The sequence below is a fragment of the Haliotis asinina genome, chromosome 3 (assembly GCF_037392515.1).
Source record: "Haliotis asinina isolate JCU_RB_2024 chromosome 3, JCU_Hal_asi_v2, whole genome shotgun sequence".
Classification (NCBI taxonomy): domain Eukaryota; kingdom Metazoa; phylum Mollusca; class Gastropoda; order Lepetellida; family Haliotidae; genus Haliotis; species Haliotis asinina.
The window spans coordinates 59,911,186-60,055,364 of record NC_090282.1 but is presented as its reverse complement, the minus strand read 5'-3'; the positions used below and the strand labels follow the sequence as shown (position 1 = coordinate 60,055,364).

Sequence of the window (144,179 nt, the reverse complement as noted above, 5' to 3'; positions counted from 1 at the left end):
CCCGGAGGTAGAGTTCCTTGCTTACGGACGGTGGTTCTGGAGGAGGGTAGCTTGGTGGTACCTCCCTCAGACCGGCCAATGTTTCACTGGTAACCTGCAAAAACATTAAAACATTTCTTACTTTCACGGTGCTCGTTCTAATAGTATATAATACATCAGGTAAAAGTGACATAAATGTTATCTCAAATTTATATTGCAATGTTACTTGACTATTTGGAATTTGTACGAAGTATATCACGTGGTAATATCAAACTCTTCGCTATTCAGCCACAGTGTTTGCTGGCGACTATCTGTGAACCGAATAAGAAACGGCTTTTTTCATTCCGATGTTTTTGGCACAGGTATCAAGTTGTATTTCCGGCCATAAGTATAGTGTTCAGGCGAGTAACGATTACGTTTGTAATCATTTTGTCAAATCCAATTTTCATTTGTTTACATTCTTTTGCCGGCTGTATTCAATATATTGTTCCAGGCTTGCATGACAGGTTCTTTCATTAAAGCTTTCCCTAAGTGTATGACTTATCGACGACTTACGTGTCGCGCTGGCCAATAGTAACACATGTGATTTTATTTACAAGGAACACTATTAATAGCAATAACCTATCACTGAGGATTAGAATTTCGTGGTTTCAATAAACCCGTGTGATATATATCACAACTGTAATAAAACTCACATATACCATACGGCAAGGGATAGCAATGTCAACACAACGCCCTATTCCTTTATCTATATCACATGGGTGGGTTGGACAGAACTCATAGAAGTGATCTGGGAATATGGGGCAGACATGAAAGGCAAAATTCTGCATATTAATCTGGTGTGTGTTTCTGTCTGCAATCAGACACATTTGTTCTTCGCTATCTGAAATGCGTGGAACCAAAATATGACATTGCCGTACAAGTAAATTCTTGATGGAGACATTTCCCGAGATGTATAAGACAAATAATAACTGGAAGGATACTTCATTTGAAGTACCCAGCTCACTTGGCTAGTCATAATGCTACAGGAAAATGCAGGTTCCATTTATGATATGACAATGACAAAATAACCAAATGTTATAAAAATACTTACAAATATATCGGTTAAACACACGCACTGACATATTGACAAGAAGAATACACCAACCATCACTACATACTGAAGGATGTTGTGTAAAGAATGTTCGTTGTTGTATTCATTGTAAAACTGCTCTAAACGGAGGTAGAGTAGACTTAAACTGCCCATATAGGAGAACTTCCTGTCCCTTCACCTTTCATGAATAAATGTTTAGGTTGAACTCATACGTCAATGACGTACTGATGCATAGGATTAAACTGCGCGATTTCAATTGCAAGCATTTCTTGGGCTATACAAAATCCACGGCCTACATTTGTAGCGATCAATATCCATTTAATATTGAAAAATGAAACTATAGAACTCTGCAGCTTATCGTTGGAACCGAAAATGGGTATAGAGTTTCATAGGAAAAGGTCATTCATTAGTATGGCGTTCTGGTTTATACCCGTATTTTTATCTCGTTAGTGTTTAACCTGACATACAAATGGTAAGGTAACTAGCCAGGTCAATTATAAACCATAGGGGTTTATAGCAGCAAAATTCAGTAACTCTTACCTCTTCAGTCTCCACCTTTAGATGGTTCTCAACTCTCTCCCTGGTTCCCATCCTGCTCCTGGGGGTAGAGGACTTCGATCCCGAGGGTAGATCTGATTGAGCAAGCTGCTTCCCATGCTGAGGTTTTGCCTGGTGCTTCACGGGCTGGTTTTCTTTGCCCTCAGGGATCGGGGACACGACTTTAGCACTGCTAGTACATCCCATCTTGTCCCTCTAACCCATGTCCTCTCTCAACGACCGTGCTCGTTGATTGCCAGGTACAGTCCTGGAGATGTTGTAATAACGGTTGCGAAGTGGTAGGGTACTGGTGCAAGATCTAAATTGATACAATCGCTGTAAATCATAAACTCCAGCTGGAATTGTTACTCTGTGTGTCTGGACGGGTTGCATCTAGATCATTCATGTTTAATGTGAAAATGTAACACCTCGCTACAAGACCAGCCGGGGTCAAGATGTTGATATATGATCACTGACACATTTCATTTGATCTACTGATTTAAAACATGCTATTAGATTTAAGTAGTTGTGCGTGTCCAGGAACTTCTCAATACCCGAGTGCTGATAATCAAGCCACTGGGCACTGTCTTCGGTGACCTGAACTCCATACATTGCGCACGAGAACAATTGGTGGCAGGTCGGATATCGGTGACTTGTGAAGAGGAAAATTCTTAATCTAAAATTCAACGACCTCAGTGTCATAGAGTGCTCAACATAGCTGAATACTGCATACTTGAAATACATAGTCTGGAAAAGGTATTATACTTTACCACCTTGCGACCGAGAAAATCTGTATCACGGCTCTGAGCCCGAGATCTTTCAGTATTCAGTTTGAATAATACGTTTATTTAAGTCTCACTTCCTGTACATAATCATATTGAACAAATATTTTGGTGAAGATAAAAAGTACAGAAACCACTCGTAAGGTTATGAGAGACTACTAAACTTAATAAAAAATGTAATCATACAGTATGTACAGACATACGAACGTATACATCCTAAGTGAACTGAACAAGGACATGTCTGCATACATAAATACAACAAAACGTTCCCACAAACATGCATACTAGCGTATACACACAGCAATACAAACACACATACACATGTACATGCAGACATGCAGTCAGTCAGAGGTGAATGTTAGAAAACGCTTGTTTATTAAGTATTGAAAGTTGATACAGTTTGTTTTTAATTTGCTACAAATCGAAAAAGAGTACATTTTTGTAGATGATGTGTTTTCGTTTTGTTTACTTTAATACCCTTTACGCTTTCAATAAAATCGATTCAATGTCCATTTGAACAAAGGGATAGTAGCAGTAAGCTCGTTGCTATGAACTCATTCTTTGACATACACTTACAATAGTCCTGGCGTGACTGTCTGGAACCAACGGGTACATCGGCGTGTAGAAAACTACATTGCATGACTCCAGTTGTCTGTTTACCTTAAAAGTGTGTTCCTTGTTCGGATGAAAAAGGCTGGTGGAGTGAACCAACAGAATGGCCGCTCTTGGCGATGTTATTGTGACGTCGAATGTCTGTTGACGTCATGGAATTGTGACGTCAAGTTCAAAGAGTTGTATCTACGTTCGTCACCACTCGTGTTATTTCGTGACAAGCCGAATACTACGTAAAGGTGCGAATGGGAACGAATGGTCTGTTTCACCGCAATCCGATGCACATGGTTAAGATTAAAGCAGGGTGCGGTGTGGGCGTTCTGAATGAACGGGGCGATGATCGTCGTAAAGTTAGATAGCTTTGTGAAATAAATTACTGATCATCTCGATTTGGGTTTCATTGTGTGTTTTTTAAAACGTATTTTCTTTGTAAAAAAGAATACAAATAAAAACATTTACAACATAAAACTCGAATTCTATTGTGTTGGGATGTGATAATCCGTCATCTGACCAACTGACTCGTAGTAGAATTGATACTAGTCTATACACAGCAACTGCAGTGTGCGCGTGGGTATGTGCACGTGCGTGTGTTGTTCTATGTCCCAGTAATCAATGTTTGGGTGATTTCACAACTTGGGCCCCATTTACAATGTTGAAATTTACCAATTATTTTTGCTTACAAACTCATTTTGTAATGTTATAGACTGATTGAATACTCTTCAAATGCGTGAATTATATCTGGGAAGAAAGTTTCCTTGAAATTTATATTTTTTATTTCTTCTTGTAATAACAGTATTACATTGACATGTCATTACCATCACAGTGTAAAATATTGGGAAAAGGTAACTTACATTAAATTTTTATGAAATTATAGGTGTTTGACATTAAAGGGAATACCTACTCTAATATCAAGCTGAAATTACAAAACAGTGTTTGCTTTTTAAAATATCTTGATATTTTCAGCTTTTTCACAAAATCGATGTATTTTCCTGGTTTAAATCAGCCACTGCCCATTCACAATGGGAAACTATGCAATCTCGCTATCAACATACTGGTATGAGTAGGTATGAGTAGTGTAAGTAAAAACTGTCAATGATTTACATACATTTTTTAATGTGTGACGGTAATGACGGCTTGTAATATCAGCCAAAATATAGACTTTTTGGCTATTTAGTTGAATGTAAAACAGTTGTAAATCATGCTCCTTCACATTTCTGGCACTCCACACACTAGTGAAGTCTACCCATGAAGAACTGGGTTGAACTGGTCTTTACCAACCCACACATTTTGTAATAGACAAGTAATCAAATTGTGGTCAGGCTCCCTGACTTGGTTGATACTTGTCATGATATCCCAATCACACAGATTGATGATCATGCTGTTGATCACTGAAATGTCTGGTCCAAACTTCATTATTTGTTCACTGCCGCCATATAGCTGGAATATTGCTGAGTGCGACATTAAAAAACCCAACAAACCAAAATATTCTAAATCACAGCAATGGTTTGTAAAAAAGGAAACAGATGGGGACAGAAGGTCAGAAGTGACAAATAACACATCAGAAATAGTCATAATGCTTTTTATCATCATAAGAGACAGAAATATACAAAACACATCCTTCAAAGAAAGTAATGATATGTACAACCAATAATATCATCTATAAATACTTCAAATAAATAAGGAAAACATAAAGTATTAAAGTTGATGTAACACAGACTAACATTACACAACAAAGTAAATCAGATATATTTTATATGTCAGCATAAAACTGGGACGGATTTAATTCAAACAGCTCATGTATGTATTTGAACTAATGATTTATACAACAGTCTACTGATTCTCAGGAAGGGATGATCACCTTTGTAAAATGTTCTTTTTTCAGTAAGAGAGTACCAGTATACATTTAAATCAAAATCCAGCATAACCTGAAGAGACTTTTGAGTCAAGTATAACTTAACTTCTCTCAGACTTCTCAGTACTGGGATCCATGGAGCCTTTTCAGAAGGTTACTGTAGTGCTAAGACAGTCTTAAATCATTGTAAAAGTATCTGAGTTACCATCACTCTGCAAAATGATGGAAGAGGACTTTGAATGGAACTTCTTTAAGACTTTGGTGAATGAGGAGAATTGGCCCTATTTAAGAACTCAATTGTAGCGCTTAGACCGCTGGTTGTGAGTGTCAAACTATGAGAGTCAGATTCACCTTAACACTTATAACCACTTTGTGGAAGAAAGTTCTTGATGTTTAACTTCTTTCACATGATAAGGTGTATAAGCTATCATTGTCTTGGTACTAAAACCACTTTGTGGAAGGGACCCCTGCATTATCATAAGATCATGTCTTCCTATGTGGGATCCTTTCTGTACATGGTACTCTGTGATATGGGATTGGAATGATGTATGTATCTCCACTGCAACTTAGTCTATGAAGTCAGCTGTTTCAAAGAAGAAGGATGGAAGTCGTGGATTTGTATGTAGATGCACTCTGAAAGAGAAAAAAACAGAATACAAAGTTTTACATGAGCTGACATGGAAGGTCTCACAAACACCATCACTTCAGACAATTATCAAGGTCTTTCATGCAGATGATTACCTGGGTTACAATTCAATATATTTCACTTTAAAGATTCAATAGTTTAGTGTTTAAGTAACCTGTAGTACTATCAACAATAGGACAGTAGACAGCGCATGAGGACTAATTTTAAGCTTTAAACCTACTTATAACCAGATCCAGTCACTGCTGACAAAGATCCTTAGCTACATGAACTGCAAGACAAGTACCCAGTACCTCCACCAAATCTCATTTAAATCTGATCTGTAACTCTGACACACCAGGCTACACTCTCACAAATTCTCAATAGCATTTTTAGGGGAACTTCAAACATTTATTCTAAATGAAGAGTCTGTGGCTTCTACAGATATATCAGGTATGCTGCTCTGAAAAAATTTCCATGCTCATCCTTCAGATAAAAGTCTTCATGCAGATTTATCAGGAATTAAACTTTCCTTGTGGATAAACCTGAGAGGCATTGTTATGGAGTGTAAGATCTGATTTGTATGGATTCCACCAACCAGCAAAATACAATTAGATGAATATACTTGTAAGAGTTGAAACAATACACTATAACGCAAGGCCTGGACAAACAGATGCAAGAAATGTTTGGCTTAGACCCAAGGCACTTCATGAGAAAGCATCCATTCTGTTTCCAACGTGTAAGAAACCTTTGAAACATGTAACAGAAATTTCCATATTCCAAAAAGGGAGGAAAAGACCTGTCTCCACAAAAACCTGGATTCATTGACTGACAGCTATTTTTCACCAACAAACTAACAATCATTGTTTATGTACTAGAGTTTGAAATGTGACACATAAACTAACATGTTGTGTTGACCACAAGTACAGGGGAACCAAAGATCTTTAGAAGAACTGTGTTTATCTTGTAATATTTACTCAAAGTTTTATTACAATAATGACTATTTTGATGACAAGAAGTGATATTTGTTGCTTTTGGGATGCACAGGACAGTTTTAAAACACAGAACAAACACTCCCCCACCAGAACTGCCTCTGTCATGTATTCTCAGTTGAGGGGATTGATGGATAATAATGAATTAGATTCATGAATTAGGCAGATAAACTTCTAAATAGGGATACTAGTATATAAGAATCTTGCAAAAGAGTATACAAGGAGGAGGGTTTAAAAACTAAACTATATTCATAAATATATACACATGGACGACATGTATAACATACTGGAATGATATTAGCAGAGGAGTGTACATGTGTCAAGCTTACTGGGCTCTAACATCATATGATCACATTATGTTTTTTTCAATTTACAGGTGTTATTGAGAATTTAATTCAAGGTAATTTCAATGGAATGGACATTTTGAATTTTTCAAATCTAGGATTGAGACCAAAAATACTTATTGCCATGACCAGGAAAAGGAGCCAAACAAAGATTTCTGATATTTAATTTCATGTAACAATGTTTGATGATTTTCAGATGCATGAATAGTATTTTATGAATTATATAACCCACATGCATAAAGTGTTGCAACACACAGATACTGCAGCCCAAGAAGCTTGGCATATTGTGAGTATTTGGCTCGAGCAGTTTCTTCAGGCAGATATATACTGAGGAAATAGAGTTAGCAATACACAGTGCAGGAGAACATACTAAATTTTTAATCAACTTCATTTTAGAATATATATTCAATTTCTCAGACTGATTTATTGCAAATAAGTGTACACCCTCAACTATCCAGGCAGAAGTAAAAAAGAAAAAAAACCCCAAACTATCCAGGCATCTACAAAATCATTCTATGATTCACAGCCCTTTGAACCACTTTCACTGGCATCTTCATCCTAGCAAGCACCCTACAAACACATTAGAACACAGCTGCTATTATAAATAGACTATTTTAAGTTGATTGATATCGCTGCTTATTCAATCATGAAAAAAACAATTAGACCTGCCATCTATTTTTTATCATTTAAATGGACTGGACACAAAGATTTGGTCCAGAGTATGTATCATAAAAAGACTGTATGTTGAATACCCTGGGTGGGTGAGGATGACTCGGTGTTCTCCTGCAGTATGTATGCCAGGTATGGACACAAGCACTACAGACTACAAGGTTAGATTTACCACTGACTGACGGTAGCTAGAGTTATCGCTGAAATACAAGACACTATCATGTTTAGCTGGAATGAACAACATTTCATCAAGTAAAACGAGCATTGATGTTACCAAAAACTAAAAGATGGTCTGTTTCTATTGGTAAAAGTAGGTCTACCAGTATGTCACAGCCCTGCAACTACAGATCTAAGGTTCCTCAGCTCAGTATTACGTGGAGTCTAGAATTACTTCAAGTACTTCATGCTAAATGTTCAGACAGAAAGCTGGACACCTCAACTAAATCTATTCTACAGTTCAAATGAAATGGAATTGAGGTTTATGCAGATATACTGTTATGGTCTCTACAGTATACTTATTCTATATACTGTCATTGAAAACATTTCAGTTTGAACAATATTTGTACCATGTTAACTGCTGCTCCATATCTGACAATAGCTTTCTGTCACTGAGACACATATATTAATCACCATCACAATGAAAGTATATTATTAAAAAGATGAACCATGCAATATTCTTCATGAAAGAATATTTTGTGGATTACTGCATCATGATATGATCCATTTAACTAATTATTCACATAAACAGTTCCACACACACCTATCATACATGTTGGATATCAAATCATTGGTTTAGGGATATGATCAATACAAATGTTGCAGTGAAAATGGTCACTACAGCTCAATGATTTGTCTCTGTAAATGTACAATACAATGATTTATCCAGATAAATGTTCCATCAACTAATGATTAATCAGGGAAAATGTTTAACATTACTTTATGACGCAACTGGGCAAATTGCCAGCCTACTGACTTACTGGGCAAAATGGTCACTACAAGTCAGTGATTCAAGTGGAGATGTTGAACCTACCAGTGGTACTCTGGACAGAGCCCTCCTCTTGGCCACGTCCCGAGACTGCTGTATGATGTCCAACTCCTGCCGCAACATCCCCCACCGCATCTGCATCCTCGTCTTACGCAGGGCCTGCTGTGCCAACCTGAAGTCACAGGGATCGCTGGTTTACCTGGCAGCCATTACTTCACTTTCAAAACATTGAGTACAGGCATCAGCTTCCTCTCTTTTCAAGTGGCCTGTGATTTTTCAGAGATGGTCAGTCTTGAACCAGTGCTAAGGCAATGCCTTTCTAACCAGTGTTAAGGCAATACCTTTCTAACCACTGCTGAGGCAATACCTTTCTAACCAGTGTTGAGGCAATATCTTTCTGATCCTTGTGAATAATGCAAATTGAAAAGGAAGTCTCATAACCATTACCACATTAATAAATGTCAGTTTTTAAATTTTTGTATCTTGTGTTTCTGCAGAAATATCTGCCTTTCTTAAAAATTAGTGCAATTGTGTTTTTGCCTGAAAATTTATGCAAGGTACAATATTAAAAACATGTTTCCCTCATAACTGCCATCAATCTGATCCTGTATGGTGTGGGCCAGATATGAGACTCACTCACCAACTCACAAGCATCACTCACTCTCTCCTTGATGTACTCACCTTTCCTTCATAAGTGCCTCCAGCCTCTGCTCTAGGGTGGTGTGGACCAGGTATGAGACAACATCACGCTCACGTTTCCAGTATGGGTCAAGGGAGGGGAAGGAACGCAGCTGGAACATGAACAGAGACGACTTTCTGGCCTCAGGGGGAGACTCCTCCATCTCAGTCTCTCCATCCACTTCAGATTCATCTTCTGAAGATATTTTTGTACCTGAACAACAATGAAATGCATGAATGTTTCCATCATGTGAATGACAGAAGGGAGTTATCTCCCTTTCATGTGTATGAAAAGTTGTCTTAACTCTGCAAGTGGCTCCAGACCGAGTGATACTTCAGGCTTGAATAACAGGATAAAAATGCAACACCCTTATAGCCCTTGACATCACATCCATAGGGGATATAAACCATGTATGTCAGTGAGAATTTAGTTTTATGCCATTTTTAGCGATATTCCAGGTACCTTTGAAAAATACAAAGAGATAGATACAAAGCAACTAACTTCTGCAGTTTATTGAGCTTCAAACACAAAATATACACAACAAAATATATTGTACCCCAATAGTCTTTCCAAGAGTTTCATTCAGGTAAATTTTTTTGCAAAATAACAACACACCAGTGCATTTGTAATGAAACATTAATGGATAAAAACATACCAGTCTGATGATCCCAGACTGACCTTTGACATACAACAGTTGCCCTCCTGACCCAAAAGCCAGAATAGGTTCCCATGGGTTGGTCAGCTGGTGAGTAGAGGGTAAGGTCATCTGACACAGGTTGGAGCCAGTGGTGACATCCTTCAGTAGCAGGGAGCCATTCTGTTGTGCCACCAGAAGCTGTCAAGGAAAATATCAACAATGTGAACATGTGAGCAAGAGAGTCAAGGATTCCTTGTCATCACCCCATTGTGAAACATTACACATTAATTTTTCAAAAAATGTATATTTCCACACATATTCTAGGTTACTCCTTAATTCGTTTCACCCATGAAGATGCAAGTTAGAATTGACTTTCACCAACCAACCAACCAACCAACCAACCAACCAACCAACCAACCAACCAACCAACCTTAATGCATTTACGACTATTGTTTTGACAGAAAAACATGCACCTATTCCAATCGCACATCCCCATGTGAGGACAAACTCTATGCAGTGCAAGTTGGCAGGGTAGCCTTGTTAAAGTGTTCGCTTGTCAAACCGAAATCCTGGGTTCAATTCCCCATATGGGTGCGATGCGTGAAGTCCATATCTGGTTTCCCCCGCCATGGTATTGCTGGAATATTGCTAAAAGTGGCGTAAAACCATACTCACTCTCTATGCAGTAATAAGTAACCCTGGGAACCTAAAAGCTCTCCATATTCCCTTCTTGGGAGAACTGTTAGCAAAAAAAAAAAGAGTAAGAGATGTTTTTTTTTTCTGCATAATAAGCCATCTGATAACCAAATATGTCTGACCAGTTCCGGCACATCAGGCATTGTGTCAAGAATGGTCTCCTTCTCCTCATCCTTGTCAGGCCTGAAAGAAGGGAAACAAGAAAGTAGAGGATGATATCACCACAACATCTGTGTTCTTGTCGTAACAATATTACCAAAACATCAGACTTTTAATGCTTCCACTGCAGTATCATTAGCTCCTAGAGTGGTCAAACATTAATGAGAAAAGCTGCATTCCCATATTCCCATATGTTCATGGCAGATAGGTATATTTACTTCAACCTTGAAAGGAAATAGTAAGTAACAACTCTTTCATCCATGTTCTGTTTTGACTGATCTGATTAGCAATCCACCACTCACTCTCCTGCCAGGCAGATAGGTGCTGTGGATGGTCCATCCTCTGTGTTGTAGATGTACTCCGCCCCATTCCTGCACTGTATCAACAAACAGATGTCGCTCTTCTTCCTGTAAGGGGGATAACCCTGGCTGGCTGGTTGTGTAATACTTGGATCCAGGAACTTCACCGTTTCAATGGGCACATCTTGACAAATACGGATCACCCCTTTGTCTATACCTACACAAAAATCAGTTTATTTGTTAAAGGCACATATAATCATGTGAAGAAAATGAGTGAGGATTTTTTTACTGGGCACTTAGAAATACAAATATAGAAGTTGTTGGTACCAAGAGAAATATTCCAATGATAATGTGAGATTCCTGCAGTATGATGATTGATGAAAAAGTGACGTAAAATCTGGAATGGTGAATCATGATTCGGGAAGGCGACTCGTAAAACACAGGAAGTGATGCGTTCAAGGATAATTTCAGCGGTCGAAGTTTGAGAACAAGAGGTGTTTCTTCTGATTACAAGAATCTTGGGTCTGCAGTAATATAAATACACTGCTCCCATACATTCATGTTTCAAGAAAGCGTAACCCTTAGAAATACTAATTTCATTGCTAAAAATTGCTCGGTTTGAAACCTGAATGTTTTAATACATGTCTCTGGAAACAAAAATATATGTTGACTGTGACAAGCTGTTTCCGTCACAGACAAAACTCAATGTCTGTTTACTGACATCTATGTGTCTGCCTTCCTCTCTGCTAATGACAATATGCAGTACACAACTTTAATCACAGACCACATTCAGATTGAACTTAACACCAATCAGGCTATACACCATAAAGAAAATACATTGATTTATGGCTCATGCACCAGAGTTCTGCCTCTGTGACATTATGTAATTAAACTGACAGGCAGGTGTGATGCTTGTACACATGACATGTTATTACGTCTGTGGGTTGCAAACACACTGCATCCATTTTTCTCAGCTGACTGGATAGGACAGAAACCGTTGCAAACTCACATTGTCAGTTTCTTTGTACTTGGACGAACGACAGTTTCCAGACACTCAGTAGTTCACAATCTCAGTATATGTTGATTGGATCGAACGCAAATGCAGAGTGCATGTATTTACAATACTCAACATCTCTGTATACATTCTTTATGGATTATAATTTCTGTTGTATATGATATGACATTTCGGTATGGATTCTTATACCATTGTCAGTGGTAATTGATCCATACCAAAACGTTGCATCATACACAACAAAAGAAATTGCTATCCATCAAAAAATCTTCCTTTCTTAAAACTCACCACACTTCTAAAATGCCAATCATCTCTATACACACACAACAAGCCATCAGCTTATTGGCAAATGAACCAGCCAATGAAAAGTCTTCCTTACAGTTCAGTGCACACCCACTCGCTCTGACTGTGTTTGGTCTCACGGGTGCTTTGTTTCGATGGAAGTAAACCCAAGTACAAAATATTGTACTTTGATTCGTACTTATAATTTCGTCTATTTGTTTTTTCACAATCAGCAAGGTATGTTATATGTCATGAATAAGCAATAATAGTGTTTTAATTATGTTTCTTTTTTGGTTGCATGTGACCTTTAAGTTAACAAAGTTTGACAGTGGCAGGTTTTACCCAGGTATCTGTTCCACAGACTAACAGTGCCGTTCTCAAGGCCGACTGCCAGGAGGACAGTACAGGGAGACACGCTGGAACAGCAGATCCTGCAGCTGAATGGCCACACTACATCAGGCTTATGCTCAAAATCTGAAAAATACAACAAATTTTAATTTAATTTATAAACCAATGTGAGTGACAAATATATAAAACACATCACTTTGTTCCAATATAATTTCAAAATTTATTTTACTTCTGATAGTTTGGGAACTGTAGCATCCCTCCCTAGAAACACATGCCTACAGCTCTGGCACAGCATGTGGACCTACCTTTGGCTGTCTTCAGAAGGGAGTAGTGCATGACGTGTGACCCCCCACTCCACCACACAGCAACAGTGGTAGGCAGCCCTGTAAACAAGGTACACGCACAGGTGTTACAGCAAGGGTCACTCAAACATAGTGTGTTTCCCTGATCAGTACAGGATTATGTCCATTCAATATCATGAAAAAAATATAACAAGATAAATGTCATGAAATTTGAATCTCTAAAACTATTTCAGGATTAAATTCAGTGACCAATATCACAAAATAGATACATATATGAGCATTATTAAGTTAATCACCTAATTCAGACTTTGCAATTTTTGTGATCTTCAAGTCTTGTTTGTATTTAGGATTTAAAACTGAAAGTGTAGCAGAGTGTAAATACAAAAATTAAAACTATTATAATTTTGTTACATGCCTCTGATTTCCCAACACAGTAAATTCATCTCCATTCTACCATCGCCATGTTATTAAGGTTTATATGAGAACATATACTGTGTTGAAAAAATCAGAGGCATATAACGTGATCATATACCTCTGAATGACTTTGATCAACCAATTACAATAAAGTATATACTGAAGTCATGGTAGGATTAAGCATAAAGACTTGTTTGGATCGTTCATAATGTGTTGACACAACAGATGGACAACTGCTACAAAGTCTATATGTAATTACCTGCTTGAGAGGGCTGCTCCAAGCCTTGAGGCACCATCCTTCCAGCATTCAGGAAGTGGAAAGTTGGGGCTCTGGACAAACAAAGAATAATTCTCTATATATATGCCGTGAAATTGGGTAGTATCTTATACCCATCTCACATTCATCAAGGGCAATTAGCTATGGATTCTGAATTCAGATTACCTTTTAAAGGATCACAAAATACTGTACTAGTGAACAGGACACTGAGTCACAAAGTAACCATTCAGGTTGAAGTATATTATTGCACAATGAGACTGATTGGAGTTGTCCTTTCATCAATATGTCAGCAATATTATGGCACAGAAAATAGGCTTCAATGGTACACTGAACCTGGTGTGAAAAGCAAATGTGAAACAGGACTCATTTGGGTAACTATTCTCAAGTCAAAAGTTCAAAGTTCAAATGTATTGCAAATGTCAATGTAAAGAAACAACATTTAGATTGTTATAAAATTTGATATTTTCCTGTGAATATTTGCAAATCATGAAGTTGCTCCAAACAGATAAAACTTCTAGCCAAAGTGAGTAAAAACAGAAAATGTTATGGTGATTTTTCAGGTCAACGATTACACTGTAAATTGGAAATAGTTTGGTGTATTATTTTATTACACAATGCTCACACAACTATCTCTTCCTCATTGTTATCTTTAGGGAGATATTTCAGGAGGTTTTCATGCAGGTGGTTGAACATAGTGTCCCGACCCTCCAGATGGTTGGCAGAAAGGAGGTGGTTCTGGCCAGTGCCGATTACCTCCCCTGAGTCAATCTTTTGACACGCAGAGTATGTGGAAGATGAGGTGTTAGCTGTGGAAGACAACAGATGAAGACAACAGATGAAGACAACAGATGAAGACAACAGATGAAGACAACAGATGCTCAGCATTATTAATGTTACTGTACATCAAGGTTAGCAAGATATGGGATGATATCCCCACTGATGCCGGTTTCAGGCATTTACAACTAAGATAAAGCCCATTGGCAATGGTAAGGTTTAAATTGTGTCACACTCAGCATATTTCAGCTATGATGACGATATTGGGATGCGATGACGTGTCAACCAAGTCAGTGAGCCTGAACACTCAATCCTGTTGGTCACCTCTAATGACAAGCATGGGTTGTTGAAGATCCGTTCCATCCCAGATTCACAGGTGAAGTCCTAGAAAACATAATCTGGAAAAAGTGGGATTTGAAGCCACAAATCCCAGGGAACATGCCCCACTGAGATGCATTGAGAAACTGGTCCCTTATTATCTACAGACTTTTCATGAACTAACAAACAAACATATCTGATCTCACCTTAAGCTACAATTGTCTCAAAAAAATAACAGCCAAAATCACCTGACAATAAAGAAACTGTTAATTTTTTCCACATGCTACTAAAAATATGGTCAAGTGAAAACGAAGTTAAAAAGGCCACACATTTATCGTAAAGTGAGATCTGACTTGATGCTGAATGTGAGTGGCTTTCCATAAGCTGGATATTTTCTGCACTTTTTCCACATCTATCCCAGCTTTGCTGTAAGTTGCTGCAGTGACGTGGCATTCACATGTGCAATGTAATGGCCATCTCCAGATTTTATCTGGTGTTGTAATTGATGACCTGCCTCAGAGAACTAAGACATGAAAAATAAAGTGATGCTGTATACAACCACACCAAACTTATACAGATCAGTGTCTCACCTGAAAGAGGTGCAGGAGGTTTAACCTTCAGCACCAGGGTTGGTGCGGTGAACTTGTATGACATCTTGTCCCCTGGGTTACCAGTCATTGGGGGTGGAGTGGAAGGCTTGGGGGAGCCACTGCGATCCTAAAGGAAGATTAGCATTATGATATTATACACCTGTACCCTGATGTCAGATGTCCCTGAAAGTTGAAACCAGTATTGAGACTACACAAATACTGACTTGTGTCTGGATCTAATGAACACTTCCAGCACAGCAGTATGAAACATTCATGACAAGCATTAGGGATGGGCCTTTAGATCCAAAGTATGAGTGCATCGTAACCCTTCTCTGCATAAGACTGATGCCTGTAGTGACCAACAGGTCCTGGTTGTCTTGGCATGTATTAAACATCTGGAAACCTAACCTTGTGTTCATGTTCAGAGTATATTTGTCAACCAGAGAAATAACATCCATTACAAATAAAAGTATTTGTCACCAGAAAAGTTAGTAAGTTTTGTTTTATGCTGCTTTTAGCAAAGTTACATTCAAGCAACATCACAGCAGGGAACACAAAGTAAATAAGTTTCACACATTGTACCCACGTAGGGAATTGAACGTGGGCCTTTGGTGTGGTGAGTGAAAGTTTTAACCACTTGGCTACCCACCTCCCCATCACCAGGAAGGTTATATCTGTGACTATTGCAGTAATGTATAAGAATAAACATATTATTGGCGCCATTAAAATGATTGTGTTTACAGTTATTATGTAAAAATATCAAAAGTCAAAACTAGAAGCAAAATAAATGAAAAAAATATGAATAATGAAAAACAGGAATATATCCTACACAAGAATAATTACTCATTTTATTGATGCTATTCATGTTTTGTCACCATCTGCAGCAATATACCATCTATATGGCAACCTATTACTATCTCAGGTGTCATCGGCATCATCCACTATGTCAGGGTATGATGAAAAACAGGCCACATAAGCTTGATCCATTTAGTTTCCTCTTAACAGCTATAGACAGCAGAGTATTGCAATTTGAATAACCACTGGGGAACCACATTGTGCAACTGGTGGTTTCACTATACATATAACTGCAAGCAAGGGGTTAAACTGCTTGAAGAAAAGCATTTGAAAGAAATGAGACATAAATATAATCAACAGCATTTCTGTGTAACAAATTAGACATAGTCAGCATTTAATAAGCAACTCCATGCATTGTCTGAATCAAATCCTGAAATGAGAATACTGTTTCAGTTATGTTTGTTTCTGAGACAGATGGATAGATGTATTGAATTTCTATGTATTCATGCAACTCTATATACTAATGCAACTTCATGCATGCAGCTTTCTGTTCGTGCATTCAAAAAGAAGGAACTAGAGGTGATGTGACCAATAATACAGCATGACTGCTACTAGGCATTGAATAGCATTGAATCACATTGGGCACTAAGTGGTTCATCTTACTTTGCCACGCCCTTTCTTGGAGTCTGAGCGCTGAAATTTGAAAGTTCCAGTTACTGGAGATCCATCTTGGTGTTCCACAATTTAACAAGATTAAGATGTTGTTGTCATAATGTAAATGTTAAATGCATATGATTCACAAAAAATCTGTGCAGAAACTCTGAAAGACCTCAAAAGCAAAAACTGTATGTAATAGTCCACTGGAAGTCATTTGTAGACCTGCATAATGGTCTAGCTAAATAACCCATTGTGGAATGTAACACAGCTCCATCAGAGAATGAAACACAAACTACAACTGCATCAACTTGAGGAAAGAAAACAAGAAACAGAAACAGGAAGGAATCACATCTATTTCAAGTCCCACAAACAACTTCTTTCAAATAGGTACCATTGCACCACAAATAATATGTAACCCAACACCAAGATTCTAAAGACACATCATCAGACTTTGTAACTTTAGCAAAAATTGAAGTACTGTCGAGAAATTAAGCTGTGAAAGATCACATGACCTTCGTAAAGGTAGGCTGTTGTTTTTTTATTTTTGGTTTGGTTGGCAGTTTGGTTTCTATTGTGTTTATTTTGTTAAATCAAAAGAGCAACCCTGATAGGACTGTCAGCTAAATTTAGATTAAACTGAAGTGGATTTGCCAAACAGTTAGGAACAAGTCACCGTGTGTTTATGAAAGGCCAAAAAAAAGAGATGAAAGTATTTGTGTTCAATGATACAACCACAAATATTCAAGTTGCATAGAATCAGTGTATTAATACAATCAGGTCTGACCAAGAGAAAGCAGTGATTTTCATTATGAACACTGGAGTACAATGACATGTAATCAACCAAACAATAGATATGTTTAAACCTCCAGAACCAAAAAACCTTTTCTTGTGACAAGCATGGGCTGCAGTGCTGCAGTGCTATTGTCCTTAATTGAGGCACACATTCCTTATGTTTTCTCTTTACCAAAATATTGTTCCAAGTGGAATCTAATCATGTACCTTTAAACAGCTGGTCTTATCAAGTTACTCCCACTACAAGATGACGATCAAACCTCCCAAACCATTCCTATGAACATAACTGATGCAAAAACAAGAACATAGAAATAAAAGTACTGAACCCTCTAACCCAATACTAAAATCTACAAAAACTTATCTTACTTTTTTCTTTCTCTGTTTATCCTAAAAGAAGAAAGCAGACATTTTTTACACAAAGGTGAAGGAAATTTGAAAAAAAAATTGCATCGTTTATACAGGATTTACTAAGTTGTATCACTTAATAAACAATATATAAAAGGAAATATTTACACTGAAATATCATTCAGCTTACAATATAATGAGTTCATATGTATTTGACTTGAACTATGAAAAGAAACAACTAGTTCTTATTCTACCAAGTTCTTCACAAGCATTCCAAGAAAGGTATTAGTTACCGACTAGATGCAAGACAGCAAGCAGAAGGCTACAGGCCGATGTCAGGTGAAGAAAATCTAACACTACAAGATAATATCTGTTTCCAACAGTTGAGATCAGGAAATACTAACACTCTCATACACAACCATAAAATTACTGTAATATCACAAACATGATAATAATCATATATCTTACTGATGTAGATGATTTTCCCGATGACGCACTGCTAGAACGAGATTTCTCATGTATCTGTTTAATTAGCTTGAAAAGAGATGACATATTGACAAATTAATCATTTGTTTCCTGACATAAAAGCTGAATATATACTGTTTGTGTACTAAAAGTTCAAAGAACATCCAGTTATCTATGGTCTATACCATAGTTTATGTCTCAAGCCAAGACATTAACTACCATACTATGAAAGAATCAAATGTTCTTTAATCAGTGTCAGTGGACCTCTGTGCACAAATAAATGTTCTCTCTCAGCCACAGGTAAGTATAGTAAGTTGAGTATACTACTGACAAAGATCAACTCTAAAATCTCTAGTATGCATAAATTATGAAGATCCTTGGAAATCCTGTCTGAAAAACAAAGAGATTAAATTCTAAGTTAAATATAAGTTCTAAGATTAATCAAAACACCACTAAACAATCATACTGACTTGTACACTGAAACTGTAGAAAAAGACATCAATATATTTCATACATTGTGTTGCTTGCTTGAAATACACACTACTCTAATCTCTATTATATAAGCAATGCTATCTAAATACAGAATTTTAGCAGGAATTAGCATGATTAGATAGCAAATGTATCCGCATACATTTAAGTAAGTAAACTGACAACTATCTAAAAAGGCACATATTCAAATGATCCTAACAAAATCTAATTAAAACTGTTATTATTTCATTGTCAAATATTTTAAAAGCAAAAACACTCATTCTGTAATCTATCTTATGTCTGATCTACTTATATCTAATGTAATTATGTAAGGAAAATTGTAGCCATTTTCATGGCTACATAAAACAGAAGAAAACACTAAACTAAAATGGTCAAAGAAATAAAATACTTGCTTTTTTCACTTTCAAAATTTTCCCTGACTGATTCAAAACAAAAACCATATTACAGACTTAAAGACACATGAAAGAAATTGTCATTCTTTCAAAATATTTAATTGAATTTACACAATGAACCAGGCAATTTTGAAATATTGTTTTATCTCAGACTAACACCAAGACCCTCCTTCTTTCAAAATGTACACAATAACAAATCAATTTCATAAAATTTAAATTGAGCACAGAACAATACCTAGTGCTAAAGCAATCTAGACTTGACAAATCATTCAAGACTTTTGTTGGATTCATAATTTTATGTATTCTCTAGATTCTGGAAAACAGACAATGTCTATCTTTGCTCAGTGTTTCTCATCGTGGTCTGTCTCTCCCACATGTGAGTTCTTGTCAGAAGTGCAACAAAACCACACTTTCCGTATTTTCCTTGGTAAATGAACCAGTGAGCTGAATTATATTCTTTGTAATTTATGGTATGACTGAGAAATGCAAGGTTAAAAATGTTTATCTTCTGTTCAACTTAAATTGTCCAACAATAAGACAATGTTCTGTAAATAATCATGCCAGGATGAAACCGTCACAGTACTACAAAACACTAACAATGCAACCATCATAGGTTACTGACAACCTATTCTAACCATTAATCCACATAAGGCCTAAACTATAAGTAAACATACATATGCCAAAGCATTTTAACTTCATGATACATTAAAATAACAAAATAATATAATTTCAAAATTTATTGCTCACATATTAAGGAGCAAAATCTGCATATGTTTATTCCATTCGTTTCCAAGAAAGGCTCAGTAATGAATACATGTACAATCCACCATGTTAGTCTACACAAAGTAAATACAGGTTCACTACACCAACCCCAGAGAGCTCACTGATTGGCCAGATTTGAAGCCTACCTGAGTTGTCTCCCCTTCAGTGCCATGAGCTTCAGTATTCTGGGCCTCACCAGAAGTTTCCTCCTGTAAAATTTAAATTCTATCCAGCCAGATATTCTAACTGCCTAGGCTGAAAGAATAATTTCTTCAGTGTAAATACTGCACATAACAGAATAGACTGCTTAGATGAAAAAAAGAAAGAAAAAGAAAAAATATGTGTGTCTGGTGGCTGCTTGTGTTGACAAATATTTAAAAATAAAACAAATCCATATTTCACACAAAAACAAACATTCTGTGAATGTACTAGAAAATTCCCCAATACAATCCACCTGTGTTAAAGATATTTTTACGTGTACAAATTGCTCTTGCTTACCCATATATTATATTAATATTCATATGAGTGATCAGAAAATGGAGCTCCTTAACAGTTCACAGTACAAAAAATATCAGGTCACTCATATCTTTTTCTAACCCTGTCATATCTTTATCAACATCACATATTATGTCATGTGAAACGAAGGATTTCACACTTCCTGTCTTAGTCCATCCTCCTGTCAACAATGTCTGCTGATATCAATCTTGTGTGTCAAACCCCCTTCTCCAAGACATAATACAACAGATATGTTCTTGGGTGGATATGAAATCTGACATCAGGTTGTATAAACAGAATCCACTGAGCAAGGAATGCCATGACTATATGTCATTTCTAAAATACAGTATTAGTAACATGAAATAAACAAAGCTGTTTTGGTTTGAAAATGTATCAATAATAAACATTTCATGTCCAGACTGCTGTAATGTCCCTTCCTCCTTGACAAACCATAATTTATTCAGTGTACTGGAAAGCATGCAAGGTCTGTAGCTCTGCAAATGATGTCTCACTCTTTCACTCAATTTACCACATGTAGTCATCTGATTGGGAGTAAGAAGTGAAAAAGGTGCATCAAGTTTAATGTACATTTAATTACTGAAAGAAAACAAAATGAGTTGTGTGTAATGACTTATCTCTAAGGATTACTTATTGCTGTGCAACAAAATTGCCTAAAAGGCATTGTGAAAATAAGGGTGTGCCAAAGTTAGTAATTAACAGAAACCTAATACATCATTGAACATGTTAGAGCAATGCTAGATGTGTTGTGAAAGTTTGTGGAAATCATTCTTAAAGGTAGGTTATGCTCAACAAGTGGATGGTAATGTGTATTGATCAATTTCTACCCAAATTGCAAAATGTGTAAATAAATTTTTATTTACAATTTAAGATAATAATGTTACTATTTTGTACCAAATATTAACACAGTTATGGCCATTGATTCCAGGACCTTCATGTACCCTTAAGCTATACCTCATGCATCACCAGTCTCATATGCATATCAGCCTGAGTTTTGAAAGAAACCACTGTTTTGAACTAAGGTTACACGCTTTCAGTTTTCATAACTTGTTTATTATTCTTACTCTTCTTAACAGCATATCCACTTAGTTTTGGTACATAATTTGCAAAACAAGTACAGTTTGTTTCATGATATGAATATGAATATCAAAATACAAGCCGATTTGAACTTGTGAAAAGATTTCAACCTGTTTTTCACAATAAAAGCAGTTTCCAACTTTCACATTCAGAGTGTACTCTACCTGTGAATTCTGTTTGGGGGCGATCTGTGCTTGGATAGCCTCAAGTTCCCGTAGCCATGCATCTCGTGGCAGCTTGTGAATCTCAAGCCATGTCTCCTTTGTACTTGTGTCTATAGTAATAACATTAATTGTCATGAAAAACACATCAGTATTTCAAATTAAGGGAAGGTTCTTCAGATTTGCCCCAGTAGTATTTGAATATAGGGACCACAGTGAAGACTATATCTTTTCCTTTTTTTTCAAACAAAAGGACATTGACAAGGATGCTTTTAATTTTCATGCTTGATCTCAAACAATGAACACATCTTCAATGAACTTACTTAGATAAAGTTTCTATGGATAAATAATATCAATGGTTCAACATAGCCACAGGTTGAAGTCGTTCACAAAGTAAAAGTTCAAGCTGTGAGGATCAGAAAATGAAAAACATTAACAATCATAAGAAAACATTTGAGTATGAGATGGTGCATTTGTCCTGATTTCTTTAATTAAGTTCAGATCTATATACTAGTAGTGAGTGAGTTTAGTTTTATGCCACCCTCAGCAATGCTTCAGCTATATGGCAGCAGTCTGTAAATAAGTGACAATCCAGTGATCAACAGCATGAGCATCGATCTGTTCAATTGAGAACCGATGATATGTGTCAGTGATGCTGACCACCTGATCCTGTTAGTTGCCTCTTACGACAAGCATAGTTGCCTTTTGTGGCAAGCATGGGTTCCTGAAGGCCTATTCCGCTACACCGGACCTTCACAGGTCTATACTACTAGTAATCACATGTTTGTTTATTTATTGGTTTTTAACATCCTATTCATCAATATTCCAGCTATATGACAGAGCCCTGGTAATGACCAAGGTGATCAATATTATGAGTAACACTACACATCACTACAGTGCTCTGACAAGTCCCTAAGTCTGATCCATTGAGTTGCCTCAAACAAGTGGCCTTGTTATGAACCAAGTCTAACTGAAATCATCATGCTGGGTTTTGGAGTCCTGTATAATATCACTTACTTTCCAGCACTACTCCTGCATAGTCTCCTTCATTGGAGGATTCACATTTGCTGACCAAATGTTTTGCCCCACTCTCCTGAGAATGAAAAAGATGAAAGTCATTCTACAATGAAGACTTCTTTGAAAGGCATTTTAGAAGTTGTATAGATGAAGCAAACCCAGGTTCTATGGATAGGCAACTTCTTTATAGCAATAGATGCATCACCACTTGCTCAATAACAGTGTTAGTACCTGCACGAAAATGCCACACCAAATGCAATAAAGAAGTTGACTATCCACAGAACTTGGTTTTCCTTCAAAATGAAGACATTACCAAAAGACATTCCGTTTTGATACTTCAAAATATTTTGCAGCCTGTTGACAGTGCAGTAAACACACTGCAACACACATTCTTTGTTAATCTATATTTACTAAGATAGATTTATTATTTGTACAAAGGAAGAAGTGGTGTGCTAGCAAGATGAAGATGGCACTTGTTCATTTCAGCAATGTGTATTAGATTTCTTTTCATAGATTTGCAAAGCATAAAAGTGAATTTTGAAACATTCTGTCAATGAAAGGGAATATGTTGGGCCTTACCTGTTCATTGAGTACTTTAAGCATGAATAGACAATCAAATGCAAAAGCAAATAATCTTCCAGTTCCTGGAAATAAGAAAAAGTCAAATAACTTTTCAGCTCAAAAATACAGCAAAAAGAGTTTACTGTGATCAAAAATGTGTAATGGGTCTGCCAATAATCTGAAACAATCTACACAAACTGACGTATCATAACTCAGTGATGTTAAATTTTGATATTTACCCATGTCATCAAGAGTGACTATGAGATAGGTCTGTACACCCATAACATGTGATCTGATATTGACAATCTCCATATTGTCCTCTTCCCATATAGTGATTGGTTTCTGTGTAGAGGCATCCATCACTGATAGTCCATTTGGTAGACCAATGAAAACATATCTTCCATCGCCACTGTCTGCTAAGGATGTTGCTTTACAGTGTGTCTGAAATAAATAAGCACATAAGGTATCATAAAATCAATTCCATTTTTGGCAGAAATATTTGCAATATGTTATACAGGGCTAGGTCACTTACTTACAAGCACCAATTTGTAGCTGTGAATAGACTAAAGTGGGAACCTGACCTTCAATACCCATAGAACCATACCTTGTATATTTGGGTGACTTGTACATTTGTACTTTTACACACTAATTGTTGCAATAGATGTTTGTAACAAAAACCTGGAAATTATTTTTAAACCAGCAGAGGTGATGTTGACGTAGATCCTATTACATGTATCAGAATGGTGGCTAAAATTGCCCAAAATATGTTTATTACTTATGTTGGTTTCTGCAAAAGAATTAGGTATTAGGTATTTTCATATCAAACACAGAAACATTGATGACACACCGATTATCTTGTGGTGGTACAAGTCCTCTGATCCCCAGTCCTCCAAATTTGTGGATAGACCACATATAGATTTGTGTAGCCTATGAATCATCTGACGACAGTATGGATGCTTCAAAGTACATAAGATCAGACAGGAATTTATGAGAAAGTTTCAGTCATTGGTGAGGAAGGGTCTATATACATGAAAGGAAATACGATAAAAGGGAAACGACTCACAAATAATAAATCACCTGATTCTGAATTTCAACTCCACAATCGTATTTCGGCGGTCTGATCTTGCTCTGTTCTGCTATTCGAGCACTTTCTTTCTGTGACACGTCCTCCCAAACAACGTCAAGAATCCCATTAATAATTTTGTTTATCATTCGATAAGGCTGTGGTAAAACATCACGTATTTGTTCTGGGTCTTGAATATAGTCATCTTCATCTTCATCCGATACGTTTTCTATAGATGGTGGAGTGTACACAACGTTCTTGCGAAGATAAACTGGCATGTTGAGTTGTTATTATCAGTATCAGGAAACAACGGTAATTAAAATCCAAAATGCTGAGGGGATGCTTCAACTTATTAATCTGTGTCATGAAATAATGCTATAATTTAACTGTAAACATTCTGAAGATCAAATTCTGGTAACCATGTCGGCCATTTTGAAACAAATGTTAAATATACTATTAACCTTACAACTATGGAAATGTTATACTATATTATTATTATTATCATTTTCGCCTTTTTATACGTCTTTTGTCTATACAATATTACAAAAATCCAAATACATTAAAAAAATATTTAAAGAAAGTTTAATCGTTGATTTATATGTGGTTGTTTTGAAGTACTACTTGTAGAATAAGCTTTGAAATTACTCATATCGAATATAGTTCAGACTGCCCTTTGACCGTCTTGGAGTCGAGCACCTGCATCAAACGATGTTTACAAACGTGTGTGCATTATTCAATAGCAATAAGTAGGCATATTACCGGCGTCTATGGCTGACGATTCAGATTTCGTGGGACATTTGGTTAAGTTCAACTCACTGTCATCTGGAAGAGATAAACTTGCAAGGTAAATTGCGAAATAATGTAATATTACTTGTTAAAATTAGTTGTCACGGTCTAAGTGTCTAATGTATTAATGGTTGTAAGAGCAGCTATACGCCTATTAAGGCCATTATAAATGAAATCACATTTTGCATGAGGAAAAGATTTGGACAGTATTGTAGACTGTATTGTATTGTGAGTATTGCAAAGTGAAAGGAATGGCGTGAAGAGTTTGTGATATGTTGTATATAGACAATAAAATGTCATGAGTCATTGTAGGTTATTGCACTTTGGACCTAGCTTTAGCACTGGGCTTTGGCGCTTGATAAAATTGACTTTGTGTGTTAATACTGTTATTGAAATGATGTACTTTACAAAAGATAGATTTGGAAAATAACCTGTCAAGTTAAGACTAAACTCTGATATTCTGGCATTTTCAACCCAAAAACAAGGAAACTTGGAAAGGGAAAACAAAATATTAAGTGTTAGTCACCCATCATTGCCATTTGTATTAGTCCATATAATCATTAGATGGCAGTTAGTGTCAACCACCCAATAAACTGGCATCTGGACTTGCACAAGCAGGTGAATACCATGGAAACCCTTTGATTTCTCATATTTGATCAGATAATGCTTATAAACCTGTTTACGAAAACCTGCAAGGGGATAGTATTAGAATGACTTCGATGTTTCTTTATGTATACAGCATGACTTCAATGTTTCTTTTATGTATACTTTATGTTTTGTCATTTAATCTTTCAGATTAGTCCAATATGCCAGCAAGTTTGCATGGTGGTACCTACAGAAAGGCCACTATGACCCAAACGTCATCATCAAATTTAAAAATGTGGACAACGCCCTCAGCACTACAAGAAAAGGTTAATTGTTATCAGTATCTTTATCAGTATGAGAGTCATAGAGAATACTAAACTATGTCCCCTGTAATACGATATTTCTGAAACGAGTAAATGGTTTGGTATCTAACGGGTGAAACGCCCAACATTAGCAAAATAACCTTGAACTAGGTACTAAGAATTCAATGAGTGTGGTGACACTCAGCTTTCCCTGAGTCCAGCAAGGTCTAATACTATTGTGACAGAGGTATTAGCATTGTGACGTCATAACTGTAAAAACACTTTGATGTCATAAGTACAGTATCACGTGATGTTATTACACAGAGTGTCATAACTTTGTAAAATCATTAAACAGTGATATCTTTAATGAGTCAATAATAAAATACTAAATGATACTTGTGTATTTTATACTAATTTCCATCTCCTTTTGTTGCAGTTTGTCTCTGACTGCAAATAAATTTATGAATCAGACACCTTCTCTAGATTGTTTTGAAACTTTTTTTCTTTTTGTTTTAGAGTGATTAGGGTAGTTTAGTGGTTAAAGTGTTCACACCAATGCCTGGGTTCAATTGCCCATATGACTACAATTGCTGAAGCCTATTTCTGGTGTACCCTACTGTGATGTTGCTGGATAATTGCTGAAAGTGGCTTAAGACCGTCACTTTCTGTTTGAGTTTCACTTACAAGTGATATATGTAATTAACAAAGCATGAGAATAGTAATTTAAGATACCTCATATTTTCCAGTCCTTCGCTTGGGAAAGAGCATTGACTTTCTCCACTCCGCCCTACGAAGCATCCATATCTCTGACACAGTCCTTCGTTTAACAATCACACTATCCAAGATCAACCAAGCTTGCTATCTTCTCTTTGACCACATCATATGGGCAGGCAGAATTGGCATAGCCAAAGTCGACAGTGCCAAATGGAAGGATTTGTCTGCCCGTTTCTGGCTTGTTACCATAATCCTCAACCTCATACGGGATGTGTATGGGATGTGGATGGTTATCATCGAAGAACTACAATTACGCAACAAAAGGGCTTCCAAGTCTACCTATGGAAACGGTGATGTGAACCACAAATACAAAACACGCCGAATCCCAAATGATACAGAGGTTGTACTGTCATGTTTTCAAGAAAGTGTTCCATTGATTCTGGACTTTATTCGTAATATGAGTGATCTTGTTCTTCCACTGGCTGCTTTGAAACGAATCAATGCTTCAGCTGGGATGCAAGGTGCCATGGGTGTGGTCTCATCTGTTATTGGAATCATCACCACATGGAATCCAGACTTGCGATTGGTTCCTTCCTGACATTTGTTTTTTAACAATAACCATAGTGATGTTATCACCACAGCTATCATAATCCCCATGCTCAATAACTGCGGTGCCTGATATCTCCACTCCATTATTGTATGTATCCAGGGTCCTGTTTCCTCAAAATGATCATTGCTCAGAGAGAAGATAGTTCACACACTCATGACATGTCAGTGTGCTTGGGTTGTTTAATGAAATAGGCTCCTGGACTTATTCTTCATCATACAATGTTTGGTGTGAGAGTGAGAGAGTGTGTTTAGTTTTATGCCACACTCACCAATATTCCAGGTATGTGGTGACAGTCTGTAAATAACTGAGACTGAACCAGACAATCCAGTGATCAACAGCATGAGCATCAATCTACACAATGGGGAACCGATGACGTGTCAACCAAGCCAGCAAGCGTGACCACCTGATCCTGTTAGTGACTTCTTTTGACAACCGAGGGCTGCTGAAGATCAGTTCTAACTTGGATCTTCACAGGTTTTGGTGTTTTAGTGGCACAACACTGAATTATTTACATTTAATTAGATTACACAGTTAAGAAAGCAGTGGTATCGCCAGCACTAAAATCAGCTGAAATACCACCATGGTAACACAATCCGTGAGGGTAGCTTATGAGCTATTAAAACTGAACCTTAGAACAACTAAAGGTGATGTTGACTGATAAGGACATACTCTTTCCACCATTTTCTACAACTGAATGTTAATTGATAACACCCTCCTGACAGAGGGTTAACTGGAATAATGGCACATTTTTTATTTCAGATCTATACCTATTTTGTACAAATTCAGAAGAGGCAAAGTCAATGGTTGGCGATTTTAGTGTCATGAACAAGAGAAATCTGTGCTATGTTTGTTGCAAGAAACATAAAGCTTGTGATTACACTCTAAAATGAAACTGTTGCAGTGAATGTTTAAACTGTATGTATCATTATGTATCATGAATGAATGGAGTTATTAACAATAAATCGGTATCCTTAGTGTAGACTTATAGTGCTATGGTTGTAAGTTGGAATGTACACTTCAAAATGGTATGTTACATTCTTTGATTGTAAGGTTGTGATGTGATACATAATGAATCAATATGTCGGATACTACAATTTCACATCATCAATGAACGTTAATAGCTTATTCCACTCATATTTACTGCATTTCAAAGTGTATAAAAACACTTGTATCCATTTATCATCATGTAACACTTGTACCATATTACGTGTCATACTCCATGTACATGTATCTTATTGTACCAGAGCATGACCCACAAGATCTACTGTATAAGATACTTGTATCATGGCACAGAGTCATGCTGTAAATCTGATGTAATTCAATGGCCACATTTCTGTGGTACCCAGAACATTTTGAACATTAAATATTTCCATATTTTTAATGTGTTTCGAGATAATGTTAGTTTAAAACCAATAACATTGTATTATAACAGAGAAGGTATCGTAACTGTCTACAACACTTGTCACCATGTGTACCCCCACAGATGTGTGACAGATGGTCATCATCCCGGAATGTAGTGTTGTGATACAATAGCTATTATTATTACTTACATAGTCAACGTATGCCATTACTATGGTCTTGTAACAGGATTCAGAGGATGGTGGCATCTACTTCCATGAGAACTAAACCCCCCTGGCCAGCACATTATGGAAGAATATAAAAAAAATATTCTCATAAATATTGCTAAAACCTTACATATATAATTATTGTCATCCTGTCACAAAGCGGAATGGCATGGGGGGTATTTTAATGTTGAAAGAGGAAACTATTCATACACAGGAAAAGGTCCACATAATGTTCTGGGCCACATCTGGACCTTTGAAACCAATCTGATTTGCATGTAGCCTTCCGTTCATTTTACTTTGCAAGACCATTAAGACAACAGTAATCATTGTGGGAGGATCATCTCTGTTTATGTTTTTAATATGTCGATTCTGAACATATAGCATTTAACATTTTAGAATGTAAGAACTATTGATGTGTGAGGGTACATGGTGCCTTTTGGTATTTAGAGGGTTATTAAGTCATCAGAATATTTACATAGTTAGTCACAGTTAGTTGGTATTTTAATGTGGAATGTAGCAGATATTGATATTCCAGGGTACCTGATACCTGTTGGTATTCAGACAGTTATTAAATCATCAATATTTTCCTGTTTTCTATATCAAGAAATGTGTAACCAGATAATGAACTAATATGAAAATCAAATTTTGCATTCACTGTGCAGAAATATGATTATGTGACCATATATATTTTTTCATCAAAGATTTTGTGGACTTTCATGACTTTAATTTTTGGGGATTTGTTGAGAAAATTGTGTTTATTTTTTAATAATAAGAATGAAATATATGCAGAAACTTCCTTCATCTTCAGTATTACAACTCTGTGAGCTTTGTACCTTGTATGTTCCAGAAGAAAGTCTGAGCATGGACAAAGTATGAATATTGTTAACATCTGTTGAGTATATTGTTGTTTTCAACAGCTCCTTTTATATTTCAGTGTGAAAAGTGTCTACCTTTTAGTATGTATCTTTTTATCTATCAGAGGGCAGCCAAAATGGATGTTTTGTTTGATTCGATGATTTAAACGGTGCTTGCATTTGTGCTGAAATGAGTTGCCATAAATTAGTGTGCCCAAATTACACAGATCCGATTTGTTATTAAAATTATTTAATGTTATAGTTGTCATTGTTATTTTCTTATAGAGTGTTTGCCTGCTTTGGTTTGAAGAATCTCTGAACAGTCATTGTTGCAAGTCATTGTCTTTTCTTGTCATAGAAGTGACACTGATGTTAGCATACTGAAGTGTACGGAGCTGGCTGCAGAGCACTTCATGTTCATGCCAAAGACTACTACTACAAGTGGAGCAGTGGTGTAACTTAGTGATTAAAGCGTTTGCTTGTCACCCTGAAGAACTTGGCTCAATTTTCTGCATAGGTACTATGTGTGAAGCCCATTGCTTGTGCCTGCTGTGATATTGCTGGAATATTGCTAAAACCAGCATTAAATCATACTTATTCCTTTTTGTAGCTGATATGAATTGACAGCCTGGGGCTTGGTATGGCAGTACCAAGGGCTGTACTTAGCAGGGGCAGAACAAGGGTGATTTTTTGACTGACTGCAGTCGTTTTTACTGCCCAACACCAAGTAACAGATTCTTTAAAGATTGTTCAGACACAATTCCTAGGACACTAAAGCTGGTCTCAAACAACTTTGTGCATGCTGTGGACTGAATGTATTTGAAAACAGCTGTATGAGAGAAAAGTGACGTCACATTGCAGTACATGTATTTCCTCTCAGGTAGTTGTATTAAGTTTTTTCACAAGTGTACGGGAACAATTTCACCAATCACTAACTAATGTCATCCTGGAAACAATTACGTTACCAAGGATATGTTTGTCCTTTGGTGGTGTGATGTCACACCATCACAAAGTGACTAATAAAGCACTCTTGTAAATTTAGCACCTTGCGTCTTTCAGCAAAGCATGTTGGAATGTCTGTTCACAGTGAAAAAGTACCGATGGATTTCACTTTCACACAAAAAAATAATTTGAATAAAGGGCAATTATGACTGTGAAACCACATAATTTTACCTTGATAATTGAAAATATCAAATTAGGATAAAAGTTGTTTATAATAGCAATAATAAAAGTATACACTTGTATATTGCTTGTTTCCAGCGTAATCAACTGTTCAAAAGTTCTTGTGAGCAATGAACTGTCCTGGGAACACACATAATCTAACAGTAGCAGACTAAACAAATGAGTTTTCAGTAGTGATTTGAATGATTCAATCATTTAACTCATGATTAAAATTTCAAATCACTATTACTGGTTTGTATTACAAGGGAGTATGAACATCAAATGAAACACCTAGGTCAGTGAGTGAGTGAGCAATATTCCAGCGATATGGTTGGAGTTTTTAAATAATTGAGTCTGGACCAAACAATCCAGTTATCAACAGCATGAACATCGATCTGTGCAATTGGGAACCGATGACGTGTCAACCAAGTCAGCGAGCCTGACCATCTGATACTCTTAGTCGTCTCTTACAACAAGCATTATCGCCTTTTATGGCAAGTATGGGTTGCTGAAGGCCTATTCCACCCTTCACCTTCATGGGTCTGAAACACCTTGAACAAAAAGGGTTAGTCTACATTACGCAGCTCATATAATGCATGTGCATTTGTGTCATTGTTTACCTGTAAAGATCCATGATACAAAACTAAAAGAAGAGGCATAAGATCATCACTACTGTACAAGTGCTGTGCCTTACCTTCAGGGTAACTAGTTGTCTAACATGGTCCAAGATTGCAGAAACACACATTGCAGAATTGCCTCACTAAGGTTACGTTACAAAAAACCCATTGCCTGTTGGTGTCCGGCAATTTTATCACTCTGTGCTCACCTGGCAACACAACATGGTCACAGGTGCTACCTGTGTTTTCAATTCGTGGAAATTCTGTGTCAGAATAGGTTCTCATCACCATGCCTGTTCAAGAACTAACCAGTATTGGGATTGCCAAGTCAGTCTCTCTGACGTAGGTGATAGTGTATCACTGCAACAAGCCATTGGTCATGTCGCAGCCCAGCCAAGATACAGTAGGTAGTGCTGACTGTATTGTTAAGCCAACAAACAGCATTCAAAAACGTAGGGGTCATTCCATTTTGCAAGCATACCACTAGCCAATGCATAGTAGAAAAAGTAATATACATCCATACTGATGACACATTTCCAAAGGAATGGAATAAATTGTCACATTTTCCCTTATTTTTTCTTTTTCACCCATTTCTTCCTTGGCTTCATAATTTGCATTTTAACAATCTTGTAGCTCCTATATCCTCTATTTTTAATGGCATTTACAACCAAATTCAACGTGATGTGGACACATAATAATATAAACCTGGTATAGACATGGTATGTGTTTTGTTTTAAGTGGTGACAGTCTTATTTCTTAGTGTTCAGGTCTATCAGATATAAAACAAACCGTATTTCTTGACATGAAGTGAGTACACAATGTCATTCAAAATGTGGTCAAAAGTAACATGTTTTGTTTGGGACTGCTCTCCTCCGGTGAGTACTCATTCTAGTACTTTGGGGGGTTGAGAGTGTGGCTTTGAGTCCCAGCTGGGACTCAATCCAAAACCATATGAGAAGGTGAACTTAACAGAGAAACTATTTTCCTAAACATACATTACAGTTAGTTAGCCCAGTTTAACACTACTTTCATCTGCACAGGAGGCTGTGGCACCTTATATTGCCATAACTACATACGCAGACAAATAAACTCTTCCATAAATTTTAAAAGAATGTGCACCATTTACTTTTTCACAGTCAGTGTTTATATTTTCCAACTAAATAAAGGAAATCCACACACACCAAGCATTGCAAGAATCTGTCATCTTATTTCCGGGATTTATTTAGGTTTATATCCCCAAGGAACTATCAGTAAGCTGTCATGAAAACATTATAAAAATGTCAATAAAAGGTTATAGAAATTACCAATGAGATTGAACTTGAGTCTTTTTATAGATAGGTCATATGCAATCATAGTTTTGATCATCTGGTAGTTTTTATAACTACTTGTTTGATATATATCTGTTCACAGTCTGAATGTGTACTGGACAATATTGGGCAATATGCTGATATTCTCGCAAGAAAATGCCACTTTGCATCCTCTTAACTATTTTACTGGCCTTAAGTATTTGTACAGACAGAATGATGTGTTTCTATGGTAACTGCTGATAGTTACAATGGTGTCAAAATTACCATAGACTCTGAGGTACAGAGGCTTACCCCAATGGGATGATTTACTACAGGAACATTATATGTTTTGTCTTGAACAGGCCACATCATTTTTTGTAACAATGTATCATCATAATGACTCAATTTCACACATAAATTTTCCACCTCATGTTTATGGCCTTTTTATTCTTGGGTTCATGTATGTTTTTCATAAATAATTACCTTGGATTTGTCAAAAGAACAACAAATGTCTATTGCACACTGTTTTTGTGTCAAAAAAAGAAGTCTTAACAAATGTACAAGTTAAATGACAGAACTCAAATTCCTGTAATTCGGAAGAAGTATATCACATCAAACCTTATGCATAATAACAACACACACAGACAATATCCGATAATTTATTATCAGAGTCCATTTATCAGTAGTGTAGGCAATCATCACAAATAATCCTACAGTCAGTCATATATACAGGAACTGATACAATCTATTTCTGGAAAGCAATTCATAATCACAGGCATCAGAATTTCACTGCACAACTAAGACTTGATATCCTCAATACTTCGCAAATGATTTTTCCTTCTCAGTGCAAGTTTTTTTTTTCGCCTCCACATTTCCAATGAATCTTCTTCATATTCGGACAATTTGGGAGGCGACCTTTCAGTTCTCAAGGACCAGAGCCAGTCAGGGTATTCACCGTCTGCCTTTAGTTCTGGGTCCTTCCCGTGAACATTAATGTTAGCACCACAACAGTAATTGGTCAGTTTAGCAGCATCTGTCTCTACCTCCAGCAACACTTTGGCCACTCGTTGAGCTCCCATTTTGGCACCACCCTTACCTGGAAAAGATTGCAAATAGGAAAACAAAAGCATAAATATATAAAGTCAGCAGCAAATATACGTTGTGAATTGACTAGTAACTAATCATTGTAATCATTGGTTGCTGACTTATTGGGTGAGTATGTTTCTATCCCGCTTTCAGCAATATTCCAGCAGTATCACAGCCAATTACAACAGAAATGTGATTCACACATTTGTACTCACTTGGGGAAACAAAACCTGTCTCATGTCTTTGGCGTGATGAGCAAACGCTTTTACTACATGGCTAACTCATCGCGGAAAAGTTAAGGAATTATCAGGGGCATAATCGATTGATCAAACAATCAATGAACATGATTAAAGTATCCATAAACATTCTTCATTTATTCCCACTCCATCAATATTCAAAGCATCGTGTGGATGTTTAAAATCATACGAATTCAACTTTGCAGGGCCTATCTGCACGACTTTATTTCTAAAATGTTCTCAAATAAACAGCCCTTAAACACCCCTCATTCCTCAATCTTATCTCTTTATCAGTGGCAATGAATGGGTTATAGCTAAAACGGCACCACAGCAGAACGGCACCAAAATCGTTTGGTGAAAACGGCACCAAATTGGCGAAAACGGCTACTGATTAAAGGGCTAAAACGTCACCATATATCAAACATTGTTATATTGACTTTATTATTATTTTGACTTTATTGTTTAATTGTTTGTAATGTTTAGATGTTTATTTATCAAGTTATCAAGCTTCTTTTGGGTTGTTTGGTGGTCCTGAAAAGGACCGTTGAGATAAGAGTTTTTTAAACTCAATGGATGGGCCCATGAATGGCCGCACATCTCGTCAGGAGTTGGGACAAGGAAAGATCGCCATCCCATTCGCTTGAACCCTATCCGATATTCTGTGGAATAGTCTTGTCACGTCAGCCGCAGGAAGAAATGGGAGCGCCATTGTTGTCAAAGGAATTCCCTTCACACTGAACACATACAAAGGGGAAATCTTCTTCATTTGCGCATATCTCACGGTAGCGTGATACAGATATACCGGTGCCACAAACTCTGTGAGTCCATAACTCACACTGGTCGCAAGACACAGCATGTTGATTTCTTCGGACAGTCTTATCGCATACAACACAGTGGTGAGACATTGTGATGAATGATGTGTATCGGGTACATGTCTGTGCTTTAAATACAGTTTGAAGAGTGCGATGTTTTTACTTTCCAATCATTGTCAGCAGAGTAGACGCATTTATTATCTAAACATACTACACGCAGCTTGGGTATGAGAAGCACTTTCCAAACATTGTCGGCAGAGTAGACGCATTTATTATCTAAACATGATGCAAGCAGCTTGGTGAATGTTAGTGTTATATATTGATGGGCATACTTACCTGATATATTCCTGATATATTATTTATTTATATTTATATTTATATCAATCCAAAGTTCACAATCCAATAACGTCTACTTACCTAATATATCTGTTTTTATTTCACAAAGTCTATTTAAGAAACACTAAATGTTTATCCAAAGTTCACAGTACAATAAAGTCATCATATCAATGTTCATCCTTTTAAAAATTGTATATGGTGACGTTTTCGCCATAACATTTGTAGCCGTTTTCGCCAAGGGAAGGTTCCGTTCTGTCCAAACGGTGACGTTTTCGCCAGGTGCCGTTTTGCTGTGGTGACGTTTTAGCCTGCACCCGCAATGAATAAGACCTTAGGCTTAGCCGAATCCCGCGATGTGGTCCATTACCCCCCGTATTCGACTAAACCACAGTTCTGAATAATACAGTACGTTACCTGCCATTTTCTTGGCATAGTTCGCAACTGAAACTTTCGAAACCGACGTTTTGCCGACATTCAGAAGGTTTATCTTTGCTAAAGCACATGCACAGCGCATACACGCCGCCATTTTGGTTTTATAATCCGGACTTTCTTATACCTAGTTTTATCACCATTGGTAGTTGACACTGCCGTGATCTAAATTAATTTCTCTATATACAGTAATGAATAAACATTATATCCAAACGTGTATAACCTATTTTAACTTTAAAATAAATGTCAAAAGCACATATTGTCATATTTATTACATGGTCTTGTCCGGCTTTTTGCGTCTATTTCCAAAATGGCTGCGCCCATGCTCGCATTTTGTTCTCGTGCAGACGTGTAAGAAAGTTCAGGAGGGCAGATTGTCACGTTGAACGTCACTAGTGCTAGAAAACTATCCTATAAATGTTTAGAATGTGTATTGTAAATTGACCATAACTTAAGGTGAGTTCCGCATACATCAAAAGTGTGATCGACACTGTCTTCCCTCTTGGCATAAAACCTTTCGTAGCGATGAGTTACGTCCCTTTGACAAGTAAACATTCTGCTTCACAGTACTAAGATGATAGGCCATAAATAATAGGCATTTAGGATTTATTCTTACCCTTCTTTAACAATTGATGGATTCTTTATTTCTGCTTTTGAAAAAGCAACTGCATTAGTGAATACGCAAAACTGAAAGACTTTGAAGGCAAGAGATGATGTCACGTTTGATGAAGTTTGAGATTGTTATTTTATGTTAACTGTTGTAATTCTTTTTTGTTCAAGTCATCTTGTCTCAACTATCGTGCTGCAGCAGGGGTGAAATGAGACTGCAAGATGATGATTCATTCATTATACAGTACTTAAGAAATACAGTTCGCTCTACCACCATGTTTGATTTAATAAAGCACACTGTTGCCTTGATCAGAGACCATACAATTATATGGTCTCTGCCTTGATGAAGTCTTTTAGTTAAAGCACAATTACTAGGGGAAAGACTAGAATGGCTCAGTGATGCCAGTACATTGTGATGTAATGCATAAAATGTATCTTATCATCTGATAAAGTACTGTCTGCGCCGTTAATATTTCACCAGAGAATCTTAGATACAGTACATACTGTGATATTGATATCATTGATATTTGAGAGCAGGTGCCAAAGAAAAAGACGTTTGCAGACACATGTTCACACTGACTACCTGTAACATGAAGTGATCATTCTTTTCATTTTACATTATTTGACTGTCAAAACAATAGGGGTTGGGTCTGTTATTAAACATGTAGTAAGACATTCACCAAGTGTATTGTCTAGCAATGCTTGAAAAAATATATAGGGGATCATCTTGTTGCTTGAAAACTAATGGTGCCTCTATGACCTTTCACCTTAGTTTCATCTAAGAATCCATTTATCATTGCATAACTAATGTACAGTGGAAGAGTGGAATGTGTTTATGCTGCTGTTATTTGTTTCAGATAATGGATATTGAAATGCAGCATGTCTTAATCAATTTAGTTGACCCAGCAGACGCTGGACTGCAAAAGTGTCGACTTGGAACGCATCTGATTGAGCAGCTGTCAGGCACAATCGGATCTTATGTTCGTATTGGGATCAAGGAGAAGGAGTATATCTGTAGCATTTGGCCTCACAGTATCTGCCCTGACAATAACACAATTCAGTATGATCACTGTGTATCTGTCAAACAAAGTGGTCAAAGTTTGCAATCATTATCTGAGCAGAAAAACATAAATCAAAATATTGTGTGCAGAATACAACAACTACCCATTTCAGACATACTTAGAGCAAATGTGACAATTATTGTTAAAAGTCTAGACAAGTATTGTGAGTGGAAGAAGTATCAGGCTGTGCAGAAGACTTTAAAACATCACTGCCTCAACTGTTTGAGGAAGAAATGTATAGTTAAAGGTTGTACCATTGATTTAAGGACTTCAAGACTGGCAAAGATATATGGCATTGTTTATGTGTGTGTGAATGCTCAGTCCACTAGGAATGACACAGATGGTGGAACTGTTCGTGGACTTACAGACCTCACAATAGACAGTGTTCAGAGTGAGGAAAGATATTTATTGTCACATCAGTTCAGCAGATTTGAAATGGGTGGAGTAAGTGAAGTTGCAGGCAGTTTGCAAGACTTGATACACCTTCCTTTGAAATGTTCAGCTGATTTCAAACATCTTAGACTTCCCCTTCCAAAGGGAATTCTTCTTCGGGGACCACCAGGTTGTGGGAAAACGTCCCTTATTTGTAATCTTGCACAAAAATGTCAGGCTGCATTGGTGACGATAAATGGCCCAGAAATATTGAGTCCGCATCCTGGGGAGAGTGAAGAGAATGTGAGGAATGTTTTTCAGAAGGCTATAAGGCTGAGTCAAGAAGGACCTTGTATTCTCTTCATTGATGAGATAGACTCTTTGTGTCCCAAGCGTGGCAAGTCAGGTGGCTCTAATGATTCTCGTGTGACCAGTGCAGTAATGTCATCCATGGACTCTCTGGTAGACTCAGAGGGTCTGGTCATCATTGGGGCAACCAACAGGCCCGCTGCACTTGATCCTGCTGTTCGGAGACCAGGGAGGTTTGACAGAGAGGTGGGTACAAACAGATCCTAGATGGTGTATTTTCACAAATTTTACATGGTGTAAAACCATACACAATCACTCATTTGTCAGAAAGCTGACAGAGTTAACTAATTTATTCAGGTGAACAAGGTTTCTTAATTCAGATAGAAGGTCTGTGATTTGAATCCCATCAGAGGGCTCATAAAGTTTATGGCTCTATATCAGGGAAGACATGGTGTCTTCCTTTGCTAAGCAATTATTGTCTTTAGATATGATTATTTACCTGTGTTATCTGTCAATATTTTGAACTCAATTTGACAATAAACACTCCCAGTCAATGTTGCTTCAGTCATTTGTTGATGAACAGATCTTGTTTTCAGATTCTCATGAATGTTCCTAACAGAGAACAAAGAAAAGAGATTCTTGCTGTACATTCTGCCCGTCTGCCGCTAGGTGGAGATATTGACCTTGACTTTCTGGCTGACGTTACAAACAGCTATGTTGGTGCAGATCTGGCATCACTGTGTAATGAAGCATCTTACATGGCCTTGGCCCAAGCTGAGTCAGAAGACCGTCAGGTAGGGAAGTGGTCATGCACACAAGGTTTGTGCTGCATATAGTTCTGCTTTTAACTGCTTTTCCATGGTGATGACCAGTTGGGATTCTGGCTTAAAACAGCTCCCTGGGTACCTATGATTGTCATGAGAGGTGACTCACACATCGAATGTCATGCTGAATGACTTTGATGAAAGGTTTCATATCCCATAGGTCAATGACATGATCATTAGGGGTAGGCAGTAAAATCAGTTAATGAGTACTTGGCAATTTGAACTTCATAATACGCCTTACACTAACCGGTTCACGCGATAACATCAGTGATTTCCATGACCATGATCTGTAATTTTCATGATGATATATTTCCTTCAAATCATTATACATAAATAGATTTGTGAACGTTTATTGGGAATATAATTGCATTTGTGTGACTTTTAAACCATATAAATAAAAAAAATTGGTAGGGGCACTCTTTGATAAACAAACCAAAATGGCACGCATCGCTGCAGATGTTTTTTTGTTCAGTTCCAAACTTTAGAGCGTAGTCTTCAGTTTGGAAACATCTTCAATTGCTCAATTACACCTGACTGCCGACAGTAGTCAGTCGCATTGCTTCAAAAGAAAGGCAGCAATAATTTCATTACCTTAACCATGTGTTACACTTTCAGACTATATTGCAATACATACTGCAATACCCCAACACATACTGCAATACCCCAACACATACTGCAATACCCCAACACATACTGCAATACATACTGCAATACCCCAACACATATTGCAATACCCCAACACATATTGCAATACATACTGCAATACCCCAACACATACTGCAATACATACTGCAATACCCCAACACATACTGCAATACCCCAACACATATTGCAATACCCCAACACATACTGCAATACATACTGCAATACCCCAACACATATTGCAATACCCCAACACATATTGCAATACCCCAACACATATTGCAATACCCCAACACATACTGCAATACCCCAACACATATTGCAATACCCCAACACATATTGCAATACCCCAACACATACTGCAATACCCCAACAGATATTGCAATACCCCAACACATACTGCAATACCCCAACACATATTGCAATACCCCAATACATACTGCAATACCCCAACACATATTGCATTATGAAAATTTGGACAATTCCCAACCCTATATTGATCGTTGATGTCTAGTTCAGAGTGGATTATTTAGTGATATGTGAACTGTGATCGGTCTCATGGCTGAAATAAAGCCTATGTAATGTTTTATTTTAAATCACTCACAGTTTACTGACACTATATGTATTTAGCTGGAGGATGTAAATATTTCTTATGTGGCATTAAAAGTCAAAACACCAAGCAAGAAACAAACACAAAAGGGCACAGGCCAAGTCACAAGGATATTAGATAAAGAGATCAAGTGCAAAAAGTAGAAAGATGTTGAGCTCATTGTCACCATTATGAAGAACTCCCCACGTGGTCAACAATGTGTGAAACCTATTTCTGGTGTCCCCATTGTGATATTAATGATATATCATGTATATTGCTTAAAGCAGCGCAAAACTGTACTCACTCAGTAACTATGAGGCTTTCATGTCAGAATAGCTTCCAAGTAACTTATGCTTGCTGCAGGGGGAGAAGTTTCTTTGGGTTGTCAGGCTTGGTGTCATGGTCAGCAAATAATCTTGATATATTTACTTTTCTAAGGGATCGCCTTGTGTGAAGATGTGCCACTTTCAGTCAGCTCTACATAAAGTCATACCCTCTCTGCAAAAGGGATCAGAGGGTGTAGTTGACCTTCGACCTGTACAGTGGGATGACATTGGTGGACTGGAGAATGTGAAAGCACAGATCAGACAGGTAAAACCTTAGAAATGTGCCCACTTCTGGCAGTTTGACACTTACTTCTTTTGTTGAGATGGTCAAATTTATAGAAATTTGTTTACAGGTCTTTTCCCTTTTGGGAACCTGCTTTTGGTGAGGACAGAGTCTCCCTGTCCTCGGGTTCAATGTTTTTGAGCCATAAACAACTAATCTAAAATTTAGATCTGATAACAATCAGTAACAGGCCAGATCCATGAGAATCAGACACTTTGAAACTATACAATGCATGTTTTAGCAAAATCCACAGCAAAAAATGCTGCTTTTCATCCATAAGATATATTCCAGGCAGTAGAATGGCCCCTGCTGTATCCTGAGGCCTTCACAAGGATGGGTCTCCCTGCCCCTCAGGGGGTGCTTCTATATGGCCCACCAGGGTGCTGCAAGACAACGCTAGTGAGAGCAGCAGCAACAGCTACACATTCTGCCTTTCTGTCCCTCAGTGGAGCTCAGCTGTATTCACCTTTTGTAGGTGACTCTGAAAGGATGGTAACAGAGGTGAGGCAGTGAATTTTCTCAGCAATTTCAGATAAGTTCATATAGCCAGAACAATGAACAAGTACCAGTGTACTGTTGCCTTCAGTCCTGATCACACACTAATGATTGTGATGACTGGTGATGACTGGTGATGACTTGGTCTTTTGTAAAACAGCAGCTGTTAATACAAGGTGAACCTTTATGTTTGCTGATTGGAAACGATTTGATTACTGGAGCAGGAAAGATGAAAACAGAAACCAGGAATGACTACAGCAACAAGCTCCATACAAACATTACTTGCCACATAGACAGGCACCTGCTCTGACACATGACCTATGTCCATTGTTATTATCTTTTACGTTTGGTTGATATGAGTGGTTATTCTTGGCGCTAAATTTATGTATGCATACCTATCACAGTTCACATGCAGATCAGTGCATCAGTTTCCAAAATATTTCAAATCTGTTGGATCAGCAATTGATTCCAGTTGTCATGAATATTAATTACGTGCATGGAAGTAAGTATCCAATTCCAGAGGAGCTATAAAGTTTAATGATTTTGGTTTCTCCTTAACAACAGGTGTTTCAAAAGTCTCGGGTGATGGCACCTACAATATTATTCCTGGATGAGATCGACTCCATTGTTGGCAAGAGGTCAGAGGGCAGGTCTCACCGAGGGGTACAAGAGCGAGTCTTGTCTACTCTTCTTAATGAGATGGATGGTATTGGGGTCCGTCTTGATGACAAGACAGATAGTGCCACATCTCACAAGGAAGCAGAGGGAGAACAGATTCTTGAAAAGGTTTGCCAGCTCTATGATTAAGTTTTATCTACTTTTATATTTTTTTGTGTGGAGATACAGGACAGACCAGGTCCATTGTAACCATGTTTGTCTCCCTGTGGAGATACAGGACAGACCAAGTCCATTGTAACCATGTTTGTCTCCCTGTGGAGATACGGGACAGACCAAGTCCATTGTAACCATGTTTGTCTCCCTGTGGAGATACGGGACAGACCAAGTCCATTGTAACCATGTTTGTCTCCCTGTGGAGATACGGGACAGACCAGGTCCATTGTAACCATGTTTGTCTCCCTGTGGAGATACAGGACAGACCAGGTCCATTGTAACCATGTTTGTCTCCCTGTGGAGATACAGGACAGACCAAGTCCATTGTAACCATGTTTGTCTCCCTGTGGAGATACGGGACAGACCAAGTCCATTGTAACCATGTTTGTCTCCCTGTGGAGATACAGGACAGACCAAGTCCATTGTAACCATGTTTGTCTCCCTGTGGAGATACGAGACAGACCAAGTCCATTGTAACCATGTTTGTCTCCCTGTGGAGATACAGGACAGACCAAGTCCAGTGTAACCATGTTTGTCTCCCTGTGGAGATACGGGACAGACCAAGTCCATTGTAACCATGTTTGTCTCCCTGTGGAGATACGGGACAGACCAAGTCCATTGTAACCATGTTTGTCTCCCTGTGGAGATACGGGACAGACCAGGTCCATTGTAACCATGTTTGTCTCCCTGTGGAGATACAGGACAGACCAAGTCCAGTGTAACCATGTTTGTCTCCCTGTGGAGATACAGGACAGACCAAGTCCATTGTAACCATGTTTGTCTCCCTGTGGAGATACGGGACAGACCAAGTCCATTGTAACCATGTTTCTCTCCCTGTGGAGATACAGGACAGACCAAGTCCATTGTAACCATGTTTGTCTCCCTGTGGAGATACAGGACAGACCAAGTCCAGTGTAACCATGTTTGTCTCCCTGTGGAGATACGGGACAGACCAAGTCCAGTGTAACCATGTTTGTCTCCCTGTGGAGATACGGGACAGACCAAGTCCATTGTAACCATGTTTGTCTCCCTGTGGAGATACAGGACAGACCAAGTCCATTGTAACCATGTTTGTCTCCCTGTGGAGATACGGGACAGACCAAGTCCAGTGTAACCATGTTTGTCTCCCTGTGGAGATACGGGACAGACCAAGTCCATTGTAACCATGTTTGTCTCCCTGTGGAGATACAGGACAGACCAAGTCCAGTGTAACCATGTTTGTCTCCCTGTGGAGATACGGGACAGACCAAGTCCATTGTAACCATGTTTGTCTCCCTGTGGAGATACGGGACAGACCAAGTCCATTGTAACCATGTTTGTCTCCCTGTGGAGATACAGGACAGACCAAGTCCATTGTAACCATGTTTGTCTCCCTGTGGAGATACAGGACAGACCAGGTCCAGTGTAACCATATTTGTCTCCCTGTGGAGATACAGGACAGACCAAGTCCATTGTAACCATGTTTGTCTCCCTGTGGAGATACAGGACAGACCAAGTCCATTGTAACCATGTTTGTCTCCCTGTGGAGATACGGGACAGACCAAGTCCAGTGTAACCATATTTGTCTCCCTGTGGAGATACAGGACAGACCAAGTCCAGTGTAACCATGTTTGTCTCCCTGTGGAGATACAGGACAGACCAAGTCCAGTGTAACCATGTTTGTCTCCCTGTGGAGATACAGGACAGACCAAGTCCAGTGTAACCATATTTGTCTCCCTGTGGAGATACGGGACAGACCAAGTCCAGTGTAACCATGTTTGTCTCCCTGTGGAGATACAGGACAGACCAAGTCCAGTGTAACCATGTTTGTCTCCCTGTGGAGATACGGGACAGACCAAGTCCATTGTAACCATGTTTGTCTCCCTGTGGAGATACGGGACAGACCAAGTCCATTGTAACCATGTTTGTCTCCCTGTGGAGATACGGGACAGACCAAGTCCATTGTAACCATGTTTGTCTCCCTGTGGAGATACGGGACAGACCAAGTCCATTGTAACCATGTTTGTCTCCCTGTGGAGATACGGGACAGACCAGGTCCATTGTAACCATGTTTGTCTCCCTGTGGAGATACGGGACAGACCAAGTCCAGTGTAACCATGTTTGTCTCCCTGTGGAGATACGGGACAGACCAAGTCCAGTGTAACCATGTTTGTCTCCCTGTGGAGATACGGGACAGACCAAGTCCAGTGTAACCATGTTTGTCTCCCTGTGGAGATACGGGACAGACCAAGTCCATTGTAACCATGTTTGTCTCCCTGTGGAGATACGGGACAGACCAAGTCCAGTGTAACCATGTTTGTCTCCCTGTGGAGATACGGGACAGACCAAGTCCAGTGTAACCATGTTTGTCTCCCTGTGGAGATACGGGACAGACCAAGTCCAGTGTAACCATATTTGTCTCCCTGTGGAGATACGGGACAGACCAAGTCCAGTGTAACCATGTTTGTCTCCCTGTGGAGATACGGGACAGACCAAGTCCAGTGTAACCATGTTTGTCTCCCTGTGGAGATACAGGACAGACCAGGTCCAGTGTAACCATGTTTGTCTCCCTGTGGAGATACAGGACAGACCAAGTCCATTGTAACCATGTTTGTCTCCCTGTGGAGATACAGGACAGACCAGGTCCATTGTAACCATGTTTGTCTCCCTGTGGAGATACAGGACAGACCAGGTCCATTGTAACCATGTTTGTCTCCCTGTGGAGATACAGGACAGACCAGGTCCAGTGTAACCATATTTGTCTCCCTGTGGAGATACAGGACAGACCAAGTCCATTGTAACCATGTTTGTCTCCCTGTGGAGATACAGGACAGACCAAGTCCAGTGTAACCATATTTGTCTCCCTGTGGAGATACAGGACAGACCAGGTCCATTGTAACCATGTTTGTCTCCCTGTGGAGATACAGGACAGACCAAGTCCATTGTAACCATGTTTGTCTCCCTGTGGAGATACAGGACAGACCAAGTCCATTGTAACCATGTTTGTCTCCCTGTGGAGATACGGGACAGACCAGGTCCAGTGTAACCATATTTGTCTCCCTGTGGAGATACAGGACAGACCAAGTCCATTGTAACCATGTTTGTCTCCCTGTGGAGATACAGGACAGACCAGGTCCAGTGTAACCATATTTGTCTCCCTGTGGAGATGCAGGACAGACCAAGTCCATTGTAACCATGTTTGTCTCCCTGTGGAGATACGGGACAGACCAGGTCCATTGTAACCATGTTTGTCTCCCTGTGGAGATACGGGACAGACCAAGTCCAGTGTAACCATGTTTGTCTCCCTGTGGAGATACGGGACAGACCAAGTCCAGTGTAACCATGTTTGTCTCCCTGTGGAGATACGGGACAGACCAAGTCCAGTGTAACCATGTTTGTCTCCCTGTGGAGATACGGGACAGACCAAGTCCAGTGTAACCATGTTTGTCTCCCTGTGGAGATACGGGACAGACCAAGTCCAGTGTAACCATGTTTGTCTCCCTGTGGAGATACGGGACAGACCAAGTCCAGTGTAACCATGTTTGTCTCCCTGTGGAGATACGGGACAGACCAAGTCCAGTGTAACCATATTTGTCTCCCTGTGGAGATACGGGACAGACCAAGTCCAGTGTAACCATGTTTGTCTCCCTGTGGAGATACGGGACAGACCAAGTCCAGTGTAACCATGTTTGTCTCCCTGTGGAGATACAGGACAGACCAGGTCCAGTGTAACCATGTTTGTCTCCCTGTGGAGATACAGGACAGACCAAGTCCATTGTAACCATGTTTGTCTCCCTGTGGAGATACAGGACAGACCAGGTCCATTGTAACCATGTTTGTCTCCCTGTGGAGATACAGGACAGACCAGGTCCATTGTAACCATGTTTGTCTCCCTGTGGAGATACAGGACAGACCAGGTCCAGTGTAACCATATTTGTCTCCCTGTGGAGATACGGGACAGACCAAGTCCAGTGTAACCATGTTTGTCTCCCTGTGGAGATACGGGACAGACCAAGTCCAGTGTAACCATGTTTGTCTCCCTGTGGAGATACGGGACAGACCAAGTCCAGTGTAACCATGTTTGTCTCCCTGTGGAGATACGGGACAGACCAAGTCCAGTGTAACCATATTTGTCTCCCTGTGGAGATACGGGACAGACCAAGTCCAGTGTAACCATGTTTGTCTCCCTGTGGAGATACGGGACAGACCAAGTCCAGTGTAACCATGTTTGTCTCCCTGTGGAGATACAGGACAGACCAGGTCCAGTGTAACCATGTTTGTCTCCCTGTGGAGATACAGGACAGACCAAGTCCATTGTAACCATGTTTGTCTCCCTGTGGAGATACAGGACAGACCAGGTCCATTGTAACCATGTTTGTCTCCCTGTGGAGATACAGGACAGACCAGGTCCATTGTAACCATGTTTGTCTCCCTGTGGAGATACAGGACAGACCAGGTCCAGTGTAACCATATTTGTCTCCCTGTGGAGATACAGGACAGACCAAGTCCATTGTAACCATGTTTGTCTCCCTGTGGAGATACAGGACAGACCAAGTCCAGTGTAACCATATTTGTCTCCCTGTGGAGATACAGGACAGACCAGGTCCATTGTAACCATGTTTGTCTCCCTGTGGAGATACAGGACAGACCAAGTCCATTGTAACCATGTTTATCTCCCTGTGGAGATACAGGACAGACCAAGTCCATTGTAACCATGTTTGTCTCCCTGTGGAGATACGGGACAGACCAGGTCCAGTGTAACCATATTTGTCTCCCTGTGGAGATACAGGACAGACCAAGTCCATTGTAACCATGTTTGTCTCCCTGTGGAGATACAGGACAGACCAGGTCCAGTGTAACCATATTTGTCTCCCTGTGGAGATGCAGGACAGACCAAGTCCATTGTAACCATGTTTGTCTCCCTGTGGAGATACGGGACAGACCAGGTCCATTGTAACCATGTTTGTCTCCCTGTGGAGATACAGGACAGACCAAGTCCATTGTAACCATGTTTGTCTCCCTGTGGAGATACAGGACAGACCAAATCCATTGTAACCATGTTTGTCTCCCTGTGGAGATACAGGACAGACCAAGTCCATTGTAACCATGTTTGTCTCCCTGTGGAGATACAGGACAGACCAAGTCCAGTGTAACCATGTTTGTCTCCCTGTGGAGATACGGGACAGACCAAGTCCAGTGTAACCATGTTTGTCTCCCTGTGGATATACGGGACAGACCAAGTCCAGTGTAACCATGTTTGTCTCCCTGTGGAGATACAGGACAGACCAAGTCCAGTGTAACCATGTTTGTCTCCCTGTGGAGATACAGGACAGACCAAGTCCAGTGTAACCATGTTTGTCTCCCTGTGGAGATACAGGACAGACCAAGTCCATTGTAACCATATTTGTCTCCCTGTGGAGATACGGGACAGACCAAGTCCAGTGTAACCATATTTGTCTCCCTGTGGAGATACAGGACAGACCAAGTCCAGTGTAACCATATTTGTCTCCCTGTGGAGATACGGGACAGACCAAGTCCAGTGTAACCATATTTGTCTCCCTGTGGAGATACAGGACAGACCAAGTCCAGTGTAACCATATTTGTCTCCCTGTGGAGATACAGGACAGACCAAGTCCAGTGTAACCATGTTTGTCTCCCTGTGGAGATACAGGACAGACCAAGTCCAGTGTAACCATATTTGTCTCCCTGTGGAGATACAGGACAGACCAGGTCCAGTGTAACCATGTTTGTCTCCCTGTGGAGATACAGGACAGACCAAGTCCAGTGTAACCATGTTTGTCTCCCTGTGGAGATACAGGACAGACCAAGTCCAGTGTAACCATATTTGTCTCCCTGTGGAGATACAGGACAGACCAAGTCCAGTGTAACCATGTTTGTCTCCCTGTGGAGATACAGGACAGACCAGGTCCAGTGTAACCATGTTTGTCTCCCTGTGGAGATACAGGACAGACCAAGTCCATTGTAACCATGTTTGTCTCCCTGTGGAGATACAGGACAGACCAGGTCCATTGTAACCATGTTTGTCTCCCTGTGGAGATACAGGACAGACCAGGTCCATTGTAACCATGTTTGTCTCCCTGTGGAGATACAGGACAGACCAAGTCCATTGCAACCATGTTTGTCTCCCTGTGGAGATACAGGACAGACCAAGTCCATTGCAACCATGTTTGTGTCCCTGTGGAGATACGGGACAGACCAAGTCCATTGTAACCATGTTTGTGTCCCTGTGGAGATACGGGACAGACCAGGTCCATTGTAACCATGTTTGTCTCCCTGTGGAGATACAGGACAGACCAAGTCCATTGTAACCATGTTTGTCTCCCTGTGGAGATACAGGACAGACCAAGTCCATTGTAACCATGTTTGTCTCCCTGTGGAGATACAGGACAGACCAAGTCCATTGTAACCATGTTTGTCTCCCTGTGGAGATACAGGACAGACCAAGTCCATTGTAACCATGTTTGTCTCCCTGTGGAGATACAGGACAGACCAAGTCCATTGTAACCATGTTTGTCTCCCTGTGGAGATACAGGACAGACCAAGTCCATTGTAACCATGTTTGTCTCCCTGTGGAGATACAGGACAGACCAAGTCCATTGTAACCATGTTTGTCTCCCTGTGGAGATACAGGACAGACCAAGTCCATTGTAACCATGTTTGTCTCCCTGTGGAGATACAGGACAGACCAAGTCCATTGTAGCCATATTTGTCTCCCTGTGGAGATACAGGACAGACCAAGTCCATTGTAACCATGTTTGTCTCCCTGTGGAGATGCGGGACAGACCAAGTCCATTGTAACCATGTTTGTCTCCCTGTGGAGATACGGGACAGACCAGGTCCCCTATACCATATTTGTCTCCCTGTGGAGATACAGGACAGACCAGGTCCATTGTAACCATGTTTGTCTCCCTGTGGAGATACAGAACAGACCAAGTCCATTGTAACCATGTTTGTCTCCCTGTGGAGATACAGGACAGACCAAGTCCATTGTAACCATGTTTGTCTCCCTGTGGAGATACAGGACAGACCAAGTCCATTGTAACCATGTTTGTCTCCCTGTGGAGATACGGGACAGACCAGGTCCCCTATACCATATTTGTCTCCCTGTGGAGATACAGTACAGACCAGGTCCAGTATAACCATATTTGTCTCCCTGTGGAGATACGGGACAGACCAAGTCCAGTGTAACCATATTTGTCTCCCTGTGGAGATACGGTACAGACCAAGTCCATTGTAACCATGTTTGTCTCCCTGTGGAGATATGGGACAGACCAGGTCCAGTGTAACCATGTTTGTCTCCTTGTGGAGATATGGGACAGACCAGGTCCAGTGTAACCATGTTTGTCTCCCTGTGGAGATACAGGACAGACCAGGTCCATTGTAACCATGTTTGTCTCCCTGTGGAGATACAGGACAGACCAAGTCCATTGTAACCATATTTGTCTCCCTGTGGAGATACAGGACAGACCAAGTCCATTGTAACCATGTTTGTCTCCCTGTGGAGATACAGGACAGACCAAGTCCATTGTAACCATGTTTGTCTCCCTGTGGAGATACGGGACAGACCAGGTCCCCTATACCATATTTGTCTCCCTGTGGAGATACAGGACAGACCAGGTCCATTGTAACCATGTTTGTCTCCCTGTGGAGATACAGAACAGACCAAGTCCATTGTAACCATGTTTGTCTCCCTGTGGAGATACAGGACAGACCAAGTCCATTGTAACCATGTTTGTCTCCCTGTGGAGATACAGGACAGACCAAGTCCATTGTAACCATGTTTGTCTCCCTGTGGAGATGCGGGACAGACCAGGTCCCCTATACCATATTTGTCTCCCTGTGGAGATACAGTACAGACCAGGTCCAGTATAACGATATTTGTCTCCCTGTGGAGATACGGGACAGACCAGGTCCAGTGTAACCATATTTGTCTCCCTGTGGAGATACGGTACAGACCAGGTCCAGTGTAACCATGTTTGTCTCCCTGTGGAGATATGGGACTGACCAGGTCCAGTGTAACCATGTTTGTCTCCTTGTGGAGATATGGGACAGACCAGGTCCAGTGTAACCATGTTTGTCTCCTTGTGGAGATATGGGACAGACCAGGTCCAGTGTAACCATGTTTGTCTCCTTGTGGAGATATGGGACAGACCAGGTCCAGTGTAACCATGTTTGTCTCCTTGTGGAGATACGGGACAGACCAGGTCTAGTGTAACCATGCTTGTCTTCATGTGGAGATACGGTACAGACCAGGTCCAGTGTAACCATATTTGTCTCCCTGTGGAGATACGGTACAGACCAGGTCCAGTGTAACCATGTTTGTCTCCTTGTGGAGATATGGGACAGACCAGGTCCAGTGTACCCATGTTTGTCTCCTTGTGGAGATATGGGACAGACCAGGTCCAGTGTAACCATGTTTGCCTCCCTGTGGAGATACGGTACAGACCAGGTCCAGTGTAACCATGCTTGTCTTCATGTGGAGATATTTGACTGACTAGGTCCTTTGTACCCACACTTGTCTCCATGTGTTCTGGACCGATTGGGTCCCCTGAAGCCCATGCTTGTGTTATGAGTGAAATCTTGACCCTAACTATTCATTCATCTCTTCATATTCTCAGCTGCAGTTTTATATAACATTCATGTATAATATTGATGGACACAGGTCATCATTGAGTACTTGTTTCCTCCTCAAGGGAGTAAATTGTGACATCAGCTTTTTTTTGAGGTTTATAATTTTGGGGTTGTTTCAGGATAATATGCAACAGAAACAGAAAGTGAATAACAACAAGGTACTGATGGTAGCTGCCACAAACCGGCCAGATCTGGTTGATGATGCTATTCTTAGACCAGGAAGAATTGACAGAATAATCTATGTTCCTCCTCCAGATGACATAGTGAGTAAATTTTTCCTTATCCTGACTCATGCTTAATTGCTTATCTCTTCTTCTTGGCGAAGGTAGTGAAACACCTGAAATCCTTTGAAGTTCCCTTCTGAAAGAAGCGGACGTAAAGCACATATAGCACGTATTTAGTGAACCAAGACTAGTCTCCCTTGATGAAATTGTGTGTACAGTGTAGATTACGGTTGATCCGCTCCAGTGTGCTCGCAGAGGTTACGTAGGAAGATATGACAGGAGTAACCTCTGTGGGAAGTGAATGGACCCACCACTGTTTCCGTCGGATTCTGTAAGCAATTAAGCATGAGTCGGGATAAGGAAAAATATGTAATTTTCTGAATAAAATTGATATTTTATACTTATCCTGACTCATGACGAAAGCCCTCCCTGCCATTCCTCACAGACACGCTGAATTCTCATATTCTCGTGTTGGGCGATTATAGGAGAGAGTGAGTATCATGGCCGATCAGCTGACCATGTGCGCGGGAGGGGAGGTAACTCATGGGTGAGTGTAAATTTTACGTCCGCTTCTTTTAGAAGGCAACTTCAAGGGATTTCAGGTGCTCCACTACCTTCGCCAGGAAGAGGAGATAAGCAATTAAGTATGAGTCAGGATAAGTATAAAATATCAATTTTATTCAGAAAATTACATATTTCATGTTCTTTGATAAGAAAATAATGACTTTCAATGTTTGCATAATGCAGACAGTGTCTGTTGCTGGGAAACAGTGTTAAGACATCTGAAGTCTTTCGATTAATTGGTTTCAGTTAATTTGGTTTTATGGTATTAATCATGTTCCTATTTATACAGTTATATTTTCATACCTAATATGTTACTTTATCGTACCAATTAAAGAAAATGGGGTGTAATTATTTGCCAGTGTCTTGGTGCATCATGGTGCTGTGGCCCATAAAATTGCTGTATTGGTAGACACTGTGTCAGTGTAACAACACAACTTTATGTTGAACAGTGTGAACATGAATTGAAGTTGCAGTTTTTGCTTGTATGTTCCACAGACATTAACATGGAAATGATATATATAAATCCAACAGTTTTCAAGTATAGCATCAAGTATTTATAGTATCCTTACTCTTGGGATGGCTGTGTCAGTGTATTGTGTCAGCAATACAGGGGACTCTTGGGTAGTGGATGGTTTGGCTCAGTAGGTAATTGTGAGACTCTTGACTGAATGCCTTGATGTAGCTGAATGTTGTGGATGGAGGCATTATAAAACACTCACTCACTCACTCACTCACTCTCTTTTAACATTATGATTTCCAGACTCGCCATGAGATTCTCAGGGTGCTGACTCGGAAGATGCCCCTAGACAATGTGGACCTGTATATCCTGGCTGGGAAAACTGACTTCTACACAGGGGCAGACCTGGAGAATGTCTGCAAGGAGGTAACCATGGCTACCTGAACTATAGAAATGTACCCAAGTCCCTTTCTCTATCCACAACTGTGCCCTAACCAAAATCAGAGCAGAGAAATGTACCCAAGTGTTGCAATGTTTATGGCTCTGTTGTTAGAATTTTGGGGGGACTCCATGAATCTTTGAGTAAACGCCGAAAGTACAGGAGATTTGAGCACTCAATTGTGAGAACCACTATGAAAAATGTAGCTCCAGACTGGATGCTCAAAAGTGCGCAAGTTTCAGATCTTGATTGAATGTGTAAAGTGTGTTAGATTATGCTCCTGGTTGAGAGTTTAAGTAGTGAGATTCAGCTCCTGATTGGGTGCTGAAAGTGTGTGAAATTCAGCTCCTGAATTTATGCTCACCAACAGGCATCACCAGTGGAATGTGAAAGTGAAACAGGTGAAAATTTGTGTTAGATCCTCTGACTGAAACATAAGGTGATCTGTCTTCTTACCCAGTCAGACCAGCCATGAACATGTACCTGACACACAGCATAATTTCATTATTTATTGCATGCCCGCTGTATTTAAGACAGCAGTGAGATTGTGTCATTTTATTCCAGGCAGCCATGCTTGCCTTGACAGAGGACATGGATGCCGGGAAAGTGAAAATGAAGGACTTCATCAAGGCCCTAGACATTGTGAAACCTTCCCTCACCCAGCAGCTTGTGGACAGATACAGAACACTGGGAGACAGATACAGAACTAGCTGACTGGTGTCCTGTAACATTAAACTGATTATGTTGTCATGGCTGTTGTTTTCTCTTACTGACTCTGGCTGCAATTTTGTTATAAAACTCCAGATAAGATGCACATTTATACAAAATACATAAAATACATCAAAACTGACCTATTAATTTTAGTTGGTTGTTTACAATTATGCATGATTGCTTTCTAAATTAACAGCATAACACTGTTAAACTACCCAGTTTGTCAGATGCACATTAAAAATTACTTGAAACACCATTTAAACAGATGGTTTTCTTTTAAGTCTAATCATTGTGTAGCAATGAAGCTGAGTGGAATTAATGGAATAGTTTTAGGCTGTAATGAGAACATTAATACTGACTGAAACATTCCCATCACAACCTAGAGTGAGTGAGCAAGTGAGTGTGGTTTACACTGTCTTTAAGCAATATTACAGCAATATCACACCAGGTGACACCAGAAATGGGCTTCACACATTGTACCTATGTGGGGAATCAAACCAGGGTCTTTGCATGACAAGTGAATGCTTTAACGACAAGACTTCACCACTGCTCACACACAACCTAGAGTTCCAAAAAGTACAAAGCACTAACATATTGGTCATGAATCTTATATAGATGTAAAGTTTCTGATAGGCTCCATTTTGTTCTTTTATTCATTTCTTCACTCACAGGGTTACACACACACACACACACACACACACACACACACACACACACACACACACACACACACTCACACTCACACTCACACTCACACTCAGTCATCTTAAGAGTTCCACCATATCACAGATCAAGGTTGACTGATGTTTATTGCAGAGCTCCAACAGTAGACGGGGCCCCTGATTTTTTATCCTTGTTCAGCAGTTTTTATCAGGAATTCAAAGCAAAGGGTTCAGTGAATCCTGGCTTGGAAAATGGAACACAGTCTGCACAAAGAAATATTATTATTGAAGCTACAAACCAAGAGCACCCACATAAACCTCTATTAATATCCCAACTGTGTAGATTAGTGTTCATACTTTTGATCACTGGATTATCTGGTCCAGACTCGATTATCTTCAGACTTCCACCTTATAGCTGGAATATTTCTGAGTGCAGCCTTGAACAACCAATGAACCAACCAACCAACAACCTCTGTCAAGACAATTTTGTCCCCTCCAGCTCACATTCCCAGATAAAATATTTTTTACAACCAGTATTGAACCCAGTCACACATTTATTATTAGCAGAGGCTCTGTTTGAGTCTGAACCGGAAGTGCAGCATCGTAACATATACACATGTTTTTGTTCGCATGAAGTATGAAATGTTTGTAAAATCCATCATGATGGTGTGTTTCTTTAGGGCTAGTTGTCATGAAAACGGAAAGTCTATAAATAGACCGATGTTGTCTGTAGAGGCCTGCTTGTACATGTAATATATATGCAGGGAAACAGAGAAACAGATACGCTGGCAACTCTTCTTATCACAATTCTGCCCATTTCAATTCAAGAATGGATGTATGGAAGGGTGCTAATATCTTTGGGTTTTCACAACCGACAAATATGCCTTTGTTCTAAACTTACAATGCGTGGGTATTTAATCTTATCGACGACGGGGGTGGAAATTTATTCCAGTCTGGTTTGTTTAAAGGAATGTTCTGATATATGAAGAAGACGGCCATTGCGTTGACGACGCCCAAGGCCGGTCTTGTTTCACACATACATGCATAATGCACAGGCGATACTGTGAAATAAACATTTTTCAGGGAAGTTCCGTGACTAACGTCAACACAAGCAATGGCCGCTTCTAGTGGATGGGAATGGTATACATGATCATGCTGATTCATCACAACAATTGTGCTTTGTACAGTATCGGAGAAAACCCACGTAAACACTCATCCTTTATAAGGTTACGAGACACGCCTAGAGCTGCTTATGTGTGCTATATCCATATGGCACTCTGTGTGGGTCGGTTAACAGCGCAGTAAAGAGAAGTAATAAATAAGAAATGAATCACATCGTGCTTAGAAAAAAAGAAACTACATGCAAGTGAAAACGCATCAAGTTTGGGTCGGAAGCAAATCTTGTTCAACAATTTCAAAACAACTTTACACTTCATATACAACTGTTTACTTATTTTAATCTCATATTTACATACAACCTTTAATCGAGAAAGCCACACTAATCTGTGCAATCTGCCACATATGCATGTACGAAACATACTGCTCAAAATTTGCTAAGGCTCAGTTTGCAAAATTTGCTTAGGCTCAAACGTTAAAAGATATCAGATAAAATTACGTGAAATATGGAATGATTATATCTGCCTGAAGAGGTGATGTTCAGGACAATATAGTCTCATGAGTCACTAATTGCTTACGTTGTTGTTATTGAAAGATCTCCCACTCATCAGTATGCACATTGCCGAGTTCCTGCAGGTTTGACCAAAGGTCTGCAGCTACAATTTCACTCATTTTTGTTGGATTTGAGTTTTCTTGGAGGGGCTAGCCGCTCCCTGTACATCTTACAGATACCTCTTAGGATAGTTGAACGTAATCACGCACATAATTGCGCCTGTCATTCACGTAAACGTAAACCAACATAATTTAATGAGCTATCTTACCAAGGTTCGTGATTTATAGATACAAACATCGTAAAAAGGGTTGCGGTTTCAGCTCTCTCCTTCAGGGCGTGTTAACATAACCCCAAATATACAAAAAAAATAGTGACATCTGACAACATGGTGACATGTTTTCCTCAACATGTACAGGCACTTCGGTTGTGGTTATTGCTTTAAGCGAATAATTGCTATCGCATGTATTTTTCAAACAAACAGAAAATTTGAAAATGTGAACACTGTTTGTGAGGCGAAATGATAGTTTGTGGCGAAACGATACACAGTCCCTGACCCATTTCGCCATCCAGTGTCATTTTCGCTAATTCTATGCACAACTTAAAAAATAAGTGAGCTGGTCTTGACTTGGACTTAACTGTTACTAGTCTCTGAAATGAACGTGTTTTACAGAAAAAGTTAATTTAAAAAATAATAAAAGGAGCCCTGCGACTTTCTTAGAAATCCAGACTTGCCATTTTTTTCCAGACTTGCATTGACTTAATTGTGTTCTATTGTAGGAAAAAACGAACAGATGCTTTTGAAACTTTGGGCTTTCTTGGATATATTTGCTTCAGGGTCTGTATGGTGGACTAGTCTTGACACAACAGTTTTCAGTTTCAACAGAGACGTGTCAGCCTAATGCTGGAGGAGTGAGTGAGTTACGTGTTACGCCGCACTCAGCAATATTCCAGCTTTGTGGCGGCGGTCTGTAAACAATCGCGTCTGGACCAGACAATCCAGTGATCAACATCACGAGCATCGATCTGCGCGATTGGGAACCGATGTCATGTGTCAAGTCAACCTGCCTGACACCAGATCCCGTTAGTCGCCTGACAGGCACGGTCTACTTAAGATACATTTTGACTTGCACCTTCACGGGTCTAATGTTGAAAGAGACCCCACCAAAAAGGGTATACCGCTGAAAAACCATGTACTATAATCGAGACGATTTGAACCCGTTATCATCAGATTATTGTCTTCGGGTTGGCAATGGTTTGTAACTTACCTATATGATCACCCCTTACTGATGCCGGCGGCGTTGAAATGTTTCTAACTCCGGTGGGCCGTACGAGATGCTTGACAGTAATTAGAGAACCAGCGTTAAGATTTCAACAGTATAAAGTGTTGCTTTTTATACCGTATTATACCCTGCCTGAGACAAAGGACCAAGTACAGCGTGCATGACGGCCGAATCACCAAGATAAGCATCCCTGTGGAGACAGGTGTGTTTCAGGATCGCACACGAGCTTGCACCTTCAACCAGATCCATCGTTGAACAAAAATCATTGCGGTATATGTACAATGTTTTGAACATTCACTGTGTTGAGATGTTTGTTCCTTTGTCATTATCATAATATGTTACATCCTTGAAATATCAACTATGTCAGACAACCTGAGTAACTTACAAGTGAGTAAGTTCAAGAACATTGTTTCTCTGAAAGGTGAGCCAAGTCCATGCATCAACTCAAAATACCTCAGGAAAGATGATAAATTCACAATGTCTTTGCAAATGACAAATCTCTTCCTTAAAAACTTAAACACAGCAAAAGAAACGTATGACAATTTGACCCAGCTTACTTACATCAACATTCACCAAAATGATAGAATAGAGAACAGGCTAGCTGCCCAATGTAGAATTGTGTGTCGCATATTGAAGAAAATGAGAGGAGGGAAACAGAAAATCAAATGTGAGCAAGACGTATACACAATGGCCGTATTTGAAAGGAAGTTGTTTAAATCATCGGAAATGAATAATGATGAACGCGTGTCACAATTTGACTCGAACAGAATGAAGGTAGAAGCTCAGTGTGAGGAAATATGGTGCTCCTTAGATGAAGACGCCATAAACACCCCAGCTGATAGTGATAGTCTCACCAAGCGACAGTCTAGACCACGACTCACACATGCTCTCAAAGCAAGTCTTCAGCCACTGGTGGAAGAGATAAACGATGTGATTAACGGATTAAATCTGGACGTATTTATGTTCGTGAACATTCTATTGCAACAGACGTTGTGTTTTGTTCGCACACGAAAATGATACTGACGATAATTAGCTTAGGAGGCGCAACAGGACATTACGCATGTCCTTTATGCCTCGTGCACAAGGATGACAGGCACGACACATCTTTTGCAATGGAGTATTACTCTCAAGGAGAAATGAAAAGGACCCTTCAAACGATCAAGGAACATGCGGACAAAATGATGTGTGGCGCCCACGACTACCCACTGCTGGACATTCCAGTGGAGAATTACGTCGTTGATGAGCTCCATCTTCTTCTCAGGGTAACTGATGTTCTTGAGAGAAATCTGATCAATGGGGCAATAAGGCTAGACGAGTCTCTGTCTTTTCAAAAGAAACCCAAGAGACACCTAGATGACCTAATACACTGTATCTGTAGCTCTGGGATACCATTCAAGGTGTGGGAAGACAAGGACTCCAAAATGCTAAAATGGACAACCCTCTCAGGTCGTGACAAGAAGACACTTCTCGCTAAACCTCCAGGACGACTTCATGGGATCCTTGGCCCCGAGACTGAATCTACAATACGTTCATCATCATCACTTCATCACTTCTAACGATATATGCATATCTGGCCATGCAGTGTTTGATGCTGCCAAGTCCTGGATGGAGACTTTGCCCTTCTTGGCTCCTCATTCTGACGGTTATCAGAAAAGGAACATTACTCCCCACAGACACTGCATGGTCTACCACGTTCCCAACATGATTGACAGGTTTGGTTCCCTTATGCCATTCAGCTGCCAAGTTGTGGAGAAGACAAATGATGAAATAAAAAAGATTCCTCAGAGAAAATCTCAGAAATGGGATGCCACATTTGACGCGCTGACCATTCGGAAGAGAATGGAAGACAACAGTCACTTAGTTAGAAAAAGGCGGCCTTACTGCAAAAGGCGCCTTGAGTATTGGAAGGAAGAACTAGCAAAGGCAAGACAGACCAAAAGGGCTAAGATCGTGACAGAAATACACGATCAACCGTCTACACAGGTTGATCCTGAGCAAATACCTCTAGCTGAGCTACGGGGCATTCTAAAATCGCATGGCATTCATCCTAAATCAAAGAACAGAAAGTTTTTTTATACTAACAGCTAGTCTCTGAAATGAACATATTTTACTGAAAAAATGTCCATAGTGAAAAAAAAATAATATAATGAAATGGAGCCCTGAGACTTTCTTCATTTTCAGCTATGGAAATCTAGACTTGCCACATTTTCTAGACTTGCGTGGACTTTCTTGGATATTTATACTTCAGGGTCTGTACGACAGACTAAGGTTTTGTTGGAAAACGTTAGCAATGTATTGTAAATATTTTTTAGATATATTACGTGCGGTGCACCCATTTGCGCGTATTTTCATACATTGTATTTACATGTTTTAGAAAAGTATTGGACGTCTATGTGTATGTGTATTTGTTGAAATCTCAGTCCTGGTTGAAAGATATTTTTGTAGTTTTGTTATGTCACAAAACACACCTATTTACTTATGTTACACGAATATAATAATTTAAAGTGCCAGTTTTGCTCTTTGTTCTCTGTTTATTATACACACTACCACGGACATATATACAGATTGTAAAGAGCTAAAGATGTTCGTCATATCAATTGTGGTTAATCCCATGCTTGGGTGACCTGACCGAATTTCTTTCATAGACCATACGGATTTACCTCCCCTGAAAAGGTTCTAATTATTTTATCAATGCTTCATTAATTACCACAAATTACCCTCCTTGAAATGGTCACAATTCTTACGTACGGCGTTGAAATGTTTCTAACCCCGGTATATTATACCCATGACAGTAATTAGAGAACCAGCGTTAAGATTTCAACAGTATAAAGTGTTGCTTATTATGCCGTCGTCAATAAACCGACATATTATAGACGCATCCTATGTTCTAGACTAATGCTGAGTCTCTGATTATATATAATTTTGATAGTAACAAACTAACTCATATAAATTGAAAAGGAGCCCCGGGGTGACCAGAGATTCAGAACCCGCGGAAATCTAGACTTGGGGCTTTAGCGAAGGCTTAGAAGACGGGAAAATAATGTATTTTAGGGACTGTGAGACAGACTACCTTTGTTCCCAGATTTATTTATTCTGGAAATATGTCTGGAAATACGGTACTCACTGTTAGAGCGTAGTTACTTATTCCTGTATTTTTTCCTTTGGGTCCTATATAAAGCAAAGATTTACGTAATCAGATATGTTCTCTTTGCGTTATTGTTTTCAAACTGGTTGAGTCATACGCTGTCTCAGTGTTCAAATATGTCAGTATACTATTGTTGTGCATGTAGCAGATGTCTTTCCATTCTTTCTACTGAATCAGTGGTTTTATTATTTGATCGTTTATAGATGAGAAATTCCGACCAGCGTTTCGATGACACGTCTTAGTTTAACAATCGATTTTTCACCATATGTGAACTCGCATGAAAAGGAAAGAACGTATGGTGCCACAACTAAAGAATGATATTGACAAAGACTTCAAACTGTCAAAGATTTATTCGTTGTCCGTGATTTGCACATTGATTTGTATTGCTTTTTTTGAGCAGACGGTTTTAAGACGGCGGAATTATTCCTATATTTCCACTTACTGCAACAACTGTAATTATCATTACTATTTTTAAAAAAAACCCCAAAACATTGTACATACAAATGCTGTTTTTCAGTTTCGAACTTGTCATAATTAAAAAATCAACTAGGAATTTTATATCAGAGAAAGAAATAATTTCACACACACTATTTTTTATAACCTAGCAAGATGAAAAAAAGGGAAATTTTCGGGGTGCAGCAGGTGCCCGTTTATGATAACAGACGGTTATCTCCCTTTGCGCTGTTTAGGTCTCGTCATATGATCGTGATTTCTCGAGAGCCGAGAATGTCAGTCATGGCTGCTGGAGAGAAAATCAGATGGCATTCTACTTTTCTAGGAAGAAATGGAGTTTCTGATCCGTATTTACACATCGGATACCAATCACTAACTCTATGCAGCAGAAATGGTCGCCAGTAAGGGGCCAGGGGTCCTACTCATTCTTTTCTGGATCTGCGTTTGTGCCAATGCAGGTAAGAAACCGTCTGCTAGAAATGTCAGACGAATCGGTTTGCAAAGCAAGGGTCTGAAAGCACCCATGTCGGTTGACAGCGTGGTGTATCATGTTTCGGGCGCGGTTCGTTGCCTCCTAGTCCATTTCTAGAAACATTTGAAACAAATTTTATGCCTTCCTATCCACTGCATGTTTAATGAGCTAAATATGATGAACATGACCTGCTCCCTCTGTCTTTGTCCCGTTATTCTGTCAATATAATACGATCTTAGTTGTAATTAACCTAGAATTAGCTGTATTTTCATGCATTTCTTGTGTCCTTCTATGTTTAGTCTTAGTTCTCTTAGATGGTTTGGTATTTTCGTTATTTCATTTGATCAACGTCAGTTTATGTATCAACAGCACCTCTATTACTGACAAATATTTTTGTGTCAGAGACAACCAGCTAAACCTGGTTGAATAGTACATCTTGCAAGATTTGTTGATCAAAATCTTCATGCATGATCACTTTAATTGAGGTTCAGTGTTATTTGGTAGAGAATAATTTTAGACAGTGATTATAATATATCAGCCACTCCTTTGAAGCTTGCCATGTATTAATGGTATTGTTTCTCATTTGAAAAATATTTGGTTGTTACTGTTTTGTATCTATGTTTATGTAGGGGTGAAAGATGATGCGCCAGTTTTATATTTGCATTTGAATTTGTTGATTTAACTCTTTGTACATTACATTTGATGCCTTAATTATGCAATCATATATGTGAGTGTGTGCGTTCTGCGTGTGCGTGTGTGCGTATTGTCAGCATTTCGTTTTTAACTATGCATATCAAATTCTTGTTAATACTCATGATTCTAACATGCTTTTATAACAGGTGTTGTCATGGTTGACTCCTGGGTAGGATATGGTATGAATGGTAATTATATTTGAGACAACAGAAACAAGAGAAAACTACAGTCCATGCAGTTATTCTCTCTAGTCTATTATTTGAGGCAGTGTTATGCATGCTCAAGAGGTTTTGTCATACAGTTCATTTTTATGTTAAGTTTTCATGTTTAGTGAAAAATGTTTATATATGTTCATTACAAAACATTCTAACCACAAGTAGATTTCAACAGATTAGTGACAAGTAACAACTGCACCAGTGAGTATGATTGCAAATCTGTCCTTGCTACTTCAGGAGCCCTGCCTCCTATCTTTTCACATCATGGATTTCATCACAGGGCACCATGACTATTATTTGCTTTCACCATTTAATAGCCCATTGTTGGCCTGGTTATTACAGTGATGAACCATAATATGGGTCAATTAGCAATCATCTCCAGACAAAGACCATTTTGGTGTCAGCACCTGCCAGTATTGGCACTCCTTGGTGACACACACTGGTACTGCACACAACTAATTAAATTTGATGGGCTCTTTGTTTGAGTTAGAATTTTTTAATCATTATTCTATGAAGAGAGTTTCTTCTGTTAAATCTGATTATAAGACTTAATCAGTTAATTTGTACAAATTTTATGATGTTCATAATATTTTGATGAAATGTTTTTGTTTCTTTGTTTCACCCATCTGGTACTGATGTTGTAATGTCGTTGATAATGATAGTGTGATGCTTTGTATTTTCATTATAAACATGATATATTGAGTTCTTAGTTATAATGAAACATTTATTACAAGAAATCCAAGATTATATAAAAAGGCTTTATAATCTGTGTGATGTTTATGATTCTCAGTAGGGTTGTAAATGTGGTAGTGAACTTAATAGTCATACTCTTTGTTGCAATGTAATACAGTATACAATATACATAAACAATGACAAAAGTGTCATTTTTCATGGAAGAAATAAGAAATGAAGTGAAAACAGGTCTTTGAATGGCCTTTGGAACAGATAAATTGCGTTCTTGATAATAAAGAAGTTCACATGCACAAAGCTATCTTCCTTAAGAAAAAATAGTATCATACTGCTCACTTCATACACTATTACATTTCACCTTTTCCTTATTGTATATGTGTATCAATAATTCATTTCAAACTGTGATGCTAATACTTTAATAGACTAATGTGATGAATTAGTAAATTGTTGCATGTTCTTATCATATTATTGAAAATTAGTCATGTTGATCTTGAAGTTTTCTCCAGTAATGCTTGTAAAAAATCACAGAAAATTACCTTATTGGTTAATTACACAAATTAGTTGTAATAGCTGAAGTAAGTGCTGAGGACAGCAGTCCTTTTATTTATGCATATGATTCTTAAATCAGGACATCTTAATGAATTGAAGGGCAGGTGAAATAAAATCTTGTGATATTTTGATTTTGTGAGTTTTATTAATGCTATAACAGTTGACATTGATTAAATAATTGCTTAAAGGATTTGAACAATTGGAAATAGTTGTGGTTTTTAAAGTTGTTATTCATTTACTGGCTACTCTGTTGATGCATTGTCTACATATTCCACAAGAGGTGATGAACAATAATTGTATGCATAAAAGACATGCTGTTGTGTACAAAACCAAGTAAAAATGATGTTGTGGTTCTGCATACACCTCTTTAAATTATGGGTAGGTAGATAGTTAGGTAGGATTGTCTTTTTTAATGTTTTTGTGGGAAGTAAGGTACAAAATAATAAAACACTTATCTGTGTGTAATTGTTTATTCAGTCAAGCTTGCGTCCATCTTGTCAACTTTCCATATCAGAATGATCGATGTTCGTCAGTGCTGGGAAAGAACCAATGGTATCTGAGAGTTTATTTTATTTAGACTGCTGTAAAAACAACAGGGTTGGCACCACATTTCAAGGGTCCCAATCAGATTTTGCCAGAAATGGTGTCTCTTTCTATTATATCAATTGTTACTATCCAAAGTCCTTCTACTTTCATCCAGTTTTTCTGTTTAGTAGAAGTCTTTGACCTAGATCCTTTACATCATGAGGTTAGTATCCAGCCCTCAATGCAGTTGTGTTCAATTTAGGAGAAACTCTCAGTAGCATCTTTGTAAGGTATTCCCAGTTGCTGTCAATTACAGGAAAAGATGATAGAACAACTTGACATAGGCCTGGAGTGCCTGTGTAGCCTTTGTCCTCCAGTGTTTCCCAGCACCTAGATTAATATCCTGATTACTATCAGCTGCAGGCCATGCTGGATAAGTAGAGAAACATCCATCTTTGTCTGACTGTCATGGTCTGTGTACCATGTCATCTCATGTTGATGCAAGTTAGGATCACCTTGCAGGCTTAGCATTGTTGTTAAACAGCATTTCCTCTGCATGGAGAGATGTTAATGCTTAACAGCTAGGTGAGTCTGACTCTGAACGCCTTAAATATCAACAGGCTACAGGAACTTGCAGGTTCTTGAGTTGTTTTCTTCAACATGTACATAATTAATACTGTTTGTAAACTAACTTGAAAGCCTGGAAGTAAGGCAAGTGTATGTATTACAATGTTTAAACTGGCAGAATTTATGCTTGGTGTGATTAAGAGAACCTTTTATCAAAATAGGTACATATCTAAGGTTAGACAGTATTTGGATTAGTGACTCTCCAGATCCATTAGTTGAGCATCATGTCTGAAGCTTAAGTCGTGAAAATATTGTTTTGGTTTAGTAACATACTAGCAACAGTACATCCAGGTGATAATCACGATAATATTCTTATGCAGGGGTTCAGAAAATATGTTGAAAAGTAACTTGTCCGGACTAATTTTCCACTTGCCCGATTTTGCGTGATGTTAATGTTTCCTTGACTATGTATCGAAGAGTGATAATTCACTATCTACTAACTGTGCTTTGTTATTATTGCAAACTTTAATAGCTTCATTGTGAGCAGATATTAAATTAAATCAAAGATTATTTGTCTCGATAGATTCCATAGTGGCATCTTTGAAGAATGCCATTCATCAGTGTATAGTGTTGTATTTTAGGCAGCAGTCTCAGAATCCTGTCAAATGTTACGGTTGAGTGAAGAACAGTAGCATGTACATAGTCAGTTTATATTTTCACAAGACAATGTTTGAAAGCAAGGATAGGAGACTTGGGTTTTTGTCATAACTCCAGTGTTGGACTTTAAAGATTAAGGCAGTTCAGTGCTTGGAGAGAACTTAACTCTAACCAAGGCTTACAATAATTTCTTGTCGTCTAGTATATATTTTCCAATTTCACAATTGTTTTAACATACAGGAGCATTTCATATTTACCTTGTCTAATAAAATGTTTTGGTTTAGTTCTAACCCTGCCTTGATCAATAGGACCAAACCATAAGGACGGCTGAACACTGCCCATAGCTGACAATTTTCAGTTGTAACTTTCTCCAGCTGTAACAACATCACCTTGACTTCTGTAAATGTTTATCACTATAATTATCCAACAAAGAAGTTGATGCACATTCTTCTCATGCACTTGTGTTGTACTGAAACAGCCATGGGTAGGTTAAAGTCATCACATGTACTTAGTTATAGCGGTGTAGTGTTTGAGTATATCAGTCATAATGGCCTTGTATGTCTTGCTTGTACCAGCAGCACTGTTTTACAAAGGCCCTCCTTCCTTACTGAGGAAGCTAATCTTTTAGCATGCTTCAAGTAGACTTTACTGTAATACTTACAGGCTATTTGTATATGAGATTACACTAACAGCTGTTGCAACAGTTACTCACACCAGGCCTTCAATCAAACTGGTGGTTTGAGGCTGTGTAGGTTATGTATTGTAAGATGTTCAGCAGTACTACCATCATTACCAAGGGAGCTGTAACTTAGTGTAAGAACAGATACTTTATGTAAAAGACTCATGTTGTCTTCTTGAAATGTTTTAGTAATTTTGAGAATTAAAATGAATGTGACAGTTGTTGACACCAATCTAGAAAGTGAACAAACTCATACTTTGTTTCTGTAGTTTCAAATTCTGCTGACCTCCAGAGCTATTGTGAAGGACCAGCTTTCATAAGGTGTCTAGTCTGCAGGAGACTGTTTCTATCTGTGATATATGAAATGTGTCTAAGTGTTTCATAGTGGCAAGAAATACACTGTTAATCTTGTCAGTGGTTTTGTATGGCTTGTCTAGTGTATATCTGCATAAGAGATCTATCCCATGATCAACCCACTGATCACAAGGCCTCTTTGTTATTGTATTGATGCTATCAGGGTAAAAGCCCCAGAGGCTACCACAGGAAGTTAGGTTGTAGGAGGTTGATTATGTTGATTGATTTATTTACAGTTAGCATTAGTAATCAGAGTGTTAAGTATTGGGACTTTACTATGTTGGTATGTATTGTCTCACATCAAAGTGAATTGTTATTGCCTCAATAGACTGTCCATAGTTATCAAAGTATCTACTGAACAGCATGTATAACCATACATTTTGTTGCCAATACTATTTCCAGTTTGAGCACAGGAGGTCAGGGTTTCTTTGCCTGATAACTAACAAAAAAGAAAAGCAGCAAACCTTCAAGAACCCCTGCCTTTCCACACACCTGCTTAGTATCTTGATACTGTTGATAGTATGGAATGGCAATATTAAGCTGGCAAGGTCATGGTTCAGTGCATCATGTGCAAGGTAGTTTTAAACTGAACTGACTGTCAGTAAATGTACTGTCTGCTGCTATCAAGGGATACAATGATGACTGGACAACCATTCATAGCAAACTAAGAATAGTAATCATACTAGGTCATTTGGTCTAGGTGTAACCTTTTTTATCCTCCATGAAGGAGAATTTGTGCCTCATTTCATCATGTAACATAATAAAATATGACTTTTTAAAACTTTAAAAGAAGGACAATTGCATGATTTTATCAACATGCCGCGACATACATGTTCTATATCAGTACCAAATGTGAAAATGGCTATGAACATTTTGGATTACATAATGTACAATCAGTGTTCTTGAAAAAGATTCCATCTTGAATCCTGTATCATTTTTTTTTTTTTTTAAATATCTTTACAATGACATGAATATTAAACTCACCATCATGCATTGAAACCATTCTAAATAATTAAAACCCCTAAAAGTGTCATGCTGACCAAACTGTCAATATGCTGAAGATGAAATGAATCTTGTGCCTTTCCGGATGCTCCAAAAAAAATCCCACAACTTTGATGAGGATCTGTTGGTAAAACCATCTGCTACCCAGATAACATGAAAGAGTGTCACATGTTGGCAGATGTTGTTCCATGGGTTCTGAAGGACTGACAGCATGTCTGGCAACAAACTTTTGAAGTGCATCATTTAGGTCACAGTTGGAGAAATTATTGCAGTCTTCTCACATATTGGATTCAGAGTTTAAAACATTTGGGATATACTGTTCCAAGGAGACAAACTCACGAATTACCATTTTGTAATTGTTTTTGGTTTCACCATTGCAAAATATTTTACCTCGGATATTTTTGTTGTTGATAAACAAAAGATTGTCTATCCAATTTAGATAATTTTATCTGTGACTTTAACCACATGGCAGATGCCAAAATCAAATAGTAATATGTATAGTTTTAGTGCCATAAACTAAGCAGATAATAGTGTTTATAACATGGCTCTTTAAAACAAGTGTCCACTGAAAATGATGCCAAGAGATATGTTTGGGCTTCGAGATGTTGGAGTCATTGGAAAGGGAATAAACAATTGTAAAGAATCATTCTCAGCTTAGTCATATATGTATCACTTGATTCACTCAATCATCAAATGAATGTTTCTATTTACAATTAACAGCTGTGTGAGTAGTAATGTCTCAGGACAAATCTGTTGATTGAGCACAAGAGTAACTACCTACAACTGACATAACCAAAGTAGCATTGAAATGGCACCATAAAGCAGGAAAATTGCAGGAAGCAGCATTAAACAACAAACAAAACAAAATAAAGGCATTGCAGTGATGATAGCATTGCCAATTCTAGATTGCATACATCTTTGAATATGTAGGTGTTTGTCTAGATAATGCCCTACCTGGAACCATATGTGAAACCCAATGCCTAACAGTCTCTATGACAATTATATATCTTGCTTATGGTTGTGTATAATAATGGTTGTGAAAAATGGTCAAGTCCAAAGTAGTAATGATCAGCCCGAGGACATCAAGTACTACTACATATTGAGATAGGTACAACAGTGTCAGCAAGTACTGGCATGACATCAGTCTGTTGATACTGAAGTATTGATGTGTTTTCGAGTGTTGCTCTGTGTGAATGAATGTCTGTCGTGTCAGTATCCAGTCTACATGGTACAAGTACATTGATTGCAACTCTAGACACTTTAGTTCGCATGGTTTGTAAATATTCTGGGTGTTTCATAGTTGGGCTCCATATGTATTTTCTAGACAAATAGTTACTTTTTAGGGTATCTTCAAACTACAAAGAAGCTTGATTTTATTATGATTGGTGTTGTTTATGAAGGAAGATTCCAATGATTAGGCTTTTAATTGTAAATTTAATTGGCATTGAATGCATTGTTATTGATAGATACACAGTTGACAACATGCTTGTGAATTGCACTTCCTCAGGAAGACCGAAACTTTTCAGCCTGGATTTGTGCAAGAGGATTTTAGACTTTCAATATGCCAGTCATGGCAGCTGTATTGAAACACCTGTTTATGAGCACTGCTCAAACTTTCTGCTTGAAATTTACTTCAATGCTCTTAACATGCTTTGGACAGACCTTGAAGTTGGCAGGAAGAGGAAACAACTTTGGTATGGTTTCTCAACAGCTCTGAAATTATGTTTGTTCTAATTACTAGAATTTTACTAAGTTTTTACTAAATTTGAGATGGATGGCAATAGAAATATTGTTCATGAGAATTCTCAGTACCTGGCATCCTTAGGGCATGTCCCTATAACAAAAAGTCCTTTGGTCCTTGAGGGGGGCTCAAGTGCCTGGTTTTGCACACTGCTGTTGGAGAAGACCTCTAAGATCCAAGTACCATCCGAAATTTTGAACTCTGCTGTAGTTTGTCTCTGCATTTATTACTTCTCTTCTCAGGCCATGCAGTCACATCTTTTGTTGTTTCTGTGAGGATAATCCATAGCAACTTGACATCCTACCAGTGATGATGGCATCAGGAAGACTTGAGAAAACATGATCATGTATTTTCTGAATGGTTATCATGAGCACTTTGTAGTATACGACATTTACCAGGTCAGCGAAAAGTCTGTTCATATGATTCCATTCATTTATATGTAATCTGTATATGGGAAATGCCAACTGTAATATCAGAAATTTAATGGCCTGGTTCCTTGTGGCATTAGAGTAATATTGCTCTTGCAAAAGGCCATTAAACACTAATGTTATTTTGAATGGTTAATCTGCTATTTCTATTAGCATCCCACGATGATTAAAATGCCAGTCAAAATGATAGTGTATGTTTTTGTGAAGATTACATTTTTAGGACATTCAAAGTTATTGACTTGAGATCAGAATCAGAGTTAGTTTGCAGCTATGTACAGAATTAGGTATGGTTCTTTGTCAAGTAATTGCTTTGAAAAACTGCTTGTGTCAAGCTTGGATCAAGGAACAGTATCTCCTTGTTATTGTTTCTAAGAGTCTGTACTGTTGCAGACTTGATGTAAGCAGACACATTTACCATGCTGCTCTTAGTGTTGATGGCAATAGGTCATCTGCTGTGTGTAGTCTGGTCAGTGGCCATTTGCCATGCTAGCACTGCTTGTTATACTGTGTTTCAAAATACTTGGATTATTGTGACTCCTCTCAGACTCTTCCATTCATTATTCAGAACAGCAGGAACATTTGTAACCACGGATTAAGTTGGTCTAAATGCGAGTGAGGAAGGTCATCTGCAACGTACTTCAAAACAATGGCCTAGTGATGCTACACAGGCATACTGTGCAATATTGGAAGTTACAAGTAGCAGAGTTATTTGATCATGTTGTCATATGTTTATAGTTTCAAATGATGTAAGTCACTACATGTTCACACTATGGCAGGAACATAAAAGACCTCATATTTACAGACTTCATTGCCTAGACAAGGATTCACACTAATTAACCTATGAAGAAATGCATTGTTAGGATTTTGTCTCTATTTCAAAATTTTTGAAGTTTGCTGTTTTTAGAATGTTCAGCTACTATGCAATTGTCAATGCATTGAATCATCATTTTCCAGGATCATAACATTAGATATGTCATTTACGAATGTCTTGGACATTCTTTTTTACCAGAGCGAATGTTATCAATGAAGGTGAAGACTATACAGTATACTGGTTAACTGCCCCTAAGTGTTACAGTAACACGTACCGCTTGCACCATCATGGACCTAGAGGGTTAGTAAAGATTAATTGAAAAAGAATGCCCATATTACCATGCTATTTATATAGTAAATTGGTTTATACCACAATTATGAAGTCTACCAGTGACTATTCCTTCGAACATTTTTATTGGGCACACCCTAGTGTCAAGAACCTGAACTGACTTTTAAAATACATGCACAGACAGTATCTATTTCATCCACATCCTGCTGCTGTTGTTGAATTAGATAAAAAGGTGATGTCGGTGTTGTACATGGCCCACACAATTACTTCTTTGTCTGCCACTGGCGCTGGATTCCTAAACTTGATGCTGGATTCCTAAACTTGTCGGTTGAAACAAGGCTACTCTTTCACACCAATTACATCAGTTACCACTTAGGGATGGTCCAAAGTTGTTCTTTACTTGTTTACCCTTTAGTTTCCTGAATTGTGTATGTGCCATGTTTAATGATGTGCTTCAGTAACATAGATGCTAGGGAAGAGAGCATAAACGTGATACACCTGATATGGCCTGTTTAGGAAATGCAGAATGGATTCCAGTGAACTGTTTTAGACAGATGTTTTAGGTTCTTGTTTCATATTTCTTCAGACTAACATCAGTCATTTCATGTTTGTTCAAAGTTTTTAGTCTACCTCTAGTCTCTCCTCGCCACAAACAGCTGCAAAATTACTGATGTAGTATTAAGCAATACTCACTCACTCACTCACTCAACTCAGTTATAGCATGTGCATGAAACATGAGTATGATAATCTTATAAAATGTATAGTGCACAGAAATTTCACAGCAGTTGTCAAATTTCTGAGGCTAGCATGTACATGAGGCCTGTCTTGTGTTATTTCTGATACATATTGAAATAGTTAGGGTATATTTTTTCATATCAGTGTACACCCTTTTTGTCTGGTGACTAGGAACACTGTCAGAGAAATCATTGTATTGATTACTCTCTCTCTTGACAAGGTCATCATGGTAACGTAAGCATATTCCATCGAAAATTGTTAGTTTGTTTCCCCCTAGTAAACACACTGACTAACATAATATGAGGAATATATGGTATTCATATGCACAAATATATTTTAGTTTTCATAATCATTTTCTTCCTAACCTCAAACTACAACATGTAGTTGATTGCTAAATCCCCAACAGTATGTGCTTAGACCACCCAGAGAGAACACTACCTGTGTTGCCATGGTTACTAGGCAGGGTTACAAATAAAACACTATTAAAATACAGAAAGGGTAGAGATGTGACTATAGATACTCAGTATGACTAATGTTTTGATACATACCATTGTCATTGATCATGCAGTAGTGTGTAACATGCTTTCAAATCAAAAGGAAGACAACAAGCTGATAAAGCCTTTGGAGGCCTTGGCCTGGATTGCTATTTTGTACTCCTATCTATAGAAGTAATTGTAACATGTTCATATATGGCAGTGCCCAGAGATTTGGTTCAGACAAATGTCATGTGGACCTGTCAGTGTTTTTATCAGCTGCTGAGACTACATTCCTTAGTAGCTGTGATTTCATTGCCATGCTGAAACAAAATAACCAAGATGTTTTGTAAGACAGTCAGTCAGGATCCCCTAAGATGAATCGATCTGAAATGCAGAGCTGCTTTCACAAAGCAAACCTTTCCAATGGTTAACTTTAACTCCCATCCATTAACACTGCAGTAAGGTTACCTAACTAAATTAACCTTAGTGCAGTGTTAAGAAAATGGGTGTTATGGTCAACTGTGTAAAGGTCCGTCCATCCATCTGTCCGTTATAGTTTTGTTTCCGGAGCATAACTCAGAAACCGTTCAACATTTTTAGACCAAACTTGGAAGATATAATAATCTCAACCTATAGTTGTGGCTTTTGCTATTTACAGAGTTTTGGCATTTTTATTTTTTTAGTTTTTCCATGGAACATTTTGGTGTTAGTTTAATGGTGGGTGCATTTCGTTTCCGAAGCAGAACTCAAAAACTGTTCAATATTTTTCTGCAAAACATGGTAGATATATCAATTGGAACCTGAAGTGGTGCCTTTTGCTATTTACAGGTTTTTGTGATTTCTTAGTTTCTTGGTTTCCATGGAAATGTTTCAGACTTAGTCTCAAAAGTGAGAGGTGTGTTTCGTTTCCTGAGCAGAACTCAAGAACTTCTTAATATCTGTCAGTAAAACTTGGTAGATATGTATTGCAGACCCCAAAGTGGTGCCTTTCACTATGTACAGATTTTTGTGATTTATTATTTTCTCGGTTTCCATGGAAACGTTTTGGACTTAGTTTCAAAATGGAGGGATGGGCTTTGTTTCCGGAGCAGAACTCAAAAGCTGTTCAATAATTTTCTGCAAAATGTGGTCGATATATCAATTGGAACCTGAAGTGGTGCCTTTTGCTATTTACAGGTTTTTGTGATTTCTTAGTTTCTTGGTTTCCATGGAAATGTTTCAGACTTAGTCTCAAAAGTGAGAGGTGTGTTTCGTTTCCTGAGCAGAACTCAAGAACTTCTTAATATCTGTCAGTAAAACTTGGTAGATATGTATTGCAGACCCCAAAGTGGTGCCTTTCACTATGTACAGATTTTTGTGATTTATTATTTTCTCGGTGTCCATGGAAACGTTTTGGACTTAGTTTCAAAATGGAGGGATGGGCTTTGTTTCTGGAGCAGAACTCAAAAGCTGTTCAATAATTTTCTGCAAAATGTGGTAGATATATCAATTGGAACCTGAAGTGGTGCCTTTTGCTATTTACAGGTTTTTGTGATTTATTATTTTCTTGGTTTCCATGAAAATGTTTCGGACTTAGTTTCAAAATGAAGGGATGTTTGTTTTTTTTCGGAGCAGAACTCGAAAACCATTTCATATCTTTCAACAGAACTTGGCAGATATATGAGACAGATCTTGAAATGGTGACTTTTGCTGACTGCAGATATATGGCATTTGCATTTTTCATGAAATCCATGTAAACAATTCAAACTTAGTCCAGAAAAACATCAAGTAACTGTCCGATGATTTGTCCTTTCAAATATTTGGGAGCCGGGGGGATATGTCATCTACTGGTGACTGTTGTTTTTTTAAATTGAGGGAACTCCAACTTTACTCCCACTGTTTAAATCCAGGTACCCTTAGATCTTATACTTTGATTATGGCAACAGTTAGCACCGCTCATTCTTGATATTGAACACAGTAAAGACCCAATTTTAGGTGACAAACAAAACACAAGGCTTTGTCCTTGTAGCTGACTAGTGAGATAGCTCATGTTGCATACTAGGATCATGATGATAATGATAACCAACTGAAACATGTTTGGTAAACTTGGCAGAGTCAAGAACAGAAACATCTCATTTAGTACCACATTCATTTTCAAACCTTAGAAGAGTGAAGAAAAGTGACAAGAATAAACAGAGGAATTGCACATGTGGCTAGATAGCTTTGAACAGAAAAGTAGTATAAAGGATAATGTGTAGAAATCAAATATTATCCCAGGTACTGTTTGATTATTTGTACAACATGGAAGAATGACAGCTATGAATGTGGTCACATGTATAAGTATAGGCAGATGACCATGACACTGTTTCCAAACAGGCCCTCTGCAGTTTCTGGTAGATAGATGTCAAAGAACCTGCACTTGGATCAATCTCTGCATGTTCTCATATATACTTTATTTCTGCTGCTTCTATAAATATGCTATATGCTCTTAATGTAACATGTTTATGGAAACTGATTGCGTGTATTTGTACTCTGTTGCCTTTGTTCCATACTAGATGGCTTTTCTCTTATCTAATCTCATGTACGTCTGTAATTTCAACGCAGTGCTTGTAATGCAACCCATGGTAAAGCTCTGCACCGTTACTGAACAAAGTACCAATATATTTCGTACAGTTTGACTGGGCAGGGCTCCTATCATACTTTGTAATATTGCAGGTTGAATGTAATTCTTTGACTTGACTGTATTTAAGTAACACCTCAGGTAAGGATAGAGGTAAAGTCGTCACAGTTACTGATCAAGGCTTATGTGTTAAATTGAGGATGGGTGGTACAGGTGTCACAGAGGTCACGCACAGGGCAAGACCTTTGTACTTGATATGTACAAGTTGAAAATAAAGCAGGTCTCAGATTTTTTAAGACCCTGGGGTTGATATTATTTTTCCACATCATTTTTTATTCAAGAAACCTTGAAAATATCTTAGGAATTTGTTAATATAATAGACTATGTGTAAGATGACATGAGTGATTAAGTATATTTCTGCAGGTTTTTAATTTGCTGAATGGTAACGCATGTAAACTGCAACGGTTTCTTTGTCATGACGTTAACATGCCCAACAGTATAGGCTTGAGATTTGGGTAGTACCTTGATTATTGAGTGAAACGCGAAAGGAGCAAACCGTAGAACGTCCCTTTGTTTCAAATACTACAGAGATTGCTGACAACAACCATAGCTGTGGAGTATGTTCTTGACAAGTCAGAAGATCTGTTAATCAATACCATATATACTTCCCTGCATGGAATACCGTACCATTCCAACTTTTCTTCTGACATTAGGTTTCTGCTCAAAGATAGTGTTTGCGGAAAGGTATATCCAGAAGGAGGTGAAATATTTGACAATATGTAATACACAGTATTTCCTGAAGGACCAAGTTAACTTTACTTATCCGTGAAATATTTGACAATATGTAATACACAGTATTTCCTGAAGGACCAAGTTAACTTTACTTATCCGTGAAATATTTGACAATATGTAATACACAGTATTTCCTGAAGGACCAAGTTAACTTTACTTATCCGTGAAATATTTGACAATATGTAATACACAGTATTTCCTGAAGGACCAAGTTAACTTTACTTATCCGTGAAATATTTGACAATATGTAATACACAGTATTTCCTGAAGGACCAAGTTAACTTTACTTATCCGTGAAATATTTGACAATATGTAATACACAGTATTTCCTGAAGGACCAAGTTGACTTTACTTATCCGTGAAATATTTGACAATATGTAATACACAGTATTTCCTGAAGGACCAAGTTAACTTTACTTATCCGTGAAATATTTTGTTTATATTGCTTCGTGGGACCATGTTAATAGTCATCATGAAGGCAGTTGTTTTTATTTGTCTCACAGAATGTTGAACTTGTACCAGAAAGGCTGATGGCATCAAAATGTCAAATCAGACTCTTCATTTAGTATCATTTGATAAACAGGGATGGAAATTCACCAATAATATCTGCTTTCCTGAAGAGTGATAGCAAAAGGCAATGCTCCAAATTATATTTGAAATTCTAGAAGCCCTTATAATTCCTTAAACATTAAAAAAACATGCCCCATAATGAATCAAATTCCTGTGAAACCAGTAGGTACAGTTCTTCATAATTACAGAACATAGGTACACTCAGACCCACTATAGTCAATTTATGAGCCACATGTGCCAGTTTCAAGGGACCTACTCTCTGTGTGAGGCAATATTGTATTTTTATTTAAGGTACTTGTACCATCATGTTTTTAATTCTAAGACTCTAGTACTGTTTAATGAAGCATAACCTTAGAGCTAGCAGATCCCTCTGTAACATACTCAGTGGAAGGATTTCCTTTATCCATGAATACAGATAATCATTAGCTAGAGTATATTGGCATATCACTGATGTGTAGGAATCAATGGCAAGGACGAAGGAAGATATTCGCTACTCAAAAGATGAATCGATCCAGGCTTTTTATCCTTCCGCTCTTGTAACACTAGCCCCAAACTTGAAAAACTGTTAATGTTATTTATTGCGATGCCTTGTTGGCTTGAGAATATTGAGGGGTGAAACCTTGCCTTGGACAATCATTTCTGGTCAAATGTACATAAATCAATATGTATCTCAGCCAGTTAGTCAGAATTTGGACCAAATACTCATTTTCTGAATCTTTACCAGGCATGAGTGAGGTTTGTATCAGATGTGGCAATCGCATACACAAATCTCTTGAGTGTTATGACTGGCACAAGACACAGGGTCTTTATGTAGCTGTGATTTCTTCGAATTTCTGATAGGGAACAGGCAAAGCAGTTCTTGATTAATAGGAGGGAAACTGGATCAGCTGTATTTTTAGCCGATCTATTGATTTGGCCTATTTTGAGAATGCCGATGGGTACATCGTTTATTGTCAATTCTGTTGGATGTGGATTTATATCAATTGATGGCTAATGGATGAGCAGAATTTCCTCTATAATGCCATTTATATTTTCCATGACAGTCATTTGATAAATTGTGTATGGCATTTTTTGTGAATATTCTTAGGAGGAAAATGATGACCCGTTTTCATACTTGTATCAGAAAACGACATGTAAACACACACAAAAAAAATGATACTAGGGCATAAATTGAGCATGCCAAAATAATAATTGTGCAAATTACTACCATTTGTTCTTTTCATCAATGGCATTTTATTGGCAAGTCCAGTTCATTTGTTCTTACTTGCATAATTGAAATCATTCATTACAGTAGGTTTTCAGATGAGTTTATTTTCTAGGACTATAACCTATTGTCAACCAATATGTCTGAAACATATTTTTCATATCTGATAATCATAAAGAGAAATGGTAGACAGAGACGTTGATGAAATTATGATGTTAACTATGTTAACTAGACAATGTTCCTGGTTTTGTTATGGTTAATAGGATTACTGTTAAGGATACAACCATTATGCAGAGTACATCTATAACTAACAGCTGCAGATGGAACGCCAACTGTTCATGGCTGTCTGAAATAATTGTCATGTTATTCAGTAATCAAACTGTAGAATCAGTGAACACAGTTAGTAAATGAGGAGAGATTAGTTTTTTGCTGCTTTTTAGTTTTAACAATATTCCAGCAATATCACAGCTGGGGACACCATATAGGAGCTTCACACATTGTTCTCATGTGGGGAATCGATGTTCAGCGTGACATTGAGTGAACGCTTTGACCACTAAGACACCCCATAGCAAACAGTTAATACAGTTAACAGAGACATCTTGCTAAATATTATCCCATGTTCCATGTTCAACACTGTCCAATTTCACATTGCACTTGAATCCATTGTAATCCAATTAATGCACAAAGTCTGTTCTTCATATTTTGCTGACATGGCAAAAGCAATTCAAGTTTCAAACACATCCAACATGGCACATCCATTCAATTTGAGTCCTGAGCTGGGAACTCATGTCTTTGTTTAGTAAGCTTGGAAAGACAAATACCCAAGCTGCAATTATTTAGCATTACCCATTTCTTGCCTGTAAGCTTATAACAGCTTAAACGAAGGCAAAGGTATGTTATTGGTGAATAGATGTTGACATTAACCTCTGACAATCTCAATCTCAATCTCAATCGACAATCTTAGAACATGTAACACCTATAGAAGGGATGACTATACTCTTCATGCAAAGCAAGTATACATGTTATGGTCTCTGATAACAGTGATGTTGCTGCTGTTAGTTGAAGTTTGAGCTGTCATAGTACTCATTGCAGTATGAATACATGAAGCCCTAGTCAATGATCATTGACCATTTTTTATGTTTGATGTAACAATGTAAGTTTGTTAAGTTGTATGCAGATGCTTTCAGTGTTTCCTCATATTGCCCCGCTGGGGTTCCAGCCTTTACATTCTAATCATTTAACTGGGAAACCATCAGCATAATAACTTGTCATGTTCTTTTTCATTCATCATGTATATATGACATTACATGATTTTTAACAAGTATTGAACATGGTAACGAACTTCCAGTAAAACTGATCATGTCTGCATGCATCATGAGACAATCATGTTTAAAGGTTGTGACAAAACATTCTTACAAAACTGACTTGACAAAACACGAATGTAATATTAGAACTTGAGACTAATTTTTCTAGTATTGCATTCCTCTTTTCCATTACAGCATCTTCTTTGATTAATGAATCATTGTTTTTAAAACTGGACTTACTTTGGTGTATAGACCAGTCTGAAATGAATGGAATGGTGGTAGTAGTGTTTTCATGTTGTCTGTAGTGGGAGGCTAGAACTATTATAGTGACTACAGATGGTCCATGCATCACTATGATCACTAGTAAATAACCCTGTCATGTCTATAGCACTGTGTAGTAACATATTTGCTTCTATTGGTTAGAGTGTACAATTAATTATCATGTCATATGCCTGATGCTGTAGCATATATATCTATAGCTTTACTAATGTTATTTACTCTATATTACAAGCAGAAAGTTGGCCTTGTAAGTATATATCTATTACATGTAGTCACTGCTGCACTATTAACCTGCTTTTGTGGTGATGGAGCTTCCTCAGGCAAGACTGGTTGTATTTCTTGTTCAGGAATTATCAACCTGTCAGCGCATAATTTGAAAATGCAACATTTTTTTATCGTTTTGACTGGATTAGATTGTGTTTGATTTGTAATTTGTAATACTACATAACTTTTTGTATATTTTTTATAATTTTATAAAACCTTTTTATCAACTTCAGTATATGTTTCATGCAGTTTAGAATGGTGTTGAAAATTTGAAACAAAAGTTATTACTAACACTATTAAGAACTGTATAAAATGTATAAATTGCTCTTGGCATGTTCTCATTGCAATTGTTTTGGAAAGCAAAGAAACAAGAAAGAAATTGGTCGTGCCTTAGTTTAGTATTAGATGTCTTTTTCTGCTTAAAAATCACCTGCTGTCACTTTGTATCTTCACGGCAATAGTCATGTTAAAAGGTATTGGGTGAATATTAAGCTTTGTTAAGGAAACACTGGCAATATTGTTGTCATTTTGTTCAAGTAATATAATGGTAACTCATCAAGGAAATTAACATGATTTTATTACAAATTTGCTTGTTTGCAGATGCGGCACAGATTTTGTTTGAATGAGTGATTTAGCTGAAATAGTGTAATTACAAATGTCTGAAAATCAAAGGGCCATAAGGATAATTATTTTCAGGTTGTCTCCTGGAAAACAGACATTAGTGAATGGTCATTACCATGGTTACATTGACATTTTACAATAATGACAAAGGGCATTTAAGAAACTGAAGATTTATATTCAGATAACATTAGTGAAAACACTTTGGGCAGTGCAGTAAAAACAAATCTACACATGCTATTGGAATTGGTTTTTGCTTGGTACCTGCTCCTTGCAGTGAATCAAAGGATTTCTCCTGCTTACTGTACAAAATTAAAATACAGTGCGATACATGTGTATATATAAATGTATGAATGTTTGTGTGTAAGATTGTAACATGCGTAAAGCCTGCAGCATGATGAGCTGCAATATTTGTTGAAAAATATGCAAATTATTAATCATGTATTTGTTTGTTAAATGGACATTACCTGTTGAGTTCTTTCCACATTGAGCGAAAATGTCCCAAACAGATGACATGTTTCTTATGTCCTTTGCCCAAGCAGTATAGGTGGCCTATCATCCTCTGCTTTCTACAAAGACAGATTGAGTTTAGTTTAGTTTTATGCAGCTTTAGTCTTCGTATGATCAGCAGATGCTGTCACCACTAGACTAACTTACCGCACCCACCTCTCTACAAAGGCTATGTTGGAAAGTATCAGTTTGAATACGTCATAATTAGTGAGGAAGAGGTGAAAATGAGACTCTGAGGTTTCTGCATTTCATGATGATGAATGTTCAGAATGTAGAAAACATGTTTGACCTTTCATGAGAAACAAAACGACAATAATTGAAAACACTGACTTTCTTGATCATCATAATTCTAATGGTTTTGGATTATAATGCATAAATTTGTTGGCTGTTGAGTACTTGTAGTTGTAAACATCCTTCTTTTGTTTTCTCCCATTCTCCTGCATTTAGACATTTTCCCAAAACTTTGGACTCAAGATTATTTTCTTATCATAATATGTGGTATTTATGAAAGCAGATATGCATTAGTATTATTTGATAATATATGCAAACACCCATATGTGAGATTAAGTTTATGTTTGTATGTTTGCTGTGTTTTATCTCTATGAGGAATGTAATGTGTGAATGTACATCTTCTAACAGCTCATTAATATGTTTGTTGGTTCAAGTGTAGACTCAGGTTATTTATGGATTTAGGGGAGAGCAATCACAGAAAGGTATGCAACACCCAAACAAATATCTCACATCACAGTACCTCACAAGGCCGATGCTGGTGCATTTGAACACAATGACACTCAGCTTGTGGTATGCATGTTTACTCGTTCACATGGTCTGTGCCGTATTTTCCACATTTGCCAGCTAGTGTATACATATTTGTGTGCAGGCACTGCAGCCAGGTGTCACTCCCATAGCATCTGGTCATGCCCAGGCACATACCTACTGCTACACATGCCACGGTATGCTCTTCATGTAGCCAGCATGTCTGCTGCCACCACACCCACTGACAGCAGCCCTAGACTCATATCACCAGTTCTTGTACCTGGATAGTGAATCAGAGGGGGTGAACTCTTCTTGGAACAGGACTTGGGTTATTGGAATGTCAGCATGACATGGGAAGAAAGGTTAGAGTGGTGCTGGTCTGTGACCTCTATGTTCCTGTTGAAACCTATGTGGTGCTGACTAACCCAGAAACATGATCTGTACACTGGGAATTGTCTCATTTTGTACATGCACATATTGCTGTTGCCACGCCTACAGATGACATTGACATTTATTGTGAAAACACCATCATCACATGTTCAAACATTGTTAGCTCAAAATATTAGACATTCTACCATGTAAATTGATAAATCCTTCAGATATACTTTTTAACTTTTATTTTGACAGTTTAACACCCACATACTTTAAGTTTAAACTGGTTTTCCTGGTTTTCTTGAAACAGTCTATCCATGTCACAATATTTACTAATCCAAGTCAACATGCTCAACTCATGCTTTCATCAGCTGGTATAAAATTAAAAACAATGTATAGTAAGTAACTTGATCATGATAATTAACATCATTAATGGGCTACACATTATTTAATATGCATATTGTTAACGTATAACATGTTTTAGGGGCTTTTGATTTGCATGTTTGTGGGTAGTTGTTTATGTTCGTGTGTGTGTTTGTGACACTACTACGAATTGATCACAGCAAGTTTTGGTAGTGGAGTTTATTTAACCATCTCTTGTGCACTTGTTGTTTGTTTACATGTTTCAGGATCAAATTGAATTTGCGTGTAGCACAGCTACTGTCAGTGTATGAAATAAGGCCCATCTGACTGCCCAAGACGGGCTAGATTTCTGACAGACAGTTTAAATTTACAGCTAGTCTGCCTGATGGTCTGGTCAAAATTTTACAAAACATGTTCAAGTAATATTCTTTTGATTAAATCCATTTTCGGCTGTTAACAATTTGAAGTTGCCTGCCCTATGTCTGGCTGGGTTTTTGGCTTATTTCATACTCTACCACTGTATACAGGACAGGTGCCTATGTTGGTAATCTCACATGACCAAATGTATTCCACCGAACAAATTTTGCCTTGTTGCCCTAACAGTGTGTTCATATGAGGCATGTTGAATGTGCAGCCATCCCTCTTATTAACATCTCACTGAATACTGTCAATGTCATGTCCGAATCACAACGGGCCAAATAATGGCTGCATGTTTAACATTGGAGTTTGCATGATCATGGTATTCTGTTTGTATCATTTTCAACGTTCACTGGATTTTGTAATTATCTTTAAGTTATAGCTGTTGATGCCATAGGAACATCACATCAGTCCATAAATGGTTAGAATTGAAACCTGCTCACCACTTGCATTGTCTCGATATCAATACTTAATCATACTAAGGACTATGTTGTCTTTTCATTTACCTGGCTTAAAGTCAAGGGTATATGTCATTGTGTGTTTGTCTGATGTCTGTCATGCATTGTAAATATCATCTAATCAGAAACCACTGGACCACTGAAAATAAAACCACTCATGTTTGTTCCCACCTGAATTTGTTCAAAAGACTTGAATCGATTTTCAGTATGGCCACAAAGCAGCCATATTGAAAACCTCTTTATTGCCATTATTCAGTAATTTTTCTTCAAAATATAATGAATTTTGTATTATGTTCCTTGCAGTGGTGTTATTTTTTTTTCTCTTTTGGGTGTAGGGTTATTTTTGTTTCAGTATTTTATGATAAGGCATGTATCATGGTTATTTGATATTAACACCCTTCTCCTGAATTCTCTCACATTCCTGCCTGTAAACATCATCACTTCAGAAACTCTTGATAAAGTTAACAATGAATGTGAGATTCTTTGAGAGAAAATCTGAAAGACAGCTATATGATGGCATAGTCAGTCAGTCATAGTCTCTCAGCCCAGTTAAGCAAACCCAAGTACCTTTCTCAGTAGGTTTGTAATATTATTCTGTGGACTGTTTTTAACATTTTATTGTGCTAAAGAGAATTATACCACACTCAGGCATTGCTTTTACTACCTAGGTCAGACTGCTCTTCAAATATTAATGCTGTTATTTTCATGATAAGTGTCTGCCTTAGCATCACAGGGATATCCACTGAAATCAGACAAGGATGCATAGATGTAATGATGATAATGATAATGACATTTATATGGAAGCCACAACATATACTAGTACACTCACCCACAAACATGGTGAAAGGCATATCTATAGGTCAATCCCCTAATGATCATTTAAAAATCAATAGTAATTTCTGATGATTTTTGTTTGCTACATCAGCTTTGTTCATAAAAAAATATTGCTTTGTTAAACATAATCTAACATGGTGCTTGTTTGCCAAGACTAGTAAGGATCACACTCATCTTTCACACAGGGATTCTGGATTTTGAGTGGTTTGTGGTTCTTTGTATGTGGTTCTTTGTATGTGATATCTCAGATGAACCTGGGGGAAAGGCTCTGCCAATGTGTGGTTATGTGTTATTGTGTTCTGATTGAGTGGATCATTGCTCATACTTGTAGTCATTCCTCTAGACAAGATGTGTACAGGCAGCTATGGTGTAGCTCTGCTGCTGCAGCTGACAGATGCAAAGCACATTCATTTACCTTTCACATCTCCATCTTGGGCCAAGACATCTAAGGTGCCAGAAGTAACTGCAGATTTGCATCACTAGCCCCATGCCGATAGATTTCACAACATTCATTAAATCTATGCCAGCACAATTTTGGATTTTCCTCAAACATGAAGACGACACGTCTTCTCCATTCCCTAATGAGAAAGGTTAAGAGATTCAGAGAGCACCTATATTCCAGTGCTATAAAAGACCTGAAGGACCCCACTTGTTTCCTCAAACTTCTAGTACTATGCCGTAGATGATCAAGATAATTGATTAGTTGAAACGTGTCTCACAAGATTTCTTTGTTCAGTGATCCATGCTTAAAGGAAGTGTCAAGTTTCTCTTTGAAGTAAGATATTTCTGGTATGAATTGCATTACTAACTGGCATAAGTAACTTCCTGTTGATGAGGTTTGAAATCATATTTTAAACAATCCAAATACTTGTACTAATGTTGTTTCCTTGTATTTTCAGCATCCTTCTATGGGGAGAGTTACATCCGGGTGCCATTCCAGGAGGCATCCAAATCCTCAGAGATTAAACTCTACTTCAAGACTCACCGCCCACATGGGTTGCTCCTTCTTGCAGCAGGGACCACAGACTACTTTGCTGTGGAGCTCAGGTCTGGCATTGTCAAGGTCAGGGTCAATCTGGGCTCGGGGGAGGCCACGGTGCAGTCCACCCCGGGCCTGCGCTTGGACGATCTCCAGTGGCACTTTGTGCACATAAACCGTACTCAAAGCAAAGTGACGCTAAATGTGGACAATGTTGTTTTGAGCACAGTTGAGACCCCAGGATCATACCATGAGCTGAACATTCAACATGGGATATTTCTGGGGGGCATTGGGACTTTCACTGATGTGTACATCGGAAATTTCCCCAACTTCCGCGGGTGCCAAAGAGATGTGTTTTTCAATGGCTATGACATCCTGAGGCAGGCAAGACTTCTTAACAGCCCTCTGTACACGTTTGAGATATTCTGGGATTGTGATGATGAGTTTGATGCTGGTTCATACAAGCCTATCAGTTTTAACACAGAAACATCATTTGTGGCGTTCCCTCACCTGCATATACGAACAGAAGGAACATTTTCATGTGACCTGGTGACAAAAGCTGACAATGCTATTGTCCTGTTTAATTCAGGCAGAAGGTCATCAGCTCAAGACTTCATTGCACTAGAAATACTGAAGGGGAAACTGCAATTGTCCATCAACAGTGGGAGTGGCATAATATCGGTACCATCAGACATTGTTGTGAATGATGGTTTGTGGCATCAGGTCGATATGACCCTGACAACAACAACAATGGAGTTGTCTGTCGATGAGGTGAGACAAGAAACGACATTCAACCTTGGTGATAACCAGTATCTGAATCTAGCTGGACATATGTTTGTAGGTGGTCTTGGACTCAAGGCAAGAACACATGCCATAAAGATTGGCCTTGAGTCATTGCAGGGTGACCGAGGAATGAAAGGGTCCATGACTGGATGCATAAAGAACATTGTTGTGAACAAAAGAACTTTTGGGTTCAGGGATGTTCAGATTTCTCGACTTGTTGATCCTCAGTGTTCAGGACGTTTTCCCTGTGCACCTGAGCCATGTATTGTAGGTGCTAATTGTGTGGAAGTTAATGAGGAAGACTTCCAGTGTGTCTGTGATAAGACTGTGTGTACCAAAGAGACACCAGATAAAACCCCTGGAGTTGTCTCCAGCAATGATCCCCGTGAAGTGCTGGCGATAGAGGAGCTGAAGGTTCAGGAAGGAGCAGAGGCCCCAATTACCACCAACATTATTGATGTGATATTTGATTATCAGGCCTACAGGTTGAGGGAGTCTGCCATAATGTTCCATGTGAAAGTAGCACCTCAATATGGACGTATTGACATCAACTTGCGAAGGAGGAGGAATGGTGGAAAGTTCACACTTCTTGATCTGATTGGGGAAAAAATCTCCTATATTCATGATGGAACTGATACCAGAAGTGATGATGTGACACTCGAAATGACCATATCCTCAGATAGCCAAAATGTACCTGAAAAATACAAAGGAACATTTGCTTTTGTTGTGCCAATTAAGATAATACCAAGGAATGACCCGCCAAAGATTATTGTTCCCTCGGGAAATGTTATTCAGGTCATTGAACGTTCAAAATTCCAGATGACAAAATTGGTCCTTGACATTATAGACCCTGATTCTGATCCTTCAAATCTTGAGTATACTGTAACCTATTTGAGGAAGGGAGGTGGATATTTTGAAAAGTCCAATGCAACTGGACAAAGACTGAAGACGTTTACTCAAGCTGACATTAATACAGGCTTGATATGGTTTGTTCATGAGGGTCAGTCTACATCTTTCCTGCGTCTGAAAGCAAGTGATGAGTCATCAAACAGTGATGCTGTTGATCTTCGATTTACAGCTGTAGATATGAAGCTTGAAATTACAGCCAATTCTGGCATATTTGTATTTCATGGGATGTCCAAGCTTATCCTTCCTGAAAACCTGACCACTGTTACCAATGTCCCTTCCCAGCAAATTGAAATTAGGTACCGCATATCTCAACAGCCAAAGTATGGAGAAATTCAAAGACGACAGCATGGTGATGAGGAGTGGACACCAGTAGAAACCTTCAGCCAGAGACACATTGACAAGAAAAGGCTGCGATATTCTCAGACAAAGTTTGGCCAGTTTCCAACGTCAGATAGTTGCATGTTTACAGTCACAGCAAAGGATGTCTCCCTGAGTGACACAGTGTTCCAGATTGTTTTCCAGACTGTCACTCTGAGGCTGCAGAATATTGCAAAGCTGGTTGTTCTACACTCACCGTATACCATACTGAAGAGTGAACACTTTCTGGCTGTTGCTAATACTGAAATTCCAGCTGACAGAATCTTCATATCTATCATGAGGCCCCCAAGTCAAGGTGGACTGTTTATTTTCAGAAACCCTGTCCGAGATGTGACTGAATTTGATCAGAGAAGAGCTCTAAAACGCAACTCAAATTTCACCCAACAGCAGATAAATGACGAAAAGATCTATTTTAAAGTTTACAAACCATCTTTCAAGAAATTTGAAGATTTCTTAGATCTGAAAATATCATTTGCTGGAGCAGAATCTATTATGACTCGCTTCTTGGTGGAGTACATACCAATGAAAAGTTCAGTAAGATTTACCAACAATGGTTTGAAAAACGTCATAGAAGGTGGTAAAAAGGTAATTGAAAAAGATGATTTGTTTCTTGAAATGGACAATTACAGAGACTTTCAATTCTCAATCATGACCCCTACAAAACATGGAACTCTTAAGTTGGTAGACCCAAGATCCCATGTTGTGCTTGCTGATGATATATCCAGGTTTACAACAAAAGATATTGAGCAGGGGAAACTGACCTACCAGCACGATGATTCTGAACACAGTGAGGATTCCTTTATGTTTTCAGCTGCCCCTATCATTAACACAGCAGACAAAGCTATGGAAATTCAGGAATTTTCTGGAACATTCACAATACAAATTCGCATGAGGAATGACAACCCTCCGGCTATTCTAGTTAATAAAGTGTTCCATATAGTGAAGAATAAGGAACGCTTGCTTACAATTGATGACCTTGAAGCAATTGATCCAGACATTGAATATAATTCTGACAATTTGAAGTTCACCCGAAAAGGGATGAGAAATGGAGAAATCCTTGATTCCAAAACTAAAGAACCAGTGTTTGAGTTCTCCCAGGAAGACCTGAAACAGAAGAAACTAGTGGTGAAGCATCGAGGAGCTGAGAGTGATCAGGCAGCAATATTCGTAACTGATGGACAATTTGTGAAACCCTTCCTGTTCCAGATCCGTGCCTCAGACCCTTACATCAAAATCATCAACAACACTGGCATCAAGGTCCAGAAAGGCAGTTATGCTTCTCTGACAACAACAAATCTTAGTGTAGAGACAAATGTTGATGTCACGCCTGAAGAAATCAACTTTGTTTTAACAGAAGAACCATCAAGTGGTCATTTGAGGATAAGGGGGAAAATGGTCTCAGAGTTCACCTTCGCAGACATCATTGCTGGAAATGTCAGGTACTGGAATGACGGGGGTATGGAAATGGAGGACAAGTTTAAATTTGCTGTTCTTGCAAAAGAAGCTAGGGTCAATGGAGTTTTCCCAGTGATGGTCTTTCTTGAAAGTCAAATGCATCCTCCTGAGATAGTGCATAACAGATTTCTTGAAGTCCCAGAGGGTTCAAGTGCCACAATCACTAAGGGACATTTGCATGTAGTCCATCCAGCTGCTCTGCCCAAAAATATTGTGTTCACTATTGAAATTCTGCCATCACATGGAGATCTCAAGATTAAAGGTAGAACTGTTCGAAGCCTGGCCCAAGCAAAATTTTCACAATCTGATATTGATTCTGGGCTGGTTGCCTATGCTCCTCGAGAAGTAAATTTCTTGACAGATAAAATTGTATTTGAGGTCACCAATGGTATACAAACTTTAAGTAATTTGGAATTCTTCATAGAAATTGTTCCAGCTCATCTTCCTCTGATTGCTAAAAACCTTACTGTAATCGAAGGTGCAAGAATTCAACTGACAAACAAAATGATAAGTGTGAAAGGCCGATACTTCATGGGAAAAGAAATCATCTACAAAATAGTAGTTCAACCTTTGCACGGATGGATTGATTCAAATGACAGGGAAGGGACACGTATAGACACATTTACATCTGCAGACCTTGCCAACAACAAGATCTCCTATGAACATGACAATGATGAAAGCCTGACAGATTCATTCTCAATGATTGCCCAGATGGCTGACAACAGCAAGAGAAGCCTTCAGCAAACGGTGTATGTGAATGTCATTCCTATCAATGACAAGCCACCCCGTGTGGTGGTGAACAAGGTCCTGGAAGTATGGAAGGGCTCAACTACAGTGATAAGCAACCACAGTCTTCTTGCTGAGGATCCAGACTCCCCAGTCTCGGAGATTATGTTCATGTTGTCTGATGTCTACAGTGGTCATGTGGCATACATTAATGACTCTTCACTCGCCATTAAAGAGTTTACTCAAGAAGAAGTTGATAAAGGTCTTGTCGCTTTTGTTGAAACAGGTAAAAGTGTTTACTTTTTCTGTCAAACTATCATTTATAATAGAATTTTGTTGAACTTTTAAGTAAAAAATTTGTGTAGAATTGACATTTGACTTCCATGAGTTATGGTCAGCCCATTTCATGACTTCCAGTAGACACATGTCACTCCTACACTGCATTGTGAACATTTGAATTGAAAGATGAAGACTGCAGCAGACAAACCTTTGAAGTATTGACCATCATGACCATAGACCATCACGATGACTTGGACATACCTGAGTGATTACAGTCCCGAATCAGTTCAAAAAGACAAACCTGTATTCTTTCTAGTTTTTTTTATATGCATTTGCACTTCCAAAACTCATTATGGTCTGATGTATTCATTGTAACATAGTTATAAACAGACACCAAACATCCATTTTATTATACAGTATTGATGATGAAAAATGTCTTTGGAAAGGACAAAATATAAGGGTTGTGCTGTAAATGTTTTGAATGTATGTGTATTTGGAAAATGGTTAATTGGACGTGGTTATATGTTCTACAAGATGAGTAATTGTGATACCCCGGGCCAAAATGTCATGCACTGAGCAAATTATTACTGTTAACTAGTTAAAGGAGCATTGTTCTTTACCTTGCAGGTGAGGACGATGGTGGCTTCATGTTCCAGGCTACAGATGGTACTAACCTGGACACTGTCCATCAGTTCAGGATCAACACCAAACCACTCATACTCACAATGCAGGTGAAAAATGACCTGAAAGTTTTCCCCAATACTATGCACCCAATCACTGCAGATGTCTTGTATGCTGTCACCAGTGACAAAAACTTTAAGCGCATTATATTTAGCATTACATCAACGCCTCAGAAGGGAGAAATTGTGAACTTGGTCAGTGGACGGCCTCAGAGAGTGTCCTCGTTCAGTCAGGAGGACATTGAAAGGAAGAGGATATTCTACAAGCATGCTGGTTACATCTCTGGGTGGTCCGACTCTGATCAGTTCCGATTTAATGTATCCACAGCTTATGCTCAACCCCTTCCTGAAGCAATGAGAGTTGACATTTCTTATGGGAATATCAACGCAGATAATGAGAATACATTGCTGAGAGTGTCCAGAGCTGTGGTGGATGAAGGTAAGGAAGTGGCTCTTAGAAAGGAAAATTTGGACCTGACAGAGTTGGAGATGAGACTGAGACAGTTTGGCAGAGGCCTCAGTGTTGATTATGTCCTGATGAGTTTACCAAGACATGGCGTGCTTTATGAACATAGGAGGGAGCTGCAGCTCTTTGAAACTTTCAGTCAGTCTGTAGTGAACCAAGGCTTGATAAGATACAAGCATGATGATTCTGACACTACTGAAGATTCTTTTGAGTATGCTGTGAGGATTCAGAAACCTCTAGGCTCTGTTAGCCTTGCAGATAGCTATGTTACCAACTTTACAATAACTATCAATGCTATCAATGACCAACCATTCAAATTAGTGACGAGAAATCCACATGTAAGAGTGGTTCAGGGAGCGTCGAACAACATCACAGGAAAAAATCTGAAAACAGTTGATCTTGACACTCCACCAGATGGCATTGTGTACAATATTGTCACTGGACCTCAAAATGGCAAGCTGATTTTCTGGGACTTCCCCAACATAAAAATTACAACATTCACACAAGCTGACTTGGACAAGGGAAGGTTGCTGTTTGAACATGATGGCTCCAAACAACCAGGGGCCTTTTATTTTAAAGTTTCTGATGGAAAGTTTTCACCTTATTACAAAATTTTCAACATCCATGTTATTCCACTGAAGATTGAGGTTCTTTCAAACAATCCTGTGGAACTGGTTCAGTCACATTCATCTGTGTATGTCACAACCAAATACTTCAATATCACAACCAATGGCCATGTTGACAACATTTGGTATGAGATTACTAAAGGGCCTGAATATGGCAAAATATACTTTCAGGATAGTGGCACCAAGACATTTTCACAGGCAGATTTAGACAAGAATGTCATTCTCTACATCCAGAAGGACATGACTGCAGGGTCAGACTATTTCATGTTTGATCTCTACACAAAAAATATTGATTTCCGGTTGCGTGATCAGCGAATTGACATCACTGTAATTCCTCTGATTAAACAAGGGCCTTTTGAAGCTCCTGCAGGCTCTACAACAGCAATAACTGTGTTCAGTCTGGATGCTAGTGAACTTGCTAACATAACTGGGGGTAACCCAACATTTGATGTTTCAGACCCTCCAAACCATGGCAGTATTGTGAAAACAAAAAGCAGAGGAAGGAGGGCCTTAAATTCAGATGATTACACTGAGGTGGATTCATTTACCCATGAGGATGTCATTTATACAAAGGTGTATTACGTTGCTGACGTTCCATATGATCCGAACGTCAGAAGTGATAACTTCAGCTACAGTTTGCGTGCCGCTGGCGTTCAGCCTGCAGATGGAGTGTTTTCTGTTCAACTTGAGCCCCCTGAACCTGAAGCCTCGACTAAAACATCCTTCCGACCACACGTGACACCAAGATATCGGGATCGAGATCCCGTAGGTGGTGGTGTAATCCCACCAGATGAAGACGAGGATCCTTCAACAGATAATTCACACAAGGAGTCAGACCCAACCTCGAAGGAAGCTAAGAATCCTAACATAAGCAATGACTACATTATAGTGGCAGTGGTAGTGAGCTTGGTATTACTGATTGTTATTATAGCTGTTGTAATTGTGTTGCTGTTGAGGTGGAAGAGAAGGCGGGATATGGTCCGAGAGGAGACCAAGACTCGACCTAAGCCTCGGCCATATATCAGTGGTCCTCTACAGCTTGAGCAGCCCCATGTTCACATTGAGCCTCAAGTGGAATCAGGCCCTGGAGGATATGACCAGGCTGTGACCACTGGACACAATGCTGCTAGTAACATCCCAGTTATTAATGTATCACATGGACAGGACTTCCAAGACAAAAATGTGTCCTCTCCTCCAAGGTCACCAGACCTGAGTCGACAGGAGGTTAGTACGACTGTGCCTGCATGTAAGGTTACACCTTTGATTGAGATCCCAGAGTCCACGACAGAGGATGCCAGTGCAGAAGATAGTCTCAAGTCTACAAGTGGTGAATTGTTTAACTTTGACTGGAACCTGATGGATCCTGACCTGCTTCAACACTGTAGAACAACTACTCCAGTATTAAGAAAGAATCAGTATTGGGTGTAATGGTAGAATTCAGAATCATGTTTGCTAGTCACAAAAAGTTTCATTTGTCTGTGGCATTATTGAAGTGATGGCATATACATAGTTTGTTATGAAATAATTAGGGTCAAATTTGGTGATCTCAGATTAGTGGACTTGCCCTACTTTGGAACTCAGCAGTGTGTTGCTTTCTTGGGACTGCTGCAGACTTGATGATGAGTTGATGGATAAAGTGATGAAGCGTGACAAAAAGCACAAAAATATAAATTTTATCGCCATGGTAACGATGATGCTGACAGTTACAGTTATATAGATCTGAGTTGAGCATCACAAGGCATTGTTTGTGTGAGTCCGTAAGGAACAGAACTGACATGAAGATTAAGCATGTTACAATAAAAACAGACTGACTTCTTGAAACTTCTCCACTAGTCTCAGTAACCATAGCAATGTTAGTGTGCCTCCTGGTGATAGGTCTGTGCAGATTACAACAGTTTTTTGATGCAATATATTCACATTTTGTAGTTGAGAATTGCGTAATGATCATCTAGTGTTTCCTGGTCAGCTTCTGTAAAGTTGCTGTCATAAAATTGTATGTCTTATGTCAGAGTTGTCAAACTTGCCAATGGTTTGTGTATACATTCCATATGTATCACATGATTAAATGTTGACATAAATAGTTTTAAAAAAAATCCTGTTAATCATTGTAATAATCATTGTAATATAATAACAGTCTTTTTGTGTAAAGTGCAAGAACAGTGGACATTTCAGCTGTTCAGCCTTTCGTCATCATGAAAAGTTCAATAATAGTGTTGGTACAAGCGCTCATGCAAACGGTGTGCTTCATTATATTATTGTTTCAGATATCTTTGACTGGAGTTAGCAGTATATGACACTAACCTAAATCTGAATCCTTTATCTTTAGTAACCTCTGCTGATATTTGTCCACATTATAACACAACAATCTATGGCAAATGATCTTCAGAGCCAAGCTTAGTAAATTTTTTGGGCACAGACTGGATATCTGCTGCGGGGTAGGTAGATCTGTTAAAAAAAAAAAAGCACTGTTGTCATCATGTGATACATAGTGAACAGACAATTTTAGTGTTGGTTAATTCCTTTATACAACAAGCCTCCTTTTCGCTGTTGATGGACAGTTTTGTATTGCTTCTGTAGAGGTATATCTACTTCCGATATTTAATATAATCTTTATTATACACATGTTATATATTTGCAATGAAGTTAAGTTTTGTAATCAGTGAAAAACCATTTGAGATTGAGTCCACACTCTTTCTGTTTTGTGGTCAGTGGTTCAATGCGAACAGATTAGTAGAAGGTGAAATAAGAGTGAATTTTTGTGCATATGAAAATGTTGATGTGTGTGAAGGAAGACAATAGAATTTCAATTCTTGTTTTCACCTGTGTAATGTTTAAGTTTTGTCAAATTGAAACCTTGAAAAATGCTGAACATAATAGGTCACATATTAAGTAGCATTTGCAAAGAGGGATATGTTTTTGAAAAATTCTGTTTTAGTTTGGAAATAATGCTCTTTATGTTCCTTTGGCTATTTTATTACATGCACTGAAAGCAGATGGTTTTGAGGTCAGTTACTTCCTGTTACTATTGGCGGCCAGGCATATTACAGGAGTACCTTATTCAGCTGAATGGTGCCAACATTTTATATTTATCTTTTAAATGCTTTCAATGAGCAAGGGTATGTATTAAGCTCAAGTGATCCAAAACCAAGTGACCAACTGTCTCACACCATTATCAACTCATTGAATGGCATATGGCACTTAAAGTATATGTACATGGTTAGGCGAACATACCATTACTGGAACATCCAGCATGTTACAGCCTTTGTGTTCAACATGTGTGACAAAATGTTTTTTTGATGTGTCCACTTGGCTTGTATTGTTTTTCTTGCTGTGGCTTCTTTGTACTATTGCAGGACAGAATCATGCCACGATCTGGATGATTGACGCCAGTATATTCAAGTCTTACATTTTGTTGGACCAACTGACATTTTCATTAATGAATGCAAGATCTTATGTTTAATGGTGTAATTTTGCTTTATATTTGTCAATTGGCAAGGGGATGAGTGTTATGCAAAATGGACATAATTGTGTTATTCATTGATGGGAATGAATTGTTTCTTGTTGCCATGGTCACCATGTTCAAGGCATTCAGCACCTTTGCTGCTCTTTAGATTGAATGGCTTGTGTTTAGAAAATGATTGTAAGGCTTTACTCAAGTTACTATCTGTCAGAGGTACAGTGGTCTTCATACAACTTGACCAAAACTTAGATTTCTGTGTGTGTACTTTGTATTTTCACTTTTGTTATTGCACATACTGATGATTGGTACTAATTTGTTAAAAGTGTGTTGAAAGTTTGCATCAGTGTGTTGTTTGGTTGTTGGTGTGAAGCTACTCTGAAATAGCAGGACCCAATTTGTGTTTAGACACCTTCAGCAAGTCAGTGCTGTTATGTCAAACAACAATCTCACACACATGATGCTACTTTCAAAATGTTGGTTATTAGATCTATACATACACTGAGTCAGTGACGTCCTTAAACTAAAAGTTAAAGCAGTATGGTTATGTTGATTAAATACAAGGAAAGACATGGAGAATCACTGGATCCCCATTAATTTTTAGGAAATTATGTGTTGAGTGTTCTCCAGATGGTTGATATCAGTTGCAGAAGGCCCTTAATTTTGGTTTAATATGTGTGTCATGCTATATACAACATGCTTCTATACTGGAAGGAACCTTACCTTCACATTGGGTTGATTCTTTGTACTGACTCCATGGCCAGATAAACAGCAAGGTTGTTGAAGGGCTCCTGCTAATGTCTGTAGCCGTTAGAGATGAGGATATGCTGATAACACTTGGTTATGTTAGAAGGGTACATACCTGCTAATGTTTGTGAACTTCTTGATGCAAGCCACATACGAGGCTTTGCCAGGATCCCGCCCTGCTAAATCTTGATACCAGCCACATATGAGGCTTTGCCAGGATCCCGCCCTGCTAAATCTTAATACCAGCCACATCTGAGGCTTTGCCAGGATCCAATCCTGCTAAATGTTGATAACCAGCCACATCTGAGGCTTTGCCAGGATCCAGTCCTGCTAAATCTTGATACCGGCTACATCTGAGGCTTTGCCAGGATCCAGCGCTGCTAATGCATTTAATTTGTAATGGCAAAGTGCCATGTATAGCTAGGATTCAGTCCTTGCAGTAGCTTAAACTTTATGGGAAGAGAATGCATCTGTTCATGTTCCTATTGTTTTTGATATTTCCTTGAGTATTTTGACCTGCTTACAAATTAGCTGGTTTGTATGGCAAAGTAATAATTAATGAGATTTACCTCATGAAAATGTATACAATGGTAATAATGTTGGCATAGCATTATCAGATAGGGTTTTTACTTCACCCAACCTTATACTATATGCTCTTGTTTCCGGTCAAATGCCCCAACACTCAGATATAACTTCATCAGTGCAGGTTCACAAAATAACCATTTAAGCTAATACATATAGTACTAACATATGTTTGTTCTCGTGTTGGGAGATGCTCCCAGATGTTTTTGTTAAATCAAGAGACACACCATGGTCAAACCTTCAGTCATGTTCTCAATAATTAACCAATCACCTCGTGCGCAATTTTTATATGCTAAGCAGTGGTGATATATGTTGTTTTTTCAGTCCAGAAAATATTAGTCATGGAAAACCAATGAAGTCTACTGTTGCCTGATATTGAAGCAATCTGCCCAGTCGTCGGTATCATGGCTATGGTACATGTGGCGTTAGGAATATTGCACTTTAATAAGTAGTTTAAACAAACATTGAGGCTACATCAACCCATGGGCCCTGAGGGACCAGTAAACAATGTGGGTTTTTTTAACAGGCAACTCTTTGAAGCAAGGGTGCAAAATTTCTTGAGAGCCATTGCTAGATTTTGCAGATGACAAGGAAAAAAACAGATCTAGAGTTATCTGCCTTCCATTGAATTGCATTTGCAAAACATCAGTAATTTCTGTACATTATGTGTGATTCAGTGTTATTCAAGGTAAAGAATTGCTACCATGAAGTAGCGAATGAGTTTGGCATTCCCAGTAGGGTGCACATGAATGTTGCTTGTATGTGGGGTACATAGGAAAATAATAGAAGCCACTCAGAAAGCCACATTTATGAGTGAGGCAAGATAATGCTCTTTATTTCCTGTTTGGTGGAACCAGGACCTAGCTTCAGTCATTGTTTATAAATAGTGATTACACTTCTGCCATATGTGTTCAACATAATTTATACAAAACCTGTGAAGCATTGAGTATAAAGACAAACAAAAATATTGAAATAATCATCAGTTTTCTACTGGAAGGTATATAATGCCAGATTGGAAGACAGGTCCAGGATGGAACTTTGTTAATTAAAGAGTCAGAACATCAATGAAGACACATTTGTCACTTTATTGTGTACTTTTATTTGTAAAACAATAAAATTGAAGGTTATTGATTGTACAACTATAGAGAAACAAATTGTTCTCGTGAGCATTGTGATCAAAATGTGCTTGACATCGGTTGAATATTGAGTACAGTTGTTGAGTGAATGGGACGAATTTATGCCCAAAGTGAATATATACCAAAAGGTAGACTGTCTGGTCCAGACATGCCCTTTTTGGAGACCATATTTTATTGATGGTATGCTGCTAAGTGCAGCCTTCAACAGCTGACAATCAATTAAAACCAGTATTCTGTTTTGAAATGTTTAGAATGAAAATGATATTGGGAAAAGCAGGGTTGGAGGTGGAGTAAGTGTTGTCATTTTACCAGATAGTTAAGGCATGAATAGACTTGAATTTTATGGTATGAAGTTGTTTTGGGTATGAAATGGGGGATCATTTTACCAGATAGTTAAGGTATGAATAGACTTGACTTTTATGGTATGAATTTGTTTAGGGCATGAAATGGGGGATCATTTTACCAGATAGTTAAGGTATGAATAGACTTGACTTTTATGGTATGAATTTGTTTAGGGCATGAAATGGGGGATCATTTTACCAGATAGTTAAGGTATGAATAGACTTGACTTTTATGGTATGAATTTGTTTAGGGCATGAAATGGGGGATCATTTTACCAGATAGTTAAGGTATGAATAGACTTGACTTTTATGGTATGAATTTGTTTAGGGCATGAAATGGGGGATCATTTTACCAGATAGTTAAGGTATGAATAGACTTGACTTTTATGGTATGAATTTGTTTAGGGCATGAAATGGGGGATCATTTTACCAGATAGTTAAGGTATGAATAGACTTGACTTTTATGGTATGAATTTGTTTAGGGTATGAAATGGGGGCTCATTTTACCAGATAGTTAAGGTATGAATAGACTTGACTTTTATGGTATGAATTTGTTTAGGGCATGAAATGGGGGATCATTTTACCAGATAGTTAAGGTATGAATAGACTTGACTTTTATGGTATGAATTTGTTTAGGGCATGAGTTCCCTGCCTGCCTTTTATCTTGTTTGTAGTTATAACCTGCCTTTGAATACTCATCTATTTGTTGACTTTTGTGAACAATTTGTATAGCACATTAGGTTCATAGTGCTTTTTATCAGCTTTTTTGAAACATGCCGTATTGATACACTGGAGAAATTATGTTGGTGTTAATTATTCTGTAAGTAAATCATAGCAGAACATGTTTAGAATTAGACATGGTGAGTTTGATGGTACTTTTGCTACCATTTTTCTAATTTGTAAAAAGAGTACATATATTGTTGAACTTCTATCGTACTATTGTGGGTTGATGTGAGTGACCAATCATGTACAGATTGCCAAAATAATTGGATATACACATTGGTGTTTATATGAACATACTTTGGTTCTTTTTCTCTCTACATTTCTTGTGTAAAATTGAACTTTTAAGGGAGAAGCAAAATGAATTTGTCATTAGCTTATTTTTGAACATACACATCGTTTATTGAACAGAATTGTATATTGCATAGGTTTTTAATGGTGAATGCAAAACAACAGTTGGACTTGTAGATATTAGCTCTATAAGTACTAGATATTGTATGGCGTCATCAGTGTCATGTATTGGAAATATATTAAGATCAAATAGTGCTGACTGCATTGCTTCATGACGCTGCTTGGAAAACAGGTTTCAACCCCAGCTAATGTTTCAGTGCAGAATATGATGTTTCTGTTAAAGGTGTGTGTCCATGGAATGAGGTCATATCACACAAACAAGTGTTTAAATAAAATTGTCTTCAGTTGTGTGTGAACTGTGCACATTTGAATGCTATTTTTGCTTTCTGCACTAGCGCTGTTTTGACTAATGTTGATGGTTACTTCATATATCGCCACTAATTTTCAATATAATTGAGTTAGACAACATGCATGAACTCAGCCGTGTTTTAAACATTAGCTACTCACATTTTCTTTCCTTCATCTGCTTCATATTCTAAAATGTGAAACAAATATTATTACCGTTATATTCACAAATGGTAAGTGCTTTTGAAGGACAGGAACAATAACAAACATGTTTAGACCACTTGCTGGTCCAACAAAAAAAGACCAGAGCATATTGATGAACAGTTTGTTATGTTATTAAAATATTGGTTTTTTTAATTAATTAATTATTTAATTAATGCATTAACATTATAGTTACAGTGCAAGATAATGCTTTGTGCTTGGATAGGACAGTAGTAAGGCCATGTATTAATACAAAATTGTACAAACGTGTGTATGAGGAAGAATTCAGTAGAATGATTATCTGTGCTGGGTGAACAATATGGAAGGATAACAGTGTATGGATGATCAACTTCTTTAGTGGCGTGAGAGCGATGTTTCGGTGTAAGTCATAATACTGTTACCAAGCAAGTCACTTTCACTAAAGAAGTTATTTATCCATATCTAGTTATCCTTGCTGCTCCAACTGCGAAAAGCCTCATATAGAAACTGGCTGAACATGTTGTCTAATCATGGCATGCCATGTATAGTGTACCAGGTCATGATAACTTTACTGTCAGGGCAACACTGCATGTTGCCATGTCACACAAAGTGCTTTGTTACAGCACAAATTTGATCTTTCTCTGGGTCTTTTACCTAAACCAAATTCAAGTCAGGATCACTGACATGTTGACAAACTGTTTGAGTCTGGTTAGAGTTATGTGCCCTTACCTAGCACAAAGTCCAAAAGGGATATGGGCGGCCACCAGATTCACATTGTATAGGTAACATAGACAAAGAGGAATCTCAGCCTAAGAGGTATCCTGACAGTGTGCATAGTACTGCATTTCTGAACATTATAACACTATTTCAGGAGTTGTTAGAAACATATTTACATATCGGCATGCAATGTAGATTGGATAGATATAATTAGCTGGAACTAGTCAGTAGCTGAATACCACATTGTGGAGATGTTAAGATGTCACAATATGTGTCAGGTATGTATTTTAGCTAATAGCTGGGTATTTGTTGAGAACTTTTCTGAAATGAATAACTTTGTTGTAGTTGCAATATGAGCATAATGTTGGCTCTTTTTTCATACTGCATAATTTCACAAGTGATATTAGCTAACCTCATTTTTGTGTGTGACTTTGAATCAATTATTGCATACTTAGTACAACTTGCATATGATGTACCCCTGGACATGAATAAATCTACTTAATGATGAAATTATGTATTCCTTGGCTTTTCTTTATTCACCAAGGCCTAGGTTTGACAATGTTTTACACTGTACCTACAGCGATAAAACCAGGGGTGGACACAGCTTTTTGAGAATGTGGGGTTGCCACTAATCTGACTATTAGTTACACCAGGGATAATTTACAATAGAGTCTCCCGGTTACACACTGTTTTGAATGGGTTGATTTATGATTTGGCACAAGTGATTGGGCACAACTTATCTAACTTAATGAGGCCCTTTCCCAATATTTACAACAAGTATATTTAGGTGAGAAACAAAAGGAATACATGAGAGGTCTTTTGTTTGAAAATATAACTGATTAGGATGAGTGAGTGAGTTCAGTTTTATTCCAGCTATATGGCGGCGGTCTGTAAATAATCAAGTTTGGACCAGACAATCCAGTGATCAACAACATGAGCATCGATCTGCGCAACTGGGAACCGATGACATGTGTCAACCAAGTCAGCGAGTCTGACCACCTGATCCTGTTAGTCGCCTCTTACCACAAGCGTAGTAGTCTTTTTATGGCAAGCATGGGTTGCTGAAGGCCTATTCTACCCGGGAACCTTCATGGGTCTGATTAGGATGAACAGAGGAATCGTTTAGTTTGACTGATGGAGGTGTTTGAAGATATTTGGATTTTCTTCACTTGAGAGGTCTGCATTGCCATGTAAAATATGACATGTATCTAGTAAACATCTGTTTTGTAAAATATCACTTATGTTAGCTAACAAGGTTTCTCTTTGTGGTTTATAAAGGGGACAATCAAAAAAAAAAAAAAAAAAAAATGATGTACGTTTTCACAAATACATGGACCACAAGAACACGACTGATCTGTTGGATAATGTTGATTCTATTCAAGTCGTAGCTGAACGTACTTACATTGTATTTCAACCTTGTGTGTAAAATATTTAGTTTACTTATTCCATATGAAAGGTGTGATGGGCACCTGTTGCGAATTGTTTTAATATTTCTTTTAAATGACGAAATGGAATCACAATTTCTTACAGCTGATGGGAGTGTGCTCCAGCTTTTATATTTGGCGGAATAAATTCACATCCTGAATATTTTAGTCTTGTATCGGGGACAGTATAATTTTCGGAACTCTACGTACGTTATAACAGAGATTATCTACTATCTGTAAATATAGAACAGAGATTATCTACTATCTGTATATATAGATCAGAGATTACGTAGACTTGCTTGAGAGGCATATTTTAGAAGTTGGAAGTAAATAGGATAACTGTATATGGATGACAACTTCTTTAATTAATACTGGAACGCGACGTTTCGATACAGGTTCTTCGATCGTTTTCAAAGTGTAAATGCTACAGGGAGAGAACAGGCGATATATATACATAAACTAATTAACAAGTGATGATAAAGACGACGGGTAAAAGGATAACATGGAAGCCAGTACTGCACAGAGCCTAGTATGAATACAAGTTAACAAAGTGATGATAACTAAGGAAGCCAGTGAGGTACACAGAGTGGGTTGTTTGTACAGTAGGCTAGAGTGGTTTGATGAGCTCATCGTAAGCTGTGGGGATGGGGTAGCCTTGGTCTCTGTTAATCAGGGGTCGGTATCTTTTGATGTTGATTGCTTCAGTTATTTTCCTTTTGGTGAAGTCTGATTGGTTCTTTGAGAGGATGGTGTAGTCAGTCCAGTTGATTTGTTGGTCGGGATGGGCCGCTATGTGATCTGACACTGCTGATTTCTGGTCCGATTTGATGGTAGATTTCTGATGTTCCTTGATTCTGGTGTCGACAGGCCTGGATGTTTCTCCTATGTATGAGTGCCCACAATTGCAGTCAATTTTGTAGATTACATCCTTGGGGTTGGGTTTTATGGCTTGTGGGTGTTTTCTTCCATTGGCCTGTAGGAGGGTGTTGATGGTGACAGAGGTGGTGAAGGTGGTGTCTATTCCTGCTTGTTGCTTAAGAAGTCTGCTGATCTGGTGGGAGGGCTTGCCGATGTATGGGATGGAAATCTTTATTGGAGCCGATTCAGGTCGAGAGTTTTTGGTAGTAGGTGGTGATAAAGTTGCCGCAACTACCTAGAGATTACCTACTATCTGTATATAAAGTCTCCATGGTAATAATCAGGTCTTTTTCCTACAACAGGTGGTAAAAATTCTTTTAAGAATGACAGGGCGATATAATGTTTAATCTTATAAAACATGCTTAATTTACGCTTCTTTCTTCTCTCTGATAACAAGTCCCATCCAGTCTCATAATACAGAACTATGCTCAGCGTGTATTTGTGTAGGCCAGTTACTATATGAGCAGCCTCAAGCTGTAGTCTTTGTTAACTTGTTCGAATCTTCAATCAGACTCCCATCCCATACCTCACAAACAAGATATTAAGGTCATAAAATCTTCAAATGGTGGTTTGAAAGGGTGTACGTGACTGGAAGACAATGAATTACAATGACTTTACAAGGGTCTTACAGCCCCGCACACCCTTTCAAAACACCGTGTGACGAATTTATTATCCTTAAGATCTTGTTTTTTAGCGCATCATTAACAACAACATTCAACCTTCGCCAGAATGAGACGCAAAACGTCCCTTCTGGATATTTCCTGAACGGTCATAAAGGGAGATAACACGGGATGGCTTAGTTTATGACAAAACTGATCTAGTTTGAGCTTTTTGTTAAACAACAAGTAATGAACAGAAACAGTTATTTTGACACAAACAAATAAGAAATTATGGCACTAATTTTATTGGTCTGTGTTTACTCATAACTGTATACGCTAACTCTAAATTTCGAAGCGATAAGCCGTTTGACAGCCACATTCCATCTAAGGTCAAGGTCATTCGTACAACCCATGTAGTGTATCATGTGACAGATTTGAAGGGCTCTACGGGTTCGTACACCCTGGCAAATTCGTTTACATGGTTTCGTATGCTTAGGCTCCTGGTCAATTCGAAGAGTAATAATATTAGTTACACGGTGTTTTGTAAAGGTGTGCGGGACTGTAAGACCCTTGTAAATTCCCTATTTCCTGAGGCGCAACAGGAAATGCGGAATTTACCCCAATGAACTGCACTAACTCATAAACAAATAATCCTAAATGACTAAATTAACGAAAAGTAAATAGGAAAAACACACCAACTCTGCAGAATTTTGCTGACTTTTGATACCATCCCCTACCGATGAAATCAACATCGCACGTGCCTCTCGCTTACTTGGCTGATGCCGTTGCTGTTGCTACACCCTGTAACAAATCTATACAGTATCGAATGAAAATAATGATGGTTTGTTGAACAACTTTATTTTGTTGACAAAAAATATAACAAAATTCTGCAGAGTTGCTGTGTTTTTCCTATATACCTTGGCGTTATTTTGAGTCATTTACCATAATCGAAAGACTGTGAGATTGAGTTTAAAATACTTAAAATACTTAGCCCACACAGACAGTTACCAGTTACAGTATACAACCACTGATTTTACATTTGCTGTTTCACGCCTGTCACATCAGTTGTAAGACTGTAATGTCATAAAGTATGGGGCGTACAAACACTTGGCTGATGTTATAAAAAATGTCAAATGCTGATGGATACAGTGCCACTCAATGAACATATCCACCCAGTTATGCACTATTCACTTGATTTTCTCTGGGACAAGCATACATTACAGGGAAAACAAATCTCGTTAACGCAGTGTCGTGTCATTCGCAGCCCTCTCAATTTTCGCTGCCACACAAATGGCACTTTTTGGTGTTGATATTGAAAACAAAATACTGTAAGAGCGCAATAAAGTCTTGATATAGATACCGAGTATACACGTTTTCTTGTACACGAGAGAAAACGTTAACACTTGTAAGTCTTAAAATGGAATAGATGACAAAGATTAGTACTTATGTGTTTTATTATTTAAAAAAAATATCCAGCATATTTAGTTGACTAAATGTCGGGATTAATTTTTTAACGACGTCAAAATAGATGTACTCTTCACATAGCATGTAGGCTATCCTTTCTCTGTGGGGAGTTTTAAGTTACCTTCACCTTTATCCGCATGACCCATGACCTCCAAGCATGGCGGAGGAAGGCAGATTGTTTCTTGGAGTTGACTTCAGCACTCAGCAGGTGAGTGTGCAATTCTGATCAGCTCAGTTATGGCTTGGGTTTAATGTAGATTTGTCTTATAAATGCAGCTGTGAAAATGAATTTGTCTTGCAATGCTTGTCACACACGTGCATAATGTTCTTTTTGTTATCTGCACGAGAAGAGTTTTAAGTAGGTGACGAGGCCTCCAAGGCCTGTCATCAGCTGTGCGGCGAATGATACCTGATAGCAACTGAGATATTTATGTGTGGCCGACTTTCTCTTACAGCAGCTTGCCTTACATTGTGCTGTATAATTAAAATCAATCAATGTTCTATTTAAATGCAGCTTTTCATTTATTGAAATTGCATGTCGCAGTCTTCACTGCACATGACGGAGAGGCTTTTGCATGGACACTTCTCTAACTCGATTAAAAAAACGAAATCACACAACTGGATACATATCACAAGCATGTAAATGTATTAAGTGATTATTTTTTAAATGTGTTTTGTGAGCTGTGAGAATGTCATTCAATAGATTTGATAGTTTATATGCCCCAACAGGTTGACAGTTGTTTCTTCTTATGCAACGGCCCACATACAGTAAGTTGAAATAGATCTACATTTTCTTGCCAGATTAAGACTATTGCAATCAACAGCAGACTTGATGTTACCAACGAATACAATGTCAGGTTTGACACAGAATTACCAGAATACAAGTAAGTCACATTTGTTGCTATAGTTTGTAATATTTTAATGACTGCTAAAACAGTATTCAGTCAGTATTTCTCTCAGTACATAAACTTGGATCATTGATGCAAGATCTACTGTACTGTTGTACAATATTTAATATGCCTATGTATTTTGGAAATTTCTTCTGCAAATTGATAATTCTCTTTTGTAATTTCTCAAGGACGCATGGTGGAGCCAACATACATGAAGACCATGTGACCGTCACTTCCCCAACAGCCATGTGGGTAAAGGTATGTCTCTCTTCATATTCTGATAGCAGTTCCCTCATCACTGTGATATCCTGAAACATAATGAAAACTTTCACAATAATAACTTTAACAATATTAGTGTGTATGCCATTACATGGTCTTTTTGGCAAGGCGAATCAAAGCATTTTGTCAGACACTGGACTAAATTGCTTTGATGTATCCCATGCCCAACACTGACCAGAAGCATACTTTTCCCCAGGCTCTGGACCTCCTGCTGGACAAGATGAAGGCTGACAACTTCCCCTTCTCTAGAGTGGCTGCGCTGTCTGGGACAGGACAGGTAACATTGATGAAGCTTCAGAGAATCGATGAGTGATGATTTTGTCAATATGATGGAACAGCTTTACATGATGCAACTTGTGTCCCAGTGGAACAAACACTGTCTTCTTACAGAAACACTTTAATTATTAAGAATGACACGATACATCATGGGACAAGTGTCGGACGCTTTGTCCTCCAGCCGGGGCTTGTGTGCAAAAAAGCCCGGAGATCAATCGGCACCTACTTACGAACCTTAAACAGAAAAGAGAAGCATGAATATAGCAAAGCATCCATAAAATGACAGTGATTTAACCACAGTTACTACAAAACTGCTTATGATTTTCTAAATTAAATGTTTTGTGTTTCTCAGAATATGTAAATTTCAATGAGGTAACAGGCGTTACTGCCAGTACAAACTTTCTGTGTTGGTTTTCTTCACGTTGTAAACCAAGAGTCACCGTAGTCTGATTGGTTGAAAAACATGATCAAATGGTATTTGATTCTGAGAAACTCCAAGACTATTCGCTGAGTGCTGACACATAGAAACATCGGAAACAATGGTTTTGTTGTATCATCCACAGTGGTGACGTCATTCATATATTATAGTCAGATTTTTCCTTATCCTGACTCATGTTTATTTGCTCATCTCCTCTTCTTGGCAAAGGTAGTGGAACACCTGAAATCCCTTGAAGTTCCCTTCTAAAAGAAGCAGAAGTAAAAATTACACTTACCCACGAGTAGCCTCCCCTCCCATGCACATTGTCAGCTGATCGGCCATGATATTCACTCTCAACACCCGGAAATTGGCCAACACATGATGTTTATCTCCTACATATCATCTTCTGTATGTACAGCAACATGGCAGCGTGTACTGGAAGAAGGGAGCCAGAGACGTCCTGTCCAGTCTGAACCCCAGCAAGTCCTTCAGTGAGCAGCTTCAGGTACGTAATGGGGAAGGTGTTTCTGAACACTTTGCCCTACTGCTTGAACTTATTGTTTGAATATCATGGAGACAGTGTGTCATGAATACCATGCATACTGTTCGACCTTGTTGTTTGCCTGTCATGGAGACAGTGTGTCATGAATACCATGCCTACTGTTCGACCTTGTTGTTTGCCTGTCATGGAGACAGTGTGTCATGAATACCATGCCTACTGTTCGACCGTGTTGTTCCTGTCATGGAGACAGTGTGTCATGAATACCATGCCTACTGTTCGACCTTGTTGTTTGCCTGTCATGGAGACAGTGTGTCATGAATACTGTGCCCAACTGCTTGAACGAAAATGGACATTTGAATGTTTATATTTACCCCAAAGATGACTCTATGCAAAAAACCTTCAACCTCAACAGATTTACTAAAAAGTCAGTGTTGATTATTTTTTATTGCTGTGACCCATATTGACAGTTCAGATGGTCTTGAAGTGCAAACAAACTGAACCATCATCTGCCTAGAAAGTTATGAGTTAATACCTTAAGGACTTTAGTTTACTGCTATGCATCTACTGAAGCAGGCATGTGTTGGTGTCATTGCAGGACTGCTTCAGTATCAGAGATTCTCCAATCTGGATGGATGCCAGTACGACGAAACAGTGTCGAGATCTGGAGGAGAAGGTTGGAGGACCACAGGTACAATGTCATTTACCACAGCATTAACAAAACGACCACTAGCATAGTCTCTTCTGCAACAGGAATAATACTGCAACTGTGGGTGTATTGTCATTTACTAGTACGAAAACAAGAGATGTGAAAACCGTGATGTGATGTACTTGTCACTGTTTGATTGTACCTGGTCTAGGGGCGAACCTGTAGCAGGTGGTAGTTGCTATTTCTTCATTCCACCTGGTTTTGACCATCCATATTTAGCAGTCACTGTTTCCACCTCATCTCATTTGAGTTACCTCTTATGTCAAATCTATGACCTTAAGGTTACACAGGCCAAATTTTCTTATAGACTTCTGTGGTGTCATTGTATATTTGAAAAAGTAGCAATCTGATATCAATTATTACAGGTACATGTGTGAACAGTCTGGCCTTAAGGCAGCACAGAAAAAATATATGCCTATCTTAAACAGTTTTTCCACATACAGCTAAACACACTCACCGAAGATCTGCAGCAAATGTCATCTGCTTGAAAATACCTGTGGCCACAATCAGATCAAGTCTTCTTGTTTACAATGACAGCACAAATTATCGAAAAACATGATCAGTTTTAATCAAGAGATGGATTTAAAAATGTAAAAATCGTTACATTCTTACACAAAATCAGCCAATCACTGATGCTGTACATTTAAATCTTCACTGAAGGTCCTCTTGAACAATAACATGAAATTGCCATCGTGACATGATCAAGGAAGACAACTCTCTGAAACCAGTTAGTTCTGATAGTCCTTCATGTCTTGAAATGTCTTAAGACTTTGCTGCTTTGAGTATCTTTGAAGTTCTTTGAAGTTAATAGATTGATACTTTGGTAACTCTAATGTATGTTATATCTGGGATTTCATTATGGGATAGATTTTAGGTTTGGTTCAGGCCCATCTGGGATTCATACCCACACCTTTAGAGTCAGGCACCTAATTGCTGAGAAAGTATGATCCCAAATATAATAAGTTACATTTGACCATTTTCTATATGGCATTGTGTATTCACTAAAATACATATCAATTCTAGCTTCATGCTTTCATGGCTGTATGACCTCTGACAGGTGATGAGGATGGTGGAGGTTGCAGCTACTCAGATGATGTCTTCGTAGCAATTGTTTATGCTAGCGGTTGCCATGGCTGTCTAGTTTGTGCAAATGTTTAAAATCCACCGATAATCCACAAAATGCGAGAATGTATGTATCCATCGTAAGATGTTCCAGTGTTTGGAACTTTACCTGAATGTAATCAGTTGGACATATTTAAATTTTCTCCAGTGTTTGACTGACATAACCGGATCCCGAGGATACGAGAGACTGACAGGAAATCAGATTGCAAAGCAGTATCAGACGCAACAAGCTGCATATGAAAACACAGAGGTATACTTTGACAGAGATACCAAATATTGTAATAAGGTGCAGATTTCAACAGTGCGTCTGTTCTGTCCTCTGCCAAGTGTGGTCAGGTTGATCGACAGTTAGGATGTCATCCTTCTTGTTGTCAAGTTGTCAGATTGTCATAATTACAAGCAGATCACTGCTCACTGATCCTCTGATAACGTCCAGTACAATAAAGTAAAACTTGTCATAGTGAATATATGTATATACAACTCTAAAGACTGCATAACTGTTACAATCTTCCTTCTCCTTGGTGACCCGACCTGTCTCATTTGAATATTTGGAGCTTTCTCCTTTTGAGTTCTTGGAATTAGATCAAATTTCAAGCAGTTTGTGATTTCATATGTTACTCATTCAAACTACTATCACCCCATATGATGGAATTCTAAGTAAACAGTCTAGGTTTTTGTGATTCGTTGTTCCAAGGTCTGGGTGCTTGCAATAATATATTTTTATTGCATGATGATCACACACTAGTGGTTGACTAATATACATTTGGTGATGCACATCAATTTCATGATTCACAATATTTGTTAAAATGGCCATTTGAATCCTGTTTCTCACGAGCAGATGTTGATATTGTTTTGTTGCTTTGGCATCAGCAGACGTGACATGTATGTTGAGTCGTATCCCATTTCAGCGCATTTCACTTGTGAGCAGTTTTGCAGCATGTTTGTTTATTGGTGACTACGCCCCAATCGACGACAGTGATGGGTCAGGCATGAACTTGATGGACATTCGTACAAGGAAGTGGTCACCACAGTGTCTTGATGTGAGAAGTAGGGCTGTAACAATCCATGTCAATACACCACTCTATGTCATACTGTGTAGGTCCTGCAGTAGACTTAAAGTGTCCATTTGCCATGCTACAAGTCTGGGCCTGATTCCCAACGTGAATCATTATGAGGCTAGCTTGTGGTGTCCTTTGATGTGATGTTGCTACAATATTGCCAAAACAATGATATTGTCATAATATTAACACAAAACCACTCATTCCTTTAACTATATTTGATGTTGTGTAAGTTGCTGTCAGTTAATCATGTGAGCCATGTTTCTGGACAATCTCATTAAATCAAATCTTTTTTTTTTGACATAATACCCTTCTGTGTGAAGACAGAGGACATATCTGTGGGATATTCTGTCAGAGGAGACCCGTGAAGGCCCGGGTAGAATAGGCCTTCAGCCACCCATGCTTGCAATAAAAGGCGACTAAGAGGCGACTAACGGGATCAGGTGGTCAGGTTCGCTGACTTGGTTGACACGTCATCAGTTCCCATTTGTGCAGATCGATGCTCATGCTGTTGATCATTTGATTGTCTGGTCCAGACTTGATCATTACAGACTGCCGCCATATAGCTGGAATATTGCTGAGTGTGGCGTAAAACTAAACTCACTCACTCACTCACTGTCAGAGGAACCCAAGTGAGTTTAGTTTTCTGCTGCTTTTAGCAATATTCCAGCAATGTCAAGGCAGGGGACACCATAAATGGGCGCCACACATTTTGCCGCGTGGGGAACTGAACCCTTTGGTTTCTGGCATGACAATGATAGGTGTAGATGATAAAGCACTCAGAAATATCATGAAAAGGCCTATAAAACATTCCCAACAATATAATGACATACTTCAAGTACAAATCATGACATATGAACACAGTCAGGATAAAAAACACAAATCCTAAATATCTTTAGAACATTGAATTAGTACCAAGAGAGATCAGATTTATTTCCATGTTTTCACGATGTTAAACTTTAAACTTTACTTTAAACAGGCCTGTGCTCCCAACCTTGAGCAGATGCTGGGCCCAATTGTTCCATCTGCTCAGCTTATTGTAAGTACCTTGTGTGACTCCTGTGTCCCAATATACACTGGATGGTTTTAAACTGAATTCAGACAACTGAGGCAGATAAAGTCTCCAAGTCTCCAAGGTTTTGATGAAGCCAGGGTAAATTATTCTCTTATTGAAAAATGGAAATTTCAGGCTCCTTGTTTTGTTAATCATCAACTCAACTTTCTCTGATGTTAATCCTTTTTGGTAATTGAGGTATATTTGTCAAACTATGTTTACGATCTACACGGAATTTCATTTTCAATTTTGTTGATGTATCTGCAAGTGCGGTAATAAACTTTCCGCTTTTCCGCTGTGTATATTGGTTGTCTCTGTTATACAGGGAAAAGTCAGTCAGTTCCTGGTGGAGAGATATGGCTTCTCACCAAACTGTCAAGTCGGCGCTTTCACTGGAGACAACCCAGGTAGGGTACTTTTCAGGACAGATCTCATTTGTAATTCTTTGATGATGGAAATAAGACCACACAGTTTTGATTTTCTTGTTTACAGAAATGGCTACAACAACCATATTTATATATTTGTTGAAACTATAAAACACCGAAGGATCACTGTTTATGCATTTATGTTTGAGAAGGGGAATTTTATTATTACTGAAATGTTTGATATTCTGTTTTACAGTTTGAATGTTTTTCCACAGCTTCACTGGCAGGCCTTGCTCCAAAACAAGGGGATCTCATTGTGAGTACTGTCTGATCACTTGCACCGATGTCTGTCAGCATAACTAGAGTAGGTGAAGCTGCTTCGGCAATACTCCAGATGTTCTGGTCAGACCAGTGTGTGAAATAATTTATAATTTTTGCTAACCAGTCAGGCTGGCTGTGCCTGAAAGTTACAAGCCAACAAAAAATTCACTAGACCGAAATTTGAATGTAGACACAGGTTTCATCATTGAGCAGCTAATATGAGGAACATTTTTAACAGACCATAATCTTTCATGGTTCAAAAGTATTATAACAAACAAGTCGGAGAGAGTGATATATTTACAAAGTGATCCCATGAAAATGATTTTGTAGATTGACTGGCCTGACTCAGTTTTTACTTGAACAGGCCTGCAGTCCAGTGGATATTTTGCTCACTGGTCCAGACTGCTAGAATATTACTGACAGCTGCACTAAATGACATTCAATTAAACCAGGCTACACGTAAAAGACCCACTGTAAAAAAAGAAATGGCCACAATCAATTTTCAGACATTTATTTAAATTCTGATCTTTTGTATGTTACGTACATGCTGTTTGTTTTGTTTTGTGATCATTACTGTAATGTAAAAGAGTGTTGCATGTTTTGTACATGGTCAGTTTTTCATGGGTTTGTATTCCTCATTTCCTCCATCATCAGGACAATTTCTTACCAACAATTCCAGCCATGGTTTAATTCCATCAATAATTCTGAGAGCTTATATTAAATCAAGGCAAACAATTTTGTGTTTTAGACTCACCTAAAACATCTGTTTTAAACATGTTATGAATACACAATGCCATTACAAACCTGTAACTTTAATATGTCCAGTGGTATGTTGTATCTGCTTGTGTGGATTTGGTACTGTGTAACAGGCAGCAGTAGGGTCCACAGAACATTCATGCTGCAAACAGGGCTCATTTTAATTCAAGGCATGATTTCATTACTTAATTTAAGACAGACCTGTGCTCTACATCACATGCTGTTTGTCCATACATTTGAGTGATGATGGGACCTAATATATACAAATCCACAGAAGCTGCTAGCTACTTGACCAGTGTTCTATGTTTGAAGCACTGACCTGTCCATGAGCTGCTAGCTACTTGACCAGTGTTCTATGTTTGAAGTACTGACCTGTCCATGAGCTGCTAGCTACTTGACCAGTGTTCTATGTTTGAAGTACTGACCTGTCCATGAGCTGCTAGCTACTTGACCAGTGTTCTGCATTTGAAGTACTGACCCCTTCATGAACTGCTAGCTACTTGACCAGTGTTCTACGTGTGCAGTACTGATCCATTCATAAGCTGCTAGCTACTGGACCAGTGTTGTATATTTGAAGTATTGACATGCTACTTGACCAGTGTTGTATTTGCAGGTGAGCCTAGGCACAAGTGACACAGTGTTCCTCTGGTTGACGGAACCCAAACCAGCACTCGTGGGACACATCTTTGCCAACCCTGTGGATACAACAGCTTGTATGGCACTTCTCTGGTAGGATTCAAACAAACCTGTTAGGATGACATATATGCCAGTGGCAGCTGGGGTGTTAGGGGCAATGTACTCAGGTGCTCAGTGTTGCTGACAGATGTATGTTATTGTGCACCAAACACAGGTCATTGCATGTCATATTGATCACCAGATTGTCAGGTCTGGGGGCGGTGGGTTAGTCTAGCGGTTAAGGTGTTCACTCATCATACCAAAGATCTGTATTTGATTCCCCACATGGGTACAATATATATGTAAAGCCCATCTCTGGTGTACCCTGCCATGATATTGCTAGAATATTGCTAAAGGTGGCATAAAACCTCACTCACTCACTCACTCACTCACTCATGTTTGTTATAGCAAACATGTAATACATAACTGTAGTGGCCATAAAATTTCTGTGCTGGTATTTGAATCATGGACCTTCTGAAGTCAGAGGCCTTATCCACATGACCCTGTCAACAAACTGACAAGGATGTCATATCTGTGGGATGACTACACATCCTTCTACATAACTGACTTGAAAAATGTTATTTTCATTTTTGTATTCATGTTCATGGTAAAATGTTGTTAAGATGTTAATATTTGCTTATGTGACTAAATATTCTTGGCAAACAATTGTAACTACAGACCGTATTCTGTTTATACCAGTGCATGTAATATTGTGTTTTGTTGCAGTTTCAAAAATGGCTCTCTAACAAGAGAAAAGGTTAGAGATAATGTTGCTGATAAGTCTTGGGACAAATTTGGAGAGCTTCTGCAGAAATCCCCCGTTGGAAATAATGGCAATATAGGTTTGAAATATTATGTCTGTTTTAGTTTTGGTATGTTTAGGGTTCCATGTTAGTTACGTGATTAATTTCTCGTGGAGTCTTTATCTTTGCTGCTAATTTTGCTTCCTGTTCTTTTACAGGATAATGCATTTATGTCATATATTCTTTTGGCGTAACATCAAACCTTCTTGTTTGAGTCACAACATGCAATCATATTCCAGGTATCAGGTTTGACCATATAAAACTGTTAAATGTTCCTTATCCTGACTCATGCTTATCCTGCTTGTCTCTCCACTCTGTGTGAATGATAGTGGAACACTTGAAATCCCTTGAAGTTCGTTTCCTTCAAGAGGACATAAAATCACACTCACCCATGAGTAGCCTCCCTTTATAATTTGGCACACTTTTTTGTCACATGACCGGCCATGCTTATCTCCTCCATCGTCCTAGCGAATGGTTATGGAGGCATCATATATGTTATATGGTCTCTGGTTTCAAAGAACTGATTGTATTGTTAAACTCCAAGTGGTACCTTTATCAATTCCTGGTGTCAAAATTTGTTATATGGTCTCTGCTGACACAAAGGGTACTTACTGGCTGTATACTACAATGAAAGTCTGAACATATATTTGTAAGAATTTGTATCTATGTCTTCGATTATTATATGGTCTCTGATATCAGACAGCGGATATTATGGTCATCAATTCCTGATGTCAAACTTGAAAACTTAGATATGCTTATAGTGTACAGCCAGTTACTGGTAACTGTACCTACCCACATTCAACTGGATAGGCACAGGAAACATGACTACATGGACAGTGTTTATCTTGGAGAAGTACATTTTAGATGTTTAAAGTGTGAAGATATTACTCGGTGGCCTGAGAAGCGTGAGATTACCTCAAGTGGCAAATTCTTAATTACATGCTGAAAGATCAAATAACTAAAGTCACTGAATTTTGAAAGGTAGATCAAAATAATTCTGTTAGGAGCACATTAAAATCCCATAAGTCATCTTTGCAAGTGCCCCTGTTGCACACTTGATAAACTGGCTTTGAGTGAGAGATTTGTTACAACAATTTAAGTCTGTCTGTTCCAGGAATATACTTTGATATCACTGAGATCCAGCCAGTGGTGGAGGGTGTGTACAGGTTTAATGAGAAGGATGAGGAGGTAGGTTTGTTGTTGCTTGTGGCTGTGAAGCCAAAGAGTACATCCTGATAGTTAGTTCTAGTACTTTATTTGTGTAGTACATGTATTTATCTATCCAGGTTGAACATCCAGTGATTTCACTTGTAACTCCTTCACAAACCTTAAACTTTTGAAGGGTATATATTCATATCTTCATATATTTAATTGATATAATGCTGATTTGATACAGACATGACAAAGTCTGACCATGGAATACCAGCAGAATAATGATAATGTATATAATATACTAAATGAATGAAAATTGTAGAAATTGTTTTCAAAGTAACTACCAGTAAATATTTTTGTATAAATAGATTCAGCAGGCCAAAATGTTCATGTGAATGACATGTCCATGTCTGTCATTTTAGAATGGCTGAAATTCCTATCTTGCCCTTGTCAATCAGTTTTCTGTTCCACGATCAACTCTCTGCCTCTACCACCATGTTGTTGTTGTAGGTCTCATCATTTCCTCCGGAGGTCGAGGTGCGTGCCCTTATTGAGGGACAGTTTATGGCTCGAAGGGTTTACTCTGAAACTCTAGGATTTCAAATAGGTCAGTATCTCAGATGTTTCATACGAAACATGGAACTGAAAAGTTGTAAAATCTCCCATCTCACTTGGTGGTAATAAGTTTCCTGATTATCACAAGGTATAAATCATGGATTCCTGTAATAGTCTTTTAAAAGAGTTTCCAAATTTTAAGGTTGTCAATTTTGTTAATAAGCAAGTGATAAAATCCCCTTGTTACACTTCTCTAAACTTTGATTAAACTCAAGGTCAGGGTCCTTTTTGACCAAGTTTTTTAAAGTTTAGCTGTGGCTTAACACACTGACAAAGGTTTGGACCAAATTTGCAGAAAAAACAACAGATCCCATTCTCACCAGACTTTCAAAATGCCAGAAATATTAACCCCTTTTAACTGACAAAAAATTTTCAATAATTATCACAAACATGTTGATGCATTCTTGAACCGTTTGTGTTTGTGCATTTGCCAATGTAGGGATGTGTTTCTGACAAATATAGGGATCTTTCTTTGACAGTCATACATGTCTTTCTTAGTGGAATGAAGAGGTTTTTCTCTTTAAGACCATGGGGATCTTTCTCTTATCAATAAAGGGATCTTTCTCTTTCACTCAAAGGGATCTTGACCCAACAAGTGAAGGGGATTGCTATTTCAAATGAAGGGGTGTTTCCTCTTAGCAGTGAAGGATTTTTCCATTTCAAATGAAGGGATGTGTCTCTTTCAAACGAGGCAGTTTTCTTTCACCAAAGAACGGGGTCTGGCATTTTCAAATGTAAAGGTTTTTCTCTTACCATTGAAGTGATATGTTTTGAAGGTGAACAATTTTTTTTCTTATGAATGATGGTATAACATACAAGTGCAGTGGTATTATAAGTTATCACATCGTGTCAAGGGAAATACAGGGTTTTATCAGTCCCGAGTAAGCATACAACCTTACGAGGGATTGATAAAACCCTGTATTTCCCAAGACACGATGTGATAACACATTTATCTAGCTGAATGTTTTCACTAACTCAAAACAAAACAACACGCATCGAATCAACTTGCTGCCATGTTGACACCAGCTGATCGTTTGACCTCAATGCACTGCACGTTACTAAAGGCTTGTCGATGCACTCTTTTCTCACTTCGCGTCATCACCGAGGCGTAGCGGGGTGATATGACTTTTGTAGCGGGAGTACATGACTTTTATACTCCCGCTTGCGGATCATGATGGATGTACATGGTATTTTATCAGAGTCATGTGGACCAATCAAAAGTCGACATTCTTACATGAAGCTAGATAATACTTTTTATGTGTATGTGCAATATTTCTTAAGCTATAACATTTCATTAATGTTTCAGGTTATGCTAACAGATAAAGAACAGAATATTCATTACATGGGTATTAATTTTATTGCTCATGTTTTGTCAGGCATCAATAATGGCCGTGATACAGGTAGTGCATGTTGGTACTGTAGAGAAACGTTTCAGTTCGTAACCAGCACAACTCACAAATAATAACATGCTTTAGTGTAAGCCCAAACATTTGTTATAATTATTATAATACATTTTCCACTTTTAGAATTTTTGCTTCTTAGCCAGTTTTGTTGTTTGATGTTTTGTGTTCTTTTTGTCCTTTAGACAGTTCATTTGCAGTTTAGTGTAAAAGATTTGAACTAAACCTTAAATGTCTCGTGTATGAGGAATGTAGCGATGTCTCAGTGTCTCATGTAATCTTGTCAGTGGCATGATATGAACATCAATATGTTTTTCCAGACTCAATTATTTTCAAACTGATGCCATATAGCTGGAATATTGCTGAGTGCATCAATAACTAACAAACGATATGCTACTTTTGCAGTTATTTTTTTAACTTTCATCAGATACGAAACTGCCAACATCTCAGTGTATAGGAAATGTGTCTGTGATGTAAATCTGTATGAGTCCCCTTTGATCACAAAATGTCCTTGCTCAGTGAGTGGACACCCTTTGGAGGCACGTTGTTCTTTGTTCTGTATTTGGCTCTTGTGTCATGTCTCTACATACCTGTGAAGATCTGGAATATAATTTGTTTTCTGCAACCAATGCTTGTCGTAAGTGGCGAGTAACGGGATAAGGTGGCCAGACTCACTGACTTGGTCAACACATGCCATCATGTTCCACATGCATAGACCAGTGCTCATACTGTTGTTCACAGGTTTGTCTGACTGCCACCATATATCTGGAATATTGCTGATTGTGGCATTGAACCACCAAACAAAACATCTCGCAACAAAATATATTAATTTATTATTTTTAGTGAAGGAACGCAGCAGTGTATTGTGAGAAGAAAGGCATTATGTATTGAGAAATGTGTCATATTGTAAAGTGTTTCATTCATACTTTGGTTCCTGTTTGACAATAATGTGAACTCACATGGTTCATGATAACTTCTTTCTTATGTTATATGCCATGTTTGCATGATGCCAGAGATTGCTTAGTTTTCTAACTCCCCGGACTGAAAGTCATGTGAGCCTGTGTCATGGCCTCCAGCATTGGCATTGTAAACATCTTGTTCTTCAAAAAACACTGCAGCCAGAATTTCAATCCTGAATCCTCCTACATTTGTTTGTGGGGATATATGCTTGTTGGTAAATCCGTATTCAACACATTACTGATGACCACTATTCTGAATTTTTTTTAAATCAAATTGTAATTTTCTCACAGCATCCATTTTTTTCTCTGAAATTAGAAAAGTATGAACTAAAGCAGCTGAAATAAAAAAACCCAAAACAGCTGATCAGTGCCACAAGGTTCCAAACAAGCATACTGCTTCATATGTATGGAAACCTTTGACGTCAGGATTTGTCTACAAAATGTTTGAATAGCAAAGATGACAGGAACTTATTTAACTGCTGTAAACTGTTGACTACAGATACATACTTAGGTGAGCTACAATGCATTGCTGTAATGAGGAGTTACTACTTGTGTGGTTCTCATAACAGTTGTCATCTTCTAGATCTTTTGACTCAGTTCACATCTATAGAAATTTGTTGTCAGCCTTTTAGCTTATTTTCATGCTAAATGCTTTGAGTTTCTTATCAAAGTTTAAAATAAAAAGCCTGTCCCATCACTCTAGATGTGCCATGTTTCTGATGGACAGCCTAAGATAACAGCTAGCCAGTCTGATGGTATGGAAGTTTAGTTAGATGCTGTATGCATCTAAGTAAATTTACCATATCTTGGTATCTTGTCTGGTGGAATCCATTTTTACCTGGTAACATTTTTAAGTTACCATTCCTTAGGTTGGGCTGATTTCTTGGCTTATTTAATACACTGAGTGAAGACACTGCATTACAGTTTCTCATGTGGGTTAGGCAAGCTGTTGAGGTCTTCACTTTACCAGAAGGAATTAAGTTCTAAGATTTCTTATTCTTTCACTTCATCAACAGTAGCATTTATGTATAAAATATTGGTGAATTCCATGGCTATCCAGTGGGATACATTTTGATGCCAATCCAAATTCTTGGTCGGAAACAGTAGCTGAAAATATGAGGTATGGAGCACAATAATTTTCAAATTTGATAGTAAACTAAAGATGAAAGGGTGTGTCCTGTGAAATATGATCCTGTGGTATATTTAAGTTGTTGACATCTGCTGCAGATTCCAACACCCGAGTGATTGCTACAGGAGGGGCATCCATGAACAAGGCAATACTCCAGGTGATCTATGTACACATTCCTTTGTTATTACCTAGTTAAAGACTTTGCCAAACATCCATTCTCAAATTTCAAGTCCCAGTATTTTTTTTAACACACTGAAACAGTTGACTTGTTTTTTAGATGTAGTGTCTGAGTAATTTAACATCCTACATAGATGATATATTGCTTTTTTGTTTTGTCTCTCTGATTAGAAACTGTTTTAAAAGAAAGGATGTTTTTTGTTACAATATTTAGTAATACATGTAGTTTTCATTTCATAAGGAGGAAGCACATGCAATATTTTGTTTTTTGTTTCAGTAATTTCTATAAATGTATATTATAACTTTGAGGCTTCGTTCATTGTGTTTTGTTTTCATGGATAATTTACTGGTCTTCACTATGTTGACAATACAAAGGTAGACAGTTGGCGTGCAAGTGTTTATTTTAGCGTTATGTGTTCTATTTGTGCCAGGTTTTGTCCGATGTGTTCAATGCCCCAGTCTATATCAAGGATGTGTCTAACTCTGCCGCCCTAGGATGTGCGTTCAGGGCCAAACACAGTGAGTTTTGTTTGGTTTTGCTGCTACACACATACAAACACTTTCTCCATAATATATACTTAATATATGCACTGCAGTAGTCCACATTAAGCAAACATACCATATAATAATCCACCAACTCTTACAAAACTTAGCTATAGTGAAACTACCACCATACTAATTAGATAAAATATAAAGGCACAATGTCACTCACTATATTTCTCTAAAAGTCTGAACCATGAAGGTCCCACGGTAGAATAGGCTTTCAGCAACACATGCTTGCCATAAAAGGTGGCTATGCTTGTTGTAAGAGGCGACTTATGGGATCGGGTGGTCAGGTTCGCTGACTTGGTTGACATGTAATCGGTTCCCAGTGTGTAGATCGATGCTCATGCTGTTGATCACTGGATTGTCTGGTCCAGACTCGATTATTTACAGACCATATAGCTGGAATATTTGCTGAGTGCGGTGTAAAACAACTCACTCACTCACTCACTCACTCTCTAAAAATCCATAATGCATTTCTCTCGGTAAGTCAACTGTCAGCCCTTGGGGAAGTTACCATAAAATATATTCCCCAAGGGATGTATTTAGATTACAGTATTGATGTAAAAAGTGATGAACATATGCGACACGTATTAAATTAGCTCTCATGCCCTCTACAGGCCAAACATTTTTTCAAGCAAACCCCATAGAGTTATGTCCCTTGGAATGCTTTTTACAAATGCTACTAATCCTGTAATGCTACTGGTGAGTGAGGCCAGTTCAGCAAAGACCATCAAAAACATGTGCGAGAGTGTACCGAGCAGTCATTTATGGTCCCTTTATGGCAAGTGTTATCTGTTATGTTTGGAAACTCTTTGCCTCTTTGACATTGCCTAATTATTGATGTCAAACATGTTGTGAGGGATAATAAGTATTTAACTGCATTCATTAGAAGCTGAAACAAGTGCAGGATATGAACTACAGGCTAAAATTTTGTCGAAAACATGTGACATTGTGCGTTTGACTATAACTCCATCAAGTTATGATAAATACGAATACAAAAGACATCTAAAGTAACTTATCTTAAATTAACTTACCTAATATGCGAGATACTAAATCAGGCAGAGTTCACAGGAGCGACCAGAACATGAACATTTGAACCACTAATCCTGCCCCTATGTTTGATCAAGCATTTCATCTTATCCCAGGTAATTAATGCTCATGATGTTGATCACTGTATTATCTGGACCAGACTCACTTATTTAGTTGGAATATAGGCAGAGTATTGCTGACTGCTGCGTTAAACAGCAAGCGAGCAAGCAAGCAAGCAAGCAAGCAAACAAACTAACAAACAAACAATGAAACAATGCTCTGAGAGGAATTGTTCAGGACTAGAGTCACATATGTTGTTCTTGTTCCTGCCAGGTTGGCTGGGACCGGGAGTGCCCTACACGGAGGTGGTGAAGGGAGTCAATGAACCAGTATGCATAGCCACCCCCACCCCCGGGGCGGACAAGGTAAGTACAATGCTAATCCATGCATTACTTATCTCAGAGGAACATGGTTCATGATTAATAATCGATGGTTAACATAGTGATCACTCTCTCTTAATCATTCTGATATAATTCTGCAAAAGGGGAAATCTGTTTGTATTCTTACCCAGAGCCACCAGTTCAGGCACATAAACAATTGTCTTTTTGCTTGAGTAGGACAACAATTTCAGTTGATGAATTAAATTTACTCACGGGAAATCTTAGTGATTCAGAAGTTTACAGTTTCTAAATATTAAAATTGTTTTCTTTTAAATTTTGATAAACCCAAGTCCTTTCTGAATAGGACATGTTGCACCAATTTCTGGTTTGCAACAAGTAAACAGATATTTTTTCTTCAGGTGATGAAAATGCCAACTTGACAGTCCTAGTCTTCTTTGTATCAAGAATGTATTCACTTGCTTTGGTCTGTCATGTCCCCTGTAAATGTTGTTTCAGATTTATGAGCCATTGTGTGCCCGCTACAAGGTGTTAGAAGAGAAGATAGCTCAAAGAGACTCCTGATTCGACAAATCCTGCCAACACTTAGAGACCTTGTGACCCCATTAACCATGGCCATATATTCAGATGTGTGAATGAGATGTCTGTCTGTGGGGTCAACAAACCATCTTGAATCTGGAGGACCTTTGAAACTGTCACTATTTCCCAGATTGTTGTCTCTACATTCCTCCCTCACAACTGAATACATACCAGACCTTACATTCACAGGAATCACTTATTTGTATCCAGCGCATACAACCATGACCTGGTTTCAAAGTTTAACCACTGAAAACATTAGAAATAGTTGATGACGTTGTTAACAAAACTAATGAAAACTGATGACTTCAGATATATCTTCCAAAGTTTTATATACGTCTACGTCTATTGCTTTGTTTGTTTTTGTGTTTGTTTGTTTGTTTGTTTAACACCACTCTCAGCAATATTCCAGCTATATGGTGGCAGTATATAAGTAATCAAGTCTGGACCAGACATTCCAGTGATCAACAGCATGAGCATCGATCTACACCAGTTGGGATACGATCATGTGTCAACTATGTCAGAGTGCCTCACCACCCGATCCCATTGCCTCTAACGACAAGCATAGGTCTCTGAAGATCAGTTCTAACCCGAATCTTCATGGGCCTGTGCACATTGCCTCAGTATCAGGCAGTGGTTTAGCTTTGTACAATGACAATGTGAGAACTCTTTTAGCTAACATCAGTTATCCCCCTCAAAATACCAGACACATGGCACTGTTGCTCCAGAAGGTGCTGTATGTATTCAGTGAGTGATAGAGTACTGCCAAGTTGTTCAGTGTAAAGATTTCCACAAAATTATACACCAAGTGTCTGTGACACAATTTGTTATATCTGTCAGTTTGTTACTTGTGTGTTTGTTATAAGCTCAATTTAATGTATTGACAATGTAAAGTATTAAGAGAGTGTCTCTTATTCAAGAAAATGGTAAGAAGTGCTGAACATGTTTTTATATAGCTTGGCATTTAACACTTTAGGCGAGAATATCGTGTTGTGGTGATTGAAAATTTTGTGAATTTGTTGTGACATAAATATATATGAAAATTAAAAGATAAGTGTATGACCCCTTTATTGATGTCTTGATGGTGTGGGACCATGATAAGCAATCCTATCAACCCACTTGCCCATTTGTATTAGTTACTGAACAGAACTCCCTAAAGTTATCTATTACGAGCTGTGTGGTACATGTTGAAAGTGAGGTGAATGTAGTATTATGTGTCCAAGCCAAATCGTAAGTAATCAACCAATCCATACCAGAGTTACCTCCCTTGTTGTCAATCCAAAAAAAATCCCACCAATTAAGAAATGCTACCACTTACCTCTCTCAAGATGAACAGTGTGAATTCTGACACATTTGAATGAGATTGTTGCTCTTGAATGGACCTTGATAATGCAGTTCGCAGAAACGATTTACTTGATACACATTTTCAATTTCACTGAAACTTGAGGAGTTGTGCTCTAAGACAGATACAGGACATAGGACTGTACTTTCATCTGGAAACTTTGTTCCCACAAATGTACCTTAATGTAAGCACTAACAATTGTTTATCATACCTAAAACTGTGTAAGGAAAGTAAACAAGGAGGTACGATTTTAGCCATATTCCAGCAATATCACTGCAAGGGACACCATATATGGGCTTCACACATTGTACCCATGTAGGCAATGAAACCGATCCTTCTGTGTGATGAGTGAATGGTGTAAACTCTATAAATTGTCAACACAACATGTTATTTGGATAATGGGCATTTCAGTGTGCTTGCAAATGATGTACAATGTTTGTACAATGTGAATGTGCTGTGAGATGTACATTGTTGCCGTGGAAGGTACAACTTCGTTTTCAAGTAGGGCAATCTTTAGTGTGATCTGTTGTGTGTGTAAACATGGGAAATCCGTGCATAATGAGTTAAACAGAGATTCATTCCAAAGAGATCAATATATGACTTTGTGTATATGTGATAACTACCGAGAACTAGTCTGTCACAATTGTTTTATGCTTGCTCTAGACAGTATGACAGGAGTAGTGAGTGTCAGGATTTTATGATGCTTTCAGCAATATTCCAGCAATATCACGATAGCTGACACCAGAAATGGCTTCACTCATTGTGTTCTTGTAGGAAATCAAGCCCAGGACACTTGAACCACAATCAAACAGTCCTGTAGAGACTACGTGTACTGAGTTTTAAGACTGGGTGTCTGTGTGGGCTTGTCAATAGATCAGGGTCAGTGTGGTCTTGTTCTTATTGTTTCAAATTTAGCAAATATGTATGTAGAAATATAAATTCCTCAGTAAGAAATTGTGAAAGTCCTAATATAAACATAAGTCTAATCATGCATTTATTTTGCATTAATATACATGGGTCACAAACAAACACTGGAATCAGTACAGTAGATGTTTTTTATGGGTAAGCAAATCATTAGAATGAACTATCATTGATTTCAGAAGTACCATAGAGCTGATTAATCAAGACATCTTGTAGTGTTTGACTTAATTCATTATGCATATATAGTTTGTGCAGTATGATTTTACATTTAATGATAATACAGGTGATCATTTTTTCATTAAGTATATTGAGGGTATCTGCATATGAACTTGTGTCACAAATATCATGTATTCCTTCACTAGTATATATTATTCTGAGAACCATCACAGGATTAGTTCATTTATGCACAGATATTTAGATGTTCCCAAAAGCTTGCCTAAGACTATTTGTTTAATCAACCAGGCATGGTTTAACATTTTGGGAATTTTTTGCTGATTTTGTAAATTTATCATTTTTTCTTATTTGTTTTGTGATGAAGGGGTGCATACAGCTTTTGGAGAATGGTGTGTGTGGACTCTTAAGAAAGGATCGGTCACACATTTCATTTTCACCTGTTTTCAAAGGTCATTTAATAGACTTTCAGGACAAAAGTGGGGGGTGCACCCCTACCCCCTCTGGTTCGCCTATGTAATGCCTCACTCAGCAGACCTACAGCTGTATGAGAACGACCTGTGAAAAAACTTTCTGAATTAGACAATCCAGTGATTGATATGAACACTTGGATACTGTGACACACCTTCGGATAATTTTTTTGCCTTTTACGAGGTTGCTGGTCTGAATCAAAACCTGAGGTAATAGACGTCATTAGTAGTTTTGTTTAATGTTAATTCACATTTAATATACACGATCTTGGAAAGGATCAAGGGGGACAATAGTAGTATGTGAATAAATGTGCCACTTTCAACAGAGATCATGAATGGGTGTTGCCAGTTCACTTGTTGGACATCAAACACATGTCTCTGTTGTTGTAACTAGGAGACATGATACTATCTTGAATATTATCACTTGGAAATTGGTTTGGAGAGCTGTATCATTTCAACAGGATGCCCCCTATCCAGCCATGTCAGATATGAAGTTTATCTCATATAATCGCCACGAGCCACTCTGGGCAGTATCGCCTGAAACACTTGTATTGATAGTTGATTACAGGTGTGACCTACCTGATTGTGGGTTCATAATTCTGGTTCAGGTATGCTATGTACTGATTTTGTCCATGGTATCTGTAACTCTCTGAGCCATCAGAAATGAGGTATTGGGAAAATTTTGCACAAATCCCATCCCTCCTGGACGTGATTTCATATTACAGTGTGTTTGATTCCTTTTTAGACTGATGAATTACTAACATAAAATCTAATAATTACACCAAAACCAAATTTTGCAAATGACATGAAATCGACAGACCAACTCTGTTGTTTTGTCTCATAATTATTTTGTTGCCACTTTTTCGCTATTTTTGGAGGGGAAAGACCTCTTGCTGGTAGAACAGCCAGGTTTGTGAGTTGCATGTGTGAAATCAAAATTTTACTACACACATGTGTTGATTACCTGGCTGATCAACCAGCAAGTGGTTCCCCCTCTTGAAAAGTATAAAAAGTTACAACAAAATAATGATAGTTTGTGAAACAAGTTTTTGGTTTTGTTGCAATTATTAGTGTTTGTGTGAATGAGCAGTTCATCGGTCTCAAATGAAATCAAAAGGAGTGCATTATGTTAAATATATAGCTGTTCTCATATCTGTGATAACAATAACATGGGCGATCGTTACACGGTTATTTTTGGGATAAGCAATCACCATCAAGATGTATCCAAGGGAGTTCAATGTGAACAACATAGACATGGGGATTAGTAAAGAAACATGCTCTGGAGGTCCTGATTTAATTTTCTGATCAGGTACCTTGTCAGCATTGTCTTTAAACAAATTTCTTCATCAAATTTCTATTGTTGCTGTAGGACCCTGTACCTATGAACTGTCTCAAGAATGATTATGTATGCAAACAAATGATTATATAATGAACAGAATAAACTGATATCCAAGAGTTTGGTGTTTGTCCTACTTTGTCAGTTGACTGGGGTAGATCTGGGAAGATTTGGTCTACAGTAAGTCATGCTTGTCATGAAAGGCAACTAACGTGATTGAGTGGTCATACTCCTGGCTTGATTGATATGATTGTCTGATCCAAACTCGATTATTTACAGACCGGTGCCATATAGCTGCAGTATTGCTGAATGCAGTGTTTAGCAAGCAGCCAAGCTGTACTTACTACCAAAAAGAGTCAAGTTGTTCTATAAAGATCAGTTCGGACATGATGGTAGAAAATGCTTGAAAGCCATCGTACTAATTGTTCTGTTGTTATGCGGGCTGATTTTCATATTGCGATAAATTTAGATAATTTATTAGATATTGTGATTTATTACCTACGGAGGCGAACATATAGGGGTTCACATTTACATACGATGCCCCAGGGCAAAATATCACTTTGTTATGGTGACATGACGTCATGAACAATGCTATGACGTCTCTTCTTATTTGGCGTTGCGTTCTACATGCGGCGACGGCGACGACTTCGGTACTAACCAGAATATACATATGTCCATATCCCACTATGTTTACGACACACATGCCTAACTATCGGTATATCCTTCGCTCTCGCTCGGGAAATACCAACATATAGACACTCGTGTCGTATTCATAGTATGACATGGCCACTCATATAATATCCTCTATTTATAACATACGAGGGCGAATACATCGGGGTTCATACTTTTCATACGATGCCCAAGGCAAAATGTCACTTTATGAACAATGCCATGACGTTGCAATTGTAGAATGCAATGTTCTCTGGCGTTACTTCTATATGCGGCAACGGCGGGTAGCTAGTCTGTGTTTGAAAGTACATTTGGGTTTATTTTCCTCAAATTGAAGATCTGGGTAATAAACACAATCTTATATTTGTGCGCTTACCATACTATGTTTAAGCCACTCGTGCCTAAATATAGGTATACCCCCCCTCTCGCTCGGGAAGTACCAACATTTAGGCACTAGTGTCGTAAACACATACTATGATATGGGCACTCATATAATATCCTCTCTATAGGGCCTTAATGTATATAGAATGTTTATTTTGAAGTCATGTATTGCAACAAGGTTTTACGGATATAATGCTGAAGGTAATGGAATAACATGATTTTCAAGATCAGCGTTTTCTTCTACAGAATACACTCTAATGCACTATACCTGATATGTAATTATTTCTACTGTATGGCAGTGATTCATCCAGATTCAGCTCCAGTAATATAACTTGTATGCTTCTATCTGATGTACACCTCTTTATAGCAGAGTTACCCAAACCGGTAGCCGGTAGGCGAGAGATAATGTTGCTATCAGACCGTATTACCAAAGGGAGAAGCATAATACATATTTTTTAACCGCCATATTAAATGTATTAAAGATAATTTTATTTTATGTGGAAGATCGCTACCGGCTACATGGCATGTTGACAAAATGGCATCTGACTCTCGAATGGATTTAAAATCAGTGAAACAAGATCTTACAAGTTTACAACTTCTATAAAAATGGTTAATTCATAAATGAAATAAACGAGTTCAGAGTTCGAATGATTCAATGTATAAAATAGTTTAAATAAAGCAGTGAAATTTGGTGAAATGAATGTCTACAACGTGAACTCAAAAACAGCTGATCGAACGGCTTTCCACCTCCGGGCACTGCATGCATCATATTATGACGTCATACGATTGTTAGCGATACAACTTTTATAAGCGGAGAGTATGTTGGTGGGTATATAGCAGTAGGCAATATGTTTCCCCTCCTGCGTCACTTACCAATGAAAGTTAATTTTTTTTACATGAAGGTAAGATAAAATTGTGTTAACATAGAGTATTGCAAAATGAAACAAAAACAATTTAGATGAACAACCTGAGCTTAAAATTTCATATCACCTCCAATAACTAAGATCCTTGAATAGAATGTGATTATAGTCCCACAAAAGTTCTAAGACCTATACGACAACTTGATAACATACGTCCGTCCCGTTATAAATCAAACGAAATGGTCAGCCAGACAAAAAGTCTATACTAAGAAATCTAAGTCAATTATTAATGAAATCTTTGAAAAGCATTTAGAAGACGAGTACAGCAAAGACACGCAAGATGTATTGATGTCATGATCAACTTCTATATTGTGAGTAGCAGGACGTGACGATGGAGCAAGCATACACTCCGAAACATTGTGTTGTTCACAGCATTCAGCTGACATCCATAAATCTAGCTCTTCTTAAAAGATTGGTCCACGTAAGGACAGTTAATACCTCCAAAACGTTACATCTGAAACCAAACACACAAACGTTTATGCATTTGGTAGAACGTGCAATTGGCACTTTTGGAGCCACTTATAAAGACACTTCCAATCGTAAATTGTTACTTGAAACTAGTGTTAGAAATAGATTCAAACTGTCAATAGCCATTGGGGCTAATGGCCCAAATATGTCACTAGCCCTTCAGACACCTTACTAGGTCGCATAATTCATTATAATTTTTAGACAATAAAGCAGCGCATATGAGAAAAGTTCGAATATTCATTTCATAAATTAATTGTTTCAGACTATTCACTCTGAGCCTCCGACTTTGATGGGGCACACTCTAAGAATACCCATACATTTCAGTCAAGAAGACAAAATCATCAATATCTCCTGCAATGGCAAAATGCTCTTCATGAAGATGTCTACAAGTTATGATTATGTCAAATGTTTTGGCGTTTATATAGGAGAGTGGAAGGAGGGCATTGACAGGTTTTTATGTTCTGATTCAAAAAGGAGCAATACCACCAACTTCAGTTGAAACCGATCTTGTTGCCATGGAAACATAAAAAAATATTTTAATAAAAATTCCAAAAGTACGAAAACACACCAGTACACCACCATACTTATCTACATGCCAAGTTTGGTGAAAAAATGGACGGTTAAAGATCTGCTCCGGAAATGACATAATTATGCGCACGAACGCACACACACACTTTCTCTCTCTCTCTCTCTCTCTCTCTCTCTCACACACACACACACACACACACATGCTCAATCACTCCAGAGATTATTATCTTTATATCAAATTGTCTCAAATTTCATAGCAGCTGTCACAGTCAGAATCTTGAGCTGTGTGGGCCTCACCATCCTCTGCCCCATATTCAAGTAAATCTATCCGCTCATCATATTTGACTGCCTCCGATTTGGGGAACCCTCCGTAGCCACGTGGGTTTTGCTTTCAATCAGTGGTGAATCCCTGGGGTCATACTCTGGCACCTCAGAAGTGGCCAATGACGTTACTGCTTGCGGTTTAGACAGTTATTTGCAACAGTGTGCGTTTGACTATTTCTTGATGTTTTTTATCACGATGTTTTCGCTAAAGTTAACAAATCAGGATTCAGGAAACAGGATCAGCTAGTAAATTATCACTAACCATGCCTCAGTGACTTTTGACAGGCCCGAGCAAAGGTCAGCTAGCATGTTACTGTCGGAAAGGCTGTTATTTCGAGCACTGCATGAAACTAACAGAAATAAAATCACATTTGGAACTTTCAGAGACCATTTCTTGCAATGGAAATCTAGGACAGATAGTCTAAAGGGAGCTAACTCTTTATGAGCCAATATATTGCAGAATCGGAACCATTTCGCGAGATACTGTACCGGTATATACCGTTTTACCGGTAATATTGCCCTATGTGTTTTTATATATGTCAATATCGGAATGTGTTATTCAGTCTACTGATGATTAGCATCACTGTTACCGAGAAAACATGTAAAGTAAGTGTTAATGATATTTGCCTTTAGTGTGAATTATAAATAGAAATATATGTGTTGGCATGAACTCTTTCCATGGCATTTGAAAATGATGCAAGCGAATGGGACATGTGTTCATAATTATGATTAAGATGACGTAAGAAAAAATATGTCGAGTTAGTTCCAAGGCAGTCTTTTCGCATTATATTTCATAGATATATTTTGTAAAGTTTTGTTTATACTATCCCCCCCAAAAGATACGCGTAGACCAGAAATCTGTTGCGAAAGTGTTGTATTTTCAAACATGTATAACTCGTCCACAAATAGACTTTATTGCACGACGTTTTACACAAGTTTAGAAGAAGGCAATGTCTACACAATCAAGCGGATATTTTATGATAACGGAGACGCTGAGCGCGATGGTGACGACGTAGCACGACCCTGACGTCGGGTTTCCTGGACTCTCAGACCAATCTCTTTCAACCTGTCCCGTACAGTTTGACCGGATATCCTCTGAAGTTCAGGCACCCGGGCTGCTGTGATCTCACTCGTGGCAGTACGATCACGCTAATGTAGTACCCGGATGTATCGATCTTTGGCTGCAGTGGTAACTCGAGGTCTGCCTGTACGGGGACGATCATTTGTTATACCTGTTTAGTTGCAACGAACTGCAAGCCGTGATATCTTGCTCAGACTAACAAATCAGACGCCTGGCAGCAAAAGATTGGTAATCTACAGCATGCATTCTTTCAATGGCGATGCTCTGTGTCGCAGAGTCAAGACGTGGCGTAATGATATGACTTTGAACCTCTTTCAAAGCAATTGTCAATTTCCGAAAATAATAATTCATTGCCAGACAATACATGCTCTTTGCTGCAGAATGTCAACTGGAAGGTGATTTCTGTTCCGCTGTGGCCATGCCTTTTCAGTCCTTACATCATAATCCTGACAAAATTAATTAATTAAATTAATTAATAGATGTTTTAAAAAAAATACAAATCTCCTATATATATATGTTTCTTTTTTTTTTTTGATAGTATATTTCCAGCACTGAAAGAGTTCGATCGGATATGTATTAAGTGATTAGGCGAGACGTCATGACAGACACAAACGCACGCACCTATTACATTTTCTGACCATTGCACTGAAAAGAAGAAAGGTTATAGTAGTAGACTGTCAAACAGTTTCTGGTTACACATATGTCGCATTTTTATAAAATCTCTCAATGAACGGAAGTCTCCCTCCTAATATTATGGGAGCGTTGGAATAAGAATGAAGATTTTATGGATATCAACTTCTTTATATGAGAACACAACGTTTCGGAGTTAATGCTTACTCCTTCATCAGGTGATTGAGATAGGGGTACAGAGCTATATTTATATGTACAGGTAAAACAATAACAAAGTAACAAGTGGAATGAATTAACGAAAGCTAGAAGCCAGTATAAACAAGCGCTGATAGGAACCCGACAGTTATGATAACAATGATAGAAGCCAATGGTAATACATTACAGATGATGGGATATGTTTACATAACACAGGTAGGGGGTAAGGACGATGTACATGATTGGGGATAAGGATGGAAGCCAATGGTGGATGATGTTTACATAACACATGATTGGGGATTAAGGATGATGTACATGACTACATGAGGGTTGATGGGCATGTTTACATTGGGGTTGATGATGTACAAACACAAGTAGATAAGGATGTACACGGGTAGATTGGCTATACATGGATTACATAGATAGAATGTACACAGATAGATGAGATTAATTTATCAATAAGTCCCAGGCACTTGGTAGGTACACTCCTTGGTCACGGTTGATTGCTGGTTTCTGTCTCCGGATGGCTTCTTGCAGTTTCCTTTGGCGCCAGTTGTTGTTGTTGGTAGATAGTATCCTAGTGTCCTCCCATCGGATTGAATGTCCAGGGTTCTTGAGAATGTGTTCAGAGATGGCAGATTTCTGGTCTCAGCGTTTCTCCAATGTATAGGTCGCCACAGTTGCAAGGGATCTACCAGATCTGGTAGATCCCTTGCAACTGTGGCGACCTATACATTGGAGAAACGCTGAGACCAATCAACACCAGAATGAAGGAACACCAGACCTCTCGACCAGAAATCAGCGCTTGTTTATACTGCCTTCTAGCTTTCGTTAATTCATTCCACTTGTTACTTTGTTATTGTTTTACCTGTACATATAAATATAGCTCTGTACCCCATTCTCAATCACCTGATGAAGGAGTAAGCATTAACTCCGAAACGTTGTGTTCTCATATAAAGAAGTTGATATCCATAAAATCTTCATTCTTATGCATTTCACTTCTAAATGCCCTTCAAAGACTTGAGCGTTGGAATAGCCTCGTGGTTAAAACGTTCACTCGTCACGCCGAAGACCTGGGCCGCGTTTCACAAAACTCTCGTAAGCCTAAGATCTCGTAACTTTTCTCGTAGCATCCGTAGCTCCTGTGTTTCAGTATAGCAGGCACAATGGCTACGAGAAAACTTACGAGATCTTTGGCTTACGAGAGTTTTGTGAAACGGGGCCCAGGGCTCGATTCCCTACATGGTACATTGTGTGAAGCCACTTTCTGGTGTCCCTCGCCGTGAAATTGGTGACACATTGCTGAATGCGACATAAAACTAAATGCATTTTCATACTTGTAGACATTTAATCACACGACATATTTCATCACTGGTACATTTTGCTTTGAGACTAGACGGGAGACCTGTCCAAATCAATTAACGCCATTACCCACGGGAGACTCGTGTTTTGTTCTTTCAAGGTGTGAAGGAAAACGCATATTTTCAAACATTAATATTGAATTCTTAAATGTGTTTCACTTACTTTACATTTTTTTACTTGTACGCTTCAGAACTGTGTACACGAAACGACAATTGAGTGGTTTGGTTTATGGGATTCCTTTCAGAGGAGCGTCCAGGTGGTTAAAGACACCTATAGGAAAACACATAATTACAAAGAATTTAAGCATAAATAGCTAGCAAGTCATGACTGGCGTCAAAATCAAAACATGGATGAATCCATCGTCATCGTGTGAATGTTAATTATCAGTGTATTTCTGAACCACATGGTTATCACGGTATCGTACGAGGTGCAAAGTTGTTTCTCTGATGATTGCCCGTCTTGAAAAAATATTTCACCTCATCGCCGCTGCCTCCACTGGCTATACACAGGTGTGGTGTTTTCTGGGCACTCCAGTCAGATTACAAAAACACAAATCTTTTTGAATTTCTTTGGTAAAGTTGTTAACATGTACACAGTCTGATTCTGCGATTTATAGAGCAGGATATGGCGTCAGGTGTTTGAACACTTTTTTTACTTTACGTATTCTCTTTGAATTATCCAGCACATTCTTCAACTATGTTTTTGCATTTCTGATATATTAAAAAGTCTGAGTATTTCCCCTTCAGATATGTGTTTTCGTAATCAAATGAAAGGCTCGACATGGTAACGCTGTACAACCTTGTATAATCAGGTTATTTAATATTATTCGACTGTTCGGTGGTACATGGTTCTCGTCTGTAAATACTCGAGTCTGGACCAGACAATCCAGTGATCAACAACATGAGCATCGATCTTGCGCAACTGGGAACCGATGACATGTGTCAACCAAGTCAGCGAGACTGACCACCCGATCCCGTTAGTCGCTTCTTACGACAAGCAGAGTTGCCTTTCATGGCAAGCATGGGTTGCCTATTCTACCCCCGGATCTTCACGGGTCCCTTGTTACAAAGAATACATTATGGGGAGAATGACACATTCTAAATATTTCCATAACACTGGTCAAGGGGTAAAGCTTGGCAACATGAGATGTTGTTTTCCCGGTGATAAACAGCAATGGCTTTTGTCACAAGCAGAACTACATCATACAAATTGTTTGTTTTTTTTCATAATTCCATTTGCCGGCGTTAAAAGAGGCGGTGTGTATCTCATCCCCCAAAAAACTATCTTCAGATCATTTGGCCACTCGCTTGTTTGGAGAAGGAATCCGGATAATGTATGAAAATAGTCACGAAGATCTACGTTATTTTAGTGACCCAGCAGTGTATGGTCATCTCATCGGACACATTTTGACATTTTACATGACCAAAACTGCAAACACAAATACACAGCTTTCTCAACCAAAGTAGTGTGTTGGCGCAGTTTTACGTGATATCTTTTGTCGTTTTGAGTTCCGGGACGTGGTACCATGTTCTCAAAATATTGTTTTTGCGTGGAAGTGTTGCAGCTCGTTTACTTGAAATGCTCCTAAAATAACGTCTAACGTAACAGCCATGAGATCCGTTACATGTGGCAGCCTTGACATACGTTACACGTAACAGCCTTGAGATGCGTTACACCTAACAGCCTTGACATACGGCTACACTTAACAATCTTTTTCTTTGACCAGGTAAAACGCAACAAGTTTTACGTACGTTGCTCCTGACAGCTTTTGCGTATGTTACACATAGAAATAAAGAAAGTTAATCCAAGTTAATTGTATGGACTGTAGTTAGTATACGATCTGACATGGTGGTTTAAAGTATATTCGCCGAGTACCGCTAACCCGTCCGGTTAACACTGACAGTCTGCGTGCTTTATCGTGCTTTGAAAAATGCTGCAAGCCGGCTACCGAAAGCTCTCAGACAGGAGACACCAACTCCCAAGATTACCCGGTCGACATTGAGCCGACAACACCCGATCTACCGCAGCTAATGAAATCTGACCCGCCATCACTTAGCCTGTCCAGCAAATGCAATAAAGGTGTAAGTAGGTTAATTATTCGGGTGCATGAAGACGAAAAGGAAACCCACGTATTATTTCATACATTTTTTTCAGTAGACAAACTATTATAAAGTTTTCTCGAGATTGTGAGTGTGAGAAAAAAACCCATCAAAACAAAAACAGTTGGTGTTGTGAAACTTTATCACTTGGGGCGTCGGCGACTTGCCGTATAAGACAACTATCTATGAAGGACAATTTAGTGTTGGAAGTCATGTGTGTCATCGTACACTGGCGGCGTGAATGGTCACTCTTACCGTCAACCACTTGTCAACTCTAACAAAACACAAGATACATACATGCTTATTTGATGTGAATGAGTGAGTGAATATAGAATTACGCCGCTTTTAGCAATATTCCAGCAATGTCAGAAGACACAAGAAATAGGATAAAGCATTTTACCCATGAAGGGAATCGACCCTGGATCTTCGGCGCTACGAGCGAAAGCTTTAGCCACAATGCTGTCCCACCGATCAATGACTTGATGCTTGAAACTTGTATTAGTCCAGGAGGAGGCGGCTGAAAAATCTGATGCCTCCCCAGTTCTGATTTGCGGTGGTCATAAGTGTACTACAGTTCATAGCAGGGGCTCGAATGACTCCAGGAGGAGAATCTCAAAAGGGGCCTAGAAATAGGATTTCTTAGCCTCCCCAGTTCTGATTTGGTTTGACACTATTATCAGTTAGTATGATGTCTTGGGCTCATGAAAAAACCCTGTAATACTCTCAGATTGTGGTATCAGATTTTTTCACAGTCCATTTTATGTGGTGGAGGTCTGTGAGCATTTTCATGACATTTGGTTTGCTGCCCGACAACATCTCAAAGTTAATCATGGATAGTTTTACTACTATCAATCTGATCACTTTCATTTTGACTTTTGTGTATTGCTAAAGGATGTATAAATGTTTTGACATATTTTTGATTTTGAAAATAATCAAAATGGCCGCCATTTTGGTCGCCATCTTGAATTGTGTGTTGCCCTCTCGACAGTTAAATGTGTCCATTTACATCCAATGTTGATACTTTCGATGTTTTGTGACACTTGTCTCTTCTAGAGTGGTGGCTTGGGCACAAAACAAGTAATTTTGTATGGTCATGTCGTGGTAATATTATGCTTATTCAGCTTATTCTTTGAGACGGGATTTAATCAATTCTCCGACTTTTCATGGAAATGTGTGGTAGTGATGTATTTTTTTTAAAGTTTACATTATTCTTGTAACTACAATGAGTTGTTTGTGTTTCCTGTTTAGAGTGACAGAATGTTATATGGAATTATTATAATTCATATTATCCAGAATTCAAAATGGCTACCAAGATGGCCGCCAGTGAAGTTTTACTACTTATACATAGCAGAGGACTACATTTGTACTGATATATAAAACAAACTCAATTCATTTGGTGTCACATGTTTAACACAGTATAGAATAGAAAAAAACTAAATTTCAATGTTATGGTTAATACAAGCTTCTGATTCCTAAAACTTTTGATGAAATAACATTATCCAAAGTATTAGAAAACTATGCTTCACGGTCAATAACTACGTCAAAGCTCATGTTTTAGGTATTCGAATGCTCTGTCAGATAGCTCTTAATCACTTTTGATACATTCAGAAGCTTAGAATTAACTCTTCTCTTCAATTTCTTTCATATCATATGTTACATCAAGTCAGAATTGAAGTCATCACCAGAAAAGCGATAAGCTAAACATCACAAATGCTCCTAACATGGTCAACTGATGAAGGAACATGATTCGCTGCAGATACTGTTTCCAAACATGCACTTGGTAGTTTACTTGCTCAATGTGATATTCTAGACTGTTGGATGTTGGTGGGAGCTTTTCATTTAATGTCCGGTCTCATCTACAGACATCACTGGATTGCTTGGTACATACATTGAACTAAAGGTCTGTGCGATGTGATGTGGTAATGTTGATAGGCTTTTGTATTGTAAGTTCTGGTTTGGAGATATTATAATACGCCCTTGCACTGATGTATTTTTGCTTTAATGTTGGACTTGTTTCTTGATGTGTTTCTGTGTTGGTAGTGTTTAGCAGTGTATGGCAATGTATGTCATAAACAAGCACTCCTACACGGCGATAAGGTCGGGCACATCCGATTTCCATGGACAAAAACAGTTCTTCTCGAGTTCAAAAACTTTCAAAAACAAAACAACAAAACAAACAAGTACAATTAGACCAGCTGTGCGGATTACGTTTGTTTTTTTATGTCATCATCCCCAGCATGTAACAGTACCAAATCCTCGAACATAAACACCAACATTGTTGCCGCAGAATGTGCATCTAAATTGACCTTGTTCAAATTTCAGATTTGAACAAGGTCAAAGGTAACTGAAGCCCGACACGTAAAACCAGAGATAAAAAAAAAACATTTTTGAGGAAAAACACTCTGGAAGCGTGTTCCCTATTCTACTGGAGAGTTTACAGTAGTAGACACGCATAGTACATCGTTACATCCGTGGCAGTCGTCCTGCTCTAGAAGAGTCCTTGATCCACTTCTCTCCATGGAATGTCCTCTTGGCAGTCGTCCTGCCTCTGGGGGACTTCAGGGTCCATTTCCGCCCCCAGGACGATGGCACCCACGCTCCTGATAATAAAGAAAACATATTTTACATCACTGGTACAGTGTGTATTAATGCAAAATATATGCCTCCACGTGAAAAAAGCTCAAACATGAAACTCAAGTTGTGACTTGGCAGTAGACGTGATTGTAAGAGGAGGCATTTCATGTTTTCTTTAAAAGATCGTTTGGAAAATCACAGTTGCTTCCGTGGGCGACGGTTCTACTAACGGTTTGAAAAACAAAATTTAATCTGAATTTTAAACTGAAATATTGAAATGCTTTACCTGCAGTTGTTCAAAGCAGACCATCAACATGTCCATACCAACCTGTGAAGATCTTGAGTAGAATAGGTCTTCAGCAAGCCAGACTTGCCACAAGAGGTGATTATGTTTGTCACAACGGGCGATTAATGGTTGACACATGTCATTGGTTCCCAACTGCTCAGACTGATGCTTATGCTGTTGATCACTGGATTGTCTGGTCCAGACGCGATTATTTAAAGACTCACACCATATGGCTGGAATACTGCTGAGTGCAGAGTAAAAGTGCAGACAATTGATATATTGTTCAAAGCATACGATCAATATGTCCATACCTGCAACATTATGTGGACAAACAGATGATATACTGTTCAAAGCATACCATCAATATGTCCATACCTCCAACATTAAGCTGACACTCTCTGATGCAACAGTCAAAGCAACAAACTAGATGACCTTAAATTGCTCCTTTCTGGTCAACTGAGTGCTGATTCATAAATTTCATTAATGATGAAGTTACGCCACAAATGCCTTCAATTTGATGAGATTTGTGCATGTCATACCTTTGTTCCAACTGGTGCATCGTTTGTCATTTTGTGCTCTCTGGTGACCAGTGCATGACGATTTGAAAAGCCCCCTTGCGCTCATAATGTGTCATCACAGTCCTTTCAGGGTAGAATCAGAGGTTGATAAAAGTTATAGAGATTCACAACCAGCACAACTCTGAGATTTCCTCCCAAGTTGACATGACATCATATTGCTGAAATATAGTAAAACCTCTTTTAGCTCACACCAGCTTCTCAGTGGCACATAGGGGCAGTGGGTTAGCTTAGTGATTAATGCATTTGATCGTCATGCCGAAGACCTGGGTTCAGTCCCCACTGGGTTCAATATGTGAAGCCGGTTTCAGAAAGAGTTCCTTCAGTTCACCCATATTTTCCTCACACTTAGTGGTTCCATACTATATTGTAAATAATGTGTGGGCTTTTAGTTATTTTTGTGAGTTTTCTATTAGTTGTTGTGTAAGATTTTGTTAATAATTTCAGTATATATTAATTTATAAATATTTTTTGGTATGGGGGAACGGGGGGAACTCTTGCCCACATTTCTGCCCCCCCCCCCCCCTAAATTGATGGAATGTTGCTAAAAGCAGAATAAAACCTTACTCCCTCACACATTAAGTGACATGAGCCTGTCCATAAAATAGAACCATGGTGCCATTGTATGACTCTCAAAGTGACCAGCCGGGACTTGCTTTGTCTCGAACTACCTACTACTGAAGGATCGAATGGTGGGTTAACACTAAGTTATGCCATCTATAGATAGCGTCGTACAGGGCATGCACGAAGGGGGTCCTATCTACACTACCACCCAAATCTACCAGTCATGAGCTGAAAAGACTGGGGCCACTGAGTGTGCCAACCCTAAATTAGCTGGGTTTGCTGTAACAACCATCCTGACTGTACAATCACGCCCTAGCACCGAACCTACTCCATGTACAGTCGGCGGGGGGCTTCGCGGAGAGCGGACGTACTATGGAGCCACATGAGACAAAAGCTCATCCCATTGGTCCCTCGGAAAGCCAGTGTACTAAAGTCCAGGTGGATGGGTTAAGAGGGACACAACACCAAATCCAGAGTGTGCCAGGGTTCCTGCGTCTGAAAGAAATGAGTCATGCATAAGCATCGGGAAACATATTTCTCGTGTATATAGATTGGTTTAACAAAAGCGAGTAAGTGTGGTTTTATGCTGCTTTGGCAATATTCCAACGACGGGCCTCAGAAGTGAGCGTGAGGCATAGTGTATGTGGGGACTCGAACACTGGCACTGAACATGGCGTGCCAACACTCCGTTTACATGCAGACACCAGTATCAACCTTTCCCATCTACACCTAAATGGCCGTGACTATGCTTGTCGTAAGAGGCGACTAACGGGATCGGATGGTCAGGCTCGCTGACTTGATTGACACATGTCATTTGTTCCGAATTGCGCAGATCGATGCTCATGTTGTTGATCACTAGATTGTCCGGTCCAGACTCGATTATTTACAGACCTTCACCATATAGCTGGAATATTGCTGAGTGCGGCGTAAAACTAAACTCACTCACGCCGGGAGGGAGTTGGGTTGGTCTAAGTTAACGCTCATTACGTACCTTCGTACTCTTGTTTCACTGTTCTAACTGCTGCGTTTACCCCCTTGTAATACAAACCGGTAATAACGATTTGAATCTATGATCGTTTGTTAAACAACTTTTATCCTAAGTTGAATAAAATTCTTAAGACTTAAATTTTCAATTGGCAAGATAAAATTACGCAGATTCGAAATATTAATAGCACCGTGTATGGTTTACTTTTTGTTTAAAGTAAGAAATCATCTCAACATCGGACACCACCATACATGTACATGAGACACCACCATCACATTCACCAATACATGGCGCACCACCACCAGCATTACATGGGTACACCACAACATCCACCAATGTATTGGGCACCACCACCACATGCCCCACTACATATAGACACCACGGCCACCGACACAACATGGGACACAACACAGCCACGAATAATTACGACACAACTCTATCCACCACTACACCACTGGAACACCCAAACCACATCTATCACTGTATGCGTGTCATCATCAAGATATGGTGCTATGGTGGACACTGAAGTGTTTTAGCCCATCATGTTAAGTGGTGGGTTTGTTCATCCTTTCCTTGTGCAAACTGGTTCTAAAAATGTGCTGTTATGCGACATGCATCCTAGAAAGACAAGGTAGGATCATAACCTTAGAATGAATAAAATCTCTCGATATGTGTGTATTTGGCGTTAAAGGAATATGAATTTGAAACCACAATATTGACACCTGGTTTATTTACATATTATATACTGCCAGTTTCGCGATATTCTAAAAAAACCAACAATCTAACTTTAAACACATGACACATTTTATTGATAGCAGTACTTCTTATTTATTCTTGAAACCACGTTTCAGAACCACTTTTTTTATTCTTCATACGACGTTTCAGAGCTAATACTTGCTCCTAGTCAGCTATTTTTTTCCAGATGATCATATTTACTAGCCAGTGTTTAGAATACCTCTTGGCTCCATTTTCAGCTACATGTACTTTTGCTGAATCAGCTGTCACGTAGATAAGTCATGGTGTGGATCATCTTCTGAGAATGGCTTTAAAACTAATATTTTGGGGAATCGAACCTACACTAATTATCAAAACACTTCATTCACTCACTCACGCACTCACCCACGCACGCACTCACTCAGCTACTCTGGACGTTGGGATTTGATGGCCGCGTTGTATGCGTATACAATCTGGAACATTCTCTGACATTGTCTGATATTACACTGAAGTGTTTTGATTCCAAAGAGTGTTAATAAGACACCGTCAGGTGTAATGGAGATACGATTTGGGACGGTGACGAACCCAATCGCCGTACTTAAACTTAATGGGGATGTGTGCAGACATAATATAGCTGGACGTCACTTGCAATAGGTGTATGATTACGGGCTGGTTGAGTTAAGAAAGAGTTAGAGCTGGGTAGTGCATGTTAAGAACGTGGTAGGTCTAATTCAGAACGAATATAACTGACTAAAGGCAGGTTTGACGTGCTTGAAAACGTTGTCCACATGGGGTGAAGGCGCAGTTCTTCCCAGTCTATACGTAATACCAAATGACTGGGGATGGGGCATAGATGTGGTAGACATACTGACAATTGTTTATGATCAAACGAGCATCGTAATATATATAATCATTAGACGTCATATCTCATTCAATCTCTTTTTACAGTTATTGTTAAGACAGGTCAGGACGTCCTAAGAACCACAAATGTACCTCGGTGTGCCTCAGGCCTACCAACAGGTAGCATGACCGGACCAACAGAACTCCAGAACTTGCCTGGCATACCTGACCCAAGCAGCATCAATCAGAATTGATGGGAAGATCCATTCAGTCTTCCAAATTAATGACGTGTCATGGGTGTATCTTATGAACATTGCAAGAGGAGTTGTTGTCCCAAAGGATATAATTCACTTCTTCTTGAATGTTGAACAGAGCTGAACTTTTCCAAGACAAACTTTTGGTCACCTTTACATTGATTGAACCTGAAACTGAAAATCTCCTCTTCTACATTGATTCCTCAAAACGTCTGTAAGCCCAGGGATGGAAAGCTCCACACAACAAAAGGGTCACAATTTTGATGTTCACGAAACAGTCTTTACATCTTGTGGACAGGTTTCTAATGCTATGTATGTACCAAATAATCTAGTAATGCTTGTAGATGAAGTATTGGTAAAAACTCCCACCAACATCCAACAGTCTTTTATTAGTTGACCCTGGTTGGAGCATTTGTGATTGTCAGCTTATCCCTTTTCTGATGTCGAGAGATCCTGCTCCCCGAGGATTGGTTGAACTGTTGCCCGAACAGCTTTGGCTTGTAGATGACTCCAGTTCTGACTTGATGTAACATATGATATGAAAGAAAGTGAAGAGGAGAGTTAATTGTAAGCTTCTGAATGTATCAAAAGTGATTAAGAGTTAGACCACTTTGAATAGCTACAACAGGGCCGAAGTTATCATTTCGCAATTAAGGGAACACTATCAACATTAAAAGAGTGTTATATCAATACGTTTATGCATAAAAAGTAACTTAGAAATAAATTATAGGGGCAGCTGTACCCCTGCTTCCACGACCCTGTACAGCCATCTTGGTAGCCATGTTGAATTATAGGTAATATGAAACAATTCCATATAACATTCTGTCGCTCTAGAAGTAAACAGGAAACAGAAACAACTGATTCTAGTTACAAGAATAATATAAACTTTCAATAAATAAATCACCACCACACATTTCCATGAAACGTCGGAGAATCGATAAAATCCCAAATCTCAAAGAATAAGCTGTAAAACATTATATTACTAAGACATGACCATACAAAATTACTTGTTTTGTGCCCAAGCCACCACTCTAGAAGAAAAGTGACAAGTGTCACAAAACATCGAAAGTATCAACATTGGATGTAAATGGACACATTCGGTGTTAATTTTGATGTAAATTTAACTGTCGAGAAGGCAACACACGACAATTCAAGATGGTGGCCAAAATGGCGGACATTTTGATTATTTTCAAAAGCTAAAACATGCCCCCAAAATCTACATCCTTTAGCAATGCACAAAAGTCAAAATGAAAGCGATCAGATTGATAGTAGTAAAACTATCCATGATTAACTTTGAGATCTTGCCGGGCAGCAAACCAGATGTCATGAAAATGCTCACAGACCCCCACCACATAAAATGACCTGTGAAAAAAAAATTGATACCACAATCTGAGAGTATTACAGGGTTTTTTCATGTGCCAAAGACATCATACTAACTGATAATAGTGTCAAACCAAATCAGAACTGGGGAGGCTACGAAATCCTATTTCTTGGCCCCTTTAGAGATTCTCCTGGAGTCATTCGAGCCCCTGCTATGAACTGTAGTACACTTATGACCACCGCAGGGCTCTGATATCACCTCATTTCAACAGTTTTCAATATGCGGAGACAGGTTAAGTACATTCGTGTCTGGTCTCCATTCCTAACACGTATTCGTGTATACCACTCACACTTTGCTAAGGATCACAAACGTAGATTTATAATTAGAAACTGTATCAATTTAAAACTGGATAAGTAATCATATTGTTACCCCTATTTAGGTAAACAGACACTTTAATCTAACCCTATGCACTTGATACATGTGTAACCATAGAAACGGTTTTCATGGCACCAGTCAGCCATTTTGCAAATCATGGAACGAGTCCATGACAAATAGACATCACATGTCACTAGCAAGCATGGGATCCACGAGATCCACTTAAATCTAGGATCCATGCGTCCTGTGAGTTTAGGTATTTAAACCAAATCTGATCCCACATAACAGTTTTCTGTTGAATCCATGATTTGATCTTTAGCAAAGTATGAGTAGTATTTGCATGGAAAACCGAAAGGGACGTAATCCCATTCTCACTATCTCAGCCTTAATAAGTTTTGTTCGATTGGTATTTCACGCCGCACTAAGCACTATCCCGGTCTGTAAATAATCGAATCCAGTGATCAACATCATGAGCTTCGACCTAAGCAGTTTGGATACGATGACATACATGTGTCAGCTCAGTCAGCGAGCCTGACCCCATGAGACGCTTACTTTCTGAGATTTCATTTTTTCGGAACATGCGCTTCTTTTGCTGTACAGTATGTATCTCGTGTTCAGTGAATAACTGTCCTCGCTGTTTGTTTGTTTTTCGATAGAAGGAAGTGTTTCCTAAACACCAAATCTGTTACAGCTGATGTTGTCAAGAACAATGGGAACAGGGAAAATGCTTGTTTAAATGACATAAATCCCCACACAAATCAAATAGATGCCGATAGCACCACAAGTTGAACAGTAAAACGCCGAATTAATACGAAACCTGTATCATATCTAAAGTATTCGGGGCGGTGGGGTAGCCTTGTAGTTAGGTTTTCGCTCTTCATGCCGAAGACCCGGGTTCGATTCCCCAGATGGCCACAATGTGTGAGGCCCATTTCTGTTGTCCCCCGTCGTGGTGCCGTTGGAATATTGCGGCGTAAAACCCGACTCACTCGCTCACTCTAATTGTGCGGTCCCTTAATCACCGAACATGGGAAGGCAACAAGACTGTCATCTAATCTGCTGTCAGGAAAGGCGAATATTCCCCTTACTTATCTATTCCTGCCGTCAAACTATCAAGTAGGATGTCGGAAAATAGATCTAGAACCAGACTGCTATGCAATAGCTAAAACCAATTCTAAAAATTCTTTAAAATTCCCGGTATATCATAATTCCTAAATTTCAGAAACATTTGCTCCCATTTGACACTTCACACATTTAGTGTAATACAAACTTTAAACTTTTCACAAAATGGCCAAGGATTTCAGAGTTCAAGTGGGCAATTTACTCACTTCCGAAAATTGGAAATTCTTAAACCACGACCTATAATGTATGTGGAGTGTGTTTCTCTCTCTATAAAGCGCCCTGAAGTTGGTGATGCTTACATTCCGCTCTGGACTTTGACATGATAACGCATTCTCTGTCTATGCTTGGAGATACATTTGTTGAAGATATCCATATGATAAAGGCTCATATGGTTCGCCTTGGTATGAATGTGCTTAGGAAGGACTCTTGCCTAACACGTCAGGTAAGTAAGGAAAATATTTTGAAGTGTTGACTTAAGGGAAATATTGGTGAAATTGTTCATCGGATGATGCAAGAGAGACTGTGTGATAACGAGATGTACATATTTCATCATACTGAGTTAAAGAGACCTTAGTCTTTCCTATGCATGTCGAAGTGTACGTGAAAGCAATGCTAAGATATTATACATATGCGTATTACTAAAATATATATACATGAGTAATTAAATTTGACACACCTTTGTTATGTAGCATGTAATCTGATATCGTCACCGGTGAATGTATTTAGAGTAGCATTTGTTGTCTATACCAGTAGATATATGACTTATTGTAGAATAGGATTGTTGTCTACACCAACAGAATAGGTTTTGTTGTGTACACCAGTAGATATATATATAGAATATGTTTTGTTGTGTGCACCAGTAGATATATGTTAAATAGATTTTGTTGTGTGCACCAGTAGATATATGTTAAGTAGATTTTGTTGTGTACACCAGTAGATATACGTAGAATATGTTTTGTTGTGTACACCGGTAGATATATGTAGAACAGGTTCTGTTGTGTACACCAGTAGATATACGTAGAACAGGTTCTGCTGTCTACACCAATAGATGCAAGTAGAATAATTGCTGTTCTCTACAGCTGTAGTAATGAGTAGAAAAGATTCTGTTGTCTACACCGGTAGAATGTGTTCTGTTGTCTAAACCAGTAGAATGGGTTCTGTTGTCTACACCGGTAGAATGGGCTCTGTTGTCTACACCAGTAGAATGGGTTCTGTTGTCTACACCAGCAGAATGGGTTCTGTTGTATACACCGGTAGAATGGGCTCTGTTGTCTATAGATATATGCATCAAGTAGTCTGTAAGCTACATCAGTACGGGGGCGTGGCGACCATTAAATAAAAAACGGCTTACCCGCGATTGTTGCTGAAAAAGGTGGACAAGACCTCTATACTGTCTGAAAACAAAGCTTAACAACATATCAGGTTTACACGAAAACAAATGGCTTGCTACGCGTCTGCAGCAAATATATGTACCCGGTGTAGTGTCGGGGCGACAGGGTAGCCTAGTGGGTAAAGGAGACCCGTCTTCTGTTGCCCATATGTGCGCAATGTGTGAAACCCGTTCTGATGTTCCAGAGTCGTGGCATTGATGGAATATTGCTTAAAGCGGCATAAAACCATATTCACTCGTATACTGACACTATTCTCTACACCAGCACATATATGCAACTTGTAATATATTATC

The 144,179-nt window shown here is 38.5% G+C and overlaps 7 protein-coding genes across 12 annotated transcripts in view; 4 read left to right on the top strand and 3 right to left on the bottom strand.

Moving 5' to 3' along the window:
* The window catches only part of LOC137278251 (uncharacterized), a 9,677-nt gene extending 7,861 nt beyond the window's left edge, over positions 1 to 1,816 (bottom strand). Inside the window, exons 1-2 of the mRNA XM_067810474.1 lie at positions 1,613 to 1,816; positions 1 to 94 (exon numbers count right to left, since the gene is read on the bottom strand). The exon at positions 1 to 94 is cut by the window's left edge and continues 38 nt beyond it. Of these exons, the coding sequence (XP_067666575.1) occupies positions 1 to 94; positions 1,613 to 1,816 (298 nt within the window). The remainder of the gene's footprint in view (positions 95 to 1,612) is intronic.
* Positions 1,817 to 4,566: 2,750 nt separating this feature from the next.
* On the bottom strand, positions 4,567 to 24,795 carry LOC137276947 (WD repeat-containing protein 93-like). 4 transcript variants are annotated; one of them, XM_067808601.1, is made up of 20 exons: positions 24,358 to 24,795; positions 23,520 to 23,721; positions 23,299 to 23,363; positions 22,720 to 22,795; positions 21,706 to 21,815; positions 20,098 to 20,160; positions 18,312 to 18,377; positions 17,865 to 17,885; positions 16,713 to 16,742; positions 15,255 to 15,381; positions 14,195 to 14,378; positions 13,555 to 13,625; positions 12,885 to 12,962; positions 12,574 to 12,705; positions 10,941 to 11,154; positions 10,602 to 10,662; positions 9,825 to 9,981; positions 9,149 to 9,359; positions 8,513 to 8,639; positions 4,569 to 5,488 (listed from the first exon to the last, which is right to left on the bottom strand). In XM_067808601.1, the coding sequence occupies exons 1-20, from the start codon at positions 24,619 to 24,621 to the stop codon at positions 5,444 to 5,446; spliced, it is 2,304 nt and encodes a 767-aa protein (XP_067664702.1). In that variant the 5' UTR covers positions 24,622 to 24,795; the 3' UTR covers positions 4,569 to 5,443. The 4 variants fall into 4 exon arrangements, with proteins under 4 accessions (XP_067664700.1, XP_067664699.1, XP_067664701.1 ...); XM_067808599.1 differs by lacking the exons at positions 16,713 to 16,742; positions 17,865 to 17,885; positions 18,312 to 18,377 and adding an exon at positions 7,655 to 7,682 and having other exon boundaries at positions 4,567 to 5,488; positions 24,358 to 24,789; XM_067808598.1 differs by lacking the exons at positions 16,713 to 16,742; positions 17,865 to 17,885; positions 18,312 to 18,377 and having other exon boundaries at positions 4,567 to 5,488.
* A 204-nt stretch (positions 24,796 to 24,999) lies between these two features.
* Positions 25,000 to 30,244, top strand: LOC137278250 (peroxisomal membrane protein 11B-like). Its single transcript, XM_067810473.1, has 3 exons — positions 25,000 to 25,187; positions 25,925 to 26,040; positions 26,763 to 30,244. Exons 1-3 carry the CDS (start codon positions 25,111 to 25,113, stop codon positions 27,326 to 27,328), a joined length of 759 nt encoding a protein of 252 aa, XP_067666574.1. The 5' UTR covers positions 25,000 to 25,110; the 3' UTR covers positions 27,329 to 30,244.
* Positions 30,245 to 33,466: 3,222 nt separating this feature from the next.
* LOC137278249 (large ribosomal subunit protein mL54-like) lies at positions 33,467 to 35,826 on the bottom strand. Its single transcript, XM_067810472.1, has 2 exons — positions 35,708 to 35,826; positions 33,467 to 33,919 (listed from the first exon to the last, which is right to left on the bottom strand). Exons 1-2 carry the CDS (start codon positions 35,817 to 35,819, stop codon positions 33,621 to 33,623), a joined length of 411 nt encoding a protein of 136 aa, XP_067666573.1. The 5' UTR covers positions 35,820 to 35,826; the 3' UTR covers positions 33,467 to 33,620.
* On the top strand, positions 35,586 to 53,224 carry LOC137278248 (ATPase family gene 2 protein homolog B-like). Of its 3 annotated transcripts, none has more exons than XM_067810470.1 (9): positions 35,586 to 35,698; positions 37,189 to 38,319; positions 38,670 to 38,867; positions 40,567 to 40,719; positions 41,029 to 41,238; positions 41,797 to 42,018; positions 50,814 to 50,957; positions 52,243 to 52,365; positions 52,943 to 53,224. In XM_067810470.1, exons 2-9 carry the CDS (start codon positions 37,192 to 37,194, stop codon positions 53,090 to 53,092), a joined length of 2,328 nt encoding a protein of 775 aa, XP_067666571.1. In that variant the 5' UTR covers positions 35,586 to 35,698; positions 37,189 to 37,191; the 3' UTR covers positions 53,093 to 53,224. The 3 variants fall into 3 exon arrangements, with proteins under 3 accessions (XP_067666571.1, XP_067666570.1, XP_067666572.1); XM_067810469.1 differs by lacking the exon at positions 35,586 to 35,698 and adding an exon at positions 36,010 to 36,178 and having other exon boundaries at positions 52,943 to 53,132; XM_067810471.1 differs by lacking the exon at positions 35,586 to 35,698 and adding an exon at positions 36,248 to 36,425 and having other exon boundaries at positions 52,943 to 53,128.
* Positions 53,225 to 60,593: 7,369 nt separating this feature from the next.
* Positions 60,594 to 98,887, top strand: LOC137278246 (chondroitin sulfate proteoglycan 4-like). The gene is made up of 3 exons (XM_067810468.1): positions 60,594 to 60,756; positions 83,420 to 88,036; positions 88,657 to 98,887. Exons 1-3 carry the CDS (start codon positions 60,690 to 60,692, stop codon positions 91,227 to 91,229), a joined length of 7,257 nt encoding a protein of 2,418 aa, XP_067666569.1. The 5' UTR covers positions 60,594 to 60,689; the 3' UTR covers positions 91,230 to 98,887.
* A 3,959-nt stretch (positions 98,888 to 102,846) lies between these two features.
* Positions 102,847 to 121,276, top strand: LOC137278245 (xylulose kinase-like). Its single transcript, XM_067810467.1, has 19 exons — positions 102,847 to 102,990; positions 103,584 to 103,666; positions 103,861 to 103,930; positions 104,148 to 104,228; positions 105,064 to 105,150; positions 105,743 to 105,835; positions 107,124 to 107,225; positions 107,884 to 108,015; positions 109,013 to 109,072; positions 109,413 to 109,494; positions 109,728 to 109,768; positions 111,143 to 111,258; positions 111,931 to 112,046; positions 113,122 to 113,195; positions 113,670 to 113,766; positions 117,361 to 117,419; positions 117,871 to 117,958; positions 119,348 to 119,439; positions 119,911 to 121,276. The coding sequence occupies exons 1-19, from the start codon at positions 102,940 to 102,942 to the stop codon at positions 119,974 to 119,976; spliced, it is 1,590 nt and encodes a 529-aa protein (XP_067666568.1). The 5' UTR covers positions 102,847 to 102,939; the 3' UTR covers positions 119,977 to 121,276.
* The last annotated feature ends 22,903 nt before the right edge of the window (positions 121,277 to 144,179 follow it).

Bases quoted from the DNA above. Each gene is read 5' to 3' on its own strand.
- LOC137276947 (XM_067808601.1), bottom strand. From the start codon at position 24,621: ATGCCAGTTTATCTTCGCAAGAACGTTGTGTACACTCCACCATCTATA. The intron at 23,364-23,519 runs GTAAATATCAAA...TCTTATTTCCAG, and splicing joins AGTCACTCTTGATGACATGG to GAACTGGAAGATTATTTGCT. The intron at 18,378-20,097 runs GTAGGCTTCAAA...TCTCTTTTCAAG, and splicing joins CTGAAGGGGAGACAACTCAG to CTAATTAAACAGATACATGA.
- LOC137278250 (XM_067810473.1), top strand. From the start codon at position 25,111: ATGGCTGACGATTCAGATTTCGTGGGACATTTGGTTAAGTTCAACTCA. The intron at 25,188-25,924 runs GTAAATTGCGAA...TTAATCTTTCAG, and splicing joins GGAAGAGATAAACTTGCAAG to ATTAGTCCAATATGCCAGCA. The intron at 26,041-26,762 runs GTTAATTGTTAT...CATATTTTCCAG, and splicing joins CCTCAGCACTACAAGAAAAG to TCCTTCGCTTGGGAAAGAGC.
- LOC137278249 (XM_067810472.1), bottom strand. From the start codon at position 35,819: ATGGCGGCGTGTATGCGCTGTGCATGTGCTTTAGCAAAGATAAACCTT. The intron at 33,920-35,707 runs GTAACGTACTGT...AATCTTTTCCAG, and splicing joins CTATGCCAAGAAAATGGCAG to GTAAGGGTGGTGCCAAAATG.
- LOC137278248 (XM_067810470.1), top strand. From the start codon at position 37,192: ATGGATATTGAAATGCAGCATGTCTTAATCAATTTAGTTGACCCAGCA. The intron at 38,868-40,566 runs GTAGGGAAGTGG...TACTTTTCTAAG, and splicing joins CTGAGTCAGAAGACCGTCAG to GGATCGCCTTGTGTGAAGAT. The intron at 40,720-41,028 runs GTAAAACCTTAG...GATATATTCCAG, and splicing joins TGAAAGCACAGATCAGACAG to GCAGTAGAATGGCCCCTGCT.
- LOC137278246 (XM_067810468.1), top strand. From the start codon at position 60,690: ATGGTCGCCAGTAAGGGGCCAGGGGTCCTACTCATTCTTTTCTGGATC. The intron at 60,757-83,419 runs GTAAGAAACCGT...TTGTATTTTCAG, and splicing joins CTGCGTTTGTGCCAATGCAG to CATCCTTCTATGGGGAGAGT. The intron at 88,037-88,656 runs GTAAAAGTGTTT...TTTACCTTGCAG, and splicing joins TGTCGCTTTTGTTGAAACAG to GTGAGGACGATGGTGGCTTC.
- LOC137278245 (XM_067810467.1), top strand. From the start codon at position 102,940: ATGGCGGAGGAAGGCAGATTGTTTCTTGGAGTTGACTTCAGCACTCAG. The intron at 103,667-103,860 runs GTAAGTCACATT...TAATTTCTCAAG, and splicing joins ACAGAATTACCAGAATACAA to GACGCATGGTGGAGCCAACA. The intron at 109,073-109,412 runs GTAAGTACCTTG...TCTGTTATACAG, and splicing joins TTCCATCTGCTCAGCTTATT to GGAAAAGTCAGTCAGTTCCT.